Genomic DNA, 139,234 nt, shown 5'->3' with positions numbered 1-139,234 from the left:
TGAAAGGCACAACGTGCAGGCTTCTTTCCAAAGGGTGAGTTGGGCTCCACAGCATCTTGCTTCCAGCTCTTTGGGAAGCTAAGAAACAACTCGCTCTGCACAGTGCTCTTACAGCCTAGTGGGAACATCTCTTCCAAAGGCCTGTGAAACGCAGTTTCTTTGCAGGCCTGATCTGGCTGAAGTAGGACTTCTGCTCTGGGTGTGCTACTTTGCCCTAGAGCTGAAAGGCACAACGTGCAGGCTTCTTTCCAAAGGGCGAGTTGGGCCCCACAGCAGCTTGCTTCCATCTCTTTGGGAAGCTAAGAAACAACTCTCTCTGCACAGTGCTCTTACGGCCTACCGGGAACATCTCTTCCAAAGGCCTGTGAAACGCAGTTTCTTTGCAGGCCTGTTCTTGCTGAAGTAGGACTTCTGCTCTGGGTGTGCTAGTTTGCCCTAGAGCTGAAAGGCACAACGTGCAGGCTTCTTTCCTAAGGGCGAGTTGGGCCCCACAGCAGCTTGCTTCCAGCTCTTTGGGAAGCTAAGAAACAACTCGCTCTGCACAGTGCTCTTACGGCCTACCGGGAACATGTCTTCCAAAGGCCTGTGAAACGCAGTTTCTTTGCAGGCCTGATCTGGCTGAAGTAGGACTTCTGCTCTGGGTGTGCTACTTTGCCCTAGAGCTGAAAGGCACAACGTGCAGGCTTCTTTCCAAAGGGCGAGTTGGCCGCACAGCATCTTGCTTCCAGCTCTTTGGCAAGCTAAGAAACAACTCGCTCTGCACAGTGCTCTTACAGCCTAGTGGGAACATCTCTTCCAAAGGCCTGTGAAACGCAGTTTCTTTGCAGGCCTGATCTGGCTGAAGTAGGACTTCTGCTCTGGGTGTGCTACTTTGCCCTAGAGCTGAAAGGCACAACGTGCAGGCTTCTTTCCAAAGGGCGAGTTGGGCCCCACAGCAGCTTGCTTCCAGCTCTTTGGGAAGCTAAGAAACAACTCGCTCTGCACAGTGCTCTTACAGCCTACCGGGAACATCTCTTCCAAAGGCCTGTGAAACGCAGTTTCTTTGCAGGCCTGATCTGGCTGAAGTAGGACTTCTGCTCTGGGTGTGCTACTTTGCCCTAGAGCTGAAAGGCACAACGTGCAGGCTTCTTTCCAAAGGGCGAGTTGGGCTCCACAGCATCTTGCTTCCAGCTCTTTGGGAAGCTAAGAAACAACTCGCTCTGCACAGTGCTCTTACAGCCTAGTGGGAACATCTCTTCCAAAGGCCTGTGAAACGCAGTTTCTTTGCAGGCCTGATCTGGCTGAAGTAGGACTTCTGCTCTGGGTGTGCTACTTTGCCCTAGAGCTGAAAGGCACAACGTGCAGGCTTCTTTCCAAAGGGCGAGTTGGGCCCCACAGCATCTTGCTTGCAGCTCTTTGGGAAGCTAAGAAACAACTCGCTCTGCACAGTGCTCTTACAGCCTACCGGGAACATCTCTTCCAAAGGCCTGTGAAACGCAGTTTCTTTGCAGGCCTGATCTGGCTGAAGTAGGACTTCTGCTCTGGGTGTGCTAGTTTGCCCTAGAGCTGAAAGGCACAACGTGCAGGCTTCTTTCCAAAGGGTGAGTTGGGCTCCACAGCATCTTGCTTCCAGCTCTTTGGGAAGCTAAGAAACAACTCGCTCTGCACAGTGCTCTTACAGCCTAGTGGGAACATCTCTTCCAAAGGCCTGTGAAACGCAGTTTCTTTGCAGGCCTGATCTGGCTGAAGTAGGACTTCTGCTCTGGGTGTGCTACTTTGCCCTAGAGCTGAAAGGCACAACGTGCAGGCTTCTTTCCAAAGGGCGAGTTGGGCCCCACAGCAGCTTGCTTCCAGCTCTTTGGGAAGCTAAGAAACAACTCGCTCTGCACAGTGCTCTTACAGCCTACCGGGAACATCTCTTCCAAAGGCCTGTGAAACGCAGTTTCTTTGCAGGCCTGATCTGGCTGAAGTAGGACTTCTGCTCTGGGTGTGCTAGTTTGCCCTAGAGCTGAAAGGCACAACGTGCAGGCTTCTTTCCAAAGGGCGAGTTGGGCCCCACAGCAGCTTGCTTCCAGCTCTTTGGGAAGCTAAGAAACAACTCGCTCTGCACAGTGCTCTTACGGCCTACCGGGAACATGTCTTCCAAAGGCCTGTGAAACGCAGTTTCTTTGCAGGCCTGATCTGGCTGGAGTAGGACTTCTGCTCTGGGTGTGCTACTTTGCCCTAGAGCTGAAAGGCACAACGTGCAGGCTTCTTTCCAAAGGGCGAGTTGGGCCCCACAGCAGCTTGCTTCCAGCTCTTTGGGAAGCTAAGAAACAACTCGCTCTGCACAGTGCTCTTACAGCCTACCGGGAACATGTCTTCCAAAGGCCTGTGAAACGCAGTTTCTTTGCAGGCCTGATCTGGCTGAAGTAGGACTTCTGCTCTGGGTGTGCTACTTTGCCCTAGAGCTGAAAGGCACAACGTGCAGGCTTCTTTCCAAAGGGCGAGTTGGGCCCCACAGCATCTTGCTTCCAGCTCTTTGGGAAGCTAAGAAACAACTCGCTCTGCACAGTGCTCTTACAGCCTACCGGGAAAATCTCTTCCAAAGGCCTGTGAAACGCAGTTTCTTTGCAGGCCTGATCTGGCTGAAGTAGGACTTCTGCTCTGGGTGTGCTACATTGTCCTAGAGCTGAAAGGCACAACGTGCAGGCTTCTTTCCAAAGGGCGAGTTGGGCCCCACAGCAGCTTGCTTCCAGCTCTTTGGGAAGCTAAGAAACAACTCGCTCTGCACAGTGCTCTTACAGCCTACCGGGAACATGTCTTCCAAAGGCCTGTGAAACGCAGTTTCTTTGCAGGCCTGATCTGGCTGAAGTAGGACTTCTGCTCTGGGTGTGCTACTTTGCCCTAGAGCTGAAAGGCACAACGTGCAGGCTTCTTTCCAAAGGGCGAGTTGGGCCCCACAGCATCTTGCTTCCAGCTCTTTGGGAAGCTAAGAAACAACTCGCTCTGCACAGTGCTCTTTCAGCCTACCGGGAAAATCTCTTCCAAAGGCCTGTGAAACGCAGTTTCTTTGCAGGCCTGATCTGGCTGAAGTAGGACTTCTGCTCTGGGTGTGCTACTTTGCCCTAGAGCTGAAAGGAACAACGTGCAGGCTTCTTTCCAAAGGGCGAGTTGGGCCCCACAGCAGCTTGCTTCCAGCTCTTTGGGAAGCTAAGAAACAACTCGCTCTGCACAGTGCTCTTACAGCCTAGTGGGAACATCTCTTCCAAAGGCCTGTGAAACGCAGTTTCTTTGCAGGCCTGATCTGGCTGAAGTAGGACTTCTGCTCTGGGTGTGCTACTTTGCCCTAGAGCTGAAAGGAACAACGTGCAGGCTTCTTTCCAAAGGGCGAGTTGGGCCCCACAGCAGCTTGCTTCCAGCTCTTTGGGAAGCTAAGAAACAACTCGCTCTGCACAGTGCTCTTACAGCCTACCGGGAACATCTCTTCCAAAGGCCTGTGAAACGCAGTTTCTTTGCAGGCCTGATCTGGCTGAAGTAGGACTTCTGCTCTGGGTGTGCTAGTTTGCCCTAGAGCTGAAAGGCACAACGTGCAGGCTTCTTTCCAAAGGGCGAGTTGGGCCCCACAGCATCTTGCTTCCAGCTCTTTGGGAAGCTAAGACACAACTCGCTCTGCACAGTGCTCTTACAGCCTACCGGGAACATCTCTTCCAAAGGCCTGTGAAACGCAGTTTCTTTGCATGCCTGATCTGGCTGAAGTAGGACTTCTGCTCTGGGTGTGCTACTTTGCCCTAGAGCTGAAAGGCACAACGTGCAGGCTTCTTTCCAAAGGGCGAGTTGGGCCCCACAGCATCTTGCTTCTAGCTCTTTGGGAATCTAAGAAACAACTCGCTCTGCACAGTGCTCTTACAGCCTACCGGGAACATCTCTTCCAAAGGCCTGTGAAACGCAGTTTCTTTGCAGGCCTGATCTGGCTGAAGTAGGACTTCTGCTCTGGGTGTGCTACTTTGCCCTAGAGCTGAAAGGCACAACGTGCAGGCTTCTTTCCAAAGGGCGAGTTGGGCCCCACAGCATCTTGCTTCCAGCTCTTTGGGAAGCTAAGAAACAACTCGTTCTGCACAGTGCTCTTACAGCCTACCGGGAACATCTCTTCCAAAGGCCTGTGAAACGCAGTTTCTTTGCAGGCCTGATCTGGCTGAAGTAGGACTTCTGCTCTGTGTGTGCTACTTTGCCCTAGAGCTGAAAGGCACAACGTGCAGGCTTCTTTCCAAAGGGCGAGTTGGGCCCCACAGCAGCTTGCTTCCATCTCTTTGGGAAGCTAAGAAACAACTCGCTCTGCACAGTGCTCTTACGGCCTACCGGGAACATCTCTTCCAAAGGCCTGTGAAACGCAGTTTCTTTGCAGGCCTGTTCTGGCTGAAGTAGGACTTCTGCTCTGGGTGTGCTACTTTGCCCTAGAGCTGAAAGGCACAACGTGCAGGCTTCTTTCCAAAGGGCGAGTTGGGCCCCACAGCAGCTTGCTTCCAGCTCTTTGGGAAGCTAAGAAACAACTCGCTCTGCACAGTGCTCTTACGGCCTACCGGGAACATGTCTTCCAAAGGCCTGTGAAACGCAGTTTCTTTGCAGGCCTGATCTGGCTGAAGTAGGACTTCTGCTCTGGGTGTGCTACTTTGCCCTAGAGCTGAAAGGCACAACGTGCAGGCTTCTTTCCAAAGGGCGAGTTGGGCCCCACAGCAGCTTGCTTCCAGCTCTTTGGGAAGCTAAGAAACAACTCGCTCTGCACAGTGCTCTTACACCCTACCGGGAACATGTCTTCCAAAGGCCTGTGAAACGCAGTTTCTTTGCAGGCCTGATCTGGCTGAAGTAGGACTTCTGCTCTGGGTGTGCTACTTTGCCCTAGAGCTGAAAGGCACAACGTGCAGGCTTCTTTCCAAAGGGCGAGTTGGGCCCCACAGCAGCTTGCTTCCAGCTCTTTGGGAAGCTAAGAAACAACTCGCTCTGCACAGTGCTCTTACAGCCTACCGGGAACATCTCTTCCAAAGGCCTGTGAAACGCAGTTTCTTTGCAGGCCTGATCTGGCTGAAGTAGGACTTCTGCTCTGGGTGTGCTACTTTGCCCTAGAGCTGAAAGGCACAACGTGCAGGCTTCTTTCCAAAGGGTGAGTTGGGCTCCACAGCATCTTGCTTCCAGCTCTTTGGGAAGCTAAGAAACAACTCGCTCTGCACAGTGCTCTTACAGCCTAGTGGGAACATCTCTTCCAAAGGCCTGTGAAACGCAGTTTCTTTGCAGGCCTGATCTGGCTGAAGTAGGACTTCTGCTCTGGGTGTGCTACTTTGCCCTAGAGCTGAAAGGCACAACGTGCAGGCTTCTTTCCAAAGGGCAAGTTGGGCCCCACAGCAGCTTGCTTCCAGCTCTTTGGGAAGCTAAGAAACAGCTCGCTCTGCACAGTGCTCTTACAGCCTACCGGGAACATCTCTTCCAAAGGCCTGTGAAACGCAGTTTCTTTGCAGGCCTGATCTGGCTGAAGTAGGACTTCTGCTCTGGGTGTGCTAGTTTGCCCTAGAGCTGAAAGGCACAACGTGCAGGCTTCTTTCCAAAGGGCGAGTTGGGCCCCACAGCATCTTGCTTCCAGCTCTTTGGGAAGCTAAGACACAACTCGCTCTGCACAGTGCTCTTACAGCCTAGTGGGAACATCTCTTCCAAAGGCCTGTGAAACGCAGTTTCTTTGCAGGCCTGATCTGGCTGAAGTAGGACTTCTGCTCTGGGTGTGCTACTTTGCCCTAGAGCTGAAAGGCACAACGTGCAGGCTTCTTTCCAAAGGGCGAGTTGGGCCCCACAGCAGCTTGCTTCCAGCTCTTTGGGAAGCTAAGAAACAACTCGCTCTGCACAGTGCTCTTACAGCCTACCGGGAACATCTCTTCCAAAGGCCTGTGAAACGCAGTTTCTTTGCAGGCCTGATCTGGCTGAAGTAGGACTTCTGCTCTGGGTGTGCTAGTTTGCCCTAGAGCTGAAAGGCACAACGTGCAGGCTTCTTTCCAAAGGGCGAGTTCGGCCCCACAGCAGCTTGCTTCCAGCTCTTTGGGAAGCTAAGAAACAACTCGCTCTGCACAGTGCTCTTACGGCCTACCGGGAACATGTCTTCCAAAGGCCTGTGAAACGCAGTTTCTTTGCAGGCCTGATCTGGCTGAAGTAGCACTTCTGCTCTGGGTGTGCTACTTTGCCCTAGAGCTGAAAGGCACAACGTGCAGGCTTCTTTCCAAAGGGCGAGTTGGGCCCCACAGCAGCTTGCTTCCAGCTCTTTGGGAAGCTAAGAAACAACTCGCTCTGCACAGTGCTCTTACAGCCTACCGGGAACATGTCTTCCAAAGGCCTGTGAAACGCAGTTTCTTTGCAGGCCTGATCTGGCTGAAGTAGGACTTCTGCTCTGGGTGTGCTACTTTGCCCTAGAGCTGAAAGGCACAACGTGCAGGCTTCTTTCCAAAGGGCGAGTTGGGCCCCACAGCAGCTTGCTTCCAGCTCTTTGGGAAGCTAAGAAACAACTCGCTCTGCACAGTGCTCTTACAGCCTACCGGGAACATCTCTTCCAAAGGCCTGTGAAACGCAGTCTCTTTGCAGGCCTGATCTGGCTGTATTAGGACTTCTGCTCTGGGTGTGCTACTTTGCCCTAGAGCTGAAAGGCACAACGTGCAGGCTTCTTTCCAAAGGGCGAGTTGGGCCCCACAGCAGCTTGCTTCTAGCTCTTTGGGAAGCTAAGAAACAACTCGCTCTGCACAGTGCTCTTACGACCTACCGGGAACATCTCTTCCAAAGGCCTGTGAAACGCAGTTTGTTTGCAGGCCTGATCTGGCTGAAGTAGGACTTCTGCTCTGGGTGTGCTACTTTGCCCTAGAGCTGAAAGGCACAACGTGCAGGCTTCTTTCCAAAGGGCGAGTTGGGCCCCACAGCAGCTTGCTTCCAGCTCTTTGGGAAGCTAAGAAACAACTCGCTCTGCACAGTGCTCTTACAGCCTAGTGGGAACATCTCTTCCAAAGGCCTGTGAAACGCAGATTCTTTGCAGGCCTGATCTGGCTGAAGTGGGACTTCTGCTCTGGGTGTGCTACTTTGCCCTAGAGCTGAAAGGCACAACGTGCAGGCTTCTTTCCAAAGGGCGAGTTGGCCGCACAGCATCTTGCTTCCAGCTCTTTGGCAAGCTAAGAAACAACTCGCTCTGCACAGTGCTCTTACAGCCTACCGGGAAAATCTCTTCCAAAGGCCTGTGAAACGCAGTTTCTTTGCAGGCCTGATCTGGCTGAAGTAGGACTTCTGCTCTGGGTGTGCTACTTTGCCCTAGAGCTGAAAGGCACAACGTGCAGGCTTCTTTCCAAAGGGCGAGTTGGGCCCCACAGCAGCTTGCTTCCAGCTCTTTGGGAAGCTAAGAAACAACTCGCTCTGCACAGTGCTCTTACAGCCTACCGGGAACATCTCTTCCAAAGGCCTGTGAAACGCAGTTTCTTTGCAGGCCTGATCTGGCTGAAGTAGGACTTCTGCTCTGGGTGTGCTAGTTTGCCCTAGAGCTGAAAGGCACAACGTGCAGGCTTCTTTCCAAAGGGCGAGTTGGGCCCCACAGCAGCTTGCTTCCAGCTCTTTGGGAAGCTAAGAAACAACTCGCTCTGCACAGTGCTCTTACAGCCTACCGGGAACATCTCTTCCAAAGGCCTGGGAAACGCAGTTTCTTTGCAGGCCTGATCTGGCTGAAGTAGGACTTCTGCTCTGGGTGTGCTACTTTGCCCTAGAGCTGAAAGGCACAACGTGCAGGCTTCTTTCCAAAGGGCGAGTTGGGCCCCACAGCATCTTGCTTCTAGCTCTTTGGGAATCTAAGAAACAACTCGCTCTGCACAGTGCTCTTACAGCCTACCGGGAACATCTCTTCCAAAGGCCTGTGAAACGCAGTTTCTTTGCAGGCCAGATCTGGCTGAAGTAGGACTTCTGCTCAAGGTGTGCCTCTTTGCCCTAGAGCTGAAAGGCACAACGTGCAGGCTTCTTTCCAAAGGGCGAGTTGGGCCCCACAGCATCTTGCTTCCAGCTCTTTGGGAAGCTAAGAAACAACTCGCTCTGCACAGTGCTCTTACAGCCTACCGGGGACATCTCTTCCAAAGGCCTGTGAAACGCAGTCTCTTTGCAGGCCTGATCTGGCTGAAGTAGGACTTCTGCTCTAGGTGTGCTACATTGCCTAGAGCTGAAAGGCACAACGTGCAGGCTTCTTTCCAAGGGCGAGTTGGGCCGCACAGCATCTTGCTTCCAGATCTTTGGGAAGCTAAGAAACAACTCGCTCTGCACAGTGCTCTTACAGCCTACCGGGAACATCTCTTCCAAAGGCCTGTGAAACGCAGTTTCTTTGCAGGCCTGATCTGGCTGAGGTAGGACTCCTGCTCTGGGTGTGCTACATTGCCCTAGAGCTGAAAGGCACAACGTGCAGGCTTCTTTCCAAAGGGCGAGTTGGGCCCCACAGCATCTTGCTTCCAGCTCTTTGGGAAGCTAAGAAACAACTCGCTCTGCACAGTGCTCTTACAGCCTACAGGGAACATCTCTTCCAAAGGCCTGTGAAACGCAGTTTCTTTGCAGGCCTGATCTGGTTGAAGTAGGACTTCTGCTCTGGGTGTGCTACATTGCCCTGGAGCTGAAAGGCACAACGTGCAGGCTTCTTTCCAAAGGGCGAGTTGGGCCCCACAGCATCATGCTTCCAGATCTTTGGGAAGCTAAGAAACAACTCGCTCTGCACAGTGCTCTTACAGCCTACAGGGAACATCTCTTCCAAAGGCCTGTGAAACGCAGTTTCTTTGCAGGCCTGATCTGGCTGAAGTAGGACTTCTGCTCTGGGTGTGCTACATTGCCCTAAAGCTGAAAGTCACAACGTGCAGGCTTCTTTCCAAAGGGCGAGTTGGGCCCCACAGCATCTTGCTTCCAGCTCTTTGGGAAGCTAAGAATCAACTCGCTCTGCACAGTGCTCTTACAGCCTACCGGGAACATCTCTTCCAAAGGCCTGTGAAACGCAGTTTCTTTGCAGGCCTGATCTGGTTGAAGTAGGACTTCTCCTCTTGGTGTGCTACATTGCCCTAGAGCTGAAAGGCACAACGTGCAGGCTTCTTTCCAAAGGGCGAGTTGGGCCCCACAGCATCTTGCTTCCAGCTCTTTGGGAAGCTAAGAAACAACTCGCTCTGCACAGTGCTCTTACAGCCTACCGGGAACATCTCTTCCAAAGGCCTGTGAAACGCAGTCTCTTTGCAGGCCTGATCTGGCTGAAGTAGGACTTCTGCTCTAGGTGTGCTACATTGCCTAGAGCTGAAAGGCACAACGTGCAGGCTTCTTTCAAAGGGCGAGTTGGGCCCCACAGCATCTTGCTTCCAGCTCTTTGGGAAGCTAAGAAACAACTCGCTCTGCACAGTGCTCTTACAGCCTACCGGGAACATCTCTTCCAAAGGCCTGTGAAACGCAGTCTCTTTGCAGGCCTGATCTGGCTGTATTAGGACTTCTGCTCTGGGTGTGCTACTTTGCCCTAGAGCTGAAAGGCACAACGTGCAGGCTTCTTTCCAAAGGGCGAGTTGGGCCCCACAGCAGCTTGCTTCTAGCTCTTTGGGAAGCTAAGAAACAACTCGCTCTGCACAGTGCTCTTACGACCTACTGGGAACATCTCTTCCAAAGGCCTGTGAAACGCAGTTTGTTTGCAGGCCTGATCTGGCTGAAGTAGGACTTCTGCTCTGGGTGTGCTACATTGCCCTAGAGCTGAAAGGCACAACGTGCAGGCTTCTTTCCAAAGGGCGAGTTGGGCCCCACAGCAGCTTGCTTCCAGCTCTTTGGGAAGCTAAGAAACAACTCGCTCTGCACAGTGCTCTTACAGCCTAGTGGGAACATCTCTTCCAAAGGCCTGTGAAACGCAGATTCTTTGCAGGCCTGATCTGGCTGAAGTGGGACTTCTGCTCTGGGTGTGCTACTTTGCCCTAGAGCTGAAAGGCACAACGTGCAGGCTTCTTTCCAAAGGGCGAGTTGGCCGCACAGCATCTTGCTTCCAGCTCTTTGGCAAGCTAAGAAACAACTCGCTCTGCACAGTGCTCTTACAGCCTACCGGGAACATCTCTTCCAAAGGCCTGTGAAACGCAGTTTCTTTGCAGGCCTGATCTGGCTGAAGTAGGACTTCTGCTCTGGGTGTGCTACTTTGCCCTAGAGCTGAAAGGCACAACGTGCAGGCTTCTTTCCAAAGGGCGAGTTGGGCTCCACAGCATCTTGCTTCCAGCTCTTTGGGAAGCTAAGAAACAACTCGCTCTGCACAGTGCTCTTACAGCCTAGTGGGAACATCTCTTCCAAAGGCCTGTGAAACGCAGTTTCTTTGCAGGCCTGATCTGGCTGAAGTAGGACTTCTGGTCTGGGTGTGCTACTTTGCCCTAGAGCTGAAAGGCACAACGTGCAGGCTTCTTTCCAAAGGGCGAGTTGGGCCCCACAGCAGCTTGCTTCCAGCTCTTTGGGAAGCTAAGAAACAGCTCGCTCTGCACAGTGCTCTTACAGCCTACCGGGAACATCTCTTCCAAAGGCCTGTGAAACGCAGTTTCTTTGCAGGCCTGATCTGGCTGAAGTAGGACTTCTGCTCTGGGTGTGCTAGTTTGCCCTAGAGCTGAAAGGCACAACGTGCAGGCTTCTTTCCAAAGGGTGAGTTGGGCTCCACAGCATCTTGCTTCCAGCTCTTTGGGAAGCTAAGAAACAACTCGCTCTGCACAGTGCTCTTACAGCCTAGTGGGAACATCTCTTCCAAAGGCCTGTGAAACGCAGTTTCTTTGCAGGCCTGATCTGGCTGAAGTAGGACTTCTGCTCTGGGTGTGCTACTTTGCCCTAGAGCTGAAAGGCACAACGTGCAGGCTTCTTTCCAAAGGGCGAGTTGGGCCCCACAGCAGCTTGCTTCCAGCTCTTTGGGAAGCTAAGAAACAACTCGCTCTGCACAGTGCTCTTACAGCCTACCGGGAACATCTCTTCCAAAGGCCTGTGAAACGCAGTTTCTTTGCAGGCCTGATCTGGCTGAAGTAGGACTTCTGCTCTGGGTGTGCTACTTTGCCCTAGAGCTGAAAGGCACAACGTGCAGGCTTCTTTCCAAAGGGCGAGTTGGGCCCCACAGCAGCTTGCTTCCAGCTCTTTGGGAAGCTAAGAAACAACTCGCTCTGCACAGTGCTCTTACGGCCTACCGGGAACATGTCTTCCAAAGGCCTGTGAAACGCAGTTTCTTTGCAGGCCTGATCTGGCTGAAGTAGGACTTCTGCTCTGGGTGTGCTACTTTGCCCTAGAGCTGAAAGGCACAACGTGCAGGCTTCTTTCCAAAGGGCGAGTTGGGCCCCACAGCAGCTTGCTTCCAGCTCTTTGGGAAGCTAAGAAACAACTCGCTCTGCACAGTGCTCTTACAGCCTACCGGGAACATGTCTTCCAAAGGCCTGTGAAACGCAGTTTCTTTGCAGGCCTGATCTGGCTGAAGTAGGACTTCTGCTCTGGGTGTGCTACTTTGCCCTAGAGCTGAAAGGCACAACGTGCAGGCTTCTTTCCAAAGGGCGAGTTGGGCCCCACAGCAGCTTGCTTCCAGCTCTTTGGGAAGCTAAGAAACAACTCGCTCTGCACAGTGCTCTTACAGCCTACCGGGAACATCTCTTCCAAAGGCCTGTGAAACGCAGTCTCTTTGCAGGCCTGATCTGGCTGTATTAGGACTTCTGCTCTGGGTGTGCTACTTTGCCCTAGAGCTGAAAGGCACAACGTGCAGGCTTCTTTCCAAAGGGCGAGTTGGGCCCCACAGCAGCTTGCTTCTAGCTCTTTGGGAAGCTAAGAAACAACTCGCTCTGCACAGTGCTCTTACGACCTACCGGGAACATCTCTTCCAAAGGCCTGTGAAACGCAGTTTGTTTGCAGGCCTGATCTGGCTGAAGTAGGACTTCTGCTCTGGGTGTGCTACTTTGCCCTAGAGCTGAAAGGCACAACGTGCAGGCTTCTTTCCAAAGGGCGAGTTGGGCCCCACAGCAGCTTGCTTCCAGCTCTTTGGGAAGCTAAGAAACAACTCGCTCTGCACAGTGCTCTTACAGCCTAGTGGGAACATCTCTTCCAAAGGCCTGTGAAACGCAGATTCTTTGCAGGCCTGATCTGGCTGAAGTGGGACTTCTGCTCTGGGTGTGCTACTTTGCCCTAGAGCTGAAAGGCACAACGTGCAGGCTTCTTTCCAAAGGGCGAGTTGGCCGCACAGCATCTTGCTTCCAGCTCTTTGGCAAGCTAAGAAACAACTCGCTCTGCACAGTGCTCTTACAGCCTACCGGGAACATCTCTTCCAAAGGCCTGTGAAACGCAGTTTCTTTGCAGGCCTGATCTGGCTGAAGTAGGACTTCTGCTCTGGGTGTGCTACTTTGCCCTAGAGCTGAAAGGCACAACGTGCAGGCTTCTTTCCAAAGGGCGAGTTGGGCCCCACAGCATCTTGCTTCCAGCTCTTTGGGAAGCTAAGAAACAACTCGCTCTGCACAGTGCTCTTACAGCCTACCGGGGACATCTCTTCCAAAGGCCTGTGAAACGCAGTCTCTTTGCAGGCCTGATCTGGCTGAAGTAGGACTTCTGCTCTAGGTGTGCTACATTGCCTAGAGCTGAAAGGCACAACGTGCAGGCTTCTTTCCAAGGGCGAGTTGGGCCGCACAGCATCTTGCTTCCAGATCTTTGGGAAGCTAAGAAACAACTCGCTCTGCACAGTGCTCTTACAGCCTACCGGGAACATCTCTTCCAAAGGCCTGTGAAACGCAGTTTCTTTGCAGGCCTGATCTGGCTGAGGTAGGACTCCTGCTCTGGGTGTGCTACATTGCCCTAGAGCTGAAAGGCACAACGTGCAGGCTTCTTTCCAAAGGGCGAGTTGGGCCCCACAGCATCTTGCTTCCAGCTCTTTGGGAAGCTAAGAAACAACTCGCTCTGCACAGTGCTCTTACAGCCTACAGGGAACATCTCTTCCAAAGGCCTGTGAAACGCAGTTTCTTTGCAGGCCTGATCTGGTTGAAGTAGGACTTCTGCTCTGGGTGTGCTACATTGCCCTGGAGCTGAAAGGCACAACGTGCAGGCTTCTTTCCAAAGGGCGAGTTGGGCCCCACAGCATCATGCTTCCAGATCTTTGGGAAGCTAAGAAACAACTCGCTCTGCACAGTGCTCTTACAGCCTACAGGGAACATCTCTTCCAAAGGCCTGTGAAACGCAGTTTCTTTGCAGGCCTGATCTGGCTGAAGTAGGACTTCTGCTCTGGGTGTGCTACATTGCCCTAAAGCTGAAAGTCACAACGTGCAGGCTTCTTTCCAAAGGGCGAGTTGGGCCCCACAGCATCTTGCTTCCAGCTCTTTGGGAAGCTAAGAATCAACTCGCTCTGCACAGTGCTCTTACAGCCTACCGGGAACATCTCTTCCAAAGGCCTGTGAAACGCAGTTTCTTTGCAGGCCTGATCTGGTTGAAGTAGGACTTCTCCTCTTGGTGTGCTACATTGCCCTAGAGCTGAAAGGCACAACGTGCAGGCTTCTTTCCAAAGGGCGAGTTGGGCCCCACAGCATCTTGCTTCCAGCTCTTTGGGAAGCTAAGAAACAACTCGCTCTGCACAGTGCTCTTACAGCCTACCGGGAACATCTCTTCCAAAGGCCTGTGAAACGCAGTCTCTTTGCAGGCCTGATCTGGCTGAAGTAGGACTTCTGCTCTAGGTGTGCTACATTGCCTAGAGCTGAAAGGCACAACGTGCAGGCTTCTTTCAAAGGGCGAGTTGGGCCCCACAGCATCTTGCTTCCAGATCTTTGGGAAGCTAAGAAACAACTCGCTCTGCACAGTGCTCTTACAGCCTACCGGGAACATCTCTTCCAAAGGCCTGTGAAACGCAGTCTCTTTGCAGGCCTGATCTGGCTGTATTAGGACTTCTGCTCTGGGTGTGCTACTTTGCCCTAGAGCTGAAAGGCACAACGTGCAGGCTTCTTTCCAAAGGGCGAGTTGGGCCCCACAGCAGCTTGCTTCTAGCTCTTTGGGAAGCTAAGAAACAACTCGCTCTGCACAGTGCTCTTACGACCTACCGGGAACATCTCTTCCAAAGGCCTGTGAAACGCAGTTTGTTTGCAGGCCTGATCTGGCTGAAGTAGGACTTCTGCTCTGGGTGTGCTACTTTGCCCTAGAGCTGAAAGGCACAACGTGCAGGCTTCTTTCCAAAGGGCGAGTTGGGCCCCACAGCAGCTTGCTTCCAGCTCTTTGGGAAGCTAAGAAACAACTCGCTCTGCACAGTGCTCTTACAGCCTAGTGGGAACATCTCTTCCAAAGGCCTGTGAAACGCAGATTCTTTGCAGGCCTGATCTGGCTGAAGTGGGACTTCTGCTCTGGGTGTGCTACTTTGCCCTAGAGCTGAAAGGCACAACGTGCAGGCTTCTTTCCAAAGGGCGAGTTGGCCGCACAGCATCTTGCTTCCAGCTCTTTGGCAAGCTAAGAAACAACTCGCTCTGCACAGTGCTCTTACAGCCTACCGGGAAAATCTCTTCCAAAGGCCTGTGAAACGCAGTTTCTTTGCAGGCCTGATCTGGCTGAAGTAGGACTTCTGCTCTGGGTGTGCTACTTTGCCCTAGAGCTGAAAGGCACAACGTGCAGGCTTCTTTCCAAAGGGCGAGTTGGGCCCCACAGCAGCTTGCTTCCAGCTCTTTGGGAAGCTAAGAAACAACTCGCTCTGCACAGTGCTCTTACAGCCTTCTGGGAACATCTCTTCCAAAGGCCTGTGAAACGCAGTTTCTTTGCAGGCCTGATCTGGCTGAAGTAGGACTTCTGCTCTGGGTGTGCTACTTTGCCCTAGAGCTGAAAGGCACAACGTGCAGGCTTCTTTCCAAAGGGCGAGTTGGGCCCCACAGCAGCTTGCTTCCAGCTCTTTGGGAAGCTAAGACACAACTCGCTCTGCACAGTGCTCTTACGGCCTACCGGGAACATCTCTTACAAAGGCCTGTGAAACGCAGTTTCTTTGCAGGCCTGATCTGGCTGAAGTAGGACTTCTGCTCTGGGTGTGCTACTTTGCCCTAGAGCTGAAAGGCACAACGTGCAGGCTTCTTTCCAAAGGGCGAGTTGGGCCCCACAGCATCTTGCTTCCAGCTCTTTGGGAAGCTAAGAAACAACTCGCTCTGCACAGTGCTCTTACGGCCTACCGGGAACATCTCTTCCAAAGGCCTGTGAAACGCAGTTTCTTTGCAGGCCTGATCTGGCTGAAGTAGGACTTCTGCTCTGGGTGTGCTACTTTGCCCTAGAGCTGAAAGGCACAACGTGCAGGCTTCTTTCCAAAGGGCGAGTTGGGCCCCACAGCAGCTTGCTTCCAGCTCTTTGGGAAGCTAAGAAACAACTCGCTCTGCACAGTGCTCTTACGGCCTACCGGGAACATCTCTTCCAAAGGCCTGTGAAACGCAGTTTCTTTGCAGGCCTGATCTGGCTGAAGTAGGACTTCTGCTCTGGGTGTGCTACTTTGCCCTAGAGCTGAAAGGCACAACGTGCAGGCTTCTTTCCAAAGGGCGAGTTGGGCCGCACAGCATCTTGCTTCCAGCTCTTTGGGAAGCTAAGAAACAACTCGCTCTGCACAGTGCTCTTACAGCCTACCGGGAACATCTCTTCCAAAGGCCTGTGAAACGCAGTTTCTTTGCAGGCCTGATCTGGCTGAAGTAGGACTTCTGCTCTGGGTGTGCTACTTTGCCCTAGAGCTGAAAGGCACAACGTGCAGGCTTCTTTCCAAAGGGCGAGTTGGGCCCCACAGCAGCTTGCTTCCAGCTCTTTGGGAAGCTAAGAAACAACTCGCTCTGCACAGTGCTCTTACAGCCTACCGGGAACATCTCTTCCAAAGGCCTGTGAAACGCAGTTTCTTTGCAGGCCTGATCTGGCTGAAGTAGGACTTCTGCTCTGGGTGTGCTACTTTGCCCTAGAGCTGAAAGGCACAACGTGCAGGCTTCTTTCCAAAGGGCGAGTTGGGCCCCACAGCATCTTGCTTCCAGCTCTTTGGGAAGCTAAGACACAACTCGCTCTGCACAGTGCTCTTACGGCCTACCGGGAACATCTCTTACAAAGGCCTGTGAAACGCAGTTTCTTTGCAGGCCTGATCTGGCTGAAGTAGGACTTCTGCTCTGGGTGTGCTACTTTGCCCTAGAGCTGAAAGGCACAACGTGCAGGCTTCTTTCCAAAGGGCGAGTTGGGCCCCACAGCAGCTTGCTTCCAGCTCTTTGGGAAGCTAAGAAACAGCTCGCTCTGCACAGTGCTCTTACAGCCTACCGGGAACATCTCTTCCAAAGGCCTGTGAAACGCAGTTTCTTTGCAGGCCTGATCTGGCTGAAGTAGGACTTCTGCTCTGGGTGTGCTACTTTGCCCTAGAGCTGAAAGGCACAACGTGCAGGCTTCTTTCCAAAGGGTGAGTTGGGCTCCACAGCATCTTGCTTCCAGCTCTTTGGGAAGCTAAGAAACAACTCGCTCTGCACAGTGCTCTTACAGCCTAGTGGGAACATCTCTTCCAAAGGCCTGTGAAACGCAGTTTCTTTGCAGGCCTGATCTGGCTGAAGTAGGACTTCTGCTCTGGGTGTGCTACTTTGCCCTAGAGCTGAAAGGCACAACGTGCAGGCTTCTTTCCAAAGGGCGAGTTGGGCCCCACAGCAGCTTGCTTCCAGCTCTTTGGGAAGCTAAGAAACAACTCGCTCTGCACAGTGCTCTTACAGCCTACCGGGAACATCTCTTCCAAAGGCCTGTGAAACGCAGTTTCTTTGCAGGCCTGATCTGGCTGAAGTAGGACTTCTGCTCTGGGTGTGCTAGTTTGCCCTAGAGCTGAAAGACACAACGTGCAGGCTTCTTTCCAAAGGGCGAGTTGGGCCCCACAGCAGCTTGCTTCCAGCTCTTTGGGAAGCTAAGAAACAACTCGCTCTGCACAGTGCTCTTACGGCCTACCGGGAACATGTCTTCCAAAGGCCTGTGAAACGCAGTTTCTTTGCAGGCCTGATCTGGCTGAAGTAGGACTTCTGCTCTGGGTGTGCTACTTTGCCCTAGAGCTGAAAGGCACAACGTGCAGGCTTCTTTCCAAAGGGCGAGTTGGGCCCCACAGCAGCTTGCTTCCAGCTCTTTGGGAAGCTAAGAAACAACTCGCTCTGCACAGTGCTCTTACAGCCTACCGGGAACATGTCTTCCAAAGGCCTGTGAAACGCAGTTTCTTTGCAGGCCTGATCTGGCTGAAGTAGGACTTCTGCTCTGGGTGTGCTACTTTGCCCTAGAGCTGAAAGGCACAACGTGCAGGCTTCTTTCCAAAGGGCGAGTTGGGCCCCACAGCAGCTTGCTTCCAGCTCTTTGGGAAGCTAAGAAACAACTCGCTCTGCACAGTGCTCTTACAGCCTACCGGGAACATCTCTTCCAAAGGCCTGTGAAACGCAGTCTCTTTGCAGGCCTGATCTGGCTGTATTAGGACTTCTGCTCTGGGTGTGCTACTTTGCCCTAGAGCTGAAAGGCACAACGTGCAGGCTTCTTTCCAAAGGGCGAGTTGGGCCCCACAGCAGCTTGCTTCTAGCTCTTTGGGAAGCTAAGAAACAACTCGCTCTGCACAGTGCTCTTACGACCTACCGGGAACATCTCTTCCAAAGGCCTGTGAAACGCAGTTTGTTTGCAGGCCTGATCTGGCTGAAGTAGGACTTCTGCTCTGGGTGTGCTACTTTGCCCTAGAGCTGAAAGGCACAACGTGCAGGCTTCTTTCCAAAGGGCGAGTTGGGCCCCACAGCAGCTTGCTTCCAGCTCTTTGGGAAGCTAAGAAACAACTCGCTCTGCACAGTGCTCTTACAGCCTAGTGGGAACATCTCTTCCAAAGGCCTGTGAAACGCAGATTCTTTGCAGGCCTGATCTGGCTGAAGTGGGACTTCTGCTCTGGGTGTGCTACTTTGCCCTAGAGCTGAAAGGCACAACGTGCAGGCTTCTTTCCAAAGGGCGAGTTGGCCGCACAGCATCTTGCTTCCAGCTCTTTGGCAAGCTAAGAAACAACTCGCTCTGCACAGTGCTCTTACAGCCTACCGGGAACATCTCTTCCAAAGGCCTGTGAAACGCAGTTTCTTTGCAGGCCTGATCTGGCTGAAGTAGGACTTCTGCTCTGGGTGTGCTACTTTGCCCTAGAGCTGAAAGGCACAACGTGCAGGCTTCTTTCCAAAGGGCGAGTTGGGCCCCACAGCAGCTTGCTTCCAGCTCTTTGGGAAGCTAAGAAACAACTCGCTCTGCACAGTGCTCTTACAGCCTACCGGGAACATCTCTTCCAAAGGCCTGTGAAACGCAGTTTCTTTGCAGGCCTGATCTGGCTGAAGTAGGACTTCTGCTCTGGGTGTGCTAGTTTGCCCTAGAGCTGAAAGGCACAACGTGCAGGCTTCTTTCCAAAGGGCGAGTTGGGCCCCACAGCATCTTGCTTCCAGCTCTTTGGGAAGCTAAGAAACAACTCGCTCTGCACAGTGCTCTTACAGCCTACCGGGAACATCTCTTCCAAAGGCCTGGGAAACGCAGTTTCTTTGCAGGCCTGATCTGGCTGAAGTAGGACTTCTGCTCTGGGTGTGCTACTTTGCCCTAGAGCTGAAAGGCACAACGTGCAGGCTTCTTTCCAAAGGGCGAGTTGGGCCCCACAGCATCTTGCTTCTAGCTCTTTGGGAATCTAAGAAACAACTCGCTCTGCACAGTGCTCTTACAGCCTACCGGGAACATCTCTTCCAAAGGCCTGTGAAACGCAGTTTCTTTGCAGGCCAGATCTGGCTGAAGTAGGACTTCTGCTCAAGGTGTGCCTCTTTGCCCTAGAGCTGAAAGGCACAACGTGCAGGCTTCTTTCCAAAGGGCGAGTTGGGCCCCACAGCATCTTGCTTCCAGCTCTTTGGGAAGCTAAGAAACAACTCGTTCTGCACAGTGCTCTTACAGCCTACCGGGAACATCTCTTCCAAAGGCCTGGGAAACGCAGTTTCTTTGCAGGCCTGATCTGGCTGAAGTAGGACTTCTGCTCTGGGTGTGCTAGTTTGCCCTAGAGCTGAAAGGCACAACGTGCAGGCTTCTTTCCAAAGGGCGAGTTGGGCTCCACAGCATCTTGCTTCCAGCTCTTTGGGAAGCTAAGAAACAACTCGCTCTGCACAGTGCTCTTACAGCCTACCGGGAACATCTCTTCCAAAGGCCTGTGAAACGCAGTTTCTTTGCAGGCCTGATCTGGCTGAAGTAGGACTTCTGCTCTGGGTGTGCTACTTTGCCCTAGAGCTGAAAGGCACAACGTGCAGGCTTCTTTCCAAAGGGCGAGTTGGGCCCCACAGCATCTTGCTTCTAGCTCTTTGGGAATCTAAGAAACAACTCGCTCTGCACAGTGCTCTTACAGCCTACCGGGAACATCTCTTCCAAAGGCCTGTGAAACGCAGTTTCTTTGCAGGCCAGATCTGGCTGAAGTAGGACTTCTGCTCTGGGTGTGCTACTTTGCCCTAGAGCTGAAAGGCACAACGTGCAGGCTTCTTTCCAAAGGGCGAGTTGGGCCCCACAGCATCTTGCTTCCAGCTCTTTGGGAAGCTAAGAAACAACTCGCTCTGCACAGTGCTCTTACAGCCTACCGGGAACATCTCTTCCAAAGGCCTGTGAAACGCAGTTTCTTTGCAGGCCTGATCTGGCTGAAGTAGGACTTCTGCTCTGGGTGTGCTACTTTGCCCTAGAGCTGAAAGGCACAACGTGCAGGCTTCTTTCCAAAGGGCGAGTTGGGCCCCACAGCAGCTTGCTTCCAGCTCTTTGGGAAGCTAAGAAACAACTCGCTCTGCACAGTGCTCTTACAGCCTAGTGGGAACATCTCTTCCAAAGGCCTGTGAAACGCAGATTCTTTGCAGGCCTGATCTGGCTGAAGTGGGACTTCTGCTCTGGGTGTGCTACTTTGCCCTAGAGCTGAAAGGCACAACGTGCAGGCCTCTTTCCAAAGGGCGAGTTGGCCGCACAGCATCTTGCTTCCAGCTCTTTGGCAAGCTAAGAAACAACTCGCTCTGCACAGTGCTCTTACAGCCTACCGGGAAAATCTCTTCCAAAGGCCTGTGAAACGCAGTTTCTTTGCAGGCCTGATCTGGCTGAAGTACGACTTCTGCTCTGGGTGTGCTACTTTGCCCTAGAGCTGAAAGGCACAACGTGCAGGCTTCTTTCCAAAGGGCGAGTTGGGCCCCACAGCATCTTGCTTCCAGCTGTTTGGGAAGCTAAGAAACAACTCGCTCTGCACAGTGCTCTTACAGCCTACCGGGAACATCTCTTCCAAAGGCCTGGGAAACGCAGTTTCTTTGCAGGCCTGATCTGGCTGAAGTAGGACTTCTGCTCTGGGTGTGCTACTTTGCCCTAGAGCTGAAAGGCACAACGTGCAGGCTTCTTTCCAAAGGGCGAGTTGGGCTCCACAGCATCTTGCTTCCAGCTCTTTGGGAAGCTAAGAAACAACTCGCTCTGCACAGTGCTCTTACAGCCTAGTGGGAACATCTCTTCCAAAGGCCTGTGAAACGCAGTTTCTTTGCAGGCCTGATCTGGCTGAAGTAGGACTTCTGCTCTGGGTGTGCTACTTTGCCCTAGAGCTGAAAGGCACAACGTGCAGGCTTCTTTCCAAAGGGCGAGTTGGGCCCCACAGCAGCTTGCTTCCAGCTCTTTGGGAAGCTAAGAAACAACTCGCTCTGCACAGTGCTCTTACAGCCTTCTGGGAACATCTCTTCCAAAGGCCTGTGAAACGCAGTTTCTTTGCAGGCCTGATCTGGCTGAAGTAGGACTTCTGCTCTGGGTGTGCTACTTTGCCCTAGAGCTGAAAGGCACAACGTGCAGGCTTCTTTCCAAAGGGCGAGTTGGGCCCCACAGCATCTTGCTTCCAGCTCTTTGGGAAGCTAAGAAACAACTCGCTCTGCACAGTGCTCTTACAGCCTACCGGGAACATCTCTTCCAAAGGCCTGGGAAACGCAGTTTCTTTGCAGGCCTGATCTGGCTGAAGTAGGACTTCTGCTCTGGGTGTGCTACTTTGCCCTAGAGCTGAAAGGTACAACGTGCAGGCTTCTTTCCAAAGGGCGAGTTGGGCTCCACAGCATCTTGCTTCCAGCTCTTTGGGAAGCTAAGAAACAACTCGCTCTGCACAGTGCTCTTACAGCCTAGTGGGAACATCTCTTCCAAAGGCCTGTGAAACGCAGTTTCTTTGCAGGCCTGATCTGGCTGAAGTAGGACTTCTGCTCTGGGTGTGCTACTTTGCCCTAGAGCTGAAAGGCACAACGTGCAGGCTTCTTTCCAAAGGGCGAGTTGGGCCCCACAGCAGCTTGCTTCCAGCTCTTTGGGAAGCTAAGAAACAACTCGCTCTGCACAGTGCTCTTACAGCCTACCGGGAACATCTCTTCCAAAGGCCTGTGAAACGCAGTTTCTTTGCAGGCCTGATCTGGCTGAAGTAGGACTTCTGCTCTGGGTGTGCTAGTTTGCCCTAGAGCTGAAAGGCACAACGTGCAGGCTTCTTTCCAAAGGGCGAGTTGGGCCCCACAGCATCTTGCTTCCAGCTCTTTGGGAAGCTAAGAAACAACTCGCTCTGCAGAGTGCTCTTACAGCCTACCGGGAACATCTCTTCCAAAGGCCTGTGAAACGCAGTTTCTTTGCAGGCCTGATCTGGCTGAAGTAGGACTTCTGCTCTGGGTGTGCTACTTTGCCCTAGAGCTGAAAGGCACAACGTGCAGGCTTCTTTCCAAAGGGCGAGTTGGGCTCCACAGCATCTTGCTTCTAGCTCTTTGGGAATCTAAGAAACAACTTGCTCTGCACAGTGCTCTTACAGCCTACCGGGAACATCTCTTCCAAAGGCCTGTGAAACGCAGTTTCTTTGCAGGCCAGATCTGGCTGAAGTAGGACTTCTGCTCTGGGTGTGCTACTTTGCCCTAGAGCTGAAAGGCACAACGTGCAGGCTTCTTTCCAAAGGGCGAGTTGGGCCCCACAGCAGCTTGCTTCCAGCTCTTTGGGAAGCTAAGAAACAACTCGCTCTGCACAGTGCTCTTACAGCCTACCGGGAACATCTCTTCCAAAGGCCTGTGAAACGCAGTTTCTTTGCAGGCCTGATCTGGCTGAAGTAGGACTTCTGCTCTGGGTGTGCTACTTTGCCCTAGAGCTGAAAGGCACAACGTGCAGGCTTCTTTCCAAAGGGCGAGTTGGGCCCCACAGCAGCTTGCTTCCAGCTCTTTGGGAAGCTAAGAAACAACTCGCTCTGCACAGTGCTCTTACGGCCTACCGGGAACATGTCTTCCAAAGGCCTGTGAAACGCAGTTTCTTTGCAGGCCTGATCTGGCTGAAGTAGGACTTCTGCTCTGGGTGTGCTACTTTGCCCTAGAGCTGAAAGGCACAACGTGCAGGCTTCTTTCCAAAGGGCGAGTTGGGCCCCACAGCAGCTTGCTTCCAGCTCTTTGGGAAGCTAAGAAACAACTCGCTCTGCACAGTGCTCTTACGGCCTACCGGGAACATCTCTTCCAAAGGCCTGTGAAACGCAGTTTGTTTGCAGGCCTGATCTGGCTGAAGTAGGACTTCTGCTCTGGGTGTGCTACTTTGCCCTAGAGCTGAAAGGCACAACGTGCAGGCTTCTTTCCAAAGGGCGAGTTGGGCCCCACAGCATCTTGCTTCCAGCTCTTTGGGAAGCTAAGAAACAACTCGCTCTGCACAGTGCTCTTACAGCCTACCGGGGACATCTCTTCCAAAGGCCTGTGAAACGCAGTCTCTTTGCAGGCCTGATCTGGCTGAAGTAGGACTTCTGCTCTAGGTGTGCTACATTGCCTAGAGCTGAAAGGCACAACGTGCAGGCTTCTTTCCAAGGGCGAGTTGGGCCGCACAGCATCTTGCTTCCAGATCTTTGGGAAGCTAAGAAACATCTCGCTCTGCACAGTGCTCTTACAGCCTACCGGGAACATCTCTTCCAAAGGCCTGTGAAACGCAGTTTCTTTGCAGGCCTGATCTGGCTGAGGTAGGACTCCTGCTCTGGGTGTGCTACATTGCCCTAGAGCTGAAAGGCACAACGTGCAGGCTTCTTTCCAAAGGGCGAGTTGGGCCCCACAGCATCTTGCTTCCAGCTCTTTGGGAAGCTAAGAAACAACTCGCTCTGCACAGTGCTCTTACAGCCTACAGGGAACATCTCTTCCAAAGGCCTGTGAAACGCAGTTTCTTTGCAGGCCTGATCTGGCTGAAGTAGGACTTCTGCTCTGGGTGTGCTACATTGCCCTGGAGCTGAAAGGCACAACGTGCAGGCTTCTTTCCAAAGGGCGAGTTGGGCCCCACAGCATCATGCTTCCAGATCTTTGGGAAGCTAAGAAACAACTCGCTCTGCACAATGCTCTTACAGCATACAGGGAACATCTCTTCCAAAGGCCTGTGAAACGCAGTTTCTTTGCAGGCCTGATCTGGCTGAAGTAGGACTTCTGCTCTGGGTGTGCTACATTGCCCTAAAGCTGAAAGTCACAACGTGCAGGCTTCTTTCCAAAGGGCGAGTTGGGCCCCACAGCATCTTGCTTCCAGCTCTTTGGGAAGCTAAGAATCAACTCGCTCTGCACAGTGCTCTTACAGCCTACCGGGAACATGTCTTCCAAAGGCCTGTGAAACGCAGTTTCTTTGCAGGCCTGATCTGGTTGAAGTAGGACTTCTCCTCTTGGTGTGCTACATTGCCCTAGAGCTGAAAGGCACAACGTGCAGGCTTCTTTCCAAAGGGCGAGTTGGGCCCCACAGCATCTTGCTTCCAGCTCTTTGGGAAGCTAAGAAACAACTCGCTCTGCACAGTGCTCTTACAGCCTACCGGGAACATCTCTTCCAAAGGCCTGTGAAACGCAGTCTCTTTGCAGGCCTGATCTGGCTGAAGTAGGACTTCTGCTCTAGGTGTGCTACATTGCCTAGAGCTGAAAGGCACAACGTGCAGGCTTCTTTCAAAAGGGCGAGTTGGGCCCCACAGCATCTTGCTTCCAGATCTTTGGGAAGCTAAGAAACAACTCGCTCTGCACAGTGCTCTTACAGCCTACCGGGAACATCTCTTCCAAAGGCCTGTGAAACGCAGTCTCTTTGCAGGCCTGATCTGGCTGTATTAGGACTTCTGCTCTGGGTGTGCTACTTTGCCCTAGAGCTGAAAGGCACAACGTGCAGGCTTCTTTCCAAAGGGCGAGTTGGGCCCCACAGCAGCTTGCTTCCAGCTCTTTGGGAAGCTAAGAAACAACTCGCTCTGCACAGTGCTCTTACAGCCTACCGGGAACATCTCTTCCAAAGGCCTGTGAAACGCAGTTTCTTTGCAGGCCTGATCTGGCTGAAGTAGGACTTCTGCTCTGGGTGTGCTAGTTTGCCCTAGAGCTGAAAGGCACAACGTGCAGGCTTCTTTCCAAAGGGCGAGTTGGGCCCCACAGCATCTTGCTTCCAGCTCTTTGGGAAGCTAAGACACAACTCGCTCTGCACAGTGCTCTTACAGCCTACCGGGAACATCTTTTCCAAAGGCCTGTGAAACGCAGTTTCTTTGCATGCCTGATCTGGCTGAAGTAGGACTTCTGCTCTGGGTGTGCTACTTTGCCCTAGAGCTGAAAGGCACAACGTGCAGGCTTCTTTCCAAAGGGCGAGTTGGGCCCCACAGCATCTTGCTTCTAGCTCTTTGGGAATCTAAGAAACAACTCGCTCTGCACAGTGCTCTTACAGCCTACCGGGAACATCTCTTCCAAAGGCCTGTGAAACGCAGTTTCTTTGCAGGCCTGATCTGGCTGAAGTAGGACTTCTGCTCTGGGTGTGCTACTTTGCCCTAGAGCTGAAAGGCACAACGTGCAGGCTTCTTTCCAAAGGGCGAGTTGGGCCCCACAGCATCTTGCTTCCAGCTCTTTGGGAAGCTAAGAAACAACTCGTTCTGCACAGTGCTCTTACAGCCTACCGGGAACATCTCTTCCAAAGGCCTGTGAAACGCAGTTTCTTTGCAGGCCTGATCTGGCTGAAGTAGGACTTCTGCTCTGTGTGTGCTACTTTGCCCTAGAGCTGAAAGGCACAACGTGCAGGCTTCTTTCCAAAGGGCGAGTTGGGCCCCACAGCAGCTTGCTTCCATCTCTTTGGGAAGCTAAGAAACAACTCGCTCTGCACAGTGCTATTACGGCCTACCGGGAACATCTCTTCCAAAGGCCTGTGAAACGCAGTTTCTTTGCAGGCCTGTTCTGGCTGAAGTAGGACTTCTGCTCTGGGTGTGCTACTTTGCCCTAGAGCTGAAAGGCACAACGTGCAGGCTTCTTTCCAAAGGGCGAGTTGGGCCCCACAGCAGCTTGCTTCTAGCTCTTTGGGAAGCTAAGAAACAACTCGCTCTGCACAGTGCTCTTACGGCCTACCGGGAACATGTCTTCCAAAGGCCTGTGAAACGCAGTTTCTTTGCAGGCCTGATCTGGCTGAAGTAGGACTTCTGCTCTGGGTGTGCTACTTTGCCCTAGAGCTGAAAGGCACAACGTGCAGGCTTCTTTCCAAAGGGCGAGTTGGGCCCCACAGCAGCTTGCTTCCAGCTCTTTGGGAAGCTAAGAAACAACTCGCTCTGCACAGTGCTCTTACACCCTACCGGGAACATGTCTTCCAAAGGCCTGTGAAACGCAGTTTCTTTGCAGGCCTGATCTGGCTGAAGTAGGACTTCTGCTCTGGGTGTGCTACTTTGCCCTAGAGCTGAAAGGCACAACGTGCAGGCTTCTTTCCAAAGGGCGAGTTGGGCCCCACAGCAGCTTGCTTCCAGCTCTTTGGGAAGCTAAGAAACAACTCGCTCTGCACAGTGCTCTTACAGCCTAGTGGGAACAACTCTTCCAAAGGTCTGTGAAACGCAGTTTCTTTGCAGGCCTGATCTGGCTGAAGTAGGACTTCTGCTCTGGGTGTGCTACTTTGCCCTAGAGCTGAAAGGCACAACGTGCAGGCTTCTTTCCAAAGGGCGAGTTGGGACCCACAGCATCTTGCTTCCAGCTCTTTGGGAAGCTAAGAAACAACTCGCTCTGCACAGTGCTCTTACAGCCTACCGGGAACATCTCTTCCAAAGGCCTGCGAAACGCAGTTTCTTTGCAGGCCTGATCTGGCTGAAGTAGGACTTCTGCTCTGGGTGTGCTACTTTGCCCTAGAGCTGAAAGGCACAACGTGCAGGCTTCTTTCCAAAGGGCGAGTTGGGCTCCACAGCATCTTGCTTCCAGCTCTTTGGGAAGCTAAGAAACAACTCGCTCTGCACAGTGCTCTTACAGCCTAGTGGGAACATCTCTTCCAAAGGCCTGTGAAACGCAGTTTCTTTGCAGGCCTGATCTGGCTGAAGTAGGACTTCTGCTCTGGGTGTGCTACTTTGCCCTAGAGCTGAAAGGCACAACGTGCAGGCTTCTTTCCAAAGGGCGAGTTGGGCCCCACAGCAGCTTGCTTCCAGCTCTTTGGGAAGCTAAGAAACAACTCGCTCTGCACAGTGCTCTTACAGCCTACCGGGAACATCTCTTCCAAAGGCCTGTGAAACGCAGTTTCTTTGCAGGCCTGATCTGGCTGAAGTAGGACTTCTGCTCTGGGTGTGCTACTTTGCCCTAGAGCTGAAAGGCACAACGTGCAGGCTTCTTTCCAAAGGGTGAGTTGGGCTCCACAGCATCTTGCTTCCAGCTCTTTGGGAAGCTAAGAAACAACTCGCTCTGCACAGTGCTCTTACAGCCTAGTGGGAACATCTCTTCCAAAGGCCTGTGAAACGCAGTTTCTTTGCAGGCCTGATCTGGCTGAAGTAGGACTTCTGCTCTGGGTGTGCTACTTTGCCCTAGAGCTGAAAGGCACAACGTGCAGGCTTCTTTCCAAAGGGCAAGTTGGGCCCCACAGCAGCTTGCTTCCAGCTCTTTGGGAAGCTAAGAAACAACTCGCTCTGCACAGTGCTCTTACAGCCTACCGGGAACATCTCTTCCAAAGGCCTGTGAAACGCAGTTTCTTTGCAGGCCTGATCTGGCTGAAGTAGGACTTCTGCTCTGGGTGTGCTAGTTTGCCCTAGAGCTGAAAGGCACAACGTGCAGGCTTCTTTCCAAAGGGCGAGTTGGGCCCCACAGCATCTTGCTTCCAGCTGTTTGGGAAGCTAAGACACAACTCGCTCTGCACAGTGCTCTTACAGGCTACCGGGAACATCTCTTCCAAAGGCCTGTGAAACGCAGTTTCTTTGCAGGCCTGATCTGGCTGAAGTAGGACTTCTGCTCTGGGTGTGCTACTTTGCCCTAGAGCTGAAAGGCACAACGTGCAGGCTTCTTTCCAAAGGGCGAGTTGGGCCCCACAGCATCTTGCTTCCAGCTCTTTGGGAAGCTAAGAAACAACTCGCTCTGCACAGTGCTCTTACAGCCTACCGGGAACATCTCTTCCAAAGGTCTGTGAAACGCAGATTCTTTGCAGGCCTGATCTGGCTGAAGTAGGACTTCTGCTCTGGGTGTGCTACATTGCCCTAGAGCTGAAAGGCACAACGTGCTGGCTTCTTTCCAAAGGGCGAGTTCGGCCCCACAGCATCTTGCTTCCAGCTCTTTGGGAAGCTAAGAAACAACTCGCTCTGCACAGTGCTCTTACAGCCTACCGGGAACATCACTTCTAAAGGCCTGTGAAACGCAGTTTCTTTGCAGGCCTGATCTGGCTGAAGTAGCACTTCTGCTCTGGGTGTGCTACATTGCCCCAGAGCTGAAAGGCACAACGTGCAGGCTTCTTTCCAAAGGGCGAGTTGGGCCCCACAGCATCTTGCTTCCAGCTCTTTGGGAAGCTAAGAAACAACTCGCTCTGCACAGTTCTCTTACAGCCTACCGGGAACATCTCTTCCAAAGGCCTGTGAAACGCAGTTTCTTTGCAGACCTGATCTGGCTGAAGTAGGACTTCTGCTCTGGGTGTGCTACATTGCCCTAGAGCTGAAAGTCACAACGTGCAGGCTTCTTTCCAAAAGGCGAGTTGGGCCCCACAGCATCTTGCTTCCAGATCTTTGGGAAGCTAAGAATCAACTCGCTCTGCACAGTGCTCTTACAGCCTACCGGGAACATCTCTTCCAAAGGCCTGTGAAACGCAGTTTCTTTGCAGGCCTGATCTGGTTGTAGTAGGACTTCTCGTCTTTGTGTGCTACATTGCCCTAGAGCTGAAAGGCACAACGTGCAGGCTTCTTTCCAAAGGGCGAGTTGGGCCCCACAGCATCTTGCTACCTACTCTTTGGGAAGGTAAGAAACAACTCGCTCTGCACAGTGCTCTTACAGCCTCCCGGGAACATCTCTTCCAAAGGCCTGTCAAACGCAGTTTCTTTGCAGGCCTGATCTGGCTGAAGTAGGACTTCTGCTCTAGGTGTTCTACATTGCCTAGAGCTGAAAGGCACAACGTGCAGGATTTTTTCAAAGGGCGAGTTGGGCCCCACAGCATCTTGCTTCCAGACCTTTGGGAAGCTAAGAAACAACTCGCTCTGCACAGTGCTCTTACAGCCTACCGGGAACATCTCTTCCAAAGGCCTGTGAAACGCAGTTTCTTTGCAGGCCTGATCTGGCTGAAGTAGGACTCCTGCTCTGGGTGTGCTACATTGCCCTAGAGCTGAAAGGCACAACGTGCAGGCTTCTTTCCAAAGGGCGAGTTGGGCCCCACAGCATCTTGCTTCCAGCTCTTTGGGAAGCTAAGAAACAACTCGCTCTGCACAGTGCTCTTACAGCCTACAGGGAACATCTGTTCCAAAGGCCTGTGAAACGCAGTTTCTTTGCAGGCCTTATCTGGCTGAAGTAGGACTCCTGCTCTGGGTGTGCAAAATTGCCTAGTGCTGAAAGGCACAACGTGCACGCTTCTTTCAAAAGGACGAGTTGGGCCCCACAGCATCTTGCTTCCAGCTCTTTGGGAAGCTAAGAAACAACTCGCTCTGCACAGTGCTCTTACAGCCTACCGGGAACATCTCTTTCAAAGGCCTGTGAAACGCAGTTTCTTTGCAGGCCTGATCTGGCTGAAGTAAGACTTCTGCTCTGGGTGTGCTACATTGCCCTAGAGCTGAAAGGCACAACGTGCAGGCTTCTTTGCCAAGGGCGAGTTGGGCCCCACAGCATCTTGCTTGCAGCTCTTTGGGAAGCTAAGAAACAACTCGCTCTGCACAGTGCTCTTACAGCCTACCGGGAACATCTCTTCAAAAGGCCTGTGAAACGCAGTTTCTTTGCAGGCCTGATCTGGCTGAAGTAGGACTTCTGCTCTGGGTGTGCTACATTGCCATAGAGCTGAAAGGCACAACGTGCAGGCTTCTTTCCAAAGGGCGAGTTAGGCCCCACAGCATCTTGCTTCCAGCTCTTTGGGAAGCTAAGAATCAACTCGCTCTGCACAGTGCTCTTACAGCCTACCGGGAACATCTCTTCCAAAGGCCTGTGAAACGCAGTTTCTTTGCAGGACTGATCTGGCTGAAGTAGGACTTCTGCTCTGGGTGTGCTACATTGCCCTAGAGCTGCAATGCACAACGTGCAGGCTTCTTTCCAAAGGGCGAGTTGGGCCCCGCAGCATCTTGCTTCCAGCTCTTTGGGAAGCTAAGAAACAACTCGCTCTGCTCAGTGCTCTTACAGCCTACCGGGAACATCTCTTCCAAAGGCCTGTGAAATGCAGTTTCTTTGCAGGCCTGATCTGGCTGAAGTAGGACTTCTGCTCTGGGTGTGCTACATTGCCCTAGAGCTGAAAGGCACAACGTGCAGGCTTCTTTCCAAAGGGCGAGTTGGGCCCCACAGCATCTTGCTTCCAGCTCTTTGGGAAGCTAAGAAACAACTCGCTCTGCACAGTGCTCTTACAGCCTACCGGGAACATCTCTTCCAAAGGCCTGTGAAACGCAGTTTCTTTGCAGGCCTGATCTGGCTGAGGTAGGACTCCTGCTCTGTGTGTGCTACATTGCCCTAGAGCTGAAAGGCACAACGTGCAGGCTTCTTTCCAAAGGGCGAGTTGGGCCCCACAGCAGCTTGCTTCCAGCTCTTTGGGAAGCTAAGAAACAACTCGCTCTGCACAGTGCTCTTACAGCCTACCGGGAACATCTCTTCCAAAGGCCTGTGAAACGCAGTCTCTTTGCAGGCCTGATCTGGCTGTATTAGGACTTCTGCTCTGGGTGTGCTACTTTGCCCTAGAGCTGAAAGGCACAACGTGCAGGCTTCTTTCCAAAGGGCGAGTTGGGCCCCACAGCATCTTGCTTCTAGCTCTTTGGGAAGCTAAGAAACAACTCGCTCTGCACAGTGCTCTTACGGCCTACCGGGAACATCTCTTCCAAAGGCCTGTGAAACGCAGTTTGTTTGCAGGCCTGATCTGGCTGAAGTAGGACTTCTGCTCTGGGTGTGCTACTTTGCCCTAGAGCTGAAAGGCACAACGTGCAGGCTTCTTTCCAAAGGGCGAGTTGGGCCCCACAGCAGCTTGCTTCCAGCTCTTTGGGAAGCTAAGAAACAACTCGCTCTGCACAGTGCTCTTACAGCCTAGTGGGAATATCTCTTCCAAAGGCCTGTGAAACGCAGATTCTTTGCAGGCCTGATCTGGCTGAAGTGGGACTTCTGCTCTGGGTGTGCTACTTTGCCCTAGAGCTGAAAGGCACAACGTGCAGGCTTCTTTCCAAAGGGCGAGTTGGCCGCACAGCATCTTGCTTCCAGCTCTTTGGCAAGCTAAGAAACAACTCGCTCTGCACAGTGCTCTTACAGCCTACCGGGAAAATCTCTTCCAAAGGCCTGTGAAACGCAGTTTCTTTGCAGGCCTGATCTGGCTGAAGTAGGACTTCTGCTCTGGGTGTGCTACTTTGCCCTAGAGCTGAAAGGCACAACGTGCAGGCTTCTTTCCAAAGGGCGAGTTGGGCCCCACAGCATCTTGCTTCCAGCTCTTTGGGAAGCTAAGAAACAACTCGCTCTGCACAGTGCTCTTACAGCCGAAAGGGAACATCTCTTCCAAAGGCCTGGGAAACGCAGTTTCTTTGCAGGCCTGATCTGGCTGACGTAGGACTTCTGCTCTGGGTGTGCTACTTTGCCCTAGAGCTGAAAGGCACAACGTGCAGGCTTCTTTCCAAAGGGCGAGTTGGGCTCCACAGCATCTTGCTTCCAGCTCTTTGGGAAGCTAAGAAACAACTCGCTCTGCACAGTGCTCTTACAGCCTAGTGGGAACATCTCTTCCAAAGGCCTGTGAAACGCAGTTTCTTTGCAGGCCTGATCTGGCTGAAGTAGGACTTCTGCTCTGGGTGTGCTACTTTGCCCTAGAGCTGAAAGGCACAACGTGCAGGCTTCTTTCCAAAGGGCGAGTTGGGCCCCACAGCAGCTTGCTTCCAGCTCTTTGGGAAGCTAAGAAACAACTCGCTCTGCACAGTGCTCTTACAGCCTACTGGGAACATCTCTTCCAAAGGCCTGTGAAACGCAGTTTCTTTGCAGGCCTGATCTGGCTGAAGTAGGACTTCTGCTCTGGGTGTGCTACATTGCCCTAGAGCTGAGAGGCACAACGTGCAGGCTTCTTTCAAAAGGGCGAGTTGGGCCCCACAGCATCTTGCTTCCAGCTCTTTGGGAAGCTAAGAAACAACTCGCTCTGCACAGTGCTCTTACAGCCTACCGGGAACATCTCTTCCAAAGGCCTGGGAAACGCAGTTTCTTTGCAGGCCTGATCTGGCTGAAGTAGGACTCCTGCTCTGTGTGTGCTACATTGCCCTAGAGCTGAAAGGCACAACGTGCAGGCTTCTTTCCAAAGGGCGAGTTGGGCCCCACAGCATCTTGCTTCCAGCTCTTTGGGAAGCTAAGAATCAACTCGCTCTGCACAGTGCTCTTACAGCCTACCGGGAACAGCTCTTCCAAAGGCCTGTGAAACGCAGTTTCTTTGCAGGCCTGATTTGGTTGAAGTAGGACTTCTCCTCTTGGTGTGCTACATTGCCCTAGAGCGGAAAGGCACAACGTGCAGGCTTCTTTCCAAAGGGCGAGTTGGGCCCCACAGCATCTTGCTTCCAGCTCTTTGGGAAGCTAAGAAACAACTCGCTCTGCACAGTGCTCTTACAGCCTACCGGGAACATCTCTTCCAAAGGCCTGTGAAACGCAGTCTCTTTGCAGGCCTGATCTGGCTGAAGTAGGACTTCTGCTCTAGGTGTGCTACATTGCCTAGAGCTGAAAGGCACAACGTGCAGGCTTCTTTCAAAGGGCGAGTTGGGCCCCACAGCATCTTGCTTCCAGATCTTTGGGAAGCTAAGAAACAACTCGCTCTGCACAGTGCTCTTACAGCCTACAGGGAACATCTCTTCCAAAGGCCTGTGAAACGCAGTTTCTTTGCAGGCCTGATCTGGCTGAAGTAGGACGTCTGCTCTGGGTGTGCTACATTGCCCTAAAGCTGAAAGTCACAACGTGCAGGCTTCTTTCCAAAGGGCGAGTTGGGCCCCACAGCAGCTTGCTTCCAGCTCTTTGGGAAGCTAAGAAACAACTCGCTCTGCACAGTGCTCTTACAGCCTACCGGGAACATCTCTTCCAAAGGCCTGTGAAACGCAGTTTCTTTGCAGGCCTGACCTGGCTGAAGTAGGACTTCTGCTCTGGGTGTGCTACATTGCCCTAGAGCTGAAAGGCACAACGTGCAGGCTTCTTTGCAAAGGGCGAGTTGGGCCCCACAGCAGCTTGCTTCCAGCTCTTTGGGAAGCTAAGAAACAACTCGCTCTGCACAGTGCTCTTACGGCCTAACGGCAACATCTCTTCCAAAGGCCTGTGAAACGCAGTTTCTTTGCAGGCCTGATCTGGCTGAAGTAGGACTTCTGCTCTGGGTGTGCTACTTTGACCTAGAGCTGAAAGGCACAACGTGCAGGCTTCTTTCCAAAGGGCGAGTTGGGCCCCACAGCAGCTTGCTTCCAGCTCTTTGGGAAGCTAAGAAACAACTCGCTCTGCACAGTGCTCTTACAGCCTACTGGGAACATCTCTTCCAAAGGCCTGTGAAACGCAGTTTCTTTGCAGGCCTGATCTGGCTGAAGTAGGACTTCTGCTCTGGGTGTGCTACATTGCCCTAGAGCTGAGAGGCACAACGTGCAGGCTTCTTTCAAAAGGGCGAGTTGGGCCCCACAGCATCTTGCTTCCAGCTCTTTGGGAAGCTAAGAAACAACTCGCTCTGCACAGTGCTCTTACAGCCTACAGGGAACATCTCTTCCAAAGGCCTGTGAAACGCAGTTTCTTTGCAGGCCTGATCTGGCTGAAGTAGGACGTCTGCTCTGGGTGTGCTACATTGCCCTAAAGCTGAAAGTCACAACGTGCAGGCTTCTTTCCAAAGGGCGAGTTGGGCCCCACAGCATCTTGCTTCCAGCTCTTTGGGAAGCTAAGAATCAACTCGCTCTGCACAGTGCTCTTACAGCCTACCGGGAACATCTCTTCCAATGGCCTGTAAAACGCAGTTTCTTTGCATGCCTGATCTGGTTGAAGTAGGACTTCTCCCCTGGTGTGCTACATTGCTCTAGAGCTGAAAGGCACAACATGCAGGCTTCTTTCCAAGGGCGAGTTGGGCCCCACAGCATCTTGCTTCCAGCTCTTTGGGAAGCTAAGAAACAACTCGCTCTGCACAGTGCTCTTACAGCCTACCGGGAACATCTCTTCCAAAGGCCTATGAAACGCAGTTTCTTTGCAGGCCTGACCTGGCTGAAGTAGGACTTCTGCTCTGGGTGTGCTACATTGCCCTAGAGCTGAAAGGCACAACGTGCAGGCTTCTTTGCAAAGGGCGAGTTGGGCCCCACAGCATCTTGCTTCCAGCTCTTTGGGAAGCTAAGAAACAACTCGCTCTGCACAGTGCTCTTACAGCCTACCGGGAACATCTCTTCCAAAGGCCTGGGAAACGCAGTTTCTTTGCAGGCCTGATCTGGCTGAAGTAGGACTCCTGCTCTGTGTGTGCTACATTGCCCTAGAGCTGAAAGGCACAACGTGCAGGCTTCTTTCCAAAGGGCGAGTTGGGCCCCACAGCATCTTGCTTCCAGCTCTTTGGGAAGCTAAGAATCAACTCGCTCTGCACAGTGCTCTTACAGCCTACCGGGAACAGCTCTTCCAAAGGCCTGTGAAACGCAGTTTCTTTGCAGGCCTGATCTGGTTGAAGTAGGACTTCTCCTCTTGGTGTGCTACATTGCCCTAGAGCTGAAAGGCACAACGTGCAGGCTTCTTTCCAAAGGGCGAGTTGGGCCCCACAGCATCTTGCTTCCAGCTCTTTGGGAAGCTAAGAAACAACTCGCTCTGCACAGTGCTCTTACAGCCTACCGGGAACATCTCTTCCAAAGGCCTGTGAAACGCAGTCTCTTTGCAGGCCTGATCTGGCTGAAGTAGGACTTCTGCTCTAGGTGTGCTACATTGCCTAGAGCTGAAAGGCACAACGTGCAGGCTTCTTTCAAAGGGCGAGTTGGGCCCCACAGCATCTTGCTTCCAGATCTTTGGGAAGCTAAGAAACAACTCGCTCTGCACAGTGCTCTTACAGCCTACAGGGAACATCTCTTCCAAAGGCCTGTGAAACGCAGTTTCTTTGCAGGCCTGATCTGGCTGAAGTAGGACGTCTGCTCTGGGTGTGCTACATTGCCCTAAAGCTGAAAGTCACAACGTGCAGGCTTCTTTCCAAAGGGCGAGTTGGGCCCCACAGCATCTTGCTTCCAGCTCTTTGGGAAGCTAAGAATCAACTCGCTCTGCACAGTGCTCTTACAGCCTACCGGGAACATCTCTTCCAATGGCCTGTAAAACGCAGTTTCTTTGCATGCCTGATCTGGTTGAAGTAGGACTTCTCCCCTGGTGTGCTACATTGCTCTAGAGCTGAAAGGCACAACATGCAGGCTTCTTTCCAAGGGCGAGTTGGGCCCCACAGCATCTTGCTTCCAGCTCTTTGGGAAGCTAAGAAACAACTCGCTCTGCACAGTGCTCTTACAGCCTACCGGGAACATCTCTTCCAAAGGCCTGTGAAACGCAGTTTCTTTGCAGGCCTGATCTGGCTGAAGTAGGACTTCTGCTCTGGGTGTGCTACTTTGCCCTAGAGCTGAAAGACACAACGTGCAGGCTTCTTTCCAAAGGGCGAGTTGGGCCCCACAGCAGCTTGCTTCCAGCTCTTTGGGAAGCTAAGAAACAACTCGCTCTGCACAGTGCTCTTACGGCCTACCGGGAACATGTCTTCCAAAGGCCTGTGAAACGCAGTTTCTTTGCATGCCTGATCTGGCTGAAGTAGGACTTCTGCTCTGGGTGTGCTACTTTGCCCTAGAGCTGAAAGACACAACGTGCAGGCTTCTTTCCAAAGGGCGAGTTGGGCCCCACAGCAGCTTGCTTCCAGCTCTTTGGGAAGCTAAGAAACAACTCACTCTGCACAGTGCTCTTACGGCCTACCGGGAACATGTCTTCCAAAGGCCTGTGAAACGCAGTTTCTTTGCAGGCCTGATCTGGCTGAAGTAGGACTTCTGCTCTGGGTGTGCTACTTTGCCCTAGAGCTGAAAGGCACAACGTGCAGGCTTCTTTCCAAAGGGCGAGTTGGGCCCCACAGCAGCTTGCTTCCAGCTCTTTGGGAAGCTAAGAAACAACTCGCTCTGCACAGTGCTCTTACGGCCTACCGGGAACATGTCTTCCAAAGGCCTGTGAAACGCAGTTTCTTTGCAGGCCTGATCTGGCTGAAGTAGGACTTCTGCTCTGGGTGTGCTACTTTGCCCTAGAGCTGAAAGGCACAACGTGCAGGCTTCTTTCCAAAGGGCGAGTTGGGCCCCACAGCAGCTTGCTTCCAGCTCTTTGGGAAGCTAAGAAACAACTCGCTCTGCACAGTGCTCTTACAGCCTACCGGGAACATGTCTTCCAAAGGCCTGTGAAACGCAGTTTCTTTGCAGGCCTGATCTGGCTGAAGTAGGACTTCTGCTCTGGGTGTGCTACTTTGCCCTAGAGCTGAAAGGCACAACGTGCAGGCTTCTTTCCAAAGGGCGAGTTGGGCCCCACAGCAGCTTGCTTCCAGCTCTTTGGGAAGCTAAGAAACAACTCGCTCTGCACAGTGCTCTTACAGCCTACCGGGAACATGTCTTCCAAAGGCCTGTGAAACGCAGTTTCTTTGCAGGCCTGATCTGGCTGAAGTAGGACTTCTGCTCTAGGTGTGCTACATTGCCTAGAGCTGAAAAGCACAACGTGCAGGCTTCTTTCAAAGGGCGAGTTGGGCCCCACAGCAGCTTGCTTCCAGCTCTTTGGGAAGCTAAGAAACAACTCGCTCTGCACAGTGCTCTTACGGCCTACCGGGAACATGTCTTCCAAAGGCATGTGAAACGCAGTTTCTTTGCAGGCCTGATCTGGCTGAAGTAGGACTTCTGCTCTGGGAGTGCTACTTTGCCCTAGAGCTGAAAGGCACAACGTGCAGGCTTCTTTCCAAAGGGCGAGTTGGGCCCCACAGCAGCTTGCTTCCAGCTCTTTGGGAAGCTAAGAAACAACTCGCTCTGCACAGTGCTCTTACAGCCTACCGGGAACATGTCTTCCAAAGGCCTGTGAAACGCAGTTTCTTTGCAGGCCTGATCTGGCTGAAGTAGGACTTCTGCTCTGGGTGTGCTACTTTGCCCTAGAGCTGAAAGGCACAACGTGCAGGCTTCTTTCCAAAGGGCTAGTTGGGCCCCACAGCAGCTTGCTTCCAGCTCTTTGGGAAGCTAAGAAACAACTCGCTCTGCACAGTGCTCTTACAGCCTACCGGGAACATCTCTTCCAAAGGCCTGTGAAACGCAGTTTCTTTGCAGGCCTGATCTGGCTGAAGTAGGACTTCTGCTCTGGGTGTGCTACTTTGCCCTAGAGCTGAAAGGCACAACGTGCAGGCTTCTTTCCAAAGGGCGAGTTGGGCCGCACAGCATCTTGCTTCCAGCTCTTTGGGAAGCTAAGAAACAACTCGCTCTGCACAGTGCTCTTACAGCCTACCGGGAACATCTCTTCCAAAGGCCTGTGAAACGCAGTTTCTTTGCAGGCCTGATCTGGCTGAAGTAGGACTTCTGCTCTGGGTGTGCTACTTTGCCCTAGAGCTGAAAGGCACAACGTGCAGGCTTCTTTCCAAAGGGCGAGTTGGCCGCAGAGCATCTTGCTTCCAGCTCTTTTGCAAGCTAAGAAACAACTCGCTCTGCACAGTGCTCTTACAGCCTAGTGGGAACATCTCTTCCAAAGGCCTGTGAAACGCAGTTTCTTTGCAGGCCTGATCTGGCTGAAGTAGGACTTCTGCTCTGGGTGTGCTACTTTGCCCTAGAGCTGAAAGGCACAACGTGCAGGCTTCTTTCCAAAGGGCGAGTTGGGCCCCACAGCATCTTGCTTCTAGCTCTTTGGGAAGCTAAGAAACAACTCGCTCTGCACAGTGCTCTTACAGCCTACCGGGAACATCTCTTCCAAAGGCCTGGGAAACGCAGTTTCTTTGCAGGCCTGATCTGGCTGAAGTAGGACTTCTGCTCTGGGTGTGCTACTTTGCCCTAGAGCTGAAAGGCACAACGTGCAGTCTTCTTTCCAAAGGGCGAGTTGGGCCCCACAGCATCTTGCTTCCAGCTCTTTGGGAAGCTAAGAAACAACTCGCTCTGCACAGTGCTCTTACAGCCTACCGGGAACATCTCTTCTAAAGGCCTTTGAAACGCAGTTTCTTTGCAGGCCTGATCTGGCTGAAGTAGCACTTCTGCTCTGGGTGTGCTACATTGCCCTAGAGCTGAAAGGCAAAACGTGCAGGCTTCTTTCCAAAGGACGAGTTGGGCCCCACAGCATCTTGCTTGCAGCTCTTTGGGAAGCTAAGAAACAACTCGCTCTGCACAGTGCTCTTACAGCCTACCGGGAACATCTCTTCCAAAGGCCTGGGAAACGCAGTTTCTTTGCAGGCCTGACCTGGCTGAAGTAGGACTTCTGCTCTGGGTGTGCTACATTTCCCTAGAGCTGAAAGTCACAACGTGCAGGCTTCTTTGCAAAGGGCGAGTTGGGCCCCACAGCATCTTGCTTCCAGCTCTTTGGGAAGCTAAGAAACAACTCGCTCTGCACAGTGCTCTTACAGCCTACCGGGAACATCTCTTCCAAAGGCCTGTGAAACGCAGTTTCTTTGCAGGCCTGATCTGGCTGAAGTAGGACTCCTGCTCTGTGTGTGCTACATTGGCCTAGAGCTGCAAGGCACAACGTGCAGGCTTCTTTCCAAAGGGCGAGTTGGGCCCCACAGCATCTTGCTTCCAGCTCTTTGGGAAGCTAAGAAACAACTCGCTCTGCACAGTGCTCTTACAGCCTACCGGGAACATCTCTTCCTAAGGCCTGTGAAACGCAGATTCTTTGCAGGCCTGATCTGGCTGAAGTAGGACTTCTGCTCTGGGTGTGCTACATTGCCCTAGAGCTGAAAGGCACAACGTGCTGGCTTCTTTCCAAAGGGCGAGTTGGGCCCCGCAGCATCTTGCTTCCAGCTCTTTGGGAAGCTAAGAAACAACTCGCTCTGCACAGTGCTCTTACAGCCTACCGGGAACATCTCTTCCAAAGGCCTGTGAAATGCAGTTTCTTTGCAGGCCTGATCTGGCTGAAGTAGGACTTCTGCTCTTGGTGTGCTACATTGCCCTAGAGCTGAAAGGCACAACGTGCAGGCTTCTTTCCAAAGGGCGAGTTGGGCCCCACAGCATCTTGCTTCCAGCTCTTTGGGAAGCTAAGAAACAACTCGCTCTGCACAGTGCTCTTACAGCCTACCGGGAACATCTCTTCCAAAGGCCTGTGAAACGCAGTTTCTTTGCAGGCCTTATCTGGCTGAAGTAGGACTCCTGCTCTGGGTGTGCAACATTGCCTAGTGCTGAAAGGCACAACCTGCACGCTTCTTTCCAAAGGACGAGTTGGGCCCCACAGCATCTTGCTTCCAGCTCTTTGGGAAGCTAAGAAACAACTCGCTCTGCACAGTGCTCTTACAGCCTACCGGGAACATCTCTTCCAAAGGCCTGTGAAACGCAGTTTCTTTGCAGGCCTGACCTGGCTGAAGTAGGACTTCTGCTCTGGGTGTGCTACATTGCCCTGGAGCTGAAAGGCACAACGTGCAGGCTTCTTTGCAAAGGGCGAGTTGGGCCCCACAGCATCTTGCTTCCAGCTCTTTGGGAAGCTAAGAAACAACTCGCTCTGAACAGTGCTCTTACAGAGTACCGGGAACATCTCTTCCAAAGGCCTGTGAAACGCAGTTTCTTTGCAGGCCTGATCTGGCTGAAGTAGGACTCCTGCTCTGTGTGTGCTACATTGCCCTAGAGCTGAAAGGCACAACGTGCAGGCTTCTTTCCAAAGGGCGAGTTGGGCCCCACAGCATCTTGCTTCCAGCTCTTTGGGAAGCTAAGAAACAACTCGCTCTGCACAGTGCTCTTACAGCCTACCGGGAACATCTCTTCCAAAGGCCTGTGAAACGCAGTTTCTTTGCAGGCCTGATCTTGCTGAAGTAGGACTTCTGCTCTGGGTGTGCTACATTGCCCTAGAGCTGAAAGGCACAACGTGCTGGCTTCTTTCCAAAGGGCGAGTTGGGCCCCACAGCATCTTGCTTCCAGCACTTTGGGAAGCTAAGAAACAACTCGCTCTGCACAGTGCTCTTACAGCCTACCGGGAACATCTCTTCTAAAGGCCTGTGAAACGCAGTTTCTTTGCAGGCCTGATCTGGCAGAAGTAGCACTTCTGCTCTGGGTGTGCTACATTGCCCTAGAGCTGAAAGGCACAACGTGCAGGCTTCTTTCCAACGGACGAGTTGGGCCCCACAGCATCTTGCTTGCAGCTCTTTGGGAAGCTAAGAAACAACTCGCTCTGCACAGTGCTCTTACAGCCTACCGGGAACATCTCTTCCAAAGGCCTGTGAAACGCAGTTTCTTTGCAGGCCTGATCTGGCTGAAGTAGGACTTCTGCTCTGGGTGTGCTACATTGCCCTAGAGCTGAAAGTCACAACGTGCAGGCTTCTTTCCAAAGGGCGAGTTGGGCCCCACAGCATCTTGCTTCCAGCTCTTTGGGAAGCTAAGAATCAACTCGCTCTGCACAGTGCTCTTACAGCCTACCGGGAACATCTCTTCCAAAGGCCTGTGAAACGCAGTTTCTTTGCAGGACTGATCTGGCTGAAGTAGGACTTCTGCTCTGGGTGTGCTACATTGCCCTAGAGCTGAAAGGCACAACGTGCAGGCTTCTTTCCAAAGGGCGAGTTGGGCCCCGCAGCATCTTGCTTCCAGCTCTTTGGGAAGCTAAAAAACAACTCGCTCTGCACAGTGCTCTTACAGCCTACCGGGAACATCTCTTCCAAAGGCCTGTGAAATGCAGTTTCTTTGCAGGCCTGATCTGGCTGAAGTAGGACTTCTGCTCTGGGTGTGCTACATTGCCCTAGAGCTGAGAGGCACAACGTGCAGGCTTCTTTCAAAAGGGCGAGTTGGGCCCCACAGCATCTTGCTTCCAGCTCTTTGGGAAGCTAAGAAACAACTCGCTCTGCACAGTGCTCTTACAGCCTACAGGGAACATCTCTTCCAAAGGCCTGTGAAACGCAGTTTCTTTGCAGGCCTGATCTGGCTGAAGTAGGACGTCTGCTCTGGGTGTGCTACATTGCCCTAAAGCTGAAAGTCACAACGTGCAGGCTTCTTTCCAAAGGGCGAGTTGGGCCCCACAGCATCTTGCTTCCAGCTCTTTGGGAAGCTAAGAATCAACTCGCTCTGCACAGTGCTCTTACAGCCTACCGGGAACATCTCTTCCAATGGCCTGTAAAACGCAGTTTCTTTGCATGCCTGATCTGGTTGAAGTAGGACTTCTCCCCTGGTGTGCTACATTGCTCTAGAGCTGAAAGGCACAACATGCAGGCTTCTTTCCAAGGGCGAGTTGGGCCCCACAGCATCTTGCTTCCAGCTCTTTGGGAAGCTAAGAAACAACTCGCTCTGCACAGTGCTCTTACAGCCTACCGGGAACATCTCTTCCAAAGGCCTGTGAAACGCAGTTTCTTTGCAGGCCTGACCTGGCTGAAGTAGGACTTCTGCTCTGGGTGTGCTACATTGCCCTAGAGCTGAAAGGCACAACGTGCCGGCTTCTTTCCAAAGGGCGAGTTGGGCCCCACAGCATCTTGCTTCCAGCTCTTTGGGAAGCTAAGAAACAACTCGCTCTGCACAGTGCTCTTACAGCCTACCGGGAACATCTCTTCCAAAGGCCTGGGAAACGCAGTTTCTTTGCAGGCCTGATCTGGCTGAAGTAGGACTCCTGCTCTGTGTGTGCTACATTGCCCTAGAGCTGAAAGGCACAACGTGCAGGCTTCTTTCCAAAGGGCGAGTTGGGCCCCACAGCATCTTGCTTCCAGCTCTTTGGGAAGCTAAGAATCAACTCGCTCTGCACAGTGCTCTTACAGCCTACCGGGAACATCTCTTCCCAAGGCCTGTGAAACGCAGTTTCTTTGCAGGCCTGATCTGGTTGAAGTAGGACTTCTCCTCTTGGTGTGCTACATTGCCCTAGAGCTGAAAGGCACAACGTGCAGGCTTCTTTCCAAAGGGCGAGTTGGGCCCCACAGCATCTTGCTTCCAGCTCTTTGGGAAGCTAAGAAACAACTCGCTCTGCACAGTGCTCTTACAGCCTACCGGGAACATCTCTTCCAAAGGCCTGTGAAACGCAGTTTCTTTGCAGGCCTTATCTGGCTGAAGTAGGACTCCTGCTCTGGGTGTGCAACATTGCCTAGTGCTGAAAGGCACAACGTGCACGCTTCATTCCATAGGACGAGTTGGGCCCCACAGCATCTAGCTTCCAGCTCTTTGGGAAGCTAAGAAACAACTCGCTCTGCACATTCCTCTTACAGACTACCGGGAACATCTCTTCCAAAGGCCCGTGAAAAGTAGTTTCTTTGCAGGCCTGATCTGCCTGAAGTAGAACTTCTGCTCTGGGTGTGCTGCATTGCCCTAGAACTTCCATGCACAAGGCCCTACCTTGTATCCACCTGGAGAGAGGCCCTAAAGAATCTTGCTTCCAGCGATTTGGGAAGCTGATAAAAACTCGCTGTGCACAGTGCTCTTACAGCCTACCGAGAACATCTCTTACAAAGGCCTGTGAAACGCAGTTTTTTTGCAGGCGTCATGTGTCTGAAGTAGAACTTCTGCTCTGGGTGTGCTACATTACCCTAGAGCTTCCATGCACAAGGCCCAGTCTTGTATCCAAACTGGAGAGAGGCCCTAAAGCATCTTGCTTCCAGCTCTATGGGAAGCTAAGAAACAACTCGCTGTGCACAGTGCTCTTACAGCCTACCGGGAACATATCGTAAAAGGGGCTGTGAAACGCAGTTTTTTGCAGGCCTGATATGGGTGGAGTAGAAACTCTGCTCTGGGTGTGCTAATTGCCCTAGAGCTCCAAGGCACAAGGTGCTGAATCATTTCCAAAGACGGAGATACACTCCACAGCATCTTGCTTAAAGCTTTTTGTGAAGCTAAGAATCAACTCGCTCTGCACAGTGCTCCTACAGCCTTCCGGGAACATCTTTACAAAGGCCTGTGAAACGCAGTTTCTTTGCAGTCCTGATCTGGCTGAAGGAGAACTTGTGCTCTGCATGTGCTACATTGCCCTAGAGCTTCCATGCACAAGGCCCTGCCTTGTATCCAAAGTGGAGAGAGGCCCTAAAGAATCTTGCTTCCAGCTCTTCGGGAAGCTAAGAAACAACTCGCTCTGCACAGTGCTCTTACAGCCTACCGGGAACATCTCTTCCAAAGGCCTGTCAAACGCAGTTTCCTTGCATGCCTGATCTGGCTGAAGTAGGACTTCTGCTCTGGGTGTGCTACATTGCCCTTGAGCTGAAAGGCACAACTTGCAGGCTTCTCTCCAAAGGGCGAGTTGGGCCCCACAGCAGCTTGCTTCCAGCTCTTTGGGAAGCTAAGAAACAACTCGCTCTGCACAGTGCTCTTACAGCCTACCGGGAACATGTCTTCCTAAGGCCTGTGAAACGCAGTTTCTTTGCAGGCCTGATCTGGCTGAAGTAGGACTTCTGCTCTGGGTGTGCTACTTTGCCCTAGAGCTGAAAGGCACAACGTGCAGGCTTCTTTCCAAAGGGCTAGTTGGGCCCCACAGCAGCTTGCTTCCAGCTCTTTGGGAAGCTAAGAAACAACTCGCTCTGCACAGTGCTCTTACAGCCTACCGGGAACATCTCTTCCAAAGGCCTGTGAAACGCAGTTTCTTTGCAGGCCTGATCTGGCTGAAGTAGGACTTCTGCTCTGGGTGTGCTACTTTGCCCTAGAGCTGAAAGGCACAACGTGCAGGCTTCTTTCCAAAGGGCGAGTTGGGCCGCACAGCATCTTGCTTCCAGCTCTTTGGGAAGCTAAGAAACAACTCACTCTGCACAGTGCTCTTACAGCCTACCGGGAACATCTCTTCCAAAGGCCTGTGAAACGCAGTTTCTTTGCAGGCCTGATCTGGCTGAAGTAGGACTTCTGCTCTGGGTGTCCTACTTTGCCCTAGAGCTGAAAGGCACAACGTGCAGGCTTCTTTCCAAAGGGCGAGTTGGGCCCCACAGCATCTTGCTTCCAGCTCTTTGGGAAGCTAAGAAACAACTCGCTCTGCACAGTGCTCTTACAGCCTACTGGGAACATCTCTTCCAAAGGCCTGTGAAACGCAGTTTCTTTGCAGGCCTGATCTGGCTGAAGTAGGACTTCTGCTCTGGGTGTGCTACTTTGCCCTAGAGCTGAAAGGCACAACGTGCAGGCTTCTTTCCAAAGGGCGAGTTGGCCGCAGAGCATCTTGCTTCCAGCTCTTTGGCAAGCTAAGAAACAACTCGCTCTTCACAGTGCTCTTACAGCCTAGTGGGAACATCTCTTCCAAAGGCCTGTGAAACGCAGTTTCTTTGCAGGCCTGATCTGGCTGAAGTAGGACTTCTGCTCTGGGTGTGCTACTTTGCCCTAGAGCTGAAAGGCACAACGTGCAGGCTTCTTTCCAAAGGGCGAGTTGGGCCCCACAGCATCTTGCTTCCAGCTCTTTGGGAAGCTAAGAAACAACTCGCTCTGCACAGTGCTCTTACAGCCTACCGGGAACATCTCTTCCAAAGGCCTGTGAAACGCAGTTTCTTTGCAGGCCTGACCTGGCTGAAGTAGGACTTCTGCTCTGGGTGTGCTACATTGCCCTAGAGCTGAAAGGCACAACGTGCAGGCTTCTTTGCAAAGGGCGAGTTGGGCCCCACAGCAGCTTGCTTCCAGCTCTTTGGGAAGCTAAGAAACAACTCGCTCTGCACAGTGCTCTTACGGCCTAACGGCAACATCTCTTCCAAAGGCCTGTGAAACGCAGTTTCTTTGCAGGCCTGATCTGGCTGAAGTAGGACTTCTGCTCTGGGTGTGCTACTTTGACCTAGAGCTGAAAGGCACAACGTGCAGGCTTCTTTCCAAAGGGCGAGTTGGGCCCCACAGCAGCTTGCTTCCAGCTCTTTGGGAAGCTAAGAAACAACTCGCTCTGCACAGTGCTCTTACAGCCTACTGGGAACATCTCTTCCAAAGGCCTGTGAAACGCAGTTTCTTTGCAGGCCTGATCTGGCTGAAGTAGGACTTCTGCTCTGGGTGTGCTACATTGCCCTAGAGCTGAGAGGCACAACGTGCAGGCTTCTTTCAAAAGGGCGAGTTGGGCCCCACAGCATCTTGCTTCCAGCTCTTTGGGAAGCTAAGAAACAACTCGCTCTGCACAGTGCTCTTACAGCCTACAGGGAACATCTCTTCCAAAGGCCTGTGAAACGCAGTTTCTTTGCAGGCCTGATCTGGCTGAAGTAGGACGTCTGCTCTGGGTGTGCTACATTGCCCTAAAGCTGAAAGTCACAACGTGCAGGCTTCTTTCCAAAGGGCGAGTTGGGCCCCACAGCATCTTGCTTCCAGCTCTTTGGGAAGCTAAGAATCAACTCGCTCTGCACAGTGCTCTTACAGCCTACCGGGAACATCTCTTCCAATGGCCTGTAAAACGCAGTTTCTTTGCATGCCTGATCTGGTTGAAGTAGGACTTCTCCCCTGGTGTGCTACATTGCTCTAGAGCTGAAAGGCACAACATGCAGGCTTCTTTCCAAGGGCGAGTTGGGCCCCACAGCATCTTGCTTCCAGCTCTTTGGGAAGCTAAGAAACAACTCGCTCTGCACAGTGCTCTTACAGCCTACCGGGAACATCTCTTCCAAAGGCCTATGAAACGCAGTTTCTTTGCAGGCCTGACCTGGCTGAAGTAGGACTTCTGCTCTGGGTGTGCTACATTGCCCTAGAGCTGAAAGGCACAACGTGCAGGCTTCTTTGCAAAGGGCGAGTTGGGCCCCACAGCATCTTGCTTCCAGCTCTTTGGGAAGCTAAGAAACAACTCGCTCTGCACAGTGCTCTTACAGCCTACCGGGAACATCTCTTCCAAAGGCCTGGGAAACGCAGTTTCTTTGCAGGCCTGATCTGGCTGAAGTAGGACTCCTGCTCTGTGTGTGCTACATTGCCCTAGAGCTGAAAGGCACAACGTGCAGGCTTCTTTCCAAAGGGCGAGTTGGGCCCCACAGCATCTTGCTTCCAGCTCTTTGGGAAGCTAAGAATCAACTCGCTCTGCACAGTGCTCTTACAGCCTACCGGGAACAGCTCTTCCAAAGGCCTGTGAAACGCAGTTTCTTTGCAGGCCTGATCTGGTTGAAGTAGGACTTCTCCTCTTGGTGTGCTACATTGCCCTAGAGCTGAAAGGCACAACGTGCAGGCTTCTTTCCAAAGGGCGAGTTGGGCCCCACAGCATCTTGCTTCCAGCTCTTTGGGAAGCTAAGAAACAACTCGCTCTGCACAGTGCTCTTACAGCCTACCGGGAACATCTCTTCCAAAGGCCTGTGAAACGCAGTCTCTTTGCAGGCCTGATCTGGCTGAAGTAGGACTTCTGCTCTAGGTGTGCTACATTGCCTAGAGCTGAAAGGCACAACGTGCAGGCTTCTTTCAAAGGGCGAGTTGGGCCCCACAGCATCTTGCTTCCAGATCTTTGGGAAGCTAAGAAACAACTCGCTCTGCACAGTGCTCTTACAGCCTACAGGGAACATCTCTTCCAAAGGCCTGTGAAACGCAGTTTCTTTGCAGGCCTGATCTGGCTGAAGTAGGACGTCTGCTCTGGGTGTGCTACATTGCCCTAAAGCTGAAAGTCACAACGTGCAGGCTTCTTTCCAAAGGGCGAGTTGGGCCCCACAGCATCTTGCTTCCAGCTCTTTGGGAAGCTAAGAATCAACTCGCTCTGCACAGTGCTCTTACAGCCTACCGGGAACATCTCTTCCAATGGCCTGTAAAACGCAGTTTCTTTGCATGCCTGATCTGGTTGAAGTAGGACTTCTCCCCTGGTGTGCTACATTGCTCTAGAGCTGAAAGGCACAACATGCAGGCTTCTTTCCAAGGGCGAGTTGGGCCCCACAGCATCTTGCTTCCAGCTCTTTGGGAAGCTAAGAAACAACTCGCTCTGCACAGTGCTCTTACAGCCTACCGGGAACATCTCTTCCAAAGGCCTGTGAAACGCAGTTTCTTTGCAGGCCTGATCTGGCTGAAGTAGGACTTCTGCTCTGGGTGTGCTACTTTGCCCTAGAGCTGAAAGACACAACGTGCAGGCTTCTTTCCAAAGGGCGAGTTGGGCCCCACAGCAGCTTGCTTCCAGCTCTTTGGGAAGCTAAGAAACAACTCGCTCTGCACAGTGCTCTTACGGCCTACCGGGAACATGTCTTCCAAAGGCCTGTGAAACGCAGTTTCTTTGCATGCCTGATCTGGCTGAAGTAGGACTTCTGCTCTGGGTGTGCTACTTTGCCCTAGAGCTGAAAGACACAACGTGCAGGCTTCTTTCCAAAGGGCGAGTTGGGCCCCACAGCAGCTTGCTTCCAGCTCTTTGGGAAGCTAAGAAACAACTCACTCTGCACAGTGCTCTTACGGCCTACCGGGAACATGTCTTCCAAAGGCCTGTGAAACGCAGTTTCTTTGCAGGCCTGATCTGGCTGAAGTAGGACTTCTGCTCTGGGTGTGCTACTTTGCCCTAGAGCTGAAAGGCACAACGTGCAGGCTTCTTTCCAAAGGGCGAGTTGGGCCCCACAGCAGCTTGCTTCCAGCTCTTTGGGAAGCTAAGAAACAACTCGCTCTGCACAGTGCTCTTACGGCCTACCGGGAACATGTCTTCCAAAGGCCTGTGAAACGCAGTTTCTTTGCAGGCCTGATCTGGCTGAAGTAGGACTTCTGCTCTGGGTGTGCTACTTTGCCCTAGAGCTGAAAGGCACAACGTGCAGGCTTCTTTCCAAAGGGCGAGTTGGGCCCCACAGCAGCTTGCTTCCAGCTCTTTGGGAAGCTAAGAAACAACTCGCTCTGCACAGTGCTCTTACAGCCTACCGGGAACATGTCTTCCAAAGGCCTGTGAAACGCAGTTTCTTTGCAGGCCTGATCTGGCTGAAGTAGGACTTCTGCTCTGGGTGTGCTACTTTGCCCTAGAGCTGAAAGGCACAACGTGCAGGCTTCTTTCCAAAGGGCGAGTTGGGCCCCACAGCAGCTTGCTTCCAGCTCTTTGGGAAGCTAAGAAACAACTCGCTCTGCACAGTGCTCTTACAGACTACCGGGAACATGTCTTCCAAAGGCCTGTGAAACGCAGTTTCTTTGCAGGCCTGATCTGGCTGAAGTAGGACTTCTGCTCTAGGTGTGCTACATTGCCTAGAGCTGAAAGGCACAACGTGCAGGCTTCTTTCAAAGGGCGAGTTGGGCCCCACAGCAGCTTGCTTCCAGCTCTTTGGGAAGCTAAGAAACAACTCGCTCTGCACAGTGCTCTTACGGCCTACCGGGAACATGTCTTCCAAAGGCATGTGAAACGCAGTTTCTTTGCAGGCCTGATCTGGCTGAAGTAGGACTTCTGCTCTGGGAGTGCTACTTTGCCCTAGAGCTGAAAGGCACAACGTGCAGGCTTCTTTCCAAAGGGCGAGTTGGGCCCCACAGCAGCTTGCTTCCAGCTCTTTGGGAAGCTAAGAAACAACTCGCTCTGCACAGTGCTCTTACAGCCTACCGGGAACATGTCTTCCAAAGGCCTGTGAAACGCAGTTTCTTTGCAGGCCTGATCTGGCTGAAGTAGGACTTCTGCTCTGGGTGTGCTACTTTGCCCTAGAGCTGAAAGGCACAACGTGCAGGCTTCTTTCCAAAGGGCTAGTTGGGCCCCACAGCAGCTTGCTTCCAGCTCTTTGGGAAGCTAAGAAACAACTCGCTCTGCACAGTGCTCTTACAGCCTACCGGGAACATCTCTTCCAAAGGCCTGTGAAACGCAGTTTCTTTGCAGGCCTGATCTGGCTGAAGTAGGACTTCTGCTCTGGGTGTGCTACTTTGCCCTAGAGCTGAAAGGCACAACGTGCAGGCTTCTTTCCAAAGGGCGAGTTGGGCCGCACAGCATCTTGCTTCCAGCTCTTTGGGAAGCTAAGAAACAACTCGCTCTGCACAGTGCTCTTACAGCCTACCGGGAACATCTCTTCCAAAGGCCTGTGAAACGCAGTTTCTTTGCAGGCCTGATCTGGCTGAAGTAGGACTTCTGCTCTGGGTGTGCTACTTTGCCCTAGAGCTGAAAGGCACAACGTGCAGGCTTCTTTCCAAAGGGCGAGTTGGCCGCAGAGCATCTTGCTTCCAGCTCTTTTGCAAGCTAAGAAACAACTCGCTCTGCACAGTGCTCTTACAGCCTAGTGGGAACATCTCTTCCAAAGGCCTGTGAAACGCAGTTTCTTTGCAGGCCTGATCTGGCTGAAGTAGGACTTCTGCTCTGGGTGTGCTACTTTGCCCTAGAGCTGAAAGGCACAACGTGCAGGCTTCTTTCCAAAGGGCGAGTTGGGCCCCACAGCATCTTGCTTCTAGCTCTTTGGGAAGCTAAGAAACAACTCGCTCTGCACAGTGCTCTTACAGCCTACCGGGAACATCTCTTCCAAAGGCCTGGGAAACGCAGTTTCTTTGCAGGCCTGATCTGGCTGAAGTAGGACTTCTGCTCTGGGTGTGCTACTTTGCCCTAGAGCTGAAAGGCACAACGTGCAGTCTTCTTTCCAAAGGGCGAGTTGGGCCCCACAGCATCTTGCTTCCAGCTCTTTGGGAAGCTAAGAAACAACTCGCTCTGCACAGTGCTCTTACAGCCTACCGGGAACATCTCTTCTAAAGGCCTTTGAAACGCAGTTTCTTTGCAGGCCTGATCTGGCTGAAGTAGCACTTCTGCTCTGGGTGTGCTACATTGCCCTAGAGCTGAAAGGCAAAACGTGCAGGCTTCTTTCCAAAGGACGAGTTGGGCCCCACAGCATCTTGCTTGCAGCTCTTTGGGAAGCTAAGAAACAACTCGCTCTGCACAGTGCTCTTACAGCCTACCGGGAACATCTCTTCCAAAGGCCTGGGAAACGCAGTTTCTTTGCAGGCCTGACCTGGCTGAAGTAGGACTTCTGCTCTGGGTGTGCTACATTTCCCTAGAGCTGAAAGTCACAACGTGCAGGCTTCTTTGCAAAGGGCGAGTTGGGCCCCACAGCATCTTGCTTCCAGCTCTTTGGGAAGCTAAGAAACAACTCGCTCTGCACAGTGCTCTTACAGCCTACCGGGAACATCTCTTCCAAAGGCCTGTGAAACGCAGTTTCTTTGCAGGCCTGATCTGGCTGAAGTAGGACTCCTGCTCTGTGTGTGCTACATTGGCCTAGAGCTGCAAGGCACAACGTGCAGGCTTCTTTCCAAAGGGCGAGTTGGGCCCCACAGCATCTTGCTTCCAGCTCTTTGGGAAGCTAAGAAACAACTCGCTCTGCACAGTGCTCTTACAGCCTACCGGGAACATCTCTTCCTAAGGCCTGTGAAACGCAGATTCTTTGCAGGCCTGATCTGGCTGAAGTAGGACTTCTGCTCTGGGTGTGCTACATTGCCCTAGAGCTGAAAGGCACAACGTGCTGGCTTCTTTCCAAAGGGCGAGTTGGGCCCCGCAGCATCTTGCTTCCAGCTCTTTGGGAAGCTAAGAAACAACTCGCTCTGCACAGTGCTCTTACAGCCTACCGGGAACATCTCTTCCAAAGGCCTGTGAAATGCAGTTTCTTTGCAGGCCTGATCTGGCTGAAGTAGGACTTCTGCTCTTGGTGTGCTACATTGCCCTAGAGCTGAAAGGCACAACGTGCAGGCTTCTTTCCAAAGGGCGAGTTGGGCCCCACAGCATCTTGCTTCCAGCTCTTTGGGAAGCTAAGAAACAACTCGCTCTGCACAGTGCTCTTACAGCCTACCGGGAACATCTCTTCCAAAGGCCTGTGAAACGCAGTTTCTTTGCAGGCCTTATCTGGCTGAAGTAGGACTCCTGCTCTGGGTGTGCAACATTGCCTAGTGCTGAAAGGCACAACCTGCACGCTTCTTTCCAAAGGACGAGTTGGGCCCCACAGCATCTTGCTTCCAGCTCTTTGGGAAGCTAAGAAACAACTCGCTCTGCACAGTGCTCTTACAGCCTACCGGGAACATCTCTTCCAAAGGCCTGTGAAACGCAGTTTCTTTGCAGGCCTGACCTGGCTGAAGTAGGACTTCTGCTCTGGGTGTGCTACATTGCCCTGGAGCTGAAAGGCACAACGTGCAGGCTTCTTTGCAAAGGGCGAGTTGGGCCCCACAGCATCTTGCTTCCAGCTCTTTGGGAAGCTAAGAAACAACTCGCTCTGAACAGTGCTCTTACAGAGTACCGGGAACATCTCTTCCAAAGGCCTGTGAAACGCAGTTTCTTTGCAGGCCTGATCTGGCTGAAGTAGGACTCCTGCTCTGTGTGTGCTACATTGCCCTAGAGCTGAAAGGCACAACGTGCAGGCTTCTTTCCAAAGGGCGAGTTGGGCCCCACAGCATCTTGCTTCCAGCTCTTTGGGAAGCTAAGAAACAACTCGCTCTGCACAGTGCTCTTACAGCCTACCGGGAACATCTCTTCCAAAGGCCTGTGAAACGCAGTTTCTTTGCAGGCCTGATCTTGCTGAAGTAGGACTTCTGCTCTGGGTGTGCTACATTGCCCTAGAGCTGAAAGGCACAACGTGCTGGCTTCTTTCCAAAGGGCGAGTTGGGCCCCACAGCATCTTGCTTCCAGCACTTTGGGAAGCTAAGAAACAACTCGCTCTGCACAGTGCTCTTACAGCCTACCGGGAACATCTCTTCTAAAGGCCTGTGAAACGCAGTTTCTTTGCAGGCCTGATCTGGCAGAAGTAGCACTTCTGCTCTGGGTGTGCTACATTGCCCTAGAGCTGAAAGGCACAACGTGCAGGCTTCTTTCCAACGGACGAGTTGGGCCCCACAGCATCTTGCTTGCAGCTCTTTGGGAAGCTAAGAAACAACTCGCTCTGCACAGTGCTCTTACAGCCTACCGGGAACATCTCTTCCAAAGGCCTGTGAAACGCAGTTTCTTTGCAGGCCTGATCTGGCTGAAGTAGGACTTCTGCTCTGGGTGTGCTACATTGCCCTAGAGCTGAAAGTCACAACGTGCAGGCTTCTTTCCAAAGGGCGAGTTGGGCCCCACAGCATCTTGCTTCCAGCTCTTTGGGAAGCTAAGAATCAACTCGCTCTGCACAGTGCTCTTACAGCCTACCGGGAACATCTCTTCCAAAGGCCTGTGAAACGCAGTTTCTTTGCAGGACTGATCTGGCTGAAGTAGGACTTCTGCTCTGGGTGTGCTACATTGCCCTAGAGCTGAAAGGCACAACGTGCAGGCTTCTTTCCAAAGGGCGAGTTGGGCCCCGCAGCATCTTGCTTCCAGCTCTTTGGGAAGCTAAAAAACAACTCGCTCTGCACAGTGCTCTTACAGCCTACCGGGAACATCTCTTCCAAAGGCCTGTGAAATGCAGTTTCTTTGCAGGCCTGATCTGGCTGAAGTAGGACTTCTGCTCTGGGTGTGCTACATTGCCCTAGAGCTGAGAGGCACAACGTGCAGGCTTCTTTCAAAAGGGCGAGTTGGGCCCCACAGCATCTTGCTTCCAGCTCTTTGGGAAGCTAAGAAACAACTCGCTCTGCACAGTGCTCTTACAGCCTACAGGGAACATCTCTTCCAAAGGCCTGTGAAACGCAGTTTCTTTGCAGGCCTGATCTGGCTGAAGTAGGACGTCTGCTCTGGGTGTGCTACATTGCCCTAAAGCTGAAAGTCACAACGTGCAGGCTTCTTTCCAAAGGGCGAGTTGGGCCCCACAGCATCTTGCTTCCAGCTCTTTGGGAAGCTAAGAATCAACTCGCTCTGCACAGTGCTCTTACAGCCTACCGGGAACATCTCTTCCAATGGCCTGTAAAACGCAGTTTCTTTGCATGCCTGATCTGGTTGAAGTAGGACTTCTCCCCTGGTGTGCTACATTGCTCTAGAGCTGAAAGGCACAACATGCAGGCTTCTTTCCAAGGGCGAGTTGGGCCCCACAGCATCTTGCTTCCAGCTCTTTGGGAAGCTAAGAAACAACTCGCTCTGCACAGTGCTCTTACAGCCTACCGGGAACATCTCTTCCAAAGGCCTGTGAAACGCAGTTTCTTTGCAGGCCTGACCTGGCTGAAGTAGGACTTCTGCTCTGGGTGTGCTACATTGCCCTAGAGCTGAAAGGCACAACGTGCCGGCTTCTTTCCAAAGGGCGAGTTGGGCCCCACAGCATCTTGCTTCCAGCTCTTTGGGAAGCTAAGAAACAACTCGCTCTGCACAGTGCTCTTACAGCCTACCGGGAACATCTCTTCCAAAGGCCTGGGAAACGCAGTTTCTTTGCAGGCCTGATCTGGCTGAAGTAGGACTCCTGCTCTGTGTGTGCTACATTGCCCTAGAGCTGAAAGGCACAACGTGCAGGCTTCTTTCCAAAGGGCGAGTTGGGCCCCACAGCATCTTGCTTCCAGCTCTTTGGGAAGCTAAGAATCAACTCGCTCTGCACAGTGCTCTTACAGCCTACCGGGAACATCTCTTCCCAAGGCCTGTGAAACGCAGTTTCTTTGCAGGCCTGATCTGGTTGAAGTAGGACTTCTCCTCTTGGTGTGCTACATTGCCCTAGAGCTGAAAGGCACAACGTGCAGGCTTCTTTCCAAAGGGCGAGTTGGGCCCCACAGCATCTTGCTTCCAGCTCTTTGGGAAGCTAAGAAACAACTCGCTCTGCACAGTGCTCTTACAGCCTACCGGGAACATCTCTTCCAAAGGCCTGTGAAACGCAGTTTCTTTGCAGGCCTTATCTGGCTGAAGTAGGACTCCTGCTCTGGGTGTGCAACATTGCCTAGTGCTGAAAGGCACAACGTGCACGCTTCATTCCATAGGACGAGTTGGGCCCCACAGCATCTAGCTTCCAGCTCTTTGGGAAGCTAAGAAACAACTCGCTCTGCACATTCCTCTTACAGACTACCGGGAACATCTCTTCCAAAGGCCCGTGAAAAGTAGTTTCTTTGCAGGCCTGATCTGCCTGAAGTAGAACTTCTGCTCTGGGTGTGCTGCATTGCCCTAGAACTTCCATGCACAAGGCCCTACCTTGTATCCACCTGGAGAGAGGCCCTAAAGAATCTTGCTTCCAGCGATTTGGGAAGCTGATAAAAACTCGCTGTGCACAGTGCTCTTACAGCCTACCGAGAACATCTCTTACAAAGGCCTGTGAAACGCAGTTTTTTTGCAGGCGTCATGTGTCTGAAGTAGAACTTCTGCTCTGGGTGTGCTACATTACCCTAGAGCTTCCATGCACAAGGCCCAGTCTTGTATCCAAACTGGAGAGAGGCCCTAAAGCATCTTGCTTCCAGCTCTATGGGAAGCTAAGAAACAACTCGCTGTGCACAGTGCTCTTACAGCCTACCGGGAACATATCGTAAAAGGGGCTGTGAAACGCAGTTTTTTGCAGGCCTGATATGGGTGGAGTAGAAACTCTGCTCTGGGTGTGCTAATTGCCCTAGAGCTCCAAGGCACAAGGTGCTGAATCATTTCCAAAGACGGAGATACACTCCACAGCATCTTGCTTAAAGCTTTTTGTGAAGCTAAGAATCAACTCGCTCTGCACAGTGCTCCTACAGCCTTCCGGGAACATCTTTACAAAGGCCTGTGAAACGCAGTTTCTTTGCAGTCCTGATCTGGCTGAAGGAGAACTTGTGCTCTGCATGTGCTACATTGCCCTAGAGCTTCCATGCACAAGGCCCTGCCTTGTATCCAAAGTGGAGAGAGGCCCTAAAGAATCTTGCTTCCAGCTCTTCGGGAAGCTAAGAAACAACTCGCTCTGCACAGTGCTCTTACAGCCTACCGGGAACATCTCTTCCAAAGGCCTGTCAAACGCAGTTTCCTTGCATGCCTGATCTGGCTGAAGTAGGACTTCTGCTCTGGGTGTGCTACATTGCCCTTGAGCTGAAAGGCACAACTTGCAGGCTTCTCTCCAAAGGGCGAGTTGGGCCCCACAGCAGCTTGCTTCCAGCTCTTTGGGAAGCTAAGAAACAACTCGCTCTGCACAGTGCTCTTACAGCCTACCGGGAACATGTCTTCCTAAGGCCTGTGAAACGCAGTTTCTTTGCAGGCCTGATCTGGCTGAAGTAGGACTTCTGCTCTGGGTGTGCTACTTTGCCCTAGAGCTGAAAGGCACAACGTGCAGGCTTCTTTCCAAAGGGCTAGTTGGGCCCCACAGCAGCTTGCTTCCAGCTCTTTGGGAAGCTAAGAAACAACTCGCTCTGCACAGTGCTCTTACAGCCTACCGGGAACATCTCTTCCAAAGGCCTGTGAAACGCAGTTTCTTTGCAGGCCTGATCTGGCTGAAGTAGGACTTCTGCTCTGGGTGTGCTACTTTGCCCTAGAGCTGAAAGGCACAACGTGCAGGCTTCTTTCCAAAGGGCGAGTTGGGCCGCACAGCATCTTGCTTCCAGCTCTTTGGGAAGCTAAGAAACAACTCACTCTGCACAGTGCTCTTACAGCCTACCGGGAACATCTCTTCCAAAGGCCTGTGAAACGCAGTTTCTTTGCAGGCCTGATCTGGCTGAAGTAGGACTTCTGCTCTGGGTGTCCTACTTTGCCCTAGAGCTGAAAGGCACAACGTGCAGGCTTCTTTCCAAAGGGCGAGTTGGGCCCCACAGCATCTTGCTTCCAGCTCTTTGGGAAGCTAAGAAACAACTCGCTCTGCACAGTGCTCTTACAGCCTACTGGGAACATCTCTTCCAAAGGCCTGTGAAACGCAGTTTCTTTGCAGGCCTGATCTGGCTGAAGTAGGACTTCTGCTCTGGGTGTGCTACTTTGCCCTAGAGCTGAAAGGCACAACGTGCAGGCTTCTTTCCAAAGGGCGAGTTGGCCGCAGAGCATCTTGCTTCCAGCTCTTTGGCAAGCTAAGAAACAACTCGCTCTTCACAGTGCTCTTACAGCCTAGTGGGAACATCTCTTCCAAAGGCCTGTGAAACGCAGTTTCTTTGCAGGCCTGATCTGGCTGAAGTAGGACTTCTGCTCTGGGTGTGCTACTTTGCCCTAGAGCTGAAAGGCACAACGTGCAGGCTTCTTTCCAAAGGGCGAGTTGGGCCCCACAGCATCTTGCTTCCAGCTCTTTGGGAAGCTAAGAAACAACTCGCTCTGCACAGTGCTCTTACAGCCTACCGGGAACATCTCTTCCAAAGGCCTGTGAAACGCAGTTTCTTTGCAGGCCTGATCTTGCTGAAGTAGGACTCCTGCTCTGGGTGTGCAACATTGCCTAGTGCTGAAAGGCACAACGTGCACGCTTCTTTCCAAATGACGAGTTGGGCCCCACAGCATCTTGCTTCCAGCTCTTTGGGAAGCTAAGAAACAACTCGCTCTGCACAGTGCTCTTACAGCCTACCGGGAACATCTCTTCCAAAGGCCTGTGAAACGCAGTTTCTTTGCAGGCCTGACCTGGCTGAAGTAGGACTTCTGCTCTGGGTGTGCTACATTGCCCTGGAGCTGAAAGGCACAACGTGCAGGCTTCTTTGCAAAGGGCGAGTTGGGCCCCACAGCATCTTGCTTCCAGCTCTTTGGGAAGCTAAGAAACAACTCGCTCTGCACAGTGCTCTTACAGAGTACCGGGAACATCTCTTCCAAAGGCCTGTGAAACGCAGTTTCTTTGCAGGCCTGATCTGGCTGAAGTAGGACTCCTGCTCTGTGTGTGCTACATTGCCCTAGAGCTGAAAGGCACAACGTGCTGGCTTCTTTCCAAAGGGCGAGTTGGGCCCCACAGCATCTTGCTTCCAGCACTTTGGGAAGCTAAGAAACAACTCGCTCTGCACAGTGCTCTTACAGCCTACCGGGAACATCTCTTCTAAAGGCCTGTGAAACGCAGTTTCTTTGCTGGCCTGATCTGGCAGAAGTAGCACTTCTGCTCTGGGTGTGCTACATTGCCCTAGAGCTGAAAGGCACAACGTGCAGGCTTCTTTCCAACGGACGAGTTGGGCCCCACAGCATCTTGCTTGCAGCTCTTTGGGAAGCTAAGAAACAACTCGCTCTGCACAGTGCTCTTACAGCCTACCGGGAACATCTCTTCCAAAGGCCTGTGAAACGCAGTTTCTTTGCAGGCCTGATCTGGCTGAAGTAGGACTTCTGCTCTGGGTGTGCTACATTGCCCTAGAGCTGAAAGTCACAACGTGCAGGCTTCTTTCCAAAGGGCGAGTTGGGCCCCACAGCATCTTGCTTCCAGCTCTTTGGGAAGCTAAGAATCAACTCGCTCTGCACAGTGCTCTTACAGCCTACCGGGAACATCTCTTCCAAAGGCCTGTGAAACGCAGTTTCTTTGCAGGACTGATCTGGCTGAAGTAGGACTTCTGCTCTGGGTGTGCTACATTGCCCTAGAGCTGAAAGGCACAACGTGCAGGCTTCTTTCCAAAGGGCGAGTTGGGCCCCGCAGCATCTTGCTTCCAGCTCTTTGGGAAGCTAAAAAACAACTCGCTCTGCACAGTGCTCTTACAGCCTACCGGGAACATCTCTTCCAAAGGCCTGTGAAATGCAGTTTCTTTGCAGGCCTGATCTGGCTGAAGTAGGACTTCTGCTCTGGGTGTGCTACATTGCCCTAGAGCTGAGAGGCACAACGTGCAGGCTTCTTTCAAAAGGGCGAGTTGGGCCCCACAGCATCTTGCTTCCAGCTCTTTGGGAAGCTAAGAAACAACTCGCTCTGCACAGTGCTCTTACAGCCTACAGGGAACATCTCTTCCAAAGGCCTGTGAAACGCAGTTTCTTTGCAGGCCTGATCTGGCTGAAGTAGGACGTCTGCTCTGGGTGTGCTACATTGCCCTAAAGCTGAAAGTCACAACGTGCAGGCTTCTTTCCAAAGGGCGAGTTGGGCCCCACAGCATCTTGCTTCCAGCTCTTTGGGAAGCTAAGAATCAACTCGCTCTGCACAGTGCTCTTACAGCCTACCGGGAACATCTCTTCCAATGGCCTGTAAAACGCAGTTTCTTTGCATGCCTGATCTGGTTGAAGTAGGACTTCTCCCCTGGTGTGCTACATTGCTCTAGAGCTGAAAGGCACAACATGCAGGCTTCTTTCCAAGGGCGAGTTGGGCCCCACAGCATCTTGCTTCCAGCTCTTTGGGAAGCTAAGAAACAACTCGCTCTGCACAGTGCTCTTACAGCCTACCGGGAACATCTCTTCCAAAGGCCTGTGAAACGCAGTTTCTTTGCAGGCCTGACCTGGCTGAAGTAGGACTTCTGCTCTGGGTGTGCTACTTTGCCCTAGAGCTGAAAGGCACAACGTGCAGGCTTCTTTGCAAAGGGCGAGTTGGGCCCCACAGCATCTTGCTTCCAGCTCTTTGGGAAGCTAAAAAACAACTCGCTCTGCACAGTGCTCTTACAGCCTACCGGGAACATCTCTTCCAAAGGCCTGTGAAATGCAGTTTCTTTGCAGGCCTGATCTGGCTGAAGTAGGACTTCTGCTCTGGGTGTGCTACATTGCCCTAGAGCTGAGAGGCACAACGTGCAGGCTTCTTTCAAAAGGGCGAGTTGGGCCCCACAGCATCTTGCTTCCAGCTCTTTGGGAAGCTAAGAAACAACTCGCTCTGCACAGTGCTCTTACAGCCTACAGGGAACATCTCTTCCAAAGGCCTGTGAAACGCAGTTTCTTTGCAGGCCTGATCTGGCTGAAGTAGGACTCCTGCTCTGTGTGTGCTACATTGCCCTAGAGCTGAAAGGCACAACGTGCAGGCTTCTTTCCAAAGGGCGAGTTGGGCCCCACAGCATCTTGCTTCCAGCTCTTTGGGAAGCTAAGAAACAACTCGCTCTGCACAGTGCTCTTACAGCCTACCGGGAACATCTCTTCCAAAGGCCTGTGAAACGCAGTTTCTTTGCAGGCCTTATCTGGCTGAAGTAGGACTCCTGCTCTGGGTGTGCAACATTGCCTAGTGCTGAAAGGCACAACGTGCACGCTTCATTCCAAAGGACGAGTTGGGCCCCACAGCATCTAGCTTCCAGCTCTTTGGGAAGCTAAGAAACAACTCGCTCTGCACATTCCTCTTACAGACTACCGGGAACATCTCTTCCAAAGGCCCGTGAAAAGTAGTTTCTTTGCAGGCCTGATCTGCCTGAAGTAGAACTTCTGCTCTGGGTGTGCTGCATTGCCCTAGAACTTCCATGCACAAGGCCCTACCTTGTATCCACCTGGAGAGAGGCCCTAAAGAATCTTGCTTCCAGCGATTTGGGAAGCTGATAAAAACTCGCTGTGCACAGTGCTCTTACAGGCTACCGAGAACATCTCTTACAAAGGCCTGTGAAACGCAGTTTTTTTGCAGGCGTCATGTGTCTGAAGTAGAACTTCTGCTCTGGGTGTGCTACATTACCCTAGAGCTTCCATGCACAAGGCCCAGTCTTGTATCCAAACTGGAGAGAGGCCCTAAAGCATCTTGCTTCCAGCTCTATGGGAAGCTAAGAAACAACTCGCTGTGCACAGTGCTCTTACAGCCTACCGGGAACATATCGTAAAAGGGGCTGTGAAACGCAGTTTTTTGCAGGCCTGATATGGGTGGAGTAGAAACTCTGCTCTGGGTGTGCTAATTGCCCTAGAGCTCCAAGGCACAAGGTGCTGAATCATTTCCAAAGACGGAGATACACTCCACAGCATCTTGCTTAAAGCTTTTTGTGAAGCTAAGAATCAACTCGCTCTGCACAGTGCTCCTACAGCCTTCCGGGAACATCTTTACAAAGGCCTGTGAAACGCAGTTTCTTTGCAGTCCTGATCTGGCTGAAGGAGAACTTGTGCTCTGCATGTGCTACATTGCCCTAGAGCTTCCATGCACAAGGCCCTGCCTTGTATCCAAAGTGGAGAGAGGCCCTAAAGAATCTTGCTTCCAGCTCTTCGGGAAGCTAAGAAACAACTCGCTCTGCACAGTGCTCTTACAGCCTACCGGGAACATCTCTTCCAAAGGCCTGTGAAACGCAGTTTCCTTGCATGCCTGATCTGGCTGAAGTAGGACTTCTGCTCTGGGTGTGCTACATTGCCCTTGAGCTGAAAGGCACAACTTGCAGGCTTCTCTCCAAAGGGCGAGTTGGGCCCCACAGCATCTTGCTTCCAGCTCTTTGGGAAGCTAAGAAACAACTCGCTCTGCACAGTGCTCTTACAGCCTACCGGGAACATCTCTTCCAAAGGCCTGTGAAACGCAGTTTCTTTGCAGGCCTGATCTGGCTGAAGTAGGACTTCTGCTCTGGGTGTGCTACTTTGCCCTAGAGCTGAAAGGCACAACGTGCAGGCTTCTTTCCAAAGGGCGAGTTGGGCCGCACAGCATCTTGCTTCCAGCTCTTTGGGAAGCTAAGAAACAACTCGCTCTGCACAGTGCTCTTACAGCCTACCGGGAACATCTCTTCCAAAGGCCTGTGAAACGCAGTTTCTTTGCAGGCCTGATCTGGCTGAAGTAGGACTTCTGCTCTGGGTGTGCTACTTTGCCCTAGAGCTGAAAGGCACAACGTGCAGGCTTCTTTCCAAAGGGCGAGTTGGGCTCCACAGCATCTTGCTTCCAGCTCTTTGGGAAGCTAAGAAACAACTCGCTCTGCACAGTGCTGTTACAGCCTAGTGGGAACATCTCTTCCAAAGGCCTGTGAAACGCAGTTTCTTTGCAGGCCTGATCTGGCTGAAGTAGGACTTCTGCTCTGGGTGTGCTACTTTGCCCTAGAGCTGAAAGGCACAACATGCAGGCTTCTTTCCAAAGGGCGAGTTGGGCCCCACAGCATCTTGCTTCCAGCTCTTTGGGAAGCTAAGAAACAACTCGCTCTGCACAGTGCTCTTACAGCCTACCGGGAACATCTCTTCCAAAGGCCTGGGAAACGCAGTTTCTTTGCAGGCCTGATCTGGCTGAAGTAGGACTTCTGCTCTGGGTGTGCTAGTTTGCCCTAGAGCTGAAAGGCACAACGTGCAGGCTACTTTCCAAAGGGCAAGTTGGGCCCCACAGCATCTTGCTTCCAGCTCTTTGGGAAGCTAAGAAACAACTCGCTCTGCACAGTGCTCTTAGAGCCTACCGGGAACATCTCTTCCAAAGGCCTGTGAAACGCAGTTTCTTTGCAGGCCTGATCTGGCTGAAGTAGGACTTCTGCTCTGGGTGTGCTACTTTGCCCTAGAGCTGAAAGGCACAACGTGCAGGCTTCTTTCCAAAGGGCGAGTTGGGCCCCACAGCATCTTGCTTCTAGCTCTTTGGGAATCTAAGAGACAACTCGCTCTGCACAGTGCTCTTACAGCCTACCGGGAACATGTCTTCCAAAGGCCTGTGAAACGCAGTTTCTTTGCAGGCCTGATCTGGCTGAAGTAGGACTTCTGCTCTGGGTGTGCTACTTTGCCCTAGAGCTGAAAGGCACAACGTGCAGGCTTCTTTCCAAAGGGCGAGTTGGGCCCCACAGCATCTTGCTTCCAGCTCTTTGGGAAGCTAAGAAACAACTCGCTCTGCACAGTGCTCTTACAGCCTACCGGGAACATCTCTTCCAAAGGCCTGTGAAACGCAGTTTCTTTGCAGGCCTGATCTGGCTGAAGTAGGACTTCTGCTCTGGGTGTGCTACTTTGCCCTAGAGCTGAAAGGCACAACGTGCAGGCTTCTTTCCAAAGGGCGAGTTGGGCCCCACAGCATCTTGCTTCCAGCTCTTTGGGAAGCTAAGAAACAACTCGCTCTGCACAGTGCTCTTACGGCCTACCGGGAACATCTCTTCCAAAGGCCTGTGAAACGCAGTTTCTTTCCAGGCCTGATCTGGCTGAAGTAGGACTTCTGCTCTGGGTGTGCTACTTTGCCCTAGAGCTGAAAGGCACAACGTGCAGGCTTCTTTCCAAAGGGCGAGTTGGGCCCCACAGCAGCTTGCTTCCAGCTCTTTGGGAAGCTAAGAAACAACTCGCTCTGCACAGTGCTCTTACGGCCTACCGGGAACATCTCTTCCAAAGGCCTGTGAAACGCAGTTTCTTTGCAGGCCTGATCTGGCTGAAGTAGGACTTCTGCTCTGGGTGTGCTACTTTGCCCTAGAGCTGAAAGGCACAACGTGCAGGCTTCTTTCCAAAGGGCGAGTTGGGCCCCACAGCAGCTTGCTTCCAGCTCTTTGGGAAGCTAAGAAACAACTCGCTCTGCACAGTGCTCTTACGGCCTACCGGGAACATGTCTTCCAAAGGCCTGTGAAACGCAGTTTCTTTGCAGGCCTGATCTGGCTGAAGTAGGACTTCTGCTCTGGGAGTGCTACTTTGCCCTAGAGCTGAAAGGCACAACGTGCAGGCTTCTTTCCAAAGGGCGAGTTGGGCCCCACAGCAGCTTGCTTCCAGCTCTTTGGGAAGCTAAGAAACAACTCGCTCTGCACAGTGCTCTTACAGCCTACCGGGAACATGTCTTCCTAAGGCCTGTGAAACGCAGTTTCTTTGCAGGCCTGATCTGGCTGAAGTAGGACTTCTGCTCTGGGTGTGCTACTTTGCCCTAGAGCTGAAAGGCACAACGTGCAGGCTTCTTTCCAAAGGGCTAGTTGGGCCCCACAGCAGCTTGCTTCCAGCTCTTTGGGAAGCTAAGAAACAACTCGCTCTGCACAGTGCTCTTACAGCCTACCGGGAACATCTCTTCCAAAGGCCTGTGAAACGCAGTTTCTTTGCAGGCCTGATCTGGCTGAAGTAGGACTTCTGCTCTGGGTGTGCTACTTTGCCCTAGAGCTGAAAGGCACAACGTGCAGGCTTCTTTCCAAAGGGCGAGTTGGGCCGCACAGCATCTTGCTTCCAGCTCTTTGGGAAGCTAAGAAACAACTCGCTCTGCACAGTGCTCTTACAGCCTACCGGGAACATCTCTTCCAAAGGCCTGTGAAACGCAGTTTCTTTGCAGGCCTGATCTGGCTGAAGTAGGACTTCTGCTCTGGGTGTCCTACTTTGCCCTAGAGCTGAAAGGCACAACGTGCAGGCTTCTTTCCAAAGGGCGAGTTGGGCCCCACAGCATCTTGCTTCCAGCTCTTTGGGAAGCTAAGAAACAACTCGCTCTGCACAGTGCTCTTACAGCCTACTGGGAACATCTCTTCCAAAGGCCTGTGAAACGCAGTTTCTTTGCAGGCCTGATCTGGCTGAAGTAGGACTTCTGCTCTGGGTGTGCTACTTTGCCCTAGAGCTGAAAGGCACAACGTGCAGGCTTCTTTCCAAAGGGCGAGTTGGCCGCAGAGCATCTTGCTTCCAGCTCTTTGGCAAGCTAAGAAACAACTCGCTCTTCACAGTGCTCTTACAGCCTAGTGGGAACATCTCTTCCAAAGGCCTGTGAAACGCAGTTTCTTTGCAGGCCTGATCTGGCTGAAGTAGGACTTCTGCTCTGGGTGTGCTACTTTGCCCTAGAGCTGAAAGGCACAACGTGCAGGCTTCTTTCCAAAGGGCGAGTTGGGCCCCACAGCATCTTGCTTCCAGCTCTTTGGGAAGCTAAGAAACAACTCGCTCTGCACAGTGCTCTTACAGCCTACCGGGAACATCTCTTCCAAAGGCCTGGGAAACGCAGTTTCTTTGCAGGCCTGATCTGGCTGAAGTAGGACTTCTGCTCTGGGTGTGCTACTTTGCCCTAGAGCTGAAAGGCACAACGTGCAGTCTTCTTTCCAAAGGGCGAGTTGGGCCACACAGCAGCTTGCTTCCAGCTCTTTGGGAAGCTAAGAAAAAACTCGCTCTGCACAGTGCTCTTACGGCCTACCGGGAACATGTCTTCCAAAGGCCTGTGAAACGCAGTTTCTTTGCAGGCCTGATCTCGCTGAAGTAGGACTTCTGCTCTGGGTGTGCTACTTTGCCCTAGAGCTGAAAGGCACAACGTGCAGGCTTCTTTCCAAAGGGCGAGTTGGGCCCCACAGCAGCTTGCTTCCAGCTCTTTGGGAAGCTAAAAAACAACTCGCTCTGCACAGTGCTCTTACAGCCTACCGGGAACATCTCTTCCAAAGGCCTGTGAAATGCAGTTTCTTTGCAGGCCTGATCTGGCTGAAGTAGGACTTCTGCTCTGGGTGTGCTACATTGCCCTAGAGCTGAGAGGCACAACGTGCAGGCTTCTTTCAAAAGGGCGAGTTGGGCCCCACAGCATCTTGCTTCCAGCTCTTTGGGAAGCTAAGAAACAACTCGCTCTGCACAGTGCTCTTACAGCCTACAGGGAACATCTCTTCCAAAGGCCTGTGAAACGCAGTTTCTTTGCAGGCCTGATCTGGCTGAAGTAGGACGTCTGCTCTGGGTGTGCTACATTGCCCTAAAGCTGAAAGTCACAACGTGCAGGCTTCTTTCCAAAGGGCGAGTTGGGCCCCACAGCATCTTGCTTCCAGCTCTTTGGGAAGCTAAGAATCAACTCGCTCTGCACAGTGCTCTTACAGCCTACCGGGAACATCTCTTCCAATGGCCTGTAAAACGCAGTTTCTTTGCATGCCTGATCTGGTTGAAGTAGGACTTCTCCCCTGGTGTGCTACATTGCTCTAGAGCTGAAAGGCACAACATGCAGGCTTCTTTCCAAGGGCGAGTTGGGCCCCACAGCATCTTGCTTCCAGCTCTTTGGGAAGCTAAGAAACAACTCGCTCTGCACAGTGCTCTTACAGCCTACCGGGAACATCTCTTCCAAAGGCCTGTGAAACGCAGTTTCTTTGCAGGCCTGATCTGGCTGAAGTAGGACTTCTGCTCTGGGTGTGCTACTTTGCCCTAGAGCTGAAAGGCACAACGTGCAGGCTTCTTTGCAAAGGGCGAGTTGGGCCCCACAGCATCTTGCTTCCAGCTCTTTGGGAAGCTAAAAAACAACTCGCTCTGCACAGTGCTCTTACAGCCTACCGGGAACATCTCTTCCAAAGCCCTGTGAAATGCAGTTTCTTTGCAGGCCTGATCTGGCTGAAGTAGGACTTCTGCTCTGGGTGTGCTACATTGCCCTAGAGCTGAGAGGCACAACGTGCAGGCTTCTTTCAAAAGGGCGAGTTGGGCCCCACAGCATCTTGCTTCCAGCTCTTTGGGAAGCTAAGAAACAACTCGCTCTGCACAGTGCTCTTACAGCCTACAGGGAACATCTCTTCCAAAGGCCTGTGAAACGCAGTTTCTTTGCAGGCCTGATCTGGCTGAAGTAGGACTCCTGCTCTGTGTGTGCTACATTGCCCTAGAGCTGAAAGGCACAACGTGCAGGCTTCTTTCCAAAGGGCGAGTTGGGCCCCACAGCATCTTGCTTCCAGCTCTTTGGGAAGCTAAGAAACAACTCGCTCTGCACAGTGCTCTTACAGCCTACCGGGAACATCTCTTCCAAAGGCCTGTGAAACGCAGTTTCTTTGCAGGCCTTATCTGGCTGAAGTAGGACTCCTGCTCTGGGTGTGCAACATTGCCTAGTGCTGAAAGGCACAACGTGCACGCTTCATTCCAAAGGACGAGTTGGGCCCCACAGCATCTAGCTTCCAGCTCTTTGGGAAGCTAAGAAACAACTCGCTCTGCACATTCCTCTTACAGACTACCGGGAACATCTCTTCCAAAGGCCCGTGAAAAGTAGTTTCTTTGCAGGCCTGATCTGCCTGAAGTAGAACTTCTGCTCTGGGTGTGCTGCATTGCCCTAGAACTTCCATGCACAAGGCCCTACCTTGTATCCACCTGGAGAGAGGCCCTAAAGAATCTTGCTTCCAGCGATTTGGGAAGCTGATAAAAACTCGCTGTGCACAGTGCTCTTACAGGCTACCGAGAACATCTCTTACAAAGGCCTGTGAAACGCAGTTTTTTTGCAGGCGTCATGTGTCTGAAGTAGAACTTCTGCTCTGGGTGTGCTACATTACCCTAGAGCTTCCATGCACAAGGCCCAGTCTTGTATCCAAACTGGAGAGAGGCCCTAAAGCATCTTGCTTCCAGCTCTATGGGAAGCTAAGAAACAACTCGCTGTGCACAGTGCTCTTACAGCCTACCGGGAACATATCGTAAAAGGGGCTGTGAAACGCAGTTTTTTGCAGGCCTGATATGGGTGGAGTAGAAACTCTGCTCTGGGTGTGCTAATTGCCCTAGAGCTCCAAGGCACAAGGTGCTGAATCATTTCCAAAGACGGAGATACACTCCACAGCATCTTGCTTAAAGCTTTTTGTGAAGCTAAGAATCAACTCGCTCTGCACAGTGCTCCTACAGCCTTCCGGGAACATCTTTACAAAGGCCTGTGAAACGCAGTTTCTTTGCAGTCCTGATCTGGCTGAAGGAGAACTTGTGCTCTGCATGTGCTACATTGCCCTAGAGCTTCCATGCACAAGGCCCTGCCTTGTATCCAAAGTGGAGAGAGGCCCTAAAGAATCTTGCTTCCAGCTCTTCGGGAAGCTAAGAAACAACTCGCTCTGCACAGTGCTCTTACAGCCTACCGGGAACATCTCTTCCAAAGGCCTGTGAAACGCAGTTTCCTTGCATGCCTGATCTGGCTGAAGTAGGACTTCTGCTCTGGGTGTGCTACATTGCCCTTGAGCTGAAAGGCACAACTTGCAGGCTTCTCTCCAAAGGGCGAGTTGGGCCCCACAGCATCTTGCTTCCAGCTCTTTGGGAAGCTAAGAAACAACTCGCTCTGCACAGTGCTCTTACAGCCTACCGGGAACATCTCTTCCAAAGGCCTGTGAAACGCAGTTTCTTTGCAGGCCTGATCTGGCTGAAGTAGGACTTCTGCTCTGGGTGTGCTACTTTGCCCTAGAGCTGAAAGGCACAACGTGCAGGCTTCTTTCCAAAGGGCGAGTTGGGCCGCACAGCATCTTGCTTCCAGCTCTTTGGGAAGCTAAGAAACAACTCGCTCTGCACAGTGCTCTTACAGCCTACCGGGAACATCTCTTCCAAAGGCCTGTGAAACGCAGTTTCTTTGCAGGCCTGATCTGGCTGAAGTAGGACTTCTGCTCTGGGTGTGCTACTTTGCCCTAGAGCTGAAAGGCACAACGTGCAGGCTTCTTTCCAAAGGGCGAGTTGGGCTCCACAGCATCTTGCTTCCAGCTCTTTGGGAAGCTAAGAAACAACTCGCTCTGCACAGTGCTGTTACAGCCTAGTGGGAACATCTCTTCCAAAGGCCTGTGAAACGCAGTTTCTTTGCAGGCCTGATCTGGCTGAAGTAGGACTTCTGCTCTGGGTGTGCTACTTTGCCCTAGAGCTGAAAGGCACAACATGCAGGCTTCTTTCCAAAGGGCGAGTTGGGCCCCACAGCATCTTGCTTCCAGCTCTTTGGGAAGCTAAGAAACAACTCGCTCTGCACAGTGCTCTTACAGCCTACCGGGAACATCTCTTCCAAAGGCCTGGGAAACGCAGTTTCTTTGCAGGCCTGATCTGGCTGAAGTAGGACTTCTGCTCTGGGTGTGCTAGTTTGCCCTAGAGCTGAAAGGCACAACGTGCAGGCTACTTTCCAAAGGGCAAGTTGGGCCCCACAGCATCTTGCTTCCAGCTCTTTGGGAAGCTAAGAAACAACTCGCTCTGCACAGTGCTCTTAGAGCCTACCGGGAACATCTCTTCCAAAGGCCTGTGAAACGCAGTTTCTTTGCAGGCCTGATCTGGCTGAAGTAGGACTTCTGCTCTGGGTGTGCTACTTTGCCCTAGAGCTGAAAGGCACAACGTGCAGGCTTCTTTCCAAAGGGCGAGTTGGGCCCCACAGCATCTTGCTTCTAGCTCTTTGGGAATCTAAGAGACAACTCGCTCTGCACAGTGCTCTTACAGCCTACCGGGAACATGTCTTCCAAAGGCCTGTGAAACGCAGTTTCTTTGCAGGCCTGATCTGGCTGAAGTAGGACTTCTGCTCTGGGTGTGCTACTTTGCCCTAGAGCTGAAAGGCACAACGTGCAGGCTTCTTTCCAAAGGGCGAGTTGGGCCCCACAGCATCTTGCTTCCAGCTCTTTGGGAAGCTAAGAAACAACTCGCTCTGCACAGTGCTCTTACAGCCTACCGGGAACATCTCTTCCAAAGGCCTGTGAAACGCAGTTTCTTTCCAGGCCTGATCTGGCTGAAGTAGGACTTCTGCTCTGGGTGTGCTACTTTGCCCTAGAGCTGAAAGGCACAACGTGCAGGCTTCTTTCCAAAGGGCGAGTTGGGCCCCACAGCAGCTTGCTTCCAGCTCTTTGGGAAGCTAAGAAACAACTCGCTCTGCACAGTGCTCTTACGGCCTACCGGGAACATCTCTTCCAAAGGCCTGTGAAACGCAGTTTCTTTGCAGGCCTGATCTGGCTGAAGTAGGACTTCTGCTCTGGGTGTGCTACTTTGCCCTAGAGCTGAAAGGCACAACGTGCAGGCTTCTTTCCAAAGGGCGAGTTGGGCCCCACAGCAGCTTGCTTCCAGCTCTTTGGGAAGCTAAGAAACAACTCGCTCTGCACAGTGCTCTTACGGCCTACCGGGAACATGTCTTCCAAAGGCCTGTGAAACGCAGTTTCTTTGCAGGCCTGATCTGGCTGAAGTAGGACTTCTGCTCTGGGAGTGCTACTTTGCCCTAGAGCTGAAAGGCACAACGTGCAGGCTTCTTTCCAAAGGGCGAGTTGGGCCCCACAGCAGCTTGCTTCCAGCTCTTTGGGAAGCTAAGAAACAACTCGCTCTGCACAGTGCTCTTACGGCCTACCGGGAACATGTCTTCCTAAGGCCTGTGAAACGCAGTTTCTTTGCAGGCCTGATCTGGCTGAAGTAGGACTTCTGCTCTGGGTGTGCTACTTTGCCCTAGAGCTGAAAGGCACAACGTGCAGGCTTCTTTCCAAAGGGCTAGTTGGGCCCCACAGCAGCTTGCTTCCAGCTCTTTGGGAAGCTAAGAAACAACTCGCTCTGCACAGTGCTCTTACAGCCTACCGGGAACATCTCTTCCAAAGGCCTGTGAAACGCAGTTTCTTTGCAGGCCTGATCTGGCTGAAGTAGGACTTCTGCTCTGGGTGTGCTACTTTGCCCTAGAGCTGAAAGGCACAACGTGCAGGCTTCTTTCCAAAGGGCGAGTTGGGCCGCACAGCATCTTGCTTCCAGCTCTTTGGGAAGCTAAGAAACAACTCGCTCTGCACAGTGCTCTTACAGCCTACCGGGAACATCTCTTCCAAAGGCCTGTGAAACGCAGTTTCTTTGCAGGCCTGATCTGGCTGAAGTAGGACTTCTGCTCTGGGTGTCCTACTTTGCCCTAGAGCTGAAAGGCACAACGTGCAGGCTTCTTTCCAAAGGGCGAGTTGGGCCCCACAGCATCTTGCTTCCAGCTCTTTGGGAAGCTAAGAAACAACTCGCTCTGCACAGTGCTCTTACAGCCTACTGGGAACATCTCTTCCAAAGGCCTGTGAAACGCAGTTTCTTTGCAGGCCTGATCTGGCTGAAGTAGGACTTCTGCTCTGGGTGTGCTACTTTGCCCTAGAGCTGAAAGGCACAACGTGCAGGCTTCTTTCCAAAGGGCGAGTTGGCCGCAGAGCATCTTGCTTCCAGCTCTTTGGCAAGCTAAGAAACAACTCGCTCTTCACAGTGCTCTTACAGCCTAGTGGGAACATCTCTTCCAAAGGCCTGTGAAACGCAGTTTCTTTGCAGGCCTGATCTGGCTGAAGTAGGACTTCTGCTCTGGGTGTGCTACTTTGCCCTAGAGCTGAAAGGCACAACGTGCAGGCTTCTTTCCAAAGGGCGAGTTGGGCCCCACAGCATCTTGCTTCCAGCTCTTTGGGAAGCTAAGAAACAACTCGCTCTGCACAGTGCTCTTACAGCCTACCGGGAACATCTCTTCCAAAGGCCTGGGAAACGCAGTTTCTTTGCAGGCCTGATCTGGCTGAAGTAGGACTTCTGCTCTGGGTGTGCTACTTTGCCCTAGAGCTGAAAGGCACAACGTGCAGTCTTCTTTCCAAAGGGCGAGTTGGGCCACACAGCAGCTTGCTTCCAGCTCTTTGGGAAGCTAAGAAAAAACTCGCTCTGCACAGTGCTCTTACGGCCTACCGGGAACATGTCTTCCAAAGGCCTGTGAAACGCAGTTTCTTTGCAGGCCTGATCTCGCTGAAGTAGGACTTCTGCTCTGGGTGTGCTACTTTGCCCTAGAGCTGAAAGGCACAACGTGCAGGCTTCTTTCCAAAGGGCGAGTTGGGCCCCACAGCAGCTTGCTTCCAGCTCTTTGGGAAGCTAAGAAACAACTCGCTCTGCACAGTGCTCTTACAGCCTACCGGGAACATGACTTCCAAAGGCCTGTGAAACGCAGTTTCTTTGCAGGCCTGATCTGGCTGAAGTAGGACTTCTGCTCTGGGTGTGCTACTTTGCCCTAGAGCTGAAAGGCACAACGTGCAGGCTTCTTTCCAAAGGGCGAGTTGGGCCCCACAGCAGCTTGCTTCCAGCTCTTTGGGAAGCTAAGAAACAACTCGCTCTGCACAGTGCTCTTACAGCCTACCGGGAACATCTCTTACAAAGGCCTGGGAAACGCAGTTTCTTTGCAGGCCTGATCTGGCTGAAGTAGGACTTCTGCTCTGGGTGTGCTACTTTGCCCTAGAGCTGAAAGGCACAACGTGCAGGCTTCTTTCCAAAGGGCGAGTTGGGCCGCACAGCATCTTGCTTCCAGCTCTTTGGGAAGCTAAGAAACAACTCGCTCTGCACAGTGCTCTTACAGCCTACCGGGAACATCTCTTCCAAAGGCCTGTGAAACGCAGTTTCTTTGCAGGCCTGATCTGGCTTAAGTAGGACTTCTGCTCTGGGTGTGCTACTTTGCCCTAGACCTGAAAGGCACAACGTGCAGGCTTCTTTCCAAAGGGCGAGTTGGGCCCCACAGCATCTTGCTTCCAGCTCTTTGGGAAGCTAAGAAACAACTCGCTCTGCACAGTGCTCTTACGGCCTACCGGGAACATGTCTTCCAAAGGCCTGTGAAACGCAGTTTCTTTGCAGGCCTGATCTGGCTGAAGTAGGACTTCTGCTCTAGGTGTGCTACATTGCCTAGAGCTGAAAGGCACAACGTGCAGGCTTCTTTCAAAGGGCGAGTTGGGCCCCACAGCATCTTGCTTTCAGCTCTTTGGGAAGCTAAGAAACAACTCGCTCTGCACAGTGCTCTTACAGCCTACCGGGAACATCTCTTCCAAAGGCCTGTGAAACGCAGTTTCTTTGCAGGCCTGATCTGGCTGAAGTAGGACTCCTGCTCTGGGTGTGCTACATTGCCCTAGAGCTGAAAGGCACAACGTGCAGGCTTCTTTCCAAAGGGCGAGTTGGGCCCCACAGCATCTTGCTTCCAGCTCTTTGGGAAGCTAAGAAACAACTCGCTCTGCACAGTGCTCTTACAGCCTACAGGGAACATCTCTTCCAAAGGCCTGTGAAACGCAGTTTCTTTGCAGGCCTTATCTGGCTGAAGTAGGACTCCTGCTCTGGGTGTGCAACATTGCCTAGTGCTGAAAGGCACAACGTGCACGCTTCTTTCCAAAGGACGAGTTGGGCCCCACAGCATCTTGCTTCCACCTCTTTGGGAAGCTAAGAAACAACTCGCTCTGCACAGTGCTCTTACAGCCTACCGGGAACATCTCTTCCAAAGGCCTGTGAAACGCAGTTTCTTTGCAGGCCTGACCTGGCTGAAGTAGGACTTCTGCTCTGGGTGTGCTACATTGCCCTGGAGCTGAAAGGCACAACGTGCAGGCTTCTTTGCAAAGGGCGAGTTGGGCCCCACAGCATCTTGCTTCCAGCTCTTTGGGAAGCTAAGAAACAACTCGCTCTGCACAGTGCTCTTACAGAGTACCGGGAACATCTCTTCCAAAGGCCTGTGAAACGCAGTTTCTTTGCAGGCCTGATCTGGAGGAGTAGGACTTCTGCTCTGGGTGTGCTACATTGCCCTAGAGCTGAAAGGCACAACGTGCTGGCTTCTTTCCAAAGGGCGAGTTGGGCCCCACAGCATCTTGCTTCCAGCTCTTTGGGAAGCTAAGAAACAACTCGCTCTGCACAGTGCTCTTACAGCCTACCGGGAACATCTCTTCCAAAGGCCTGTGAAACGCAGTTTCTTTGCAGGCCTGATCTGGCTGAAGTAGGACTTCTGCTCTGGGTGTGCTACATTGCCCTAGAGCTGAAAGGCACAACGTGCTGGCTTCTTTCCAAAGGGCGAGTTGGGCCCCACAGCATCTTGCTTCCAGCTCTTTGGGAAGCTAAGAAACAACTCGCTCTGCACAGTGCTCTTACAGCCTACCGGGAACATCTCTTCCAAAGGCCTGTGAAACGCAGTTTCATTGCAGGCCTGATCTGGCTGAAGTAGGACTCCTGCTCTGTGTGTGCTACATTGCCTTAGAGCTGAAAGGCACAACGTGCAGGCTTCTTTCCAAAGGGCGAGTTGGGCCCCACAGCATCTTGCTTCCAGCTCTTTGGGAAGCTAAGAAACAACTCGCTCTGCACAGTGCTCTTGCAGCCTACCGGGAACATCTCTTCCAAAGGCCTGTGAAACGCAGTTTCTTTGCAGGCCTGATCTGGCTGAAGTAGGACTTCTGCTCTGGGTGTGCTACATTGCCCTAGAGCTGAAAGGCACAACGTGCTGGCTTCTTTCCAAAGGGCGAGTTGGGCCCCACAGCATCTTGCTTCCAGCTCTTTGGGAAGCTAAGAAACAACTCGCTCTGCACAGTGCTCTTACAGCCTACCGGGAACATCTCTTCCAAAGGCCTGTGAAACGCAGTTTCTTTGCAGGCCTGATCTGGCTGAAGTAGGACTTCTGCTCTGGGTGTGCTACATTGCCCCAGAGCTGAAAGTCACAACGTGCAGGCTTCTTTCCAAAGGGCGAGTTGGGCCCCACAGCATCTTGCTTCCAGCTCTTTGGGAAGCTAAGAAACAACTCGCTCTGCACAGTGCTCTTACAGCCTACCGGGAACATCTCTTCCAAAGGCCTGGGAAACGCAGTTTCTTTGCAGGCCTGACCTGGCTGAAGTAGGACTTCTGCTCTGGGTGTGCTACATTTCCCTAGAGCTGAAAGGCACAACGTGCAGGCTTCTTTGCAAAGGGCGAGTTGGGCCCCACAGCATCTTGCTTCCAGCTCTTTGGGAAGCTAAGAAACAACTCGCTCTGCACAGTGCTCTTACAGCCTACCGGGAACATCTCTTCCAAAGGCCTGGGAAACGCAGTTTCTTTGCAGGCCTGACCTGGCTGAAGTAGGACTTCTGCTCTGGGTGTGCTACATTTCCCTAGAGCTGAAAGGCACAACGTGCAGGCTTCTTTGCAAAGGGCGAGTTGGGCCCCACAGCATCTTGCTTCCAGCTCTTTGGGAAGCTAAGAAACAACTCGCTCTGCACAGTGCTCTTACAGCCTACCGGGAACATCTCTTCCAAAGGCCTGTGAAACGCAGTTTCTTTGCAGGCCTGATCTGGCTGAAGTAGGACTCCTGCTCTGTGTGTGCTACATTGGCCTAGAGCTGCAAGGCACAACGTGCAGGCTTCTTTCCAAAGGGCGAGTTGGGCCCCACAGCATCTTGCTTCCAGCTCTTTGGGAAGCTAAGAAACAACTCGCTCTGCACAGTGCTCTTACAGCCTACCGGGAACATCTCTTCCAAAGGCCTGTGAAACGCAGATTCTTTGCAGGCCTGATCTGGCTGAAGTAGGACTTCTGCTCTGGGTGTGCTACATTGCCCTAGAGCTGAAAGGCACAACGTGCTGGCTTCTTTCCAAAGGACGAGTTGGGCCCCGCAGCATCTTGCTTCCAGCTCTTTGGGAAGCTAAGAAACAACTCGCTCTGCACAGTGCTCTTACAGCCTACCGGGAACATCTCTTCCAAAGGCCTGTGAAATGCAGTCTCTTTGCAGGCCTGATCTGGCTGAAGTAGGACTTCTGCTCTAGGTGTTCTACATTGCCTAGAGCTGAAAGGCACAACGTGCAGGCTTCTTTCAAAGGGCGAGTTGGGCCCCACAGCATCTTGCTTCCAGATCTTTGGGAAGCTAAGAAACAACTCGCTCTGCACAGTGCTCTTACAGCCTACCGGGAACATCTCTTCCAAAGGCCTGTGAAACGCAGTTTCTTTGCAGGCCTGATCTGGCTGAAGTAGGACTCCTGCTCTGGGTGTGCTACATTGCCCTAGAGCTGAAAGGCACAACGTGCAGGCTTCTGTCCAAAGGGCGAGTTGGGCCCCACAGCATCTTGCTTCCAGCTCTTTGGGAAGCTAAGAAACAACTCGCTCTGCACAGTGCTCTTACAGCCTACAGGGAACATCTCTTCCAAAGGCCTGTGAAACGCAGTTTCTTTGCAGGCCTTATCTGGCTGAAGTAGGACTCCTGCTCTGGGTGTGCTACATTGCCCTAGAGCTGAAAGGCACAACGTGCTGGCTTCTTTCCAAAGGGCGAGTTGGGCCCCACAGCATCTTGCTTCCAGCTCTTTGGGAAGCTAAGAAACAACTCGCTCTGCACAGTGCTCTTACAGCCTACCGGGAACATCTCTTCCAAAGGCCTGTGAAACGCAGTTTCTTTGCAGGCCTGACCTGGCTGAAGTAGGACTTCTGCTCTGGGTGTGCTACATTGCCCTGGAGCTGAAAGGCACAACGTGCAGGCTTCTTTGCAAAGGGCGAGTTGGGCCCCACAGCATCTTGCTTCCAGCTCTTTGGGAAGCTAAGAAACAACTCGCTCTGCACAGTGCTCTTACAGAGTACCGGGAACATCTCTTCCAAAGGCCTGTGAAACGCAGTTTCTTTGCAGGCCTGATCTGGCTGAAGTAGGACTCCTGCTCTGTGTGTGCTACATTGCCCTAGAGCTGAAAGGCACAACGTGCAGGCTTCTTTCCAAAGGGCGAGTTGGGCCCCACAGCATCTTGCTTCCAGCTCTTTGGGAAGCTAAGAAACAACTCGCTCTGCACAGTGCTCTTACAGCCTACCGGGAACATCTCTTCCAAAGGCCTGTGAAACGCAGTTTCTTTGCAGGCCTGATCTTGCTGAAGTAGGACTTCTGCTCTGGGTGTGCTACATTGCCCTAGAGCTGAAAGGCGCAACGTGCAGGCTTCTTTCCAAAGGGCGAGTTGGGCCCCACAGCATCTTGCTTCCAGCACTTTGGGAAGCTAAGAAACAACTCGCTCTGCACAGTGCTCTTACAGCCTACCGGGAACATCTCTTCTAAAGGCCTGTGAAACGCAGTTTCTTTGCAGGCCTGATCTGGCTGAAGTAGGACTTCTGCTCTGGGTGTGCTACATTGCCCTAGAGCTGAAAGTCACAACGTGCAGGCTTCTTTCCAAAGGGCGAGTTGGGCCCCACAGCATCTTGCTTCCAGCTCTTTGGGAAGCTAAGAATCAACTCGCTCTGCACAGTGCTCTTACAGCCTACCGGGAACATCTCTTCCAAAGGCCTGTGAAACGCAGTTTCTTTGCAGGACTGATCTGGCTGAAGTAGGACTTCTGCTCTGGGTGTGCTACATTGCCCTAGAGCTGAAAGGCACAACGTGCAGGCTTCTTTCCAAAGGGCGAGTTGGGCCCCGCAGCATCTTGCTTCCAGCTCTTTGGGAAGCTAAAAAACAACTCGCTCTGCACAGTGCTCTTACAGCCTACCGGGAACATCTCTTCCAAAGGCCTGTGAAATGCAGTTTCTTTGCAGGCCTGATCTGGCTGAAGTAGGACTTCTGCTCTGGGTGTGCTACATTGCCCTAGAGCTGAGAGGCACAACGTGCAGGCTTCTTTCAAAAGGGCGAGTTGGGCCCCACAGCATCTTGCTTCCAGCTCTTTGGGAAGCTAAGAAACAACTCGCTCTGCACAGTGCTCTTACAGCCTACAGGGAACATCTCTTCCAAAGGCCTGTGAAACGCAGTTTCTTTGCAGGCCTGATCTGGCTGAAGTAGGACGTCTGCTCTGGGTGTGCTACATTGCCCTAAAGCTGAAAGTCACAACGTGCGGGCTTCTTTCCAAAGGGCGAGTTGGGCCCCACAGCATCTTGCTTCCAGCTCTTTGGGAAGCTAAGAATCAACTCGCTCTGCACAGTGCTCTTACAGCCTACCGGGAACATCTCTTCCAATGGCCTGTAAAACGCAGTTTCTTTGCATGCCTGATCTGGTTGAAGTAGGACTTCTCCCCTGGTGTGCTACATTGCTCTAGAGCTGAAAGGCACAACATGCAGGCTTCTTTCCAAGGGCGAGTTGGGCCCCACAGCATCTTGCTTCCAGCTCTTTGGGAAGCTAAGAAACAACTCGCTCTGCACAGTGCTCTTACAGCCTACCGGGAACATCTCTTCCAAAGGCCTGTGAAACGCAGTTTCTTTGCAGGCCTGACCTGGCTGAAGTAGGACTTCTGCTCTGGGTGTGCTACATTGCCCTAGAGCTGAAAGGCACAACGTGCAGGCTTCTTTGTAAAGGGCGAGTTGGGCCCCACAGCATCTTGCTTCCAGCTCTTTGGGAAGCTAAGAAACAACTCGCTCTGCACAGTGCTCTTACAGCCTACCGGGAACATCTCTTCCAAAGGCCTGGGAAACGCAGTTTCTTTGCAGGCCTGATCTGGCTGAAGTAGGACTCCTGCTCTGTGTGTGCTACATTGCCCTAGAGCTGAAAGGCACAACGTGCAGGCTTCTTTCCAAAGGGCGAGTTGGGCCCCACAGCATCTTGCTTCCAGCTCTTTGGGAAGCTAAGAATCAACTCGCTCTGCACAGTGCTCTTACAGCCTACCGGGAACAGCTCTTCCAAAGGCCTGTGAAACGCAGTTTCTTTGCAGGCCTGATCTGGTTGAAGTAGGACTTCTCCTCTTGGTGTGCTACATTGCCCTAGAGCTGAAAGGCACAACGTGCAGGCTTCTTTCCAAAGGGCGAGTTGGGCCCCACAGCATCTTGCTTCCAGCTCTTTGGGAAGCTAAGAAACAACTCGCTCTGCACAGTGCTCTTACAGCCTACCGGGAACATCTCTTCCAAAGGCCTGTGAAACGCAGTCTCTTTGCAGGCCTGATCTGGCTGAAGTAGGACTTCTGCTCTAGGTGTGCTACATTGCCTAGAGCTGAAAGGCACAACGTGCAGGCTTCTTTCAAAGGGCGAGTTGGGCCCCACAGCATCTTGCTTCCAGATCTTTGGGAAGCTAAGAAACAACTCGCTCTGCACAGTGCTCTTACAGCCTACCGGGAACATCTCTTCCAAAGGCCTGTGAAACGCAGTTTCTTTGCAGGCCTGATCTGGCTGAAGTAGGACTCCTGCTCTGTGTGTGCTACATTGCCCTAGAGCTGAAAGGCACAACGTGCAGGCTTCTTTCCAAAGGGCGAGTTGGGCCCCACAGCATCTTGCTTCCAGCTCTTTGGGAAGCTAAGAAACAACTCGCTCTGCACAGTGCTCTTACAGCCTACCGGGAACATCTCTTCCAAAGGCCTGTGAAACGCAGTTTCTTTGCAGGCCTTATCTGGCTGAAGTAGGACTCCTGCTCTGGGTGTGCAACATTGCCTAGTGCTGAAAGGCACAACGTGCACGCTTCATTCCAAAGGACGAGTTGGGCCCCACAGCATCTAGCTTCCAGCTCTTTGGGAAGCTAAGAAACAACTCGCTCTGCACATTCCTCTTACAGACTACCGGGAACATCTCTTCCAAAGGCCCGTGAAAAGTAGTTTCTTTGCAGGCCTGATCTGCCTGAAGTAGAACTTCTGCTCTGGGTGTGCTGCATTGCCCTAGAACTTCCATGCACAAGGCCCTACCTTGTATCCACCTGGAGAGAGGCCCTAAAGAATCTTGCTTCCAGCGATTTGGGAAGCTGATAAAAACTCGCTGTGCACAGTGCTCTTACAGCCTACCGAGAACATCTCTTACAAAGGCCTGTGAAACGCAGTTTTTTTGCAGGCGTCATGTGTCTGAAGTAGAACATCTGCTCTGGGTGTGCTACATTACCCTAGAGCTTCCATGCACAAGGCCCAGTCTTGTATCCAAACTGGAGAGAGGCCCTAAAGCATCTTGCTTCCAGCTCTATGGGAAGCTAAGAAACAACTCGCTGTGCACAGTGCTCTTACAGCCTACCGGGAACATATCGTAAAAGGGGCTGTGAAACGCAGTTTTTTGCAGGCCTGATATGGGTGGAGTAGAAACTCTGCTCTGGGTGTGCTAATTGCCCTAGAGCTCCAAGGCACAAGGTGCTGAATCATTTCCAAAGACGGAGATACACTCCACAGCATCTTGCTTAAAGCTTTTTGTGAAGCTAAGAATCAACTCGCTCTGCACAGTGCTCCTACAGCCTTCCGGGAACATCTTTACAAAGACCTGTGAAACGCAGTTTCTTTGCAGTCCTGATCTGGCTGAAGGAGAACTTGTGCTCTGCATGTGCTACATTGCCCTAGAGCTTCCATGCACAAGGCCCTGCCTTGTATCCAAAGTGGAGAGAGGCCCTAAAGAATCTTGCTTCCAGCTCTTCGGGAAGCTAAGAAACAACTCGCTCTGCACAGTGCTCTTACAGCCTACCGGGAACATCTCTTCCAAAGGCCTGTGAAACGCAGATTCTTTGCAGGCCTGATCTGGCTGAAGTAGGACTTCTGCTCTGGGTGTGCTACATTGCCCTAGAGCTGAAAGGCACAACGTGCTGGCTTCTTTCCAAAGGGCGAGTTGGGCCCCGCAGCATCTTGCTTCCAGCTCTTTGGGAAGCTAAGAAACAACTCGCTCTGCACAGTGCTCTTACAGCCTACCGGGAACATCTCTTCCAAAGGCCTGTGAAATGCAGTTTCTTTGCAGGCCTGATCTGGCTGAAGTAGGACTTCTGCTCTGGGTGTGCTACATTGCCCTAGAGCTGAAAGGCACAACGTGCAGGCTTCTTTCCAAAGGGCGAGTTGGGCCCCACAGCATCTTGCTTCCAGCTCTTTGGGAAGCTAAGAAACAACTCGCTATGCACAGTGCTCTTACAGCCTACCGGGAACATCTCTTCCAAAGGCCTGTGAAACGCAGTTTCTTTGCAGGCCTTATCTGGCTGAAGTAGGACTCCTGCTCTGGGTGTGCAACATTGCCTAGTGCTGAAAGGCACAACGTGCACGCTTCTTTCCAAAGGACGAGTTGGGCCCCACAGCATCTTGCTTCCAGCTCTTTGGGAAGCTAAGAAACAACTCGCTCTGCACAGTGCTCTTACAGCCTACCGGGAACATCTCTTCCAAAGGCCTGTGAAACGCAGTTTCTTTGCAGGCCTGACCTGGCTGAAGTAGGACTTCTGCTCTGGGTGTGCTACATTGCCCTGGAGCTGAAAGGCACAACGTGCAGGCTTCTTTGCAAAGGGCGAGTTGGGCCCCACAGCATCTTGCTTCCAGCTCTTTGGGAAGCTAAGAAACAACTCGCTCTGCACAGTGCTCTTACAGCCTACCGGGAACATCTCTTCCAAAGGCCTGTGAAACGCAGTTTCTTTGCAGGCCTGATCTGGCTGAAGTAGGACTCCTGCTCTGTGTGTGCTACATTGCCCTAGAGCTGAAAGGCACAACGTGCAGGCTTCTTTCCAAAGGGCGAGTTGGGCCCCACAGCATCTTGCTTCCAGCTCTTTGGGAAGCTAAGAAACAACTCGCTATGCACAGTGCTCTTACAGCCTACAGGGAACATCTCTTCCAAAGGCCTGTGAAACGCAGTTTCTTTGCAGGCCTGATCTTGCTGAAGTAGGACTTCTGCTCTGGGTGTGCTACATTGCCCTAGAGCTGAAAGGCACAACGTGCTGGCTTCTTTCCAAAGGGCGAGTTGGGCCCCACAGCATCTTGCTTCCAGCACTTTGGGAAGCTAAGAAACAACTCGCTCTGCACAGTGCTCTTACAGCCTACCGGGAACATCTCTTCTAAAGGCCTGTGAAACGCAGTTTCTTTGCAGGCCTGATCTGGCTGAAGTAGGACTTCTGCTCTGGGTGTGCTACATTGCCCTAGAGCTGAAAGTCACAACGTGCAGGCTTCTTTCCAAAGGGCGAGTTGGGCCCCACAGCATCTTGCTTCCAGCTCTTTGGGAAGCTAAGAATCAACTCGCTCTGCACAGTGCTCTTACAGCCTACCGGGAACATCTCTTCCAAAGGCCTGTGAAACGCAGTTTCTTTGCAGGACTGATCTGGCTGAAGTAGGACTTCTGCTCTGGGTGTGCTACATTGCCCTAGAGCTGAAAGGCACAACGTGCAGGCTTCTTTCCAAAGGGCGAGTTGGGCCCCGCAGCATCTTGCTTCCAGCTCTTTGGGAAGCTAAAAAACAACTCGCTCTGCACAGTGCTCTTACAGCCTACCGGGAACATCTCTTCCAAAGGCCTGTGAAATGCAGTTTCTTTGCAGGCCTGATCTGGCTGAAGTAGGACTTCTGCTCTGGGTGTGCTACATTGCCCTAGAGCTGAGAGGCACAACGTGCAGGCTTCTTTCAAAAGGGCGAGTTGGGCCCCACAGCATCTTGCTTCCAGCTCTTTGGGAAGCTAAGAAACAACTCGCTCTGCACAGTGCTCTTACAGCCTACAGGGAACATCTCTTCCAAAGGCCTGTGAAACGCAGTTTCTTTGCAGGCCTGATCTGGCTGAAGTAGGACGACTGCTCTGGGTGTGCTACATTGCCCTAAAGCTGAAAGTCACAACGTGCAGGCTTCTTTCCAAAGGGCGAGTTGGGCCCCACAGCATCTTGCTTCCAGCTCTTTGGGAAGCTAAGAATCAACTCGCTCTGCACAGTGCTCTTACAGCCTACCGGGAACATCTCTTCCAATGGCCTGTAAAACGCAGTTTCTTTGCATGCCTGATCTGGTTGAAGTAGGACTTCTCCCCTGGTGTGCTACATTGCTCTAGAGCTGAAAGGCACAACATGCAGGCTTCTTTCCAAGGGCGAGTTGGGCCCCACAGCATCTTGCTTCCAGCTCTTTGGGAAGCTAAGAAACAACTCGCTCTGCACAGTGCTCTTACAGCCTACCGGGAGCATCTCTTCCAAAGGCCTGTGAAACGCAGTTTCTTTGCAGGCCTGACCTGGCTGAAGTAGGACTTCTGCTCTGGGTGTGCTACTTTGCCCTAGAGCTGAAAGGCACAACGTGCAGGCTTCTTTGCAAAGGGCGAGTTGGGCCCCACAGCATCTTGCTTCCAGCTCTTTGGGAAGCTAAGAAACAACTCGCTCTGCACAGTGCTCTTACAGCCTACCGGGAACATCTCTTCCAAAGGCCTGGGAAACGCAGTTTCTTTGCAGGCCTGATCTGGCTGAAGTAGGACTCCTGCTCTGTGTGTGCTACATTGCCCTAGAGCTGAAAGGCACAACGTGCAGGCTTCTTTCCAAAGGGCGAGTTGGGCCCCACAGCATCTTGCTTCCAGCTCTTTGGGAAGCTAAGAATCAACTCGCTCTGCACAGTGCTCTTACAGCCTACCGGGAACATCTCTTCCAAAGGCCTGTGAAACGCAGTCTCTTTGCAGGCCTGATCTGGCTGAAGTAGGACTTCTGCTCTAGGTGTGCTACATTGCCTAGAGCTGAAAGGCACAACGTGCAGGCTTCTTTCAAAGGGCGAGTTGGGCCCCACAGCATCTTGCTTCCAGATCTTTGGGAAGCTAAGAAACAACTCGCTCTGCACAGTGCTCTTACAGCCTACCGGGAACATCTCTTCCAAAGGCCTGTGAAACGCAGTTTCTTTGCAGGCCTGATCTGGCTGAAGTAGGACTCCTGCTCTGTGTGTGCTACATTGCCCTAGAGCTGAAAGGCACAACGTGCAGGCTTCTTTCCAAAGGGCGAGTTGGGCCCCACAGCATCTTGCTTCCAGCTCTTTGGGAAGCTAAGAAACAACTCGCTCTGCACAGTGCTCTTACAGCCTACCGGGAACATCTCTTCCAAAGGCCTGTGAAACGCAGTTTCTTTGCAGGCCTTATCTGGCTGAAGTAGGACTCCTGCTCTGGGTGTGCAACATTGCCTAGTGCTGAAAGGCACAACGTGCACGCTTCATTCCAAAGGACGAGTTGGGCCCCACAGCATCTAGCTTCCAGCTCTTTGGGAAGCTAAGAAACAACTCGCTCTGCACATTCCTCTTACAGACTACCGGGAACATCTCTTCCAAAGGCCCGTGAAAAGTAGTTTCTTTGCAGGCCTGATCTGCCTGAAGTAGAACTTCTGCTCTGGGTGTGCTGCATTGCCCTAGAACTTCCATGCACAAGGCCCTACCTTGTATCCACCTGGAGAGAGGCCCTAAAGAATCTTGCTTCCAGCGATTTGGGAAGCTGATAAAAACTCGCTGTGCACAGTGCTCTTACAGCCTACCGAGAACATCTCTTACAAAGGCCTGTGAAACGCAGTTTTTTTGCAGGCGTCATGTGTCTGAAGTAGAACTTCTGCTCTGGGTGTGCTACATTACCCTAGAGCTTCCATGCACAAGGCCCAGTCTTGTATCCAAACTGGAGAGAGGCCCTAAAGCATCTTGCTTCCAGCTCTATGGGAAGCTAAGAAACAACTCGCTGTGCACAGTGCTCTTACAGCCTACCGGGAACATATCGTAAAAGGGGCTGTGAAACGCAGTTTTTTGCAGGCCTGATATGGGTGGAGTAGAAACTCTGCTCTGGGTGTGCTAATTGCCCTAGAGCTCCAAGGCACAAGGTGCTGAATCATTTCCAAAGACGGAGATACACTCCACAGCATCTTGCTTAAAGCTTTTTGTGAAGCTAAGAATCAACTCGCTCTGCACAGTGCTCCTACAGCCTTCCGGGAACATCTTTACAAAGGCCTGTGAAACGCAGTTTCTTTGCAGTCCTGATCTGGCTGAAGGAGAACTTGTGCTCTGCATGTGCTACATTGCCCTAGAGCTTCCATGCACAAGGCCCTGCCTTGTATCCAAAGTGGAGAGAGGCCCTAAAGAATCTTGCTTCCAGCTCTTCGGGAAGCTAAGAAACAACTCGCTCTGCACAGTGCTCTTACAGCCTACCGGGAACATCTCTTCCAAAGGCCTGTCAAACGCAGTTTCCTTGCATGCCTGATCTGGCTGAAGTAGGACTTCTGCTCTGGGTGTGCTACATTGCCCTTGAGCTGAAAGGCACAACTTGCAGGCTTCTCTCCAAAGGGCGAGTTGGGCCCCACAGCATCTTGCTTCCAGCTCTTTGGGAAGCTAAGAAACAACTCGCTCTGCACAGTGCTCTTACAGCCTACCGGGAACATCTCTTCCAAAGGCCTGTGAAACGCAGTTTCTTTGCAGGCCTGATCTGGCTGAAGTAGGACTTCTGCTCTGGGTGTGCTACTTTGCCCTAGAGCTGAAAGGCACAACGTGCAGGCTTCTTTCCAAAGGGCGAGTTGGGCCGCACAGCATCTTGCTTCCAGCTCTTTGGGAAGCTAAGAAACAACTCGCTCTGCACAGTGCTCTTACAGCCTACCGGGAACATCTCTTCCAAAGGCCTGTGAAACGCAGTTTCTTTGCAGGCCTGATCTGGCTGAAGTAGGACTTCTGCTCTGGGTGTGCTACTTTGCCCTAGAGCTGAAAGGCACAACGTGCAGGCTTCTTTCCAAAGGGCGAGTTGGGCTCCACAGCATCTTGCTTCCAGCTCTTTGGGAAGCTAAGAAACAACTCGCTCTGCACAGTGCTCTTACAGCCTAGTGGGAACATCTCTTCCAAAGGCCTGTGAAACGCAGTTTCTTTGCAGGCCTGATCTGGCTGAAGTAGGACTTCTGCTCTGGGTGTGCTACTTTGCCCTAGAGCTGAAAGGCACAACATGCAGGCTTCTTTCCAAAGGGCGAGTTGGGCCCCACAGCATCTTGCTTCCAGCTCTTTGGGAAGCTAAGAAACAACTCGCTCTGCACAGTGCTCTTACAGCCTACCGGGAACATCTCTTCCAAAGGCCTGGGAAACGCAGTTTCTTTGCAGGCCTGATCTGGCTGAAGTAGGACTTCTGCTCTGGGTGTGCTAGTTTGCCCTAGAGCTGAAAGGCACAACGTGCAGGCTACTTTCCAAAGGGCAAGTTGGGCCCCACAGCATCTTGCTTCCAGCTCTTTGGGAAGCTAAGAAACAACTCGCTCTGCACAGTGCTCTTAGAGCCTACCGGGAACATCTCTTCCAAAGGCCTGTGAAACGCAGTTTCTTTGCAGGCCTGATCTGGCTGAAGTAGGACTTCTGCTCTGGGTGTGCTACTTTGCCCTAGAGCTGAAAGGCACAACGTGCAGGCTTCTTTCCAAAGGGCGAGTTGGGCCCCACAGCATCTTGCTTCTAGCTCTTTGGGAATCTAAGAGACAACTCGCTCTGCACAGTGCTCTTACAGCCTACCGGGAACATGTCTTCCAAAGGCCTGTGAAACGCAGTTTCTTTGCAGGCCTGATCTGGCTGAAGTAGGACTTCTGCTCTGGGTGTGCTACTTTGCCCTAGAGCTGAAAGGCACAACGTGCAGGCTTCTTTCCAAAGGGCGAGTTGGGCCCCACAGCATCTTGCTTCCAGCTCTTTGGGAAGCTAAGAAACAACTCGCTCTGCACAGTGCTCTTACAGCCTACCGGGAACATCTCTTCCAAAGGCCTGTGAAACGCAGTTTCTTTCCAGGCCTGATCTGGCTGAAGTAGGACTTCTGCTCTGGGTGTGCTACTTTGCCCTAGAGCTGAAAGGCACAACGTGCAGGCTTCTTTCCAAAGGGCGAGTTGGGCCCCACAGCAGCTTGCTTCCAGCTCTTTGGGAAGCTAAGAAACAACTCGCTCTGCACAGTGCTCTTACGGCCTACCGGGAACATCTCTTCCAAAGGCCTGTGAAACGCAGTTTCTTTGCAGGCCTGATCTGGCTGAAGTAGGACTTCTGCTCTGGGTGTGCTACTTTGCCCTAGAGCTGAAAGGCACAACGTGCAGGCTTCTTTCCAAAGGGCGAGTTGGGCCCCGCAGCAGCTTGCTTCCAGCTCTTTGGGAAGCTAAGAAACAACTCGCTCTGCACAGTGCTCTTACGGCCTACCGGGAACATGTCTTCCAAAGGCCTGTGAAACGCAGTTTCTTTGCAGGCCTGATCTGGCTGAAGTAGGACTTCTGCTCTGGGAGTGCTTCTTTGCCCTAGAGCAGAAAGGCACAACGTGCAGGCTTCTTTCCAAAGGGCGAGTTGGGCCCCACAGCAGCTTGCTTCCAGCTCTTTGGGAAGCTAAGAAACAACTCGCTCTGCACAGTGCTCTTACAGCCTACCGGGAACATGTCTTCCTAAGGCCTGTGAAACGCAGTTTCTTTGCAGGCCTGATCTGGCTGAAGTAGGACTTCTGCTCTGGGTGTGCTACTTTGCCCTAGAGCTGAAAGGCACAACGTGCAGGCTTCTTTCCAAAGGGCTAGTTGGGCCCCACAGCAGCTTGCTTCCAGCTCTTTGGGAAGCTAAGAAACAACTCGCTCTGCACAGTGCTCTTACAGCCTACCGGGAACATCTCTTCCAAAGGCCTGTGAAACGCAGTTTCTTTGCAGGCCTGATCTGGCTGAAGTAGGACTTCTGCTCTGGGTGTGCTACTTTGCCCTAGAGCTGAAAGGCACAACGTGCAGGCTTCTTTCCAAAGGGCGAGTTGGGCCGCACAGCATCTTGCTTCCAGCTCTTTGGGAAGCTAAGAAACAACTCGCTCTGCACAGTGCTCTTACAGCCTACCGGGAACATCTCTTCCAAAGGCCTGTGAAACGCAGTTTCTTTGCAGGCCTGATCTGGCTGAAGTAGGACTTCTGCTCTGGGTGTCCTACTTTGCCCTAGAGCTGAAAGGCACAACGTGCAGGCTTCTTTCCAAAGGGCGAGTTGGGCCCCACAGCATCTTGCTTCCAGCTCTTTGGGAAGCTAAGAAACAACTCGCTCTGCACAGTGCTCTTACAGCCTACTGGGAACATCTCTTCCAAAGGCCTGTGAAACGCAGTTTCTTTGCAGGCCTGATCTGGCTGAAGTAGGACTTCTGCTCTGGGTGTGCTACTTTGCCCTAGAGCTGAAAGGCACAACGTGCAGGCTTCTTTCCAAAGGGCGAGTTGGCCGCAGAGCATCTTGCTTCCAGCTCTTTGGCAAGCTAAGAAACAACTCGCTCTTCACAGTGCTCTTACAGCCTAGTGGGAACATCTCTTCCAAAGGCCTGTGAAACGCAGTTTCTTTGCAGGCCTGATCTGGCTGAAGTAGGACTTCTGCTCTGGGTGTGCTACTTTGCCCTAGAGCTGAAAGGCACAACGTGCAGGCTTCTTTCCAAAGGGCGAGTTGGGCCCCACAGCATCTTGCTTCCAGCTCTTTGGGAAGCTAAGAAACAACTCGCTCTGCACAGTGCTCTTACAGCCTACCGGGAACATCTCTTCCAAAGGCCTGGGAAACGCAGTTTCTTTGCAGGCCTGATCTGGCTGAAGTAGGACTTCTGCTCTGGGTGTGCTACTTTGCCCTAGAGCTGAAAGGCACAACGTGCAGTCTTCTTTCCAAAGGGCGAGTTGGGCCACACAGCAGCTTGCTTCCAGCTCTTTGGGAAGCTAAGAAAAAACTCGCTCTGCACAGTGCTCTTACGGCCTACCGGGAACATGTCTTCCAAAGGCCTGTGAAACGCAGTTTCTTTGCAGGCCTGATCTCGCTGAAGTAGGACTTCTGCTCTGGGTGTGCTACTTTGCCCTAGAGCTGAAAGGCACAACGTGCAGGCTTCTTTCCAAAGGGCGAGTTGGGCCCCACAGCAGCTTGCTTCCAGCTCTTTGGGAAGCTAAGAAACAACTCGCTCTGCACAGTGCTCTTACAGCCTACCGGGAACATCTCTTCCAAAGGCCTGTGAAACGCAGTTTCTTTGCAGGCCTGATCTGGCTGAAGTAGGACTTCTGCTCTGGGTGTGCTACATTGCCCTAGAGCTGAAAGGCACAACGTGCTGGCTTCTTTCCAAAGGGCGAGTTGGGCCCCACAGCATCTTGCTTCCAGCTCTTTGGGAAGCTAAGAAACAACTCGCTCTGCACAGTGCTCTTACAGCCTACCGGGAACATCTCTTCCAAAGGCCTGTGAAACGCAGTTTCTTTGCAGGCCTGATCTGGCTGAAGTAGGACTCCTGCTCTGTGTGTGCTACATTGCCTTAGAGCTGAAAGGCACAACGTGCAGGCTTCTTTCCAAAGGGCGAGTTGGGCCCCACAGCATCTTGCTTCCAGCTCTTTGGGAAGCTAAGAAACAACTCGCTCTGCACAGTGCTCTTGCAGCCTACCGGGAACATCTCTTCCAAAGGCCTGTGAAACGCAGTTTCTTTGCAGGCCTGATCTGGCTGAAGTAGGACTTCTGCTCTGGGTGTGCTACATTGCCCTAGAGCTGAAAGGCACAACGTGCTGGCTTCTTTCCAAAGGGCGAGTTGGGCCCCACAGCATCTTGCTTCCAGCTCTTTGGGAAGCTAAGAAACAACTCGCTCTGCACAGTGCTCTTACAGCCTACCGGGAACATCTCTTCCAAAGGCCTGTGAAACGCAGTTTCTTTGCAGGCCTGATCTGGCTGAAGTAGGACTCCTGCTCTGTGTGTGCTACATTGCCTTAGAGCTGAAAGGCACAACGTGCAGGCTTCTTTCCAAAGGGCGAGTTGGGCCCCACAGCATCTTGCTTCCAGCTCTTTGGGAAGCTAAGAAACAACTCGCTCTGCACATTCCTCTTACAGACTACCGGGAACATCTCTTCCAAAGGCCCGTGAAAAGTAGTTTCTTTGCAGGCCTGATCTGCCTGAAGTAGAACTTCTGCTCTGGGTGTGCTGCATTGCCCTAGAACTTCCATGCACAAGGCCCTACCTTGTATCCACCTGGAGAGAGGCCCTAAAGAATCTTGCTTCCAGCGATTTGGGAAGCTGATAAAAACTCGCTGTGCACAGTGCTCTTACAGCCTACCGAGAACATCTCTTACAAAGGCCTGTGAAACGCAGTTTTTTTGCAGGCGTCATGTGTCTGAAGTAGAACATCTGCTCTGGGTGTGCTACATTACCCTAGAGCTTCCATGCACAAGGCCCAGTCTTGTATCCAAACTGGAGAGAGGCCCTAAAGCATCTTGCTTCCAGCTCTATGGGAAGCTAAGAAACAACTCGCTGTGCACAGTGCTCTTACAGCCTACCGGGAACATATCGTAAAAGGGGCTGTGAAACGCAGTTTTTTGCAGGCCTGATATGGGTGGAGTAGAAACTCTGCTCTGGGTGTGCTAATTGCCCTAGAGCTCCAAGGCACAAGGTGCTGAATCATTTCCAAAGACGGAGATACACTCCACAGCATCTTGCTTAAAGCTTTTTGTGAAGCTAAGAATCAACTCGCTCTGCACAGTGCTCCTACAGCCTTCCGGGAACATCTTTACAAAGACCTGTGAAACGCAGTTTCTTTGCAGTCCTGATCTGGCTGAAGGAGAACTTGTGCTCTGCATGTGCTACATTGCCCTAGAGCTTCCATGCACAAGGCCCTGCCTTGTATCCAAAGTGGAGAGAGGCCCTAAAGAATCTTGCTTCCAGCTCTTCGGGAAGCTAAGAAACAACTCGCTCTGCACAGTGCTCTTACAGCCTACCGGGAACATCTCTTCCAAAGGCCTGTGAAACGCAGTTTCTTTGCAGGCCTGATCTGGCTGATGTAGGACTTCTGCTCTGGGTGTGCTACTTTGCCCTAGAGCTGAAAGGCACAACGTGCAGGCTTCTTTCCAAAGGGCGAATTGGGCCCCACAGCAGCTTGCTTCCAGCTCTTTGGGAAGCTAAGAAACAACTCGCTCTGCACAGTGCTCTTACAGCCTAGTGGGAACATCTCTTCCAAAGGCCTGTGAAACGCAGATTCTTTGCAGGCCTGATCTGGCTGAAGTGGGACTTCTGCTCTGGGTGTGCTACTTTGCCCTAGAGCTGAAAGGCACAACGTGCAGGCTTCTTTCCAAAGGGCGAGTTGGGCCCCACAGCATCTTGCTTCCAGCTCTTTGGGAAGCTAAGTAACAACTCGCTCTGCACAGTGCTCTTACAGCCTACCGGGAACATCTCTTCCAAAGGCCTGTGAAACGCAGTTTCTTTGCAGGCCTGATCTGGCTGAAGTAGGACTTCTGCTCTGGGTGTGCTACATTGCCCTAGAGCTGAAAGTCACAACGAGCAGGCTTCTTTCCAAAGGGCGAGTTGGGCTCCACAGCATCTTGCTTCCAGCTCTTTGGGAAGCTAAGAAGCAACTCGCTCTGCACAGTGCTCTTACAGCCTAGTGGGAACATCTCTTCCAAAGGCCTGTGAAACGCAGTTTCTTTGCAGGCCTGATCTGGCTGAAGTAGGACTTCTGCTCTGGGTGTGCTACTTTGCCCTAGAGCTGAAAGGCACAACGTGCAGGCTTCTTTCCAAAGGGCGAGTTGGGCCCCACAGCATCTTGCTTCCAGCTCTTTGGGAAGCTAAGAAACAACTCGCTCTGCACAGTGCTCTTACAGCCTACCGGGAACATCTCTTCCAAAGGCCTGTGAAACGCAGTTTCTTTGCAGGCCTGATCTGGCTGAAGTAGGACTTCTGCTCTGGGTGTGCTACCTTGCCCTAGAGCTGAAAGGCACAACGTGCAGGCTTCTTTCCAAAGGGCGAGTTGGGCCCCACAGCATCTTGCTTCCAGCTCTTTGGGAAGCTAAGAAACAACTCGCTCTGCACAGTGCTCTTACAGCCTACCGGGAACATCTCTTCCAAAGGCCTGGGAAACGCAGTTTCTTTGCAGGCCTGATCTGGCTGAAGTAGGACTTCTGCTCTGGGTGTGCTACTTTGCCCTAGAGCTGAAAGGCACAACGTGCAGGCTTCTTTCCAAAGGGCGAGTTGGGCCCCACAGCATCTTACTTCCAGCTCTTTGGGAAGCTAAGAAACAACTCGCTCTGCACAGTGCTCTTACAGCCTACCGGGAACATCTCTACCAAAGGCCTGTGAAAAGCAGTTTCTTTGCAGGCCTGATCTGGCTGAAGTAGGACTTCTGCTCTGGGTGTGCTACATTGCCATAGAGCTGAAAGGCACAACGTGCAGGCTTCTTTCCAAAGGGCGAGTTGGGCCCCACAGCATCTTGCTTCCAGCTCTTTGGGAAGCTAAGAAACAACTCGCTCTGCACAGTGCTCTTACAGCCTACCGGGAACATCTCTTCCAAAGGCCTGTGAAACGCAGTTTCTTTGCAGGCCTGATCTGGCTGAAGTAGGACTTCTGCTCTGGGTGTGCTACATTGTCCTAGAGCTGAAAGGCACAACGTGCAGGCTTCTTTCCAAAGGGCGAGTTGGGCCCCACAACATCTTGCTTCGAGCTCTTTGGGAAGCTAAGAAACAACTCGCTCTGCACAGTGCTCTTACAGCCTACCGGGAACATCTCTTCCAAAGGCCTGTGAAACGCAGTTTCTTTGCAGGCCTGATCTGGCTGAAGTAGGACTTCTGCTCTGGGTGTGCTACTTTGCCCTAGAGCTGAAAGGCACAACGTGCAGGCTTCTTTCCAAAGGGCGAGTTGGGCCCCACAGCATCTTGCTTCCAGCTCTTTGGGAAGCTAAGAAACAACTCGCTCTGCACAGTGCTCTTACAGCCTACCGGGAAAATCTATTCCAAAGGCCTGTGAAACGCAGTTTCTTTGCAGGCCTGAACTGGTTGAAGTAGAACTTCTGCTCTGGGTGTGCTACATTGCCCTAGAGCTGAAAGGCACAACGTGCAGGCTTCTTTCCAAAGGGAGAGTTGAGCCCCAGAGCATGTTGCTTCCACCTCTTGGGAAGCTAAGAAACAACTCGCTCTGCACAGTGCTCTTACAGCCTACCAGGAACATCTCTTCCAAAGGCCTTTGAAACGCAGTTTCTTTGCATGCCTGATCTTGCTGAAGTAGGACTTCTGCTCTGGGTGTGCTACATTGCCCTAGAGCTGAAAGGCACAACGTGCAGGCTTCTTTCCAAACGGCGAGTTGGGCCCCACAGCATCTTGCTTCCATCTCTTTGGGAAGCTAAGAAACAACTCGCTCTGCACAGTGCTCTTACAGCCTACCGGGAACATCTCTTCCAAAGGTCTGTGAAAAGCAGTTTCTTTGCAGGCCTGATCTCGCTGAAGTAGAACTTCTGCTCTGGGTGTGCTACTTTGCCCTAGAGCTGAAAGGCACAACGTGCAGGCTTCTTTCCAAAGGGCGAGTTCGGCCCCACAGCATCATGCTTCCAGATCTTTGGGAAGCTAAGAAACAACTCGCTCTGCACAGTGCTCTTACAGCCTACCGGGAACATCTCTTCCAAAGGCCTGTGAAACGCAGTTTCTTTGCAGGCCTGATCTGGCTGAAGTAGGACTTCTGCTCTGGGTGTGCTACATTGCCCTCGAGCTGAAAGGCACAACGTGCAGGCTTCTTTCCAAAGGGCGAGTTGGGCCCCACAGCATCTTGCTTCCATCTCTTTGGGAAGCTAAGAAACAACTCGCTCTGCACAGTGCTCTTACAGCCAACCGGGAACATCTCTTCCAAAGGCCTGTGAAAAGCAGTTTCTTTGCAGGCCTGATCTGGCTGAAGTAGAACTTCTGCTCTGTGTGTGCTACATTGCCCTAGAGCTGAAAGGCACAACGTGCAGGCTTCTTTCCAAAGGGAGAGATGGGCCCCACAGCATCTTGCTTCCAGATCTTTGGGAAGCTAAGAAACAACTCGCTCTGCACAGTGCTCGCACAGCCTACCGGGAACACCTCTTCCAAAGGCCTGTGAAAAGCAGTTTCTTTGCAGGCCTGATCTGGCTGAAGTAGGACTTCTGCTCTGGGTGTGCTACTTTGCCCTAGAGCTGAAAGGCACAACGTGCAGGCTTCTTTCCAAAGGGCGAGTTGGGCCCCACAGCATCTTGCTTCCAGCTCTTTGGGAAGCTAAGAAACAACTCGCTCTGCACAGTGCTCTTACAGCCTACCGGGAACATCTCTTCCAAAGGCCTGTGAAACGCAGTTTCTTTGCAGGCCTGATCTGGCTGAAGTAGGACTTCTGCTCTGGGTGTGCTACTTTGCCCTAGAGCTGAAAGGCACAACGTGCAGGCTTCTTTCCAAAGGGCGAGTTGGGCCCCACAGCATCTTGCTTCCAGCTCTTTGGGAAGCTAAGAAACAACTCGCTCTGCACAGTGCTCTTACAGCCTACCGGGAACATCTCTTCCAAAGGCCTGTGAAACGCAGTTTCTTTGCAGGCCTGATCTGGCTGAAGTAGGACTTCTGCTCTGGGTGTGCTACTTTGCCCTAGAGCTGAAAGGCACAACGTGCAGGCTTCTATCCAAAGGGCGAGTTGGTCCCCACAGCATCTTGCTTTCACCTCTTTGGGAAGCTAAGAAACAACTCGCTCTGCACAGTGCTCTTACAGCCTACTGGGAACATCTCTTCCAAAGGCCTGTGAAACGCAGTTTCTTTGCACTCCTGATCTGGTTGAAGTAGGACTTCTGCTCTGGGTGTGCTACATTGCCCTAGAGCTGAAAGTCACAACGAGCAGGCTTCTTTCCAAAGGGCGAGATGGGCCCCACAGCATCTTGCTTCCAGCTCTTTGGGAAGCTAAGAAAAAACTCGCTCTGCACAGTGCTCTTACAGCCTACCGGGAACATGTCTTGCAAAGGCCTGGGAAACGCAGTTTCTTTGCAGGCCTGATCTGGCTGAAGTAGGACTTCTGCTCTGGGTGTGCTACTTTGCCCTAGAGCTGAAAGGCACAACGTGCAGGCTTCTTTCCAAAGGGCGAGTTGGGCCGCACAGCATCTTGCTTCCAGCTCTTTGGGAAGCTAAGAAACAACTCGCTCTGCACAGTGCTCTTACAGCCTACCGGGAACATCTCTTCCAAAGGCCTGTGAAACGCAGTTTCTTTGCAGGCCTGATCTGGCTGAAGTAGGACTTCTGCTCTGGGTGTGCTACTTTGCCCTAGAGCTGAAAGGCACAACGTGCAGGCTTCTTTCCAAAGGGCGAGTTGGGCCCCACAGCAGCTTGCTTCCAGCTCTTTGGGAAGCTAAGAAACAACTCGCTCTGCACAGTGGTCTTACAGCCTAGTGGGAACATCTCTTCCAAAGGCCTGTGAAACGCAGATTCTTTGCAGGCCTGATCTGGCTGAAGTGGGACTTCTGCTCTGGGTGTGCTACTTTGCCCTAGAGCTGAAAGGCACAACGTGCAGGCTTCTTTCCAAAGGGCGAGTTGGGCCCCACAGCATCTTGCTTCCAGCTCTTTGGGAAGCTAAGAAACAACTCGCTCTGCACAGTGCTCTTACAGCCTACCGGGAACATCTCTTCCAAAGGCCTGTGAAACGCAGTTTCTTTGCAGGCCTGATCTGGCTGAAGTAGGACTTCTGCTCTGGGTGTGCTACTTTGCCCTAGAGCTGAAAGGCACAACGTGCAGGCTTCTTTCCAAAGGGCGAGTTGGGCTCCACAGCATCTTGCTTCCAGCTCTTTGGGAAGCTAAGAAGCAACTCGCTCTGCACAGTGCTCTTACAGCCTAGTGGGAACATCTCTTCCAAAGGCCTGTGAAACGCAGTTTCTTTGCAGGCCTGATCTGGCTGAAGTAGGACTTCTGCTCTGGGTGTGCTACTTTGCCCTAGAGCTGAAAGGCACAACGTGCAGGCTTCTTTCCAAAGGGCGAGTTGGGCCCCACAGCATCTTGCTTCCAGCTCTTTGGGAAGCTAAGAAACAACTCGCTCTGCACAGTGCTCTTACAGCCTACCGGGAACATCTCTTCCAAAGGCCTGTGAAACGCAGTTTCTTTGCAGGCCTGATCTGGCTGAAGTAGGACTTCTGCTCTGGGTGTGCTACCTTGCCCTAGAGCTGAAAGGCACAACGTGCAGGCTTCTTTCCAAAGGGCGAGTTGGGCCCCACAGCATCTTGCTTCCAGCTCTTTGGGAAGCTAAGAAACAACTCGCTCTGCACAGTGCTCTTACAGCCTACCGGGAAAATCTCTTCCAAAGGCCTGTGAAACGCAGTTTCTTTGCAGGCCTGATCTGGCTGAAGTAGGACTCCTGCTCTGGGTGTGCTACATTGCCCTAGAGCTGAAAGGCACAACGTGCAGGCTTCTTTCCAAAGGGCGAGTTGGGCCCCACAGCATCTTGCTTCCAGCTCTTTGGGAAGCTAAGAAACAACTCGCTCTGCACAGTGCTCTTACAGCCTACCGGGAACATCTCTTCCAAAGGGCTGTGAAAAGCAGTTTCTTTGCAGGCCTGATCTGGCTGAAGTAGGACTTCTGCTCTGGGTGTGCTACATTGCCATAGAGCTGAAAGGCACAACGTGCAGGCTTCTTTCCAAAGGGCGAGTTGGGCCCCACAGCATATTGCTTCCAGCTCTTTGGGAAGCTAAGAAACAACTCGCTCTGCACAGTGCTCTTACAGCCTACCGGGAACATCTCTTCCAAAGGCCTGTGAAACGCAGTTTCTTTGCAGGCCTGAACTGGTTGAAGTAGAACTTCTGCTCTGGGTGTGCTACATTGCCCTAGAGCTGAAAGGCACAACGTGCAGGCTTCTTTCCAAAGGGAGAGTTGAGCCCCAGAGCATGTTGCTTCCACCTCTTGGGAAGCTAAGAAACAACTCGCTCTGCACAGTGCTCTTACAGCCTACCAGGAACATCTCTTCCAAAGGCCTTTGAAACGCAGTTTCTTTGCATGCCTGATCTTGCTGAAGTAGGACTTCTGCTCTGGGTGTGCTACATTGCCCTAGAGCTGAAAGGCACAACGTGCAGGCTTCTTTCCAAACGGCGAGTTGGGCCCCACAGCAACTTGCTTCCATCTCTTTGGGAAGCTAAGAAACAACTCGCTCTGCACAGTGCTCTTACAGCCTACCGGGAACATCTCTTCCAAAGGTCTGTGAAAAGCAGTTTCTTTGCAGGCCTGATCTCGCTGAAGTAGAACTTCTGCTCTGGGTGTGCTACTTTGCCCTAGAGCTGAAAGGCACAACGTGCAGGCTTCTTTCCAAAGGGCGAGTTCGGCCCCACAGCATCATGCTTCCAGATCTTTGGGAAGCTAAGAAACAACTCGCTCTGCACAGTGCTCTTACAGCCTACCGGGAACATCTCTTCCAAAGGCCTGTGAAACGCAGTTTCTTTGCAGGCCTGATCTGGCTGAAGTAGGACTTCTGCTCTGGGTGTGCTACATTGCCCTCGAGCTGAAAGGCACAACGTGCAGGCTTCTTTCCAAAGGGCGAGTTGGGCCCCACAGCATCTTGCTTCCAGCTCTTTGGGAAGCTAAGAAACAACTCGCTCTGCACAGTGCTCTTACAGCCTACCGGGAACATCTCTTCCAAAGGCCTGTGAAACGCAGTTTCTTTGCAGGCCTGATCTGGCTGAAGTAGGACTTCTGCTCTGGGTGTGCTACATTGTCCTAGAGCTGAAAGGCACAACGTGCAGGCTTCTTTCCAAAGGGCGAGTTGGGCCCCACAACATCTTGCTTCGAGCTCTTTGGGAAGCTAAGAAACAACTCGCTCTGCACAGTGCTCTTACAGCCTACCGGGAACATCTCTTCCAAAGGCCTGTGAAACGCAGTTTCTTTGCAGGCCTGATCTCGCTGAAGTAGAACTTCTGCTCTGGGTGTGCTACTTTGCCCTAGAGCTGAAAGGCACAACGTGCAGGCTTCTTTCCAAAGGGCGAGTTCGGCCCCACAGCATCATGCTTCCAGATCTTTGGGAAGCTAAGAAACAACTCGCTCTGCACAGTGCTCTTACAGCCTACCGGGAACATCTCTTCCAAAGGCCTGTGAAACGCAGTTTCTTTGCAGGCCTGATCTGGCTGAAGTAGGACTTCTGCTCTGGGTGTGCTACATTGCCCTCGAGCTGAAAGGCACAACGTGCAGGCTTCTTTCCAAAGGGCGAGTTGGGCCCCACAGCATCTTGCTTCCATCTCTTTGGGAAGCTAAGAAACAACTCGCTCTGCACAGTGCTCTTACAGCCAACCGGGAACATCTCTTCCAAAGGCCTGTGAAAAGCAGTTTCTTTGCAGGCCTGATCTGGCTGAAGTAGAACTTCTGCTCTGTGTGTGCTACATTGCCCTAGAGCTGAAAGGCACAACGTGCAGGCTTCTTTCCAAAGGGAGAGATGGGCCCCACAGCATCTTGCTTCCAGCTCTTTGGGAAGCTAAGAAACATCTCGCTCTGCACAGTGCTCGCACAGCCTACCGGGAACACCTCTTCCAAAGGCCTGTGAAAAGCAGTTTCTTTGCAGGCCTGATCTGGCTGAAGTAGGACTTCTGCTCTGGGTGTGCTACTTTGCCCTAGAGCTGAAATGCACAACGTGCAGGCTTCTTTCCAAAGGGCGAGTTGGGCCCCACAGCATCTTGCTTCCAGCTCTTTGGGAAGCTAAGAAACAACTCGCTCTGCACAGTGCTCTTACAGCCTACCGGGAACATCTCTTCCAAAGGCCTGTGAAACGCAGTTTCTTTGCAGGCCTGATCTGGCTGAAGTAGGACTTCTGCTCTGGGTGTGCTACTTTGCCCTAGAGCTGAAAGGCACAACGTGCAGGCTTCTTTCCAAAGGGCGAGTTGGGCCCCACAGCATCTTGCTTCCAGCTCTTTGGGAAGCTAAGAAACAACTCGCTCTGCACAGTGCTCTTACAGCCTACCGGGAACATCTCTTCCAAAGGCCTGTGAAACGCAGTTTCTTTGCAGGCCTGATCTGGCTGAAGTAGGACTTCTGCTCTGGGTGTGCTACTTTGCCCTAGAGCTGAAAGGCACAACGTGCAGGCTTCTATCCAAAGGGCGAGTTGGTCCCCACAGCATCTTGCTTTCACCTCTTTGGGAAGCTAAGAAACAACTCGCTCTGCACAGTGCTCTTACAGCCTACTGGGAACATCTCTTCCAAAGGCCTGTGAAACGCAGTTTCTTTGCACTCCTGATCTGGTTGAAGTAGGACTTCTGCTCTGGGTGTGCTACATTGCCCTAGAGCTGAAAGTCACAACGAGCAGGCTTCTTTCCAAAGGGCGAGATGGGCCCCACAGCATCTTGCTTCCAGCTCTTTGGGAAGCTAAGAAACAACTCGCTCTGCACAGTGCTCTTACAGCCTACCGGGAACATGTCTTCCAAAGGCCTGGGAAACGCAGTTTCTTTGCAGGCCTGAACTGGCTGAAGTAGGACTTCTGCTCTGGGTGTGCTACTTTGCCCTAGAGCTGAAAGGCACAACGTGCAGGCTTCTTTCCAAAGGGCGAGTTGGGCCGCACAGCATCTTGCTTCCAGCTCTTTGGGAAGCTAAGAAACAACTCGCTCTGCACAGTGCTCTTACAGCCTACCGGGAACATCTCTTCCAAAGGCCTGTGAAACGCAGTTTCTTTGCAGGCCTGATCTGGCTGAAGTAGGACTTCTGCTCTGGGTGTGCTACTTTGCCCTAGAGCTGAAAGGCACAACGTGCAGGCTTCTTTCCAAAGGGCGAGTTGGGCCCCACAGCAGCTTGCTTCCAGCTCTTTGGGAAGCTAAGAAACAACTCGCTCTGCACAGTGGTCTTACAGCCTAGTGGGAACATCTCTTCCAAAGGCCTGTGAAACGCAGATTCTTTGCAGGCCTGATCTGGCTGAAGTGGGACTTCTGCTCTGGGTGTGCTACTTTGCCCTAGAGCTGAAAGGCACAACGTGCAGGCTTCTTTCCAAAGGGCGAGTTGGGCCCCACAGCATCTTGCTTCCAGCTCTTTGGGAAGCTAAGAAACAACTCGCTCTGCACAGTGCTCTTACAGCCTACCGGGAACATCTCTTCCAAAGGCCTGTGAAACGCAGTTTCTTTGCAGGCCTGATCTGGCTGAAGTAGGACTTCTGCTCTGGGTGTGCTACTTTGCCCTAGAGCTGAAAGGCACAACGTGCAGGCTTCTTTCCAAAGGGCGAGTTGGGCTCCACAGCATCTTGCTTCCAGCTCTTTGGGAAGCTAAGAAGCAACTCGCTCTGCACAGTGCTCTTACAGCCTAGTGGGAACATCTCTTCCAAAGGCCTGTGAAACGCAGTTTCTTTGCAGGCCTGATCTGGCTGAAGTAGGACTTCTGCTCTGGGTGTGCTACTTTGCCCTAGAGCTGAAAGGCACAACGTGCAGGCTTCTTTCCAAAGGGCGAGTTGGGCCCCACAGCATCTTGCTTCCAGCTCTTTGGGAAGCTAAGAAACAACTCGCTCTGCACAGTGCTCTTACAGCCTACCGGGAACATCTCTTCCAAAGGCCTGTGAAACGCAGTTTCTTTGCAGGCCTGATCTGGCTGAAGTAGGACTTCTGCTCTGGGTGTGCTACCTTGCCCTAGAGCTGAAAGGCACAACGTGCAGGCTTCTTTCCAAAGGGCGAGTTGGGCCCCACAGCATCTTGCTTCCAGCTCTTTGGGAAGCTAAGAAACAACTCGCTCTGCACAGTGCTCTTACAGCCTACCGGGAACATCTCTTCCAAAGGCCTGGGAAACGCAGTTTCTTTGCAGGCCTGATCTGGCAGAAGTAGGACTTCTGCTCTGGGTGTGCTACTTTGCCCTAGAGCTGAAAGGCACAACGTGCAGGCTTCTTTCCAAAGGGCGAGTTGGGCCCCACAGCATCTTACTTCCAGCTCTTTGGGAAGCTAAGAAACAACTCGCTCTGCACAGTGCTCTTACAGCCTACCGGGAACATCTCTACCAAAGGCCTGTGAAAAGCAGTTTCTTTGCAGGCCTGATCTGGCTGAAGTAGGACTTCTGCTCTGGGTGTGCTACATTGCCATAGAGCTGAAAGGCACAACGTGCAGGCTTCTTTCCAAAGGGCGAGTTGAGCCCCACAGCATCTTGCTTCCAGCTCTTTGGGAAGCTAAGAAACAACTCGCTCTGCACAGTGCTCTTACAGCCTACCGGGAACATCTCTTCCAAAGGCCTGTGAAACGCAGTTTCTTTGCAGGCCTGATCTGGCTGAAGTAGGACTTCTGCTCTGGGTGTGCTACATTGTCCTAGAGCTGAAAGGCACAACGTGCAGGCTTCTTTCCAAAGGGCGAGTTGGGCCCCACAGCATCTTGCTTCGAGCTCTTTGGGAAGCTAAGAAACAACTCGCTCTGCACAGTGCTCTTACAGCCTACCGGGAACATCTCTTCCAAAGGCCTGTGAAACGCAGTTTCTTTGCAGGCCTGATCTGGCTGAAGTAGGACTTCTGCTCTGTGTGTGCTACATTGCCCTAGAGCTGAAAGGCACAACGTGCAGGCTTCTTTCCAAAGGGAGAGATGGGCCCCACAGCATCTTGCTTCCAGCTCTTTGGGAAGCTAAGAAACAACTCGCTCTGCACAGTGCTCGCACAGCCTACCGGGAACACCTCTTCCAAAGGCCTGTGAAAAGCAGTTTCTTTGCAGGCCTGATCTGGCTGAAGTAGGACTTCTGCTCTGGGTGTGCTACTTTGCCCTAGAGCTGAAAGGCACAACGTGCAGGCTTCTTTCCAAAGGGCGAGTTGGGCCCCACAGCATCTTGCTTCCAGCTCTTTGGGAAGCTAAGAAACAACTCGCTCTGCACAGTGCTCTTACAGCCTACCGGGAACATCTCTTCCAAAGGCCTGTGAAACGCAGTTTCTTTGCAGGCCTGATCTGGCTGAAGTAGGACTTCTGCTCTGGGTGTGCTACTTTGCCCTAGAGCTGAAAGGCACAACGTGCAGGCTTCTTTCCAAAGGGCGAGTTGGGCCCCACAGCAGCTTGCTTCCAGCTCTTTGGGAAGCTAAGAAACAACTCGCTCTGCACAGTGGTCTTACAGCCTAGTGGGAACATCTCTTCCAAAGGCCTGTGAAACGCAGATTCTTTGCAGGCCTGATCTGGCTGAAGTGGGACTTCTGCTCTGGGTGTGCTACTTTGCCCTAGAGCTGAAAGGCACAACGTGCAGGCTTCTTTCCAAAGGGCGAGTTGGGCCCCACAGCATCTTGCTTCCAGCTCTTTGGGAAGCTAAGAAACAACTCGCTCTGCACAGTGCTCTTACAGCCTACCGGGAACATCTCTTCCAAAGGCCTGTGAAACGCAGTTTCTTTGCAGGCCTGATCTGGCTGAAGTAGGACTTCTGCTCTGGGTGTGCTACTTTGCCCTAGAGCTGAAAGGCACAACGTGCAGGCTTCTTTCCAAAGGGCGAGTTGGGCTCCACAGCATCTTGCTTCCAGCTCTTTGGGAAGCTAAGAAGCAACTCGCTCTGCACAGTGCTCTTACAGCCTAGTGGGAACATCTCTTCCAAAGGCCTGTGAAACGCAGTTTCTTTGCAGGCCTGATCTGGCTGAAGTAGGACTTCTGCTCTGGGTGTGCTACTTTGCCCTAGAGCTGAAAGGCACAACGTGCAGGCTTCTTTCCAAAGGGCGAGTTGGGCCCCACAGCATCTTGCTTCCAGCTCTTTGGGAAGCTAAGAAACAACTCGCTCTGCACAGTGCTCTTACAGCCTACCGGGAACATCTCTTCCAAAGGCCTGTGAAACGCAGTTTCTTTGCAGGCCTGATCTGGCTGAAGTAGGACTTCTGCTCTGGGTGTGCTACCTTGCCCTAGAGCTGAAAGGCACAACGTGCAGGCTTCTTTCCAAAGGGCGAGTTGGGCCCCACAGCATCTTGCTTCCAGCTCTTTGGGAAGCTAAGAAACAACTCGCTCTGCACAGTGCTCTTACAGCCTACCGGGAAAATCTCTTCCAAAGGCCTGTGAAACGCAGTTTCTTTGTAGGCCTGATCTGGCTGAAGTAGGACTCCTGCTCTGGGTGTGCTACATTGCCCTAGAGCTGAAAGGCACAACGTGCAGGCTTCTTTCCAAAGGGCGAGTTGGGCCCCACAGCATCTTGCTTCCAGCTCTTTGGGAAGCTAAGAAACAACTCGCTCTGCACAGTGCTCTTACAGCCTACCGGGAACATCTCTTCCAAAGGCCTGGGAAACGCAGTTTCTTTGCAGGCCTGATCTGGCAGAAGTAGGACTTCTGCTCTGGGTGTGCTACTTTGCCCTAGAGCTGAAAGGCACAACGTGCAGGCTTCTTTCCAAAGGGCGAGTTGGGCCCCACAGCATCTTACTTCCAGCTCTTTGGGAAGCTAAGAAACAACTCGCTCTGCACAGTGCTCTTACAGCCTACCGGGAACATCTCTACCAAAGGCCTGTGAAAAGCAGTTTCTTTGCAGGCCTGATCTGGCTGAAGTAGGACTTCTGCTCTGGGTGTGCTACATTGCCATAGAGCTGAAAGGCACAACGTGCAGGCTTCTTTCCAAAGGGCGAGTTGAGCCCCACAGCATCTTGCTTCCAGCTCTTTGGGAAGCTAAGAAACAACTCGCTCTGCACAGTGCTCTTACAGCCTACCGGGAACATCTCTTCCAAAGGCCTGTGAAACGCAGTTTCTTTGCAGGCCTGATCTGGCTGAAGTAGGACTTCTGCTCTGGGTGTGCTACATTGTCCTAGAGCTGAAAGGCACAACGTGCAGGCTTCTTTCCAAAGGGCGAGTTGGGCCCCACAGCATCTTGCTTCGAGCTCTTTGGGAAGCTAAGAAACAACTCGCTCTGCACAGTGCTCTTACAGCCTACCGGGAACATCTCTTCCAAAGGCCTGTGAAACGCAGTTTCTTTGCAGGCCTGATCTGGCTGAAGTAGGACTTCTGCTCTGGGTGTGCTACTTTGCCCTAGAGCTGAAAGGCACAACGTGCAGGCTTCTTTCCAAAGGGCGAGTTGGGCCCCACAGCATCTTGCTTCCAGCTCTTTGGGAAGCTAAGAAACAACTCGCTCTGCACAGTGCTCTTACAGCCTACCGGGAAAATCTATTCCAAAGGCCTGTGAAACGCAGTTTCTTTGCAGGCCTGATCTGGCTGAAGTAGGACTCCTGCTCTGGGTGTGCTACATTGCCCTAGAGCTGAAAGGCACAACGTGCAGGCTTCTTTCCAAAGGGCGAGTTGGGCCCCACAGCAGCTTGCTTCCAGCTCTTTGGGAAGCTAAGAAACAACTCGCTCTGCACAGTGCTCTTACAGCCTACCGGGAACATCTCTTCCAAAGGCCTGAGAAATGCAGTTTCTTTGCAGGCCTGATCTGGCTGAAGTAAGACTTCTGCTCTTGGTGTGCTACATTGCCCTAGAGCTGAAAGTCACTACGTGCAGGCTTCTTTCCAAAGGGCGAGTTGGGCCCCACAGCATCTTGCTTCGAGCTCTTTGGGAAGCTAAGAAACAACTCGCTCTGCACAGTGCTCTTACAGCCTACCGGGAACATCTCTTCCAAAGGCCTGTGAAACGCAGTTTCTTTGCAGGCCTGATCTGGCTGAAGTAGGACTCCTGCTCTGGGTGTGCTACATTGCCCTAGAGCAGAAAGGCACAACGTGCAGGCTTCTTTCCAAAGGGCGAGTTGGGCCCCACGGCATCTTGCTTCCAGCTCTTTGGGAAGCTAAGAAAAATCTCGCTCTGCACAGTGCTCTTACAGCCTACCGGGAACATGTCTTCTAAAGGCCTGTGAAACGCAGTTTCTTTGCAGGCCTGATCTGGCTGAAGTAGGACTTCTGCTCTGGGTGTGCTACTTTGCCCTAGAGCTGAAAGGCACAACGTGCAGGCTTCTTTCCAAAGGGCGAGTTGGGCCCCACAGCATCTTGCTTCCAGCTCTTTGGTAAGCTAAGAAACAACTCGCTCTGCACAGTGCTCTTATGGCCTACCGGGAACATCTCTTCAAAAGGCCTGTGAAACGCAGTTTCTTTGCAGGCCTGATCTGGCTGAAGTAGGACTTCTGCTCTGGGTGTGCTACTTTGCCCTAGAGCTGAAAGGCACAACGTGCAGGCTTCTTTCCAAAGGGCGAGTTGGGCCCCAGAGCAGCTTGCTTCCAGCTCTTTGGGAAGCTAAGAAACAACTCGCTCTGCACAGTGCTCTTACGGCCTACCGGGAACATGTCTTCCAAAGGCCTGTGAAACGCAGTTTCTTTGCAGGCCTGATCTGGCTGAAGTAGGACTTCTGCTCTGGGTGTGCTACTTTGACCTAGAGCTGAAAGGCACAACGTGCAGGCTTCTTTCCAAAGGGCGAGTTGGGCCCCACAGCAGCTTGCTTCCAGCTCTTTGGGAAGCTAAGAAACAACTCGCTCTGCACAGTGCTCTTACAGCCTACCGGGAACATCTCTTCCAAAGGCCTGTGAAACGCAGTTTCTTTGCAGGCCTGATCTGGCTGAAGTAGGACTTCTGCTCTGGGTGTGCTACTTTGCCCTAGAGCTGAAAGGCACAATGTGCAGGCTTCTTTCCAAAGGGCGAGTTGGGCCACACAGCATCTTGCTTCCAGCTCTTTGGAAAGCTAAGAAACAACTCGCTCTGCACAGTGCTCTTACAGCCTACCGGGAACATGTCTTCCAAAGGCCTGTGAAACGCAGTTTCTTTGCAGGCCTGATCTGGCTGAAGTAGGACTTCTGCTCTGGGTGTGCTACTTTGCCCTAGAGCTGAAAGGCACAACGTGCAGGCTTCTTTCCAAAGGGCGATTTGGGCCCCACAGCATCTTGCTTCCAGCTCTTTGGGAAGCTAAGAAACAACTCGCTCTGCACAGTGCTCTTACAGCCTACTGGGAACATCTCTTCCAAAGGCCTGTGAAACGCAGTTTCTTTGCAGGCCTGATCTGGCTGAAGTAGGACTTCTGCTCTGGGTGTGCTACTTTGCCCTAGAGCTGAAAGGCACAACGTGCAGGCTTCTTTCCAAAGGGCGAGTTGGTCCCCACAGCATCTTACTTCCAGCTCTTTGGGAAGCTAAGAAACAACTCGCTCTGCACAGTGCTCTTACAGCCTACTGGGAACATCTCTACCAAAGGCCTGTGAAAAGCAGTTTCTTTGCAGGCCTGATCTGGCTGAAGTAGGACTTCTGCTCTGGGCGTGCTACATTGCCATAGAGCTGAAAGGCACAACGTGCAGGCTTCTTTCCAAAGGGCGAGTTGGGCCCCACAGCATCTTGCTTCCAGCTCTTTGGGAAGCTAAGAAACAACTCGCTCTGCACAGTGCTCTTACAGCCTACCGGGAACATCTCTTCCAAAGGCCTGTGAAACGCAGTTTCTTTGCAGGCCTGATCTGGCTGAAGTAGGACTTCTGGTCTGGGTGTGCTACATTGTCCTAGAGCTGAAAGGCACAACGTGCAGGCTTCTTTCCAATTGGCGACTTGGGCCCCACAGCATCTTGCTTCGAGCTCTTTGGGAAGCTAAGAAACAACTCGCTCTGCACAGTGCTCTTACAGCCTACCGGGAACATCTCTTCCAAAGGCCTGTGAAACGCAGTTTCTTTGCAGGCCTGATCTGGCTGAAGTAGGACTTCTGCTCTGGGTGTGCTACTTTGCCCTAGAGCTGAAAGGCACAACGTGCAGGCTTCTTTGCAAAGGGCGAGTTGGGCCCCACAGCATCTTGCTTCCAGCTCTTTGGGAAGCTAAGAAACAACTCGCTCTGCACAGTGCTCTTACAGCCTACCGGGAACATCTCTTCCAAAGGCCTGTGAAACGCAGTTTCTTTGCAGGCCTGATCTGGCTGAAGTAGGACTCCTGCTCTGGGTGTGCTACATTGCCCTAGAGCTGAAAGGCACAACGTGCAGGCTTCTTTCCAAAGGGCGAGTTGGGCCCCACAGCATCTTGCTTCCAGCTCTTTGGGAAGCTAAGAAACAACTCGCTCTGCACAGTGCTCTTACAGCCTACCGGGAACATCTCTTCCAAAGGCCTGAGAAATGCAGTTTCTTTGCAGGCCTGATCTGGCTGAAGTAAGACTTCTGCTCTTGGTGTGCTACATTGCCCTAGAGCTGAAAGGCACAACGTGCAGGCTTCTTTCCAAAGGGCGAGTTGGGCCCCACAGCATCTTGCTTCCAGCTCTTTGGGAAGCTAAGAAACAACTCGCTCTGCATAGTGCTCTTACAGCCTACCGGGAACATCTCTTCCAAAGGCATGTGAAACGCAGCTTCTTTGCAGGCGTGATCTGCTTGAAGTAGAACTTCTGCTCTGAGTGTGCGGCATTGCCCTAGAGCTGAAAGGCACAACGTGCAGGCTTCTTTCCAAAGGGCGAGTTGGGCACCACAGCATCTTGCTTCCAGCTCTTTGGGAAGCAAAGAAACAACTCGCTCTGCACAGTGCTCTTACAGCCTACCGGGAACATCTCTTCCAAAGGCCTGTGAAACGCAGTTTCTTTGCAGGCCTGATCTGGCTGAAGTAGGACTCCTGCTCTGGGTGTGCTACATTGCCCTAGAGCAGAAAGGCACAACGTGCAGGCTTCTTTCCAAAGGGCGAGTTGGGCCCCACAGAATCTTGCTTCCAGCTCTTTGGGAAGCTAAGAAACATCTCGCTCTGCACAGTGCTCTTACAGCCTACCGGGAACATGTCTTCTAAAGGCCTGTGAAACGCAGTTTCTTTGCAGGCCTGATCTGGCTGAAGTAGGACTTCTGCTCTGGGTGTGCTACTTTGCCCTAGAGCTGAAAGGCACAACGTGCAGGCTTCTTTCCAAAGGGCGAGTTGGGCCCCACAGCATCTTGCTTCTAGCTCTTTGGGAAGCTAAGAAACAACTCGCTCTGCACAGTGCTCTTACAGCCTACCGGGAACATCTCTTCCAAAGGCCTGTGAAACGCAGTTTCTTTGCAGGCCTGATCTGGCTGAAGTAGGACTTCTGCTATGGGTGTGCTACTTTGCCCTAGAGCTGAAAGGCACAACGTGCAGGCTTCTTTCCAAAGGGCGAGTTGGGCCCCACAGCAGCTTGCTTCCAGCTCTTTGGGAAGCTAAGAAACAACTCGCTCTGCACAGTGCTCTTACGGCCTACCGGGAACATGTCTTCCTAAGGCCTGTGAAACGCAGTTTCTTTGCAGGCCTGATCTGGCTGAAGTAGGACTTCTGCTCTGGGTGTGCTACTTTGCCCTAGAGCTGAAAGGCACAACGTGCAGGCTTCTTTCCAAAGGGCGAGTTGGGCCCCACAGCATCATGCTTCCAGATCTTTGGGAAGCTAAGAAACAACTCGCTCTGCACAGTGCTCTTACAGCCTACCGGGAACATCTCTTCCAAAGGCCTGTGAAACGCAGTTTCTTTGCAGGCCTGATCTGGCTGAAGTAGGACTTCTGCTCTGGGTGTGCTACTTTGCCCTAGAGCTGAAAGGCACAACGTGCAGGCAACTTTCCAAAGGGCGAGTTGGTCCCCACAGCATCTTGCTTTCAGCTCTTTGGGAAGCTAAGAAACAACTCGCTCTGCACAGTGCTCTTACAGCCTACCGGGAACATCTCTTCCATGGCCTGTGAAACGCAGTTTCTTTGCACTCCTGATCTGGTTGAAGTAGGACTTCTGCTCTGGGTGTGCTACATTGCCCTAGAGCTGAAAGGCACAACGTGCAGGCTTCTTTCCAAAGGGCGAGATGGGCCCCACAGCATCTTGCTTCCAGCTCTTTGGGAAGCTAAGAAACAACTCGCTCTGCACAGTGCTCTTACAGCCTACCGGGAACATCTCTTCCAAAGGCCTGTGAAACGCAGTTTCTTTGCAGGCCTGATCTGGCTGAAGTAGGACTTCTGCTCTGGGTGTGCTACATTGCCCTCGAGCTGAAAGGCACAACGTGCAGGCTTCTTTCCAAAGGGCGAGTTGGGCCCCAAAGCATCTTGCTTCCATCTCTTTGGGAAGCTAAGAAACAACTCGCTCTGCACAGTGCTCTTACAGCCAACCGGGAACATCTCTTCCAAAGGCCTGTGAAAAGCAGTTTCTTTGCAGGCCTGATCTCGCTGAAGTAGAACTTCTGCTCTGTGTGTGCTACATTGCCCTAGAGCTGAAAGGCACAACGTGCAGGCTTCTTTCCAAAGGGAGAGATGGGCCCCACAGCATCTTGCTTCCAGCTCTTTGGGAAGCTAAGAAACAACTCGCTCTGCACAGTGCTCGCACAGCCTACCGGGAACACCTCTTCCAAAGGCCTGTGAAAAGCAGTTTCTTTGCAGGCCTGATCTGGCTGAAGTAGGACTTCTGCTCTGGGTGTGCTACTTTGCCCTAGAGCTGAAAGGCACAACGTGCAGGCTTCTTTCCAAAGGGCGAGTTGGGCCCCACAGCATCTTGCTTCCAGCTCTTTGGGAAGCTAAGAAACAACTCGCTCTGCACAGTGCTCTTACAGCCTACCGGGAACATCTCTTCCAAAGGCCTGTGAAACGCAGTTTCTTTGCAGGCCTGATCTGGCTGAAGTAGGACTTCTGCTCTGGGTGTGCTACTTTGCCCTAGAGCTGAAAGGCACAACGTGCAGGCTTCTTTCCAAAGGGCGAGTTGGGCCCCACAGCATCTTGCTTCCAGCTCTTTGGGAAGCTAAGAAACAACTCGCTCTGCACAGTGCTCTTACAGCCTACCGGGAACATCTCTTCCAAAGGCCTGTGAAACGCAGTTTCTTTGCAGGCCTGATCTGGCTGAAGTAGGACTTCTGCTCTGGGTGTGCTACTTTGCCCTAGAGCTGAAAGGCACAACGTGCAGGCTTCTATCCAAAGGGCGAGTTGGTCCCCACAGCATCTTGCTTTCACCTCTTTGGGAAGCTAAGAAACAACTCGCTCTGCACAGTGCTCTTACAGCCTAGTGGGAACATCTCTTCCAAAGGCCTGTGAAACGCAGTTTCTTTGCACTCCTGATCTGGTTGAAGTAGGACTTCTGCTCTGGGTGTGCTACATTGCCCTAGAGCTGAAAGTCACAACGAGCAGGCTTCTTTCCAAAGGGCGAGATGGGCCCCACAGCATCTTGCTTCCAGCTCTTTGGGAAGCTAAGAAACAACTCGCTCTGCACAGTGCTCTTACAGCCTACCGGGAACATGTCTTCCAAAGGCCTGTGAAACGCAGTTTCTTTGCAGGCCTGATCTGGCTGAAGTAGGACTTCTGCTCTGGGTGTGCTACTTTGCCCTAGAGCTGAAAGGCACAACGTGCAGGCTTCTTTCCAAAGGGCGAGTTGGGCCGCACAGCATCTTGCTTCCAGCTCTTTGGGAAGCTAAGAAACAACTCGCTCTGCACAGTGCTCTTACAGCCTACCGGGAACATCTCTTCCAAAGGCCTGTGAAACGCAGTTTCTTTGCAGGCCTTATCTGGCTGAAGTAGGACTTCTGCTCTGGGTGTGCTACTTTGCCCTAGAGCTGAAAGGCACAACGTGCAGGCTTCTTTCCAAAGGGCGAGTTGGGCCCCACAGCAGCTTGCTTCCAGCTCTTTGGGAAGCTAAGAAACAACTCGCTCTGCACAGTGCTCTTACAGCCTACCGGGAAAATCTCTTCCAAAGGCCTGTGAAACGCAGTTTCTTTGCAGGCCTGATCTGGCTGAAGTAGGACTCCTGCTCTGGGTGTGCTACATTGCCCTAGAGCTGAAAGGCACAACGTGCAGGCTTCTTTCCAAAGGGCGAGTTGGGCCCCACAGCATCTTGCTTCCAGCTCTTTGGGAAGCTAAGAAACAACTCGCTCTGCACAGTGCTCTTACAGCCTACCGGGAACATCTCTTCCAAAGGCCTGGGAAACGCAGTTTCTTTGCAGGCCTGATCTGGCAGAAGTAGGACTTCTGCTCTGGGTGTGCTACTTTGCCCTAGAGCTGAAAGTCACAACGTGCAGGCTTCTTTCCAAAGGGCGAGTTGGGCCCCACAGCATCTTGCTTCCAGCTCTTTGGGAAGCTAAGAAACAACTCGCTCTGCACAGTGCTCTTACAGCCTACCGGGAACATCTCTACCAAAGGCCTGTGAAAAGCAGTTTCTTTGCAGGCCTGATCTGGCTGAAGTAGGACTTCTGCTCTGGGTGTGCTACATTGCCATAGAGCTGAAAGGCACAACGTGCAGGCTTCTTTCCAAAGGGCGAGTTGAGCCCCACAGCATCTTGCTTCCAGCTCTTTGGGAAGCTAAGAAACAACTCGCTCTGCACAGTGCTCTTACAGCCTACCGGGAACATCTCTTCCAAAGGCCTGTGAAACGCAGTTTCTTTGCAGGCCTGATCTGGCTGAAGTAGGACTTCTGCTCTGGGTGTGCTACATTGTCCTAGAGCTGAAAGGCACAACGTGCAGGCTTCTTTCCAAAGGGCGAGTTGGGCCCCACAGCATCTTGCTTCGAGCTCTTTGGGAAGCTAAGAAACAACTCGCTCTGCACAGTGCTCTTACAGCCTACCGGGAACATCTCTTCCAAAGGCCTGTGAAACGCAGTTTCTTTGCAGGCCTGATCTGGCTGAAGTAGGACTTCTGCTCTGTGTGTGCTACATTGCCCTAGAGCTGAAAGGCACAACGTGCAGGCTTCTTTCCAAAGGGAGAGATGGGCCCCACAGCATCTTGCTTCCAGCTCTTTGGGAAGCTAAGAAACAACTCGCTCTGCACAGTGCTCTTACATCCTACCGGGAACATCTCTTCCAAAGGATTGTGAAACGCAGTTTCTTTGCAGGCCTGATCTGGCTGAAGTAGGACTTCTGCTCTGGGTGTGCTACTTTGCCCTAGAGCTGAAAGGCACAACGTGCAGGCTTCTTTCCAAAGGGCGAGTTGGGCCCCACAGCATCTTGCTTCCAGCTCTTTGGGAAGCTAAGAAACAACTCGCTCTGCACAGTGCTCTTACAGCCTACCGGGAACATCTCTTCCAAAGGCCTGTGAAACGCAGTTTCTTTGCAGGCCTGATCTGGCTGAAGTAGGACTTCTGCTCTGGGTGTGCTACTTTGCCCTAGAGCTGAAAGGCACAACGTGCAGGCTTCTTTCCAAAGGGCGAGTTGGGCCCCACAGCATCTTGCTTCCAGCTCTTTGGGAAGCTAAGAAACAACTCGCTCTGCACAGTGCTCTTACAGCCTACCGGGAACATCTCTTCCAAAGGCCTGTGAAACGCAGTTTCTTTGCAGGCCTGATCTGGCTGAAGTAGGACTTCTGCTCTGGGTGTGCTACTTTGCCCTAGAGCTGAAAGGCACAACGTGCAGGCTTCTATCCAAAGGGCGAGTTGGTCCCCACAGCATCTTGCTTTCACCTCTTTGGGAAGCTAAGAAACAACTCGCTCTGCACAGTGCTCTTACAGCCTACTGGGAACATCTCTTCCAAAGGCCTGTGAAACGCAGTTTCTTTGCACTCCTGATCTGGTTGAAGTAGGACTTCTGCTCTGGGTGTGCTACATTGCCCTAGAGCTGAAAGTCACAACGAGCAGGCTTCTTTCCAAAGGGCGAGATGGGCCCCACAGCATCTTGCTTCCAGCTCTTTGGGAAGCTAAGAAACAACTCGCTCTGCACAGTGCTCTTACAGCCTACCGGGAACATGTCTTCCAAAGGCCTGGGAAACGCAGTTTCTTTGCAGGCCTGATCTGGCTGAAGTAGGACTTCTGCTCTGGGTGTGCTACTTTGCCCTAGAGCTGAAAGGCACAACGTGCAGGCTTCTTTCCAAAGGGCGAGTTGGGCCGCACAGCATCTTGCTTCCAGCTCTTTGGGAAGCTAAGAAACAACTCGCTCTGCACAGTGCTCTTACAGCCTACCGGGAACATCTCTTCCAAAGGCCTGTGAAACGCAGTTTCTTTGCAGGCCTGATCTGGCTGAAGTAGGACTTCTGCTCTGGGTGTGCTACTTTGCCCTAGAGCTGAAAGGCACAACGTGCAGGCTTCTTTCCAAAGGGCGAGTTGGGCCCCACAGCAGCTTGCTTCCAGCTCTTTGGGAAGCTAAGAAACAACTCGCTCTGCACAGTGGTCTTACAGCCTAGTGGGAACATCTCTTCCAAAGGCCTGTGAAACGCAGATTCTTTGCAGGCCTGATCTGGCTGAAGTGGGACTTCTGCTCTGGGTGTGCTACTTTGCCCTAGAGCTGAAAGGCACAACGTGCAGGCTTCTTTCCAAAGGGCGAGTTGGGCCCCACAGCATCTTGCTTCCAGCTCTTTGGGAAGCTAAGAAACAACTCGCTCTGCACAGTGCTCTTACAGCCTACCGGGAACATCTCTTCCAAAGGCCTGTGAAACGCAGTTTCTTTGCAGGCCTGATCTGGCTGAAGTAGGACTTCTGCTCTGGGTGTGCTACTTTGCCCTAGAGCTGAAAGGCACAACGTGCAGGCTTCTTTCCAAAGGGCGAGTTGGGCTCCACAGCATCTTGCTTCCAGCTCTTTGGGAAGCTAAGAAGCAACTCGCTCTGCACAGTGCTCTTACAGCCTAGTGGGAACATCTCTTCCAAAGGCCTGTGAAACGCAGTTTCTTTGCAGGCCTGATCTGGCTGAAGTAGGACTTCTGCTCTGGGTGTGCTACTTTGCCCTAGAGCTGAAAGGCACAACGTGCAGGCTTCTTTCCAAAGGGCGAGTTGGGCCCCACAGCATCTTGCTTCCAGCTCTTTGGGAAGCTAAGAAACAACTCGCTCTGCACAGTGCTCTTACAGCCTACCGGGAACATCTCTTCCAAAGGCCTGTGAAACGCAGTTTCTTTGCAGGCCTGATCTGGCTGAAGTAGGACTTCTGCTCTGGGTGTGCTACCTTGCCCTAGAGCTGAAAGGCACAACGTGCAGGCTTCTTTCCAAAGGGCGAGTTGGGCCCCACAGCATCTTTCTTCCAGCTCTTTGGGAAGCTAAGAAACAACTCGCTCTGCACAGTGCTCTTACAGCCTACCGGGAAAATCTCTTCCAAAGGCCTGTGAAACGCAGTTTCTTTGCAGGCCTGATCTGGCTGAAGTAGGACTCCTGCTCTGGGTGTGCTACATTGCCCTAGAGCTGAAAGGCACAACGTGCAGGCTTCTTTCCAAAGGGCGAGTTGGGCCCCACAGCATCTTGCTTCCAGCTCTTTGGGAAGCTAAGAAACAACTCGCTCTGCACAGTGCTCTTACAGCCTACCGGGAACATCTCTTCCAAAGGCCTGGGAAACGCAGTTTCTTTGCAGGCCTGATCTGGCAGAAGTAGGACTTCTGCTCTGGGTGTGCTACTTTGCCCTAGAGCTGAAAGGCACAACGTGCAGGCTTCTTTCCAAAGGGCGAGTTGGGCCCCACAGCATCTTACTTCCAGCTCTTTGGGAAGCTAAGAAACAACTCGCTCTGCACAGTGCTCTTACAGCCTACCGGGAACATCTCTACCAAAGGCCTGTGAAAAGCAGTTTCTTTGCAGGCCTGATCTGGCTGAAGTAGGACTTCTGCTCTGGGTGTGCTACATTGCCATAGAGCTGAAAGGCACAACGTGCAGGCTTCTTTCCAAAGGGCGAGTTGAGCCCCACAGCATCTTGCTTCCAGCTCTTTGGGAAGCTAAGAAACAACTCGCTCTGCACAGTGCTCTTACAGCCTACCGGGAACATCTCTTCCAAAGGCCTGTGAAACGCAGTTTCTTTGCAGGCCTGATCTGGCTGAAGTAGGACTTCTGCTCTGGGTGTGCTACATTGTCCTAGAGCTGAAAGGCACAACGTGCAGGCTTCTTTCCAAAGGGCGAGTTGGGCCCCACAGCATCTTGCTTCGAGCTCTTTGGGAAGCTAAGAAACAACTCGCTCTGCACAGTGCTCTTACAGCCTACCGGGAACATCTCTTCCAAAGGCCTGTGAAACGCAGTTTCTTTGCAGGCCTGATCTGGCTGAAGTAGGACTTCTGCTCTGGGTGTGCTACTTTGCCCTAGAGCTGAAAGGCACAACGTGCAGGCTTCTTTCCAAAGGGCGAGTTGGGCCCCACAGCATCTTGCTTCCAGCTCTTTGGGAAGCTAAGAAACAACTCGCTCTGCACAGTGCTCTTACAGCCTACCGGGAAAATCTATTCCAAAGGCCTGTGAAACGCAGTTTCTTTGCAGGCCTGATCTGGCTGAAGTAGGACTCCTGCTCTGGGTGTGCTACATTGCCCTAGAGCTGAAAGGCACAACGTGCAGGCTTCTTTCCAAAGGGCGAGTTGGGCCCCACAGCAGCTTGCTTCCAGCTCTTTGGAAAGCTAAGAAACAACTCGCTCTGCACAGTGCTGTTACAGCCTACCGGGAACATCTCTTCCAAAGGCCTGTGAAACGCATTTCTTTGCAGGCCTCACCTGGCTGAAGTAGGACTCCTGCTCTGTGTGTGCTACATTGCCCTAGAGCTGAAAGGCACAACGTGCAGGCTTCTTTCCAAAGGGCGAGTTGGGCCCCACAGCATCTTGCTTCCAGCTCTTTGGGAAGCTAAGAAACAACTCGCTCTGCACAGTGCTCTTTCAGCCTACCGGGAACATCTCTTCCAAAGGCCTGTGAAACGCAGTTTCTTTGCAGGCCTGACCTGGCTGAAGTAGGACTTCTGCTCTGGGTGTGCTACATTGCCCTAGAGCTGAAAGGCACAACGTGCAGGCTTCTTTCCAAAGGGCGAGTTGGGCCCCACAGCATCTTGCTTCCAGCTCTTTGGGAAGTTAAGAAACAACTCGCTCTGCACAGTGCTCTTACAGCCTACCGGGAACATCTCTTCCAAAGGCCTGTGAAACGGAGTTTCTTTGCAGGCCTGATCTGGCTGAAGTAGGACTTCTGCTCTGGGTGTGCTACTTTGCCCTAGAGCTGAAAGGCACAACGTGCAGGCTTCTTTCCAAAGGGCGAGTTGGGCTCCACAGCATCTTGCTTCCAGCTCTTTGGGAAGCTAAGAAGCAACTCGCTCTGCACAGTGCTCTTACAGCCTAGTGGGAACATCTCTTCCAAAGGCCTGTGAAACGCAGTTTCTTTGCAGGCCTGATCTGGCTGAAGTAGGACTTCTGCTCTGGGTGTGCTACTTTGCCCTAGAGCTGAAAGGCACAACGTGCAGGCTTCTTTCCAAAGGGCGAGTTGGGCCCCACAGCATCTTGCTTCCAGCTCTTTGGGAAGCTAAGAAACAACTCGCTCTGCACAGTGCTCTTACAGCCTACCGGGAACATCTCTTCCAAAGGCCTGTGAAACGCAGTTTCTTTGCAGGCCTGATCTGGCTGAAGTAGGACTTCTGCTCTGGGTGTGCTACCTTGCCCTAGAGCTGAAAGGCACAACGTGCAGGCTTCTTTCCAAAGGGCGAGTTGGGCCCCACAGCATCTTGCTTCCAGCTCTTTGGGAAGCTAAGAAACAACTCGCTCTGCACAGTGCTCTTACAGCCTACCGGGAAAATCTCTTCCAAAGGCCTGTGAAACGCAGTTTCTTTGCAGGCCTGATCTGGCTGAAGTAGGACTCCTGCTCTGGGTGTGCTACATTGCCCTAGAGCTGAAAGGCACAACGTGCAGGCTTCTTTCCAAAGGGCGAGTTGGGCCCCACAGCATCTTGCTTCCAGCTCTTTGGGAAGCTAAGAAACAACTCGCTCTGCACAGTGCTCTTACAGCCTACCGGGAACATCTCTTCCAAAGGCCTGGGAAACGCAGTTTCTTTGCAGGCCTGATCTGGCAGAAGTAGGACTTCTGCTCTGGGTGTGCTACTTTGCCCTAGAGCTGAAAGGCACAACGTGCAGGCTTCTTTCCAAAGGGCGAGTTGGGCCCCACAGCATCTTACTTCCAGCTCTTTGGGAAGCTAAGAAACAACTCGCTCTGCACAGTGCTCTTACAGCCTACCGGGAACATCTCTACCAAAGGCCTGTGAAAAGCAGTTTCTTTGCAGGCCTGATCTGGCTGAAGTAGGACTTCTGCTCTGGGTGTGCTACATTGCCATAGAGCTGAAAGGCACAACGTGCAGGCTTCTTTCCAAAGGGCGAGTTGAGCCCCACAGCATCTTGCTTCCAGCTCTTTGGGAAGCTAAGAAACAACTCGCTCTGCACAGTGCTCTTACAGCCTACCGGGAACATCTCTTCCAAAGGCCTGTGAAACGCAGTTTCTTTGCAGGCCTGATCTGGCTGAAGTAGGACTTCTGCTCTGGGTGTGCTACATTGTCCTAGAGCTGAAAGGCACAACGTGCAGGCTTCTTTCCAAAGGGCGAGTTGGGCCCCACAGCATCTTGCTTCGAGCTCTTTGGGAAGCTAAGAAACAACTCGCTCTGCACAGTGCTCTTACAGCCTACCGGGAACATCTCTTCCAAAGGCCTGTGAAACGCAGTTTCTTTGCAGGCCTGATCTGGCTGAAGTAGGACTTCTGCTCTGGGTGTGCTACTTTGCCCTAGAGCTGAAAGGCACAACGTGCAGGCTTCTTTCCAAAGGGCGAGTTGGGCCCCACAGCATCTTGCTTCCAGCTCTTTGGGAAGCTAAGAAACAACTCGCTCTGCACAGTGCTCTTACAGCCTACCGGGAAAATCTATTCCAAAGGCCTGTGAAACGCAGTTTCTTTGCAGGCCTGATCTGGCTGAAGTAGGACTCCTGCTCTGGGTGTGCTACATTGCCCTAGAGCTGAAAGGCACAACGTGCAGGCTTCTTTCCAAAGGGCGAGTTGGGCCCCACAGCAGCTTGCTTCCAGCTCTTTGGGAAGCTAAGAAACAACTCGCTCTGCACAGTGCTCTTACAGCCTACCGGGAACATCTCTTCCAAAGGCCTGAGAAATGCAGTTTCTTTGCAGGCCTGATCTGGCTGAAGTAAGACTTCTGCTCTTGGTGTGCTACATTGCCCTAGAGCTGAAAGTCACTACGTTCAGGCTTCTTTCCAAAGGGCGAGTTGGGCCCCACAGCATCATGCTTTCAGCTCTTTGGGAAGCTAAGAAACATCTCGCTCTGCACAGTGCTCTTACAGCCTACCGGGAACATGTCTTCTAAAGGCCTGTGAAACGCAGTTTCTTTGCAGGCCTGATCTGGCTGAAGTAGGACTTCTGCTCTGGGTGTGCTACTTTGCCCTAGAGCTGAAAGGCACAACGTGCAGGCTTGTTTCCAAAGGGCGAGTTGGGCCCCACAGCAGCTTGCTTCCAGCTCTTTGGTAAGCTAAGAAACAACTCGCTCTGCACAGTGCTCTTACGGCCTACCGGGAACATGTCTTCCAAAGGCCTGTGAAACGCAGTTTCTTTGCAGGCCTGATCTGGCTGAAGTAGGACTTCTGCTCTGGGTGTGCTACTTTGCCCTAGAGCTGAAAGGCACAACGTGCAGGCTTCTTTCCAAAGGGCGAGTTGGGCCCCACAGCAGCTTGCTTCCAGCTCTTTAGGAAGCTAAGAAACAACTCGCTCTGCACAGTGCTCTTACGGCCTACCGGGAACATGTCTTCCAAAGGCCTGTGAAACGCAGTTTCTTTGCAGGCCTGATCTGGCTGAAGTAGGACTTCTGCTCTGGGTGTGCTACTTTGACCTAGAGCTGAAAGGCAAAACGTGCAGGCTTCTTTCCAAAGGGCGAGTTGGGCCCCACAGCAGCTTGCTTCCAGCTCTTTGGGAAGCTAAGAAACAACTCGCTCTGCACAGTGCTCTTACAGCCTACCGGGAACATCTCTTCCAAAGGCCTGTGAAACGCAGTTTCTTTGCAGGCCTGATCTGGCTGAAGTAGGACTTCTGCTCTGGGTGTGCTACTTTGCCCTAGAGCTGAAAGGCACAACGTGCAGGCTTCTTTCCAAAGGGCGAGTTGGGCCGCACAGCATCTTGCTTCCAGCTCTTTGGAAAGCTAAGAAACAACTCGCTCTGCACAGTGCTCTTACAGCCTACCGGGAACATGTCTTCCAAAGGCCTGTGAAACGCAGTTTCTTTGCAGGCCTGATCTGGCTGAAGTAGGACTTCTGCTCTGGGTGTGCTACTTTGCCCTAGAGCTGAAAGGCACAACGTGCAGGCTTCTTTCCAAAGGGCGAGTTGGGCCCCACAGCATCTTGCTTCCAGCTCTTTGGGAAGCTAAGAAACAACTCGCTCTGCACAGTGCTCTTACAGCCTACTGGGAACATCTCTTCCAAAGGCCTGTGAAACGCAGTTTCTTTGCAGGCCTGATCTGGCTGAAGTAGGACTTCTGCTCTGGGTGTGCTACTTTGCCCTAGAGCTGAAAGGCACAACGTGCAGGCTTCTTTCCAAAGGGCGAGTTGGGCCCCACAGCATCTTACTTCCAGCTCTTTGGGAAGCTAAGAAACAACTCGCTCTGCACAGTGCTCTTACAGCCTACCGGGAACATCTCTTCCAAAGGCCTGTGAAACGCAGTTTCTTTGCAGGCCTGATCTGGCTGAAGTAGGACTCCTGCTCTGGGTGTTGTACATTGCCCTAGAGCTTCAACGCACAAGGCCCAGCCATGTATAAAAGGGGGAGAGAGGCCCCAAAGCATCTTGCTTCCAGCTCCTTGGGAAGCTAAGAAACAGCTCGCTCTGCACAGTATTCTTACAGCCTACAGGAACATCTCTTACAAAGGCCAGTGAAACGCAGTTTCTTTGCAGGCCTGATCTGCCTGAAGTAGAACTTCTGCTCTGGGTGTGCTACATTGCCCTAGAGCTGAAAGGCACAACGTGCGGTCTTCTTTCCAAAGGGCGAGTTGGGAGCAAAGCATCTAGCTTCCAGCTCTTTGGGAAGCTAAGAAACAACTCGCTCTGCACATTCCTCTTACAGACTACCGGGAACATCTCTTCCAAAGGCCCGTGAAAAGTAGTTTCTTTGCAGACCTGATCTGCCTGAAGTAGAACTTCTGCTCTGGGTGTGCTGCATTGCCCTAGAACTTCGATGCACAAGGCCCTACCTTGTATCCAACTGGAGAGAGGCCCTAAAGAATCTTGCTTCCAGCGATTTGGGAAGCTAAGAAAAAACTCGCTGTGCACAGTGCTCTTACAGCCTACCGAGAACATCTCTTACACAGTCCTGTGAAACGCAGTTTTCCTTGCAGGCCTGATCTGGCTGAAGTAGGACTTCTGCTCTGGGTGTGCTACATTGCCCTAGAGCTGAAAGGCACAACGTGCAGTCTTCTTTCCAAAGGGCGAGTTGGGCCCCACAGCATCTTGCTTCCAGCTCTTTGGAAAGGTAAGAAACAACTCGCTCTGCACAGTGCTCTTACAGCCTACCGGGACCATCTCTTCCAAATGCCTGCGAAATGCAGTTTCTTTGCAGGCCTGATCTGGCTGAAGTAGGACTTCTGCTCTGGGTGTGCTACATTGCCCTAGAGCTGAAAGGCACAACGTGCAGGCTTCTTTCCAAAGGGCGAGTTGGGCCCCACAGCAGCTTGCTTCCAGCTCTTTGGAAAGCTAAGAAACAACTCGCTCTGCACAGTGCTGTTACAGCCTACAGGGAACATCTCTTCCAAAGGCCTGTGAAACGCATTTCTTTGCAGGCCTCACCTGGCTGAAGTAGGACTCCTGCTCTGTGTGTGCTACATTGCCCTAGAGCTGAAAGGCACAACGTGCAGGCTTCTTTCCAAAGGGCGAGTTGGGCCCCACAGCATCTTGCTTCCAGCTCTTTGGGAAGCTAAGAAACAACTCGCTCTGCACAGTGCTCTTTCAGCCTACCGGGAACATCTCTTCCAAAGGCCTGTGAAACGCAGTTTCTTTGCAGGCCTGACCTGGCTGAAGTAGGACTTCTGCTCTGGGTGTGCTACATTGCCCTAGAGCTGAAAGGCACAACGTGCAGGCTTCTTTCCAAAGGGCGAGTTGGGCCCCACAGCATCTTGCTTCCAGCTCTTTGGGAAGTTAAGAAACAACTCGCTCTGCACAGTGCTCTTACAGCCTACCGGGAACAATCTTCCAAAGGCCCGTGAAAAGCAGTTTCTTTGCAGGCCTGATGTCGCTGAAATCGAACTTCCGCTCTGGGTGTGCTACATTGCCCTAGAGCTGAAAGGCACAACGTGCAGGCTTCTTTCCAAAGGGCGAGTTGGGACCCACAGCATCTTGCTTCCAGCTCTTTGGGAAGCTAAGAAACAACTCGCTCTGCACAGTGCTCTTACAGCCTACCGGGAACATCTCTTCCAAAGGCCTGTGAAACGCACTTTCTTTGCAGGCTTGATCTGGCTGAAGTAGGACTTCTGCTCTGGGTGTGCTACATTGCCTACAGCTGAAAGGCACAACGTGCAGGCTTCTTTCCAAAGGGCGAGTTGGGCCCCACAGCATCCTGCTTCCAGCTCTTTGGGAAGCTAAGAAACAACTCGCTCTGCACAGTGCTCTTACAGCCTACCGGGAACATCTCTTCCAAAGGCCTGTGAAACGTAGTTTCTTTGCAGGCGTGATCTGGCTGAAGTAGGACTCCTGCTCTGAGTGTGCTACTTTGCCCTAGAGCTGAAAGGCACAACGTGCAGGCTTCTTTCCAAAGGGCGAGTAGGGCCCCACAGCATCTTGCTTCCAGCTCTTTGGGAAGCTAAGAAACAACTCGCTCTGCACAGTGCTCTTACAGCCTACCGGGAACATCTCTTCCAAAGGCCTGTGAAACGCAGTTTCTTTGCAGGATTGATCTGGCTGAAGTAGGACTTCTGCTCTGGGTGTGCTACATTGCCCTAGAGCTGAAAGGCACAACGTGCAGGCTTCTTTCCAAAGGGCGAGTTGGGCCCCACAGCATCTTGCTTCCAGCTCTTTGGGAAGCTAAGAAACAACTAGCTCTGCACAGTGCTCTTACAGCCTACCGGGAACATCTCTTCCAAAGGCCTGTGAAACGTAGTTTCTTTGCAGGCCTGATCTGGCTGAAGTAGGACTCCTGCTCTGGGTGTGCAACATTGCCTAGAGCTGAAAGTCACAACGTGCAGGCTTCTTTCCAAAGGGCGAGTTGGGCCCCACAGCATCTTGCTTCCAGCTCTTTTGGAAGCTAAGAAACAACTCGCTCTGCACAGTGCTCTTACAGACTACCGGGAACATCTCTTCCAAATGCCTGTGAAACGCAGTTTCTTTGCAGGCCTGACCTGGCTGAAGTAGGACTTCTGCTCTGGGTGTGCTACATTGCCCTAGAGCTGAAAGGCACAACGTGCAGGCTTCTTTCCAAAGGGCGAGTTGGGCCCCACAGCATCTTGCTTCCAGCTCTTTGGGAAGCTAAGAAACAACTCGCTCTGCACAGTGCTCTTACAGCCTACCGGGAACATCTCTTCCAAAGGCCTGTGAAATGCAGTTTCTTTGCAGGCCTGATCTGGCTGAAGTAGGACTCCTGCTCTGGGTGTTGTACATTGCCCTAGAGCTTCAACGCACAAATCCCAGCCTTGTATAAAAGGGGGAGAGAGGCCCCAAAGCATCTTGCTTCCAGCTCCTTGGGAAGCTAGGAAACAGCTCGCTCTGCACAGTATTCTTACAGCCTACCGGAACATCTCTTACAAAGGCCAGTGAAACGCAGTTTCTTTGCAGGCCTGATCTGCCTGAAGTAGAACTTCTGCTCTGGGTGTGCTACATTGCCCTAGAGCTGAAAGGCACAATGTGCGGTCTTCTTTCCAAAGGGCGAGTTGGGAGCAAAGCATCTAGCTTCCAGCTCTTTGGGAAGCTAAGAAACAACTCGCTCTGCACATTCCTCTTACAGACAACCGGGAACATCTCTTCCAAAGGCCCGTGAAAAGTAGTTTCTTTGCAGGCCTGATCTCGCTGAAGTAGAACTTCTGCTCTGGGTGTGCTGCATTGCCCTAGAACTTCCATGCACAAGGCCCTACCTTGTATCCACCAGGAGAGAGGCTCTAAAGAATCTTGCTTCCAGCGATTTGGGAAGCTAAGAAAAAACTCGCTGTGCACAGAGCTCTTACAGCCTACCGAGAACATCTCTTACACAGTCCTGTGAAACGCAGGTTTCCTTGCAGGCCTGATCTGGTTGAAGTAGAACTTCTGCTCTGGGTGTGCTACATTGCCCTAGAGCTGAAAGGCACAAAGTGCTGAATCATTTCCAAAGACGGAGATACGCCCCAAAGCATCTTGCTTCCAGCTCTTTGGGAATCTAAGAAAAAACTCGCTCTGCACAGTGCTCTTACAGCCTACCGGGAACATCTCTTACAAAGGCCTGTGAAACGCAGTTTCTTTGCAGGCCTGATCTGGCTGAAGTAGGACTTCTGCTCTGGGTGTGCTACATTGCCCTAGAGCTGAAAGGCACAACGTGCAGGCTTCTTTCCAAAGGGCGAGTTGGGCCCCACAGCATCTTGCTTCCAGCTCTTTGGGAAGCTAAGAAACAACTCGATCTGCACAGTGCTCTTACAGCATACCAGGAACAGCTCTTCCAAAGGCCTGTGAAACGCAGTTTCTTTGCAGGCCTGATCTGGCTGAAGTAGGACTTCTGCTCTGGGTGTGCTACATTGCCCTAGAGCTGAAAGGCACAACGGGCAGGCTTCTTTCCAAAGGGCGAGTTGGGCCCCACAGCATCTTGCTTCCAGCTCTTTGGGAAGCTAAGAAACAACTCGCTCTGCAAAGTGCTCTTACAGCCTACCGGGAACAATCTTCCAAAGGCCCGTGAGAAGCAGTTTCTTTGCAGGCCTGATGTCGCTGAAATCGAACTTCCGCTCTGGGTGTGCTACATTGCCCTAGAGCTGAAAGGCACAACGTGCAGGCGTCTTTCCAAAGGGCGAGTTGGGCCCCACAGCATCTTGCTTCCAGCTCTTTGGGAAGCTAAGAAACAACTCGCTCTGCACAGTGCTCTTACAGCCTACCGGGAACATCTCTTCCAAAGGCCTGTGAAACGCACTTTCTTTGCAGGCTTGATCTGGCTGAAGTAGCACTTCTGCTCTGGGTGTGCTACATTGCCTACAGCTGAAAGGCACAACGTGCAGGCTTCTTTCCAAAGGGCGAGTTGGGCCCCACAGCATCCTGCTTCCAGCTCTTTGGGAAGCTAAGAAACAACTCGCTCTGCACAGTGCTCTTACAGCCTACCGGGAACATCTCTTCCAAAGGCCTGTGAAACGCAGTTTCTTTGCAGGCCTGACCTGGCTGAAGTAGGACTCCTGCTCTGGGTGTGCTACATTGCCCTAGAGCTGAAAGGCACAACGTGCAGGCTTCTTTCCAAAGGACGAGTTGGGCCCCACAGCATCTTGCTTCCAGCTCTTTGGGAAGCTAAGAAACAACTCGCTCTGCACAGTGCTCTTACAGCCTACCGGGAACATCTCTTCCAAAGTCCTGTGAAATGCAGTTTCATTGCAGGCCTGACCTGGCTGAAGTAGGACTCCTGCTCTGGGTGTGCTACATTGCCCTAGAGCTGAAAGGCACAACGTGCAGGCTTCTTTCCACAGGGCGAGTTGGGCCCCACAGCATCTTGCTTCCAGATCTTTGGGAAGCTAAGAAACAACTCGCTCTGCACAGTGCTCTTACAGCCTACCAGGAACATCTCTTCCAAAGGCCTGTGAAATGCAGTTTCATTGCAGGCCTGATCTGGCTGAAGTAGGACTCCTGCTCTGGTTGTTGTACATTGCCCTAGAGCTTCAACGCACAAGGCCAAGCCTTGTATAAAAGGGGGAGAGAGGCCCCAAAGCATCTTGCTTCCAGCTCCTTGGGAAGCTAAGAAACAGCTCGCTCTGCACAGTATTCTTACAGCCTACCGGAACATCTCTTACAAAGGCCAGTGAAACGCAGTTTCTTTGCAGGCCTGATGTGCCTGAAGTAGAACTTCTGCTCTGGGTGTGCTACATTGCCCTAGAGCTGAAAGGCACAACGTGCGGTCTTCTTTCCAAAGGGCGAGTTGGGAGCAAAGCATCTAGCTTCCAGCTCTTTGGGAAGCTAAGAAACAACTCGCTCTACACATTCCTCTTACAGACTACCGGGAACATCTCTTCCAAAGGCCCGTGAAAAGTAGTTTCTTTGCAGGCCTGATCTGCGTGAAGTAGAACTTCTGCTCTGGGTGTGCTGCATTGCCCTAGAACTTCCATGCACAAGGCCCTACCTTGTATCCAACTGGAGAGAGGCCCTAAAGAATCTTGCTTCCAGCGATTTGGGAAGCTAAGAAAAAACTCGCTGTGCACAGTGCTCTTACAGCCTACCGAGAACATCTCTTAGACAGTCCTGTGAAACGCAGTTTTCCTTGCAGGCCTGATCTGGCTGAAGTAGAACTTCTGCTCTGGGTGTCCTACATTGCCCTAGAGCTGAAAGGCACAACGTGCAGGCTTCTTTCCAAAGGGCGAGTTGGGCCCCACAGCATCTTGCTTCCAGCTCTTTGGGAAGCTAAGAAACAACTCGCTCTGCACAGTGCTCTTACAGCCTACCGGGAACATCTCTTCCAAAGGCCTGTGAAACGCAGTTTCTTTGCAGGCCTTATCTGGCTGAAGTAGGACTTCTGCTCTGGGTGTGCTACATTGCCCTAGAGCTGAAAGGCACAACGTGCAGTCTTCTTTCCAAAGGGCGAGTTGGGCCCCACAGCATCTTGCTTCCAGCTCTTTGGAAAGGTAAGAAACAACTCGCTCTGCACAGTGCTCTTACAGCCTACCGGGAACATCTCTTCCAAATGCCTGCGAAATGCAGTTTCTTTGCAGGCCTGATCTGGCTGAAGTAGGACTTCTGCTCTGGGTGTGCTACATTGCCCTAGAGCTGAAAGGCACAACGTGCAGGCTTCTTTCCAAAGGGCGAGTTGGGCCCCACAGCATCTTGCTTCCAGCTCGTTGGGAAGCTAAGAAACAACTCGCTCTGCACAGTGCTGTTACAGCCTACCGGGAACATCTCTTCCAAAGGTCTGTGAAACGCAGTTTCTTTGCAGGCCTGATCTCGCTGAAGTAGTACTTCTGCTCTGGGTGTGCTACATTGCCCTAGAGCTGAAAGGCACAACGTGCAGGCTTCTTTCCAAACGGCGAATTGGGCCCCACAGCATCTTGCTTCCAGCTCTTTGGGAAGTTAAGAAACAACTCACTCTGCACAGTGCTCTTACAGCCTACCGGGAACATCTCTTCCAAAGGACTGTGAAAAGCATTTTCCTCGCAGACCTGATCTCGCTGAAGTAGAACTTCTTCTCTGTGTGTGCTTCATTGCCCTAGAGCTGAAAGGCACAACGTGCAGGCTTCTTTCCAAAGGGCGAGTTGGGCCCCACAGCATCTTGCTTCCAGCTCTTTGGGAAGCTCAGAAACAACTCGCTCTGCACAGTGCTCTTACGGCCTACCGGGAACATCTCTTCCAAAGGCCTGTGAAATGCAATTTCTTTGCAGGCCTGATCTGGCTGAAGTAGGACTTCTGCTCTGGGTGTGCTACATTGCCCTAGAGCCGAAAGGCACAACGTGCAGGCTTCTTTCCAAAGGGCGAGTTGGGCCCCACAGCATCTTGCTTCCAGCTCTTTGGGAAGCTAAGAAACAACTCGCTCTGCACAGTGCTCTTACAGCCTACCTGGAACAATCTTCCAAAGGCCCGTGAAAAGCAGTTTCTTTGCAGGCCTGATGTCGCTGAAATCGAACTTCTGCTCTGGGTGTGCTACATTGCCCTAGAGCTGAAAGGCACAACGTGCAGGCGTCTTTCCAAAGGGCGAGTTGGGCCCCACAGCATCTTGCTTCCAGCTCTTTGGGAAGCTAAGAATCAACTCGCTCTGCACAGTGCTCTTACAGCCTACCGGGAACATCTCTTCCAGAGGCCTGTGAAACGCACTTTCTTTGCAGGCTTGATCTGGCTGAAGTAGGACTTCTGCTCTGGGTGTGCTACATTGCCTACAGCTGAAAGGCACAACGTGCAGGCTTCTTTCCAAAGGGCGAGTTGGGCCCCACAGCATCCTGCTTCCAGCTCTTTGGGAAGCTAAGAAACAACTCGCTCTGCACAGTGCTCTTACAGCCTACCGGGAACATCTCTTCCAAAGGCCTGTGAAACGCAGTTTCTTTGCAGGCCTGACCTGGCTGAAGTAGGACTCCTGCTCTGGGTGTGCTACATTGCCCTAGAGCTGAAAGGCACAACGTGCAGGCTTCTTTCCAAAGGGCGAGTTGGGCCCCACAGCATCTTGCCTCCAGCTCTTTGGGAAGCTAAGAAACAACTCGCTCTGCACAGTGCTCTTACAGCCTACCGGGAACATCTCTTCCAAAGGCCTGAGAAAAGCAGTTTCTTTGCAGGCCTGACCTGGCTCAAGTAGGACTCCTGCTCTGGGTGTGCTACATGGCCCTAGAGCTGAAAGGCACAACGTGCAGGCTTCTTTCCACAGGGCGAGTTGGGCCCCACAGCATCTTGCTTCCAGATTTTTGGGAAGCTAAGAAACAACTCGCTCTGCACAGTGCTCTTACAGCCTACCGGGAACATCTCTTCCAAAGGCCTGTGAAACGCAGTTTCTTTGCAGGCCTGATCTGGCTGAAGTTGGACTCCTGCTCTGGGTGTTGTACATTGCCCTAGAGCTTCAACGCACAAGGCCCAGCCTTGTATAAAAGGGGGAGAGAGGCCCCAAAGCATCTTGCTTCCAGCTCCTTGGGAAGCTAAGAAACAGCTCGCTCTGCACAGTATTCTTACAGCCTACCGGAACATCTCTTACAAAGGCGAGTGAAACGCAGTTTCTTTGCAGGCCTGATCTGCCTGAAGTAGAACTTCTGCTCTGGGTGTGCTACATTGCCCTAGAGCTGAAAGGCACAACGTGCGGTCTTCTTTCCAAAGGGCGAGTTGGGAGCAAAGCATCTAGCTTCCAGCTCTTTGGGAAGCTAAGAAACAACTCGCTCTGCACATTCCTCTTACAGACTACCGGGAACATCTCTTCCAAAAGCCCGTGTAAAGTAGTTTCTTTGCAGGCCTGATCTGCGTGAAGTAGAACTTCTGCTCTGGGTGTGCTGCATTGCCCTAGAACTTCCATGCACAAGGCCCTACCTTGTATCCATCTGGAGAGAGGCCCTAAAGAATCTTGCTTCCAGCGATTTGGGAAGCTAAGAAAAAACTCGCTGTGCACAGTGCTCTTCCAGCCTACCGAGAACATCTCTTACACAGTCCTGTGAAACGCAGTTTTCCTTGCAGGCCTGATCTGGCTGAAGTAGAACTTCTGCTCTGGGTGTCCTACATTGCCCTAGAGCTGAAAGGCACAACGTGCAGGCTTCTTTCCAAAGGGCGAGTTGGGCCCCACAGCATCTTGCTTCCAGCTCTTTGGGAAGCTAAGAAACAACTCGCTCTGCACAGTGCTCTTACAGCCTACCGGGAACATCTCTTCCAAAGGACTGTGAAACGCAGTTTCTTTGCAGGCCTTATCTGGCTGAAGTAGGACTTCTGCTCTGGGTGTGCTACATTGCCCTAGAGCTGAAAGGCACAACGGGCAGGCTTCTTTCCAAAGGGCAAGTTGGGCCCCACAGCATCTTGCTTCCAGCTCTTTGGGAAGCTAAGAAACAACTCGCTCTGCACAGTGCTCTTACAGCCTACCGGGAACAATCTTCCAAAGGCCCGTGAAAAGCAGTTTCTTTGCAGGCCTGATGTTGCTGAAATCGAACTTCCGCTCTGGGTGTGCTACATTGCCCTAGAGCTGAAAGGCACAACGTGCAGGCGTCTTTCCAAAGGGCGAGTTGGGCCCCACAGCATCTTGCTTCCAGCTCTTTGGGAAGCTAAGAAACAACTCGCTCTGCACAGTGCTCTTACAGCCTACCGGGAACATCTCTTCCAAAGGCCTGTGAAACGCACTTTCTTTGCAGGCTAGATCTGGCTGAAGTAGGACTTCTGCTCTGGGTGTGCTACTTTGCCTACAGCTGTAAGGCACAACGTGCAGGCTTCTTTCCAAAGGGCGAGTTGGGCCCCACAGCATCCTGCTTCCAGCTCTTTGGGAAGCTAAGAAACAACTCGCTCTGCACAGTGCTCTTACAACCTACCGGGAACATCTCTTCAAAAGGCCTGTGAAACGCAGTTTCTTTGCAGGCCTGACCTGGCTGAAGTAGGACTCCTGCTCTGGGTGTGCTACATTGTCCTAGAGCTGAAAGGCACAACGTGCAGGCTTCTTTCCAAAGGGCGAGTTGGGACCCACAGCATCTTGCTTCCAGCTCTTTGGAAAGCTAAGAAACAACTCGCTCTGCACAGTGCTCTTACAGCCTACCGGGAACAATCTTCCAAAGGCCCGTGAAAAGCAGTTTCTTTGCAGGCCTGATGTCGCTGAAATCGAACTTCCGCTCTGGGTGTGCTACATTGCCCTAGAGCTGAAAGGCACAACGTGCAGGCGTCTTTCCAAAGGGCGAGTTGGGACCCACAGCATCTTGCTTCCAGCTCTTTGGGAAGCTAAGAAACAACTCGCTCTGCACAGTGCTCTTACAGCCTACCGGGAACATCTCTTCCAAAGGCCTGTGAAACGCACTTTCTTTGCAGGCTTGATCTGGCTGAAGTAGGACTTCTGCTCTGGGTGTGCTACATTGCCTACAGCTGAAAGGCACAACGTGCAGGCTTCTTTCCAAAGGGCGAGTTGGGCCCCACAGCATCCTGCTTCCAGCTCTTTGGGAAGCTAAGAAACAACTCGCTCTGCACAGTGCTCTTACAGCCTACCGGGAACATCTCTTCCAAAGGCCTGTGAAACGCAGTTTCTTTGCAGGCCTGATCTGGCTGAAGTAGGACTCCTGCTCTGGGTGTGCTACATTGCCCTAGAGCTGAAAGGCACAACGTGCAGGCTTCTTTCCAAAGGGCGAGTTGGGCCCCACAGCATCTTGCTTCCAGCTCTTTGGGAAGCTAAGAAACAACTCGCTCTGCACAGTGCTCTTACAGCCTACCGGGAACATCTCTTCCAAAGGCCTGTGAAAAGCAGTTTCTTTGCATGCCTGACCTGGCTCAAGTAGGACTCCTGCTCTGGGTGTGCTACATGGCCCTAGAGCTGAAAGGCACAACGTGCAGGCTTCTTTCCACAGGGCGAGTTGGGCCCCACAGCATCTTGCTTCCAGATCTTTGGGAAGCTAAGAAACAACTCGCTCTGCACAGTGCTCTTACAGCCTACCGGGAACATCTCTTCCAAAGGCCTGTGAAACGCAGTTTCTTTGCAGGCCTGATCTGGCTGAAGTAGGACTCCTGCTCTGGGTGTTGTACATTGCCCTAGAGCTTCAACGCACAAGGCCCAGCCTTGTATAAAAGGGGGAGAGAGGCACTAAAGCATCTTGCTTCCAGCTCCTTGGGAAGCTAAGAAACAGCTCGCTCTGCACAGTATTATTACAGCCTACCGGTACATCTCTTACAAAGGCCAGTGAAACGCAGTTTCTTTGCAGGCCTGATCAGCCTGAAGTAGAACTTCTGCTCTGGGTGTGCTACATTGCCCTAGAGCTGAAAGGCACAAAGTGCGGTCTTCTTTCCAAAGGGCGACTTGGGAGCAAAGCATCTAGCTTCCAGCTCTTTGGGAAGCTAAGAAACAACTCGCTCTGCACATTCCTCTTACAGACTACCGGGAACATCTCTTCCAAAGGCCCGTGAAAAGTAGTTTCTTTGCAGGCCTGATCTGCCTGAAGTAGAACTTCTGCACTGGGTGTGCTGCATTGCCCTAGAACTTCCATGCACAAGGCCCTACCTTGTATCCAACTGGAGAGAGGCCCTAAAGAATCTTGCTTCCAGCGATTTGGGAAGCTAAGAAAAAACTCGCTGTGCACAGTGCTCTTACAGCCTACCGAGAACATCTCTTACACAGTCCTGTGAAACGCAGTTTTCCTTGCAGGCCTGATCTGGCTGAAGTAGAACTTCTGCTCTGGGTGTCCTACATTGCCCTAGAGCTGAAAGGCACAACGTGCAGGCTTCTTTCCAAAGGGCGAGTTGGGCCCCACAGCATCTTGCTTCCAGCTCTTTGGGAAGCTAAGAAACAACTCGCTCTGCACAGTGCTCTTACAGCCTACCGGGAACATCTCTTCCAAAGGCATGTGAAACGCAGTTTCTTTGCAGGCCTTATCTGGCTGAAGTAGGACCTCTGCTCTGGGTGTGCTACATTGCCCTTGAGATGAAAGGCACAACGGGCAGGCTTCTTTCCAAAGGGCGAGTTGGGCCCCACAGCATCTTGCTTCCAGCTCTTTGGGAAGCTAAGAAACAACTCGCTCTGCACAGTGCTCTTACAGCCTACAGGGAACAATCTTCCAAAGGCCCGTGAAAAGCAGTTTCTTTGCAGGCCTGATGTCGCTGAAATCGAACTTCCGCTCTGGGTGTGCTACATTGCCCTAGAGCTGAAAGGCACAACGTGCAGGCGTCTTTCCAAAGGGCGAGTTGGGACCCACAGCATCTTGCTTCCAGCTCTTTGGGAAGCTAAGAAACAACAGGCTCTGCACAGTGCTCTTACAGCCTACCGGGAACATCTCTTCCAAAGGCCTGTGAAACGCACTTTCTTTGCAGGATTGATCTGGCTGAAGTAGGACTTCTGCTCTTGGTGTGCTACATTGCCTACAGCTGAAAGGAACAACGTGCAGGCTTCTTTCCAAAGGGCGAGTTGGGCCCCACAGCATCCTGCTTCCAGCTCTTTGGGAAGCTAAGAAACAACTCGCTCTGCACAGTGCTCTTACAGCCTACCGGGAACATCTCTTCCAAAGGCCTGTGAAACGCAGTTTCTTTGCAGGCCTGACCTGGCTGAAGTAGGACTCCTGCTCTGGGTGTGCTACATTGCCCTAGAGCTGAAAGGCACAACGTGCAGGCTTCTTTCCAAAGGGCGAGTTGGGCCCCACAACATCTTGCTTCCAGCTCTTTGGGAAGCTAAGAAACAACTCGCTCTGCACAGTGCTCTTACAGCCTACCGGGAACATCTCTTCCAAAGGCCTGTGAAAAGCAGTTTCTTTGCAGGCCTGACCTGGCTGAAGTAGGACTCCTGCTCTGGGTGTGCTACATGTCCCTAGAGCTGAAAGGCACAACGTGCAGGCTTCTTTCCACAGGGCGAGTTGGGCCCCACAGCATCTTGCTTCCAGATCTTTGGGAAGCTAAGAAACAACACGCTCTGCACAGTGCTCTTACAGCCTACCGGGAACTTCTCTTCCAAAGGCCTGTGAAACGCAGTTTCTTTGCAGGCCTGATCTGGCTGAAGTAGGACTCCTGCTCTGGGTGTTGTACATTGCCCTAGAGCTTCAACGCACAAGGCCCAGCCATGTATAAAAGGGGGAGAGAGGCCCCAAAGCATCTTGCTTCCAGCTCCTTGGGAAGCTAAGAAACAGCTCGCTCTGCACAGTATTCTTACAGCCTACAGGAACATCTCTTACAAAGGCCAGTGAAACGCAGTTTCTTTGCAGGCCTGATCTGCCTGAAGTAGAACTTCTGCTCTGGGTGTGCTACATTGCCCTAGAGCTGAAAGGCACAACGTGCGGTCTTCTTTCCAAAGGGCGAGTTGGGAGCAAAGCATCTAGCTTCCAGCTCTTTGGGAAGCTAAGAAACAACTCGCTCTGCACATTCCTCTTACAGACTACCGGGAACATCTCTTCCAAAGGCCCGTGAAAATTAGTTTCTTTGCAGACCTGATCTGCCTGAAGTAGAACTTCTGCTCTGGGTGTGCTGCATTGCCCTAGAACTTCCATGCACAAGGCCCTACCTTGTATCCAACTGGAGAGAGGCCCTAAAGAATCTTGCTTCCAGCGATTTGGGAAGCTAAGAAAAAACTCGCTGTGCACAGTGCTCTTACAGCCTACCGAGAACATCTCTTACACAGTCCTGTGAAACGCAGTTTTCCTTGCAGGCCTGATCTGGCTGAAGTAGGACTTCTGCTCTGGGTGTGCTACATTGCCCTAGAGCTGAAAGGCACAACGTGCAGTCTTCTTTCCAAAGGGCGAGTTGGGCCCCACAGCATCTTGCTTCCAGCTCTTTGGAAAGGTAAGAAACAACTCGCTCTGCACAGTGCTCTTACAGCCTACCGGGACCATCTCTTCCAAATGCCTGCGAAATGCAGTTTCTTTGCAGGCCTGATCTGGCTGAAGTAGGACTTCTGCTCTGGGTGTGCTACATTGCCCTAGAGCTGAAAGGCACAACGTGCAGGCTTCTTTCCAAAGGGCGAGTTGGGCCCCACAGCATCTTGCTTCCAGCTCTTTGGAAAGCTAAGAAACAACTCGCTCTGCACAGTGCTGTTACAGCCTACCGGGAACATCTCTTCCAAAGGCCTGTGAAACGCATTTCTTTGCAGGCCTCACCTGGCTGAAGTAGGACTCCTGCTCTGTGTGTGCTACATTGCCCTAGAGCTGAAAGGCACAACGTGCAGGCTTCTTTCCAAAGGGCGAGTTGGGCCCCACAGCATCTTGCTTCCAGCTCTTTGGGAAGCTAAGAAACAACTCGCTCTGCACAGTGCTCTTTCAGCCTACCGGGAACATCTCTTCCAAAGGCCTGTGAAATGCAGTTTCTTTGCAGGCCTGACCTGGCTGAAGTAGGACTTCTGCTCTGGGTGTGCTACATTGCCCTAGAGCTGAAAGGCACAACGTGCAGGCTTCTTTCCAAAGGGCGAGTTGGGCCCCACAGCATCTTGCTTCCAGCTCTTTGGGAAGTTAAAAAACAACTCGCTCTGCACAGTGCTCTTACAGCCTACCGGGAACAATCTTCCAAAGGCCCGTGAAAAGCAGTTTCTTTGCAGGCCTGATGTCGCTGAAATCGAACTTCCGCTCTGGGTGTGCTACATTGCCCTAGAGCTGAAAGGCACAACGTGCAGGCTTCTTTCCAAAGGGCGAGTTGGGACCCACAGCATCTTGCTTCCAGCTCTTTGGGAAGCTAAGAAACAACTCGCTCTGCACAGTGCTCTTACAGCCTACCGGGAACATCTCTTCCAAAGGCCTGTGAAACGCACTTTCTTTGCAGGCTTGATCTGGCTGAAGTAGGACTTCTGCTCTGGGTGTGCTACATTGCCTACAGCTGAAAGGCACAACGTGCAGGCTTCTTTCCAAAGGGCGAGTTGGGCCCCACAGCATCCTGCTTCCAGCTCTTTGGGAAGCTAAGAAACAACTCGCTCTGCACAGTGCTCTTACAGCCTACCGGGAACATCTCTTCCAAAGGCCTGTGAAACGTAGTTTCTTTGCAGGCCTGATCTGGCTGAAGTAGGACTCCTGCTCTGAGTGTGCTACTTTGCCCTAGAGCTGAAAGGCACAACGTGCAGGCTTCTTTCCAAAGGGCGAGTTGGGCCCCACAGCATCTTGCTTCCAGCTCTTTGGGAAGCTAAGAAACAACTAGCTCTGCACAGTGCTCTTACAGCCTACCGGGAACATCTCTTCCAAAGGCCTGTGAAACGTAGTTTCTTTGCAGGCCTGATCTGGCTGAAGTAGGACTCCTGCTCTGGGTGTGCAACATTGCCTAGAGCTGAAAGTCACAACGTGCAGGCTTCTTTCCAAAGGGCGAGTTGGGCCCCACAGCATCTTGCTTCCAGCTCTTTTGGAAGCTAAGAAACAACTCGCTCTGCACAGTGCTCTTACAGACTACCGGGAACATCTCTTCCAAATGCCTGTGAAACGCAGTTTCTTTGCAGGCCTGATCTGGCTGAAGTAGGACTTCTGCTCTGGGTGTGCTACATTGCCCTAGAGCTGAAAGGCACAACGTGCAGGCTTCTTTCCAAAGGGCGAGTTGGGCCCCACAGCATCTTGCTTCCAGCTCTTTGGGAAGCTAAGAAACAACTCGCTCTGCACAGTGCTCTTACAGCCTACCGGGAACATCTCTTCCAAAGGCCTGCGAAACTCAGTTTCTTTGCAGGCCTGATCTGGCTGAAGTAGGACTCATGCTCTGGGTGTGCTACATTGCCCTAGAGCTGAAAGGCACAACGTGCAGGCTTCTTTCCAAGGGCGAGTTGGGCGCCACAGCATCTTGCTTCCAGCTCTTTGGGAAGCTAAGAAACAACTCGCTCTGCACAGTGCTCTTACAGCCTACCGGGAACATCTCTTCCAAAGGCCAGCGAAACGCAGTTTCTTTGCAGGCCTGACCTGGCTGAAGTAGGACTTCTGCTCTGGGTGTGCTACATTGCCCTAGAGCTGAAAGGCACAACGTGCAGGATTCTTTCCAAAGGGCGAGTTGGGCCCCACAGCATCTTGCTTCCAGCTCTTTGGGAAGCTAAGAAACAACTCGCTCTGCACAGTGCTCTTACAGCCTACCGGGAACATCTCTTCCAAAGGCCTGTGAAATGCAGTTTCTTTGCAGGCCTGATCTGGCTGAAGTAGGACTCCTGCTCTGGGTGTTGTACATTGCCCTAGAGCTTCAAAGCACAAATCCCAGCCTTGTATAAAAGGGGGAGAGAGGCCCCAAAGCATCTTGCTTCCAGCTCCTTGGGAAGCTAGGAAACAGCTCGCTCTGCACAGTATTCTTACAGCCTACCGGAAAATCTCTTACAAAGGCCAGTGAAACGCAGTTTTTGTGCAGGCCTGATCTGCCTGAAGTAGAACTTCTGCTCTGGGTGTGCTACATTGCCCTAGAGCTGAAAGGCACAATGTGCGGTCTTCTTTCCAAAGGGCGAGTTGGGAGCAAAGCATCTAGCTTCCAGCTCTTTGGGAAGCTAAGAAACAACTCGCTCTGCACATTCCTCTTACAGACAACCGGGAACATCTCTTCCAAAGGCCCGTGAAAAGTAGTTTCTTTGCAGGCCTGATCTCGCTGAAGTAGAACTTCTGCTCTGGGTGTGCTGCATTGCCCTAGAACTTCCATGCACAAGGCCCTACCTTGTATCCACCTGGAGAGAGGCTCTAAAGAATCTTGCTTCCAGCGATTTGGGAAGCTAAGAAAAAACTCGCTGTGCACAGAGCTCTTACAGCCTACCGAGAACATCTCTTACACAGTCCTGTGAAACGCAGGTTTCCTTGCAGGCCTGATCTGGTTGAAGTAGAACTTCTGCTCTGGGTGTGCTACATTGCCCTAGAGCTGAAAGGCACAAAGTGCTGAATCATTTCCAAAGACGGAGATACGCCCCAAAGCATCTTGCTTCCAGCTCTTTGGGAATCTAAGAAAAAACTCGCTCTGCACAGTGCTCTTACAGCCTACCGGGAACATCTCTTACAAAGGCCTGTGAAACGCAGTTTCTTTGCAGGCCTGATCTGGCTGAAGTAGGACTTCTGCTCTGGGTGTGCTACATTGCCCTAGAGCTGAAAGGCACAACGTGCAGGCTTCTTTCCAAAGGGCGAGTTGGGCCCCACAGCATCTTGCTTCCAGCTCTTTGGGAAGCTAAGAAACAACTCGATCTGCACAGTGCTCTTACAGCATACCAGGAACAGCTCTTCCAAAGGCCTGTGAAACGCAGTTTCTTTGCAGGGCTGATCTGGCTGAAGTAGGACTCCTGCTCTGGGAGTGCTACATTGCCCTAGAGCTGAAAGGCACAACGTGCAGGCTTCTTTCCAAAGAGCGAGTTGGGCCCCACAGCATCTTGCTTCCAGATCTTTGGGAAGCTAAGAAACAACTCGCTCTGCACAGTGCTCTTACAGCCTACCGGGAACATCTCTTCCAAAGGCCTGTGAAACGCAGTTTCTTTGCAGGCCTGATCTGGCTGAAGTAGGACTTCTGCTGTAGGTGTGCTACATTGCCTAGAGCTGAAAGGCGCAACGTGCAGGCTTCTTTCCAAAGGGCGAGTTGGGCCCCACAGCATCTTGCTTCCAGCTCTTTGGGAAGCTAAGAAACAACTCGCTCTGCACAGTGCTCTTACAGCCTACCGGGAACATCTCTTCCAAAGGCCTGTGAAACACAGTTTCTTTGCAGGCCTGATCTGGCTGAAGTAGGACTCCTGCTCTGGGTGTGCTACATTGCCCTAGAGCTGAAAGGCACAACGTGCAGGCTTCTATCCAAAGGGCGAGTTGGGCCCCACAGCATCTTGCTTCCAGCTCTTTGGGAAGCTAAGAAACAACTCGCTCTGCACAGTGCTCTTGCAGCCTACCGGGAACATCTCTTCCAAAGGCCTGTGAAACGCAGTTTCTTTGCAGGCTTGATCTGGCTGAAGTAGGACTTCTGCTCTGGGTGTGCTACATTGCCCTAGAGCTGAAAGGCACAACGTGCAGGCTTCTTTCCAAAGGGCGAGTTGGGCCCCACAGCATCTTGCTTCCAGCTCTTTGGGAAGCTAAGAAACAACTCGCTCTGCACAGTGCTCTTACAGCCTACCGGGAACATCTCTTCCAAATGCCTGTGAAACGCAGTTTCTTTGAAGGCCTGATCTGGCTGAAGTAGGACTTCTGCTCTGGGTGTGCTACATTGCCCTAGAGCTGAAAGGCACAACGTGCAGGCTTCTTTCCAAAGGGCGAGTTGGGCCCCACAGCATCTTGCTTCCAGCTCTTTGGGAAGCAAAGAAACAAGTCGCTCTGCACAGTGCTCTTACAGCCTACCGGGAACATCTCTTCCAAAGGCCTGTGAAACGCAGTTTCTTTGCAGGCCTGACCTGGCTGAAGTAGGACTTCTGCTCTGGGTGTGCTACATTGCCCTAGAGCTGAAAGGCACAACGTGACGGCTTCTTTCCAAAGGGCGAGATGGGCCCCACAGCATCTTGCTTCCAGCTCTTTGGGAAGCTAAGAAACAACTCGATCTGCACAGTGCTCTTACAGCCTACCGGGAACATCTCTTCCAAAGGCCTGTGAAACGCAGTTTCTTTGCAGGCCTGATCTGGCTGAAGTAGGACTCCTGCTCTGGGTGTTGTACATTGCCCTAGAGCTTCAACGCACAATGCCCAGCCTTGTATAAAAGGGGGAGAGAGGCCCCAAAGCATCTTGCTTCCAGCTCCTTGGGAAGCTAGGAAACAGCTCGCTCTGCACAGTATTCTTACAGCCTACCGGAACATCTCTTACAAAGGCCAGTGAAACGCAGTTTCTTTGCAGGCCTGATCTGCCTGAAGTAGAACTTCTGCTCTGGGTGTGCTACATTGCCCTAGAGCTGAAAGGCACAACGTGCGGTCTTCTTTCCAAAGGGCGAGTTGGGAGCAAAGCATCTAGCTTCCAGCTCTTTGGGAAGCTAAGAAACAACTCGCTCTGCACATTCCTCTTACAGACTACCGGGAACATCTCTTCCAAAGGCCCGTGAAAAGTAGTTTCTTTGCAGGCCTGATCTCGCTGAAGTAGAACTTCTGCTCTGGGTGTGCTGCATTGCCTTGAACTTCCATGCACAAGGCCCTACCTTGTATCCACCTGGAGAGAGGCCCTAAAGACTCTTGCTTCCAGCGATTTGGGAAGCTAAGAAAAAACTCGCTGTGCACAGAGCTCTTACAGCCTACCGAGAACATCTCTTACACAGTCCTGTGAAACGCAGGTTTCCTTGCAGGCCTGATCTGGCTGAAGTAGAACTTCTGCTCTGGGTGTGCTACATTGCCCTAGAGCTGAAAGGCACAAAGTGCTGAATCATTTCCAAAGACGGAGATACGCCCCAAAGCATCTTGCTTCCAGCTCTTTGGGAAGCTAAGAAACAACTCGCTCTGCACAGTGCTCTTGCAGCCTACCGGGAACATCTATTCCAAAGGCCTGTGAAACGCAGTTTCTTTGCAGGCTTGATCTGGCTGAAGTAGGACTTCTGCTCTGGGTGTGCTACATTGCCCTAGAGCTGAAAGGCACAACGTGCCGGCTTCTTTCCAAAGGGCGAGTTGGGACCCACAGCATCTTGCTTCCAGCTCTTTGGGAAGCTAAGAAACAACTCGCTCTGCACAGTGCTCTTACAGCCTACCGGGAACATCTCTTCCAAAGGCCTGTGAAACGCAGTTTTTTTGCAGGCCTGATCTGGCTGAAGTAGGACTTCTGCTCTGGGTGTGCTACATTGCCGAGAGCTGAAAGGCACAACGTGCAGGCTTCATTCCAAAGGGCGAGTTGGGCCCCACAGCATCTTGCTTCCAGCTCTTTGGGAAGCTAAGAAACAACTCGCTCTGCACAGTGCTCTTACAGCCTCCCGGGAACATCTCTTCCAAAGGCCTGTGAAACACAGTTTCTTTGCAGGCCTGATCTGGCTCAAGTAGGACTCCTGCTCTGGGTGTGCTACATTGCCCTAGAGCTGAAAGGCACAACGTGCAGGCTTCTTTCCAAAGGGCGAGTTGGGCCCCACAGCATCTTGCTTCCAGCTCTTTGGGAAGCTAAGAAACAACTCGCTCTGCACAGTGCTCTTGCAGCCTACCGGGAACATCTCTTCCAAAGGCCTGTGAAACGCAGTTTCTTTGCAGGCTTGATCTGGCTGAAGTAGGACTTCTGCTCTGGGTGTGCTACATTGCCCTAGAGCTGAAAGGCACAACGTGCAGGCTTCTTTCCAAAGGGCGAGTTGGGCCCCACAGCCTCTTGCTTCCAGCTCTTTGGGAAGCTAAGAAACAACTCAATCTGCACAGTGCTCTTACAGCATACCGGGAACAGCTCTTCCAAAGGGCTGTGAAACGCAGTTTCTTTGCAGGCCTGATCTGGCTGAAGTAGGACTCCTGCTCTGTGTGTACTACATTGCCCTAGAGCTGAAAGGCACAACGTGCAGGCTTCTTTCCAAAGGGCGAGTTGGGCCCCACAGCATCTTGCTTCCAGCTCTTTGGGAAGCTAAGAAACAACTCGCTCTGCACAGTGCTCTTACAGCCTACCAGGAACATCTCTTCCAAAGGCCTGTGAAACGCAGCTTCTTTGCAGGCCTGACCTGGCTGAAGTAGGACTCCTGCTCTGGGTGTGCTACATTGCCCTAGAGCTGAAAGGCACAACGTGCAGGCTTCTTTCCAAAGTGCGAGTTGGGCCCCACAGCATCTTGCTTCCAGATCTTTGGGAAGCTAAGAAACAACTCGCTCTGCACAGTGCTCTTACAGCCTACCGGGAACATCTCTTCCAAAGGCCTGTGAAACGCAGTTTCTTTGCAGGCCTGATCTGGGTGAAGTAGGACTTCTGCTGTAGGTGTGCTACATTGCCTAGAGCTGAAAGGCACAACGTGCAGGCTTCTTTGCAAAGGGCGATTTGGGCCCCACAGCATCTTGCTTCCAGCTCTTTGGGAAGCTAAGAAACAACTCACTCTGCACAGTGCTCTTACAGCCTACCGGGAACATCTCTTCCAAAGGCCTGTGAAACACAGTTTCTTTGCAGGCCTGATCTTGCTGAAGTAGGACTCCTGCTCTGGGTGTGCTACATTGCCCTAGAGCTGAAAGGCACAACGTGCAGGCTTCTTTCCAAAGGGCGAGTTGGGCCCCACAGCATCTTGCTTCCAGCTCTTTGGGAAGCTAAGAAACAACTCGCTCTGCACAGTGCTCTTGCAGCCTACCGGGAACATCTCTTCCAAATGCCTGTGAAACGTAGTTTCTTTGCAGGCCTGCTCTGGCTGAAGTAGGACTTCTGCTCTGGGTGTGCTACATTGCCCTAGAGCTGAAAGGCACAACGTGCAGGCTTCTTTCCAAAGGGCGAGTTGGGCCCCACAGCATCTTGCTTCCAGCTCTTTGGGAAGCTAAGAAACAACTCGCTCTGCACAGTGCTCTTACAGCCTACCGGGAACATCACTTCCAAAGGCCTGTGAAACGCAGTTTCTTTGCAGGCCTGATCTGGCTGAAGTAGGACTCCTGCTCTGGGTGTGCTACATTGCCCTAGAGCTGAAAGGCACAACGTGCAGGCTTTTTCCAAAGGGCGAGTTGGGCCCCACAGCATCTTGCTTCCAGCTCTTTGGGAAGCTAAGAAACAACTCGCTCTGCACAGTGCTCTTACAGCCTACCGGGAACATCTCTTCCAAAGGCCTGTGAAACGCAGTTTCTTTGCAGGCCTGACCTGGCTGAAGTAGGACTTCTGCTCTTGGTGTGCTACATTGCCCTAGAGCTGAAAGGCACAACGTGACGGCTTCTTTCCAAAGGGCGAGTTGGGCCCCACAGCATCTTGCTTCCAGATCTTTGGGAAGCTAAGAAACAACTCGCTCTGCACAGTGCTCTTACAGCCTACCGGGAACATCTCTTCCAAAGGCCTGTGAAACGCAGTATCTTTGCAGGCCTGATCTGGCTGAAGTAGGACTCCTGCTCTGGGTGTTGTACATTGCCCTAGAGCTTCAACGCACAATGCCCAGCCTTGTATAAAAGGGGGAGAGAGGCCCCAAAGCATCTTGCTTCCAGCTCCTTGGGAATCTAGGAAACAGCTCGCTCTGCACAGTATTCTTACAGCCTACCGGAACATCTCTTACAAAGGCCAGTGAAACGCAGTTTCTTTGCAGGCCTGATCTGCCTGAAGTAGAACTTCTGCTCTGGGTGTGCTACATTGCCCTAGAGCTGAAAGGCACAACGTGCGGTCTTCTTTCCAAAGGGCGAGTTGGGAGCAAAGCATCTAGCTTCCAGCTCTTTGGGAAGCTAAGAAACAACTCGCTCTGCACATTCCTCTTACAGACTACCGGGAACATCTCTTCCAAAGGCCCGTGAAAAGTAGTTTCTTTGCAGGCCTGATCTCGCTGAAGTAGAACTTCTGCTCTGGTTGTGCTGCATTGCCCTAGAACTTCCATGCACAAGGCCCTACCTTGTATCCACCTGGAGAGAGGCCCTAAAGAATCTTGCTTCCAGCGATTTGGGAAGCTAAGAAAAAACTCGCTGTGCACAGAGCTCTTACAGCCTACCGAGAACATCTCTTACACAGTCCTGTGAAACGCAGGTTTCCTTGCTGGCCTGATCTGGCTGAAGTAGAACTTCTGCTCTGGGTGTGCTACATTGCCCTAGAGCTGAAAGGCACAAAGTGCTGAATCATTTCCAAAGACGGAGATACGCCCCAAAGCATCTTGCTTCCAGCTCTTTGGGAAGCTAAGAAACAACTCGATCTGCACAGTGCTCTTACAACCTACCGGGAACATCTCTTCCAAAGGCCTGTGGTAAGCAGTTTCTTTGCAGGACTCATCTCGCTGAAGTAGAACTTCTGCTCTGGGTGTGCTACATTGCCCTAGAGCTGAAAGGCACAACGTGCAGGCTTCTTTCCAAAGGGCGAGTTGGGCCCCACAGCATCTTGCTTCCAGCTCTTTGGGAAGCTAAGAAACAACTCGCTCTGCACAGTGCTCTTACAGCCTACCGGGAACATCTCTTCCAAAGGCCTGTGAAACGCAGTTTCTTTTCAGGCCTGATCTGGCTGAAGTAGGACTTCTGCTCTGGGAGTGCTACATTGCCCTACAGCTGAAAGGCACAACGTGCAGGCTTCTTTCCAAAGGGCGAGTTGGGCCCCACAGCATCTTGCTTCCAGCTCTTTGGGAAGCTAAGAAACAACTCGCTCTGCACAGTGCTCTTACAGCCTACCGGGAACATGTCTTCCAAAGGCCTGTGAAACGCAGTTTCTTTGCAGGCCTGATCTGGCTGAAGTAGGACTCCTGCTCTGGGTGTGCTACATTGCACTGTAGCTGAAAGGCACAACGTGCAGGCTATTTTCCATAGGGCGAGTTGGGCCCCACAGCATCTTGCTTCCAGCTCTTTGGGAAGCTAAGAAACAACTCGCTCTGCACAGTGCTCTTACAGCCTACCGGGAACATCTCTTCCAAAGGCCTGTGAAACGCAGTTTCTTTGCAGGCCTTATCTGGCTGAAGTAGGACTTCTGCTCTGGGTGTGCTACATTGCCCTAGAGCTGAAAGGCACAACGTGCAGGCTTCCTTCCAAAGGGCGAGTTGGGCCCCACAGCATCTTGCTTCCAGCTCTTTGGGAAGCTCAGAAACAACTCGCTCTGCACAGTGCTCTTACAGCCTACCGGGAACATCTCTTCCAAAGGCCTGTGAAACGCAGTTTCTTTGCAGGCCTGATCTGGCTGAAGTAGGACTCCTGCTCTGGGTGTGCTACATTGCCCTAGAGCTGAAAGGCACAACGTGCAGGCTTCTTTCCAAAGGGCGAGTTGGGCCCCACAGCATCTTGCTTCCAGCTCTTTGGGAAGCTAAGAAACAACTCGCTCTGCACAGTGCTCTTACAGCCTACCGGGAACATCTCTTCCAAAGGCCTGTGAAACGCAGTTTCTTTGCAGGCCTGATCTGGCTGAAGTAGGACTTCTGCTCTGGGTGTGCTACATTGCCCTAGAGCTGAAAGGCACAACGTGCACGCTTCTTTCCAAAGGGCGAGTTGGGCCCCACAGCATCTTGCTTCCAGCTCTTTGGGAAGCTAAGAAACAACTCGCTCTGCACAGTGCTCTTACAGCCTACCGGGAACATCTCTTCCAAAGGCCTGTGAAACGCAGTTTATTTGCAGGCCTGATCTGGCTGAAGTAGGACTTCTGCTCTGGGTGTGCTACATTGCCCTAGAGCTGAAAGGCACAACGTGCAGGCTTCTTTCCAAAGGGCGAGTTGGGCCCCACAGCATCTTGCTTCCAGCTCTTTGGGAAGCTCAGAAACAACTCGCTCTGCACAGTGCTCTTACAGCCTACCGGGAACATGTCTTCCAAAGGCCTGTGAAACGCAGTTTCTTTGCAGGCCTGATCTGGCTGAAGTAGGACTTCTGCTCTGGGTGT

This window comes from Equus caballus, chromosome 1, assembly GCF_041296265.1.
Source record: "Equus caballus isolate H_3958 breed thoroughbred chromosome 1, TB-T2T, whole genome shotgun sequence".
NCBI classification, from domain to species: domain Eukaryota; kingdom Metazoa; phylum Chordata; class Mammalia; order Perissodactyla; family Equidae; genus Equus; species Equus caballus.
This window is presented reverse-complemented; position numbering follows the sequence as displayed.